Consider the following 123,195-nt stretch of genomic DNA (forward strand, 5'->3'; position numbering starts at 1 on the left):
GGAAAACCATGGGTGGAGATGATTTAGCTCCCGGTACACTCCACAAATCAGAAATACTTAACAGAATCACAGCATCAATCAGAGGTTAGGAAAGCCCTCTGGGATCATCGAGTCCAACCTCTGACCGAACACACCGGGTCAGTCAGCGGCACCGAGTGCCACCTCCAGTGCTCCCCGGAACACCTCCGGGGACGGGGACTCCACCACCGCCCGAGCATTCCAATGTCAGACGTGATGTTCCAATGTCTTTGAAAAAATTCTCCTTCCTGGCCACCCTACACCTCCTGAGGAGCAGCTCGAGGCCGTGTGCTCTGCCAGGGTGAGGAGAGGCCGAGTCCCGCCCGGCTACAGCCTCTGCCAGGAGCCGCGGCGCGACAGAGCCGCCCCGAGCCCCCTTTCAGCGGCTGCAGCCCGCCCGGCCCCCGCTCCCGGGAGCTCCAGCATCCTCCCGGTCCCGTGTCCCGGGCGCTCCAGCATCCTCCCGGTCCCCGCTCCCGGGAGCCGTGTCCCGGCGCTCCAGCATCCTCCCGGTCCCCGCTCCCGGGAGCCGTGTCCCCGGCGCTCCAGCATCCTCCCGGTCCCCGCTCCCGGGAGCCGTGTCCCGGCGCTCCAGCATCCTCCCGGTCCCCGCTCCCGGGAGCCGTGTCCCGGCGCTCCGCCGGCCCCCGCCCCCCGCGGCCGCCGCTCGGGGCGGGGCGGGGCGGGGCGGGGCGGGGCGGGGCGGGGCGGGCGGCTCGCGGGCCCCGCCCACTTCCGGCGGCGGCGGCGCGCGCGAGGGGCCCGCCGGGACGGGCGCGGGCCCCGCCCCGCCGCGGGGGAGGGGCGGGTGCCGGCCCCGCCCGCGGCGCCGCAGGACGAGGTGGGCTCGGCCGGTGGGTCCGGGTTCGGCCGCTGGGTTCGGGTTCGGGTTCGGGACGTGGGCTCGGCAGCGGGCTCGGCGCGGCCGCCGCCGGCACCGCCCGGCCGCGCCGAGGGCGCCCCGCGGCCCGGCCCGGCCCGGGGCCGCGGCGGGGCGGGGCGGGGCCGCCCCCGGCCTGGCTGCCGCGCCGGCCCGGCCCGGCCCGGCCCTTCCCGGAGCGGGGAGGAGCCGCGCCGGGAGCTCCCCGGGGGAAGGCGGCCCGGCGGGGAGGGGAGGGGAGGGTCGGGGGTGGCGAAAGCCGGGGCGCGGCGGGTCCGCCTCTTCCATTGATGAAATTTAAATTGCTCGGGGCTCGCCGCCCGCCCGCCGGCCCGGGAGGGACTGCTCGGCGGAGGGCAGCGCGGCGGGCGGGCGGGAGCTCCCAGCGAGGCCGGGCTCGCCGCCTCTCCGCCGCAGCCGCGCTCCGGCCCTGCGCTGCCCGCCGCGGGGCGGACCCCCGGGCGAGGCGCCCGCTGTTCCCCGGGTGCTCGTTTGTTTACTAAAGCGCGAAAATGTCGGCTCTCCTGCAAGGTAAGCGGGCGCGCTTTGTTTTTCTCGGCCCCTCCGCCGTGCCTCCGGGCTGCGCTCTCTCGTGGGTCCGCGCTCCCGTGGCTCGGGGGCGGCCGCCGGGCTGCGGTGTGGCTGCCCGGAGCCGTGTCCGGGATGCGGCGGCGGGGCCGGCCCGGCCCGGCTCGGTTCGGTTCGGCCCGGCCCGGCTCGGTTCGGTTCGGCCCGGCCCGGCTCGGTTCGGTTCGGCCCGGCTCCGCTCGGCTCGGCTGTGCGGGCGCACGGCGGGACCGGGCGGCGGGCTGTGCGCGGCCGGGGGCTCCTCGCCAGCAAAATCTCCCCTGTCCGCTAAGCCTCTGGTAAAGTTGCGGGAGGATGGATGCCGAGGTTGAATGTCTTCCCTATTCCTTTTTTAAACTTATTTTTCCCTTTTTTTTTCCTTTATTTATTTATTTATTTAATTTTTTTTTTTTTTTCCCCGAGGCTTGAGTGTGTTTTGGCGTTTTTTGATCCCGGTAGGCTCCGGCGCTCTCCTTCTCCACTCCTCTCCGCATGTGTGAGCGTTTGTGTGTACGTGGTGTGAGTTTTGGATTCCCTGTGAACCAGGGGACCAGCCCGCAAGAGGTCATTTTGGGAAGAAAAATTACTTTGGTGCATTGCCGTTGCAGTTTTCTTTCCCTGTTTTCCTGTAGTCCTCGTGGTGCGGGTGTGCTTTTTTGGTGATGAAATCTGTGCCTATAGGGTTCCTTAATATAAATCCACACAGGCCTGTCAACAAATGTAACGCTGCCTGCAGAAGGAGCGCGAGGAGGTCGTTTGCTGTACAAACTTGGGTGTGCGGGCAGCTGAGGGCCTTGGCAGGCTCTGGGAAATCACTGTCCGTCGCACAGTGGATGTCCAGGGCTGGACAATGCTGGCTGTGTGAAGGCATCACCTGTCTACAAATGCCCTGTGACACCTGGGCACAAAGCAGCCAGCTGGAGGAGGAAGGTGTTGCCGGCAGGTTGCTCAACCGGCCACTCTGAAAGTTATCAAGATAAGCCCTTGTGAAGTTGATTAGGAAAATAGATTGCTGTTTGTTCTTTTCAAATGGAATTGGCTTATCTCGGACTACTGCTGAAGGTGGCCATCTTGCAGAGAAGTGCTGTTATTTCTGAAAAAGAAAGCTGTAGAAACCTATGTAATGATCATAATTGGTTTTTAAAATATTACCAGAGATTTGACAATCCTGAAAGCCTTAAAAGAACCCCAAACCCACTGTCTAGATACTCTTATGTCAGGCCAATAGTACTAAAACATGTTGTCATGTCAAGTGATATTTTTAGCATGAGGATCATCTGCTAAACTGGGAAATTCAGCTGTGTCTGACTGTAACACCTAAATTCTTGGTGTGTGCAGCTGGCAGGAGCAGGTTCCTAGGTTGCAAATTTCTGAGTTAGCTCAGGCTAATGTGCTCATCTGTCAAGAAGAGTCCGGGCACAAAGGTTTCACTTCACGTATGCTTCAGTTCAGCATGTGTTGGCAAATTTTGCCTCTGATAGTAGGAAAATGTTTTGCAGAGGCTGAGTGGGTATATTCAGTTCTAAAATTCAAAGTAGTATTCGTTAGCATTGCGTGTTATAGTGTGGGTATTTAAAGAGACAGACTTCTCTCCCAGCCAGAGATAAAAATTGCCTTGAACTTTAAGCGGAATCATTGGAAGTTAAGGCATTCACTCTGTACCCTGAGCACAGAGTTCAAGGGTAGAGCATTTAAAGTTTAGCTGGGTGTTGTAACTTACTGGCCAGCCTTCTTGGTTTTTATGTGTTACTCTGGCTCCAGGGAGACCTAAATAATTTTCTGCTGTAGGCCTTTCTGAATGCTTATTTGTATTGCAAAAGGAATCACAATTCCTGACCCTCATCCTGAGAGCTTCCCTACTTTTTCATGAGAGAAGTTCTTGACTTGTCCCACAATTCCCTCCTTGTACACGTAGTACCAAGGCAGTGAAGTTCTTTTCTGAGTGGATTAATGAACGAAACTAATCCATCTTAGCGTTTTCTCTGCTTTTAATGTAGAATGAGAGGAAGGACAGCAGAAAGGAAATAATGTGCGAGCCCCTCAGTAAGAGGTGACCGCTGTTGTGTTCTTGTGCAGTTTTCCTGAGATCTGCCCCTTGTATTGTTTCTGGTGGTGTACAAAGTCCTCCTTTCTGTTAGCTTGCTCTGATATACCGTGATTTGTTTTTTTTTCACACGGCAGTTATAAAATTAGACACCATAAACCTGCCAATACTCTTGTGTGTGCTGTGGCTCGTGCTGTGAGGGCAGGGGCCAGGTTAGCAGTCAGAGCAGAGCACAAAAGCCTGCTAGAAATAACAGTGGGTGGGGGCAGGAGGGTTGGAGTGAAATTCTCCATGCCTCAACCAGCACCATGAACTTGACTGAAGTGCCGTGCCGTCTCTGCTGCTTGGGGGAACACTTTCTACCAAAGGCATTAACGTGAGATATCCTGTGTGGCTGTTTCTGCACAGCCCAGTGTTCTCTGAAGTCTCAGCTATTTAGTCATGCTCTTCTGGTCTGTGCTCATTTCCTGTGTGGGCAGGTCCCCCAAGAGTCTTCCACTACTTTATCCCACCCTTTTCTTATGTCTGATGAGTGTTCAAGAGCACTGGTTTCATAAAAGTGGGCTTAGGCTGAAACACGAGGCATTGGTTGCGAAATAGCTTGGAAGAGACATTTCTTTTTAACATAATTTGGGATTTTCTTTTTTGGCCACAAGTATCCTTGGAAATCTTTTCCTGCCATTATCCAGCACCCCAGCCTCTCATCTGATTTTTAGAGGCACAGTAACTACTTTTCATTGTGGCCTTAGGAAGTTTTAGTTGCCTGCAGGGAAGAACTGCTTTCAGCTATGCAGTTGCACTGGCCTTTCAACTTCCTTGTTACGGCTGGGTGAAAAGGGAAATCAGTCTTCAGCCAGGCTGTTAAATTCAGCTGTAGTTCGTGTTGAAGGACTGCAGTTGTCTTTCTGCCAGCTGTAGGCTGAGATGTGTGAATACCAGCTCCTTCCCAAAAACTCTGAGGGGCAGCGGGGGCAACTAGAGCCACGTTCACTCGTATCATGCTCCAGTACTGCTTTGGGGAGCCTTTAAAGAGAGCAGCCCAAGTCCTGGTGGTCATTTCCAAGGTAAATGCTCAAAGCCTCTGCCTCACAGTGGCATGTTAAGAGCAGAAGAGCTGTCGCTTGCTGTTTCTTGTGGCTCTTAGATTCAGTATTCACATTCTTACCTATGCAGAGCAGATACTTTCCTTGTACCAGGCAAACACGTGTTTTTGTGGACTCCAGCCATGCCCTTCCTCTCTTTTCCCTGTAATGATAATAACTGGACTAACAGCACTAGCAGTGCTCTGCCTCAGCAGCTGTGTCCTGACACACCGGCTGTGGATGAGGCTGAGGGGTCGCAGTAGTTGATAAATGTTGAATGCAAAGCCTAAATATCCCCCACTGCTGATGAAGGGTAGGGCACTGGCAGCTTTGGCAGGCTGGGGTTTGGTAAGAGCTGTCCCATCCAGCTGCTGCTCTGCGTGCTTGATGCCTGGTATTGGAAAAAGCAACAGGTCTGCTTCACTTTCCTGTGAAGATGTTGGTGATCAAACGTGTCTAGTATTTGCTCATTCAGTACTTGGAATATTACAGAAAAAAAAAAGACCCCTAAACTAGGACGTTGTCATGTATTTACTTTTACCATGCCTTTTTATCTCTGTTTGTTTGTGATGTTGCTTAGTCTCCAAGTGCCTATTTCTGGTAGACACAAGTCTTTTTGGCTAATATGAGCAGAACGAGCTTTTCCTATTGCAGGGCAGCCCCATGAGGGGAGGCTGCTGTGCCTGCCTCAGCCCCAGTGTGTTCCACAGCACGACCGACGGTCTCTGCTGGGACTCGGGATTTGCAGAGTTCCTTACCAGATGTGTTGCATCACACTGGGAGGTTCAGGTGTTTTACAGGTCGGCCAGAAATGAGGCATGGCCACTGTTGTTGATGTTGTAACAGAAGTGGTGTATGATAACATGTTGCAGGGAGGATTAGAAACATATGGAAGCATCTCCTGGCAGTTGTTTGGGTGTGCATCACCCCAAAGGGCAGGAATGAAAGGAATACTTGTAGCAGCTTGGTATTAAGCGTGAAGCTGGTACAGACCTCCTTGTTTTTCTTGTAGGAAAAAGTGGTTCCTGGTGGAGAGCTGTCTGTGTTTTTACACGTTTGACCCGGAAAGATACACCTAACAGGCTTCCAGCTCTTACCTGTTTTTACTACTAAATGAAGCATTTGATTTAAAAAAGGACCTGTTGTCCAGTGTACTGTTCATCTTGAGCTGGTGTTTTCCCGTGTTGCACCACACATACTATGTGCACTGCAGCACTTGTCTGTCTTTTTTTTTTTTTTTCTCTCCCTCCCCTACCTGCAAAACAGTGCAGTCAGGAAAATGGCTTCTGTGGGCTTCAAAGCAAGGATTAGATACTGTCACTGAGGCTGAGGCTGTGGAATACTTTGCTTAGAAAAATAAAATAAAATCAAAATTGCATTAAAATGAACTATCTTTGGCTTTCTTAGACGTTCTCAATAGAAGAGCCTTTTAATGCATGTTCTCAATTAGTAGACTTTAAATGCAGGTCCCTCTTCTAACAATGTTTTCTGTCAGTGTCACTCTGTTCACTTGTAAAGTTTCCTCCTCTCCCTTTTTTGCACTAGTATTCAGGGTGTTTCTAAAATCCAGCTATATTTGGCAATACATCACTCTCTGTGTTACAGGGAAGTGATCACTCAAGGGATTTGGCAGAAATTAAATTAACTGAGGTCTTTAGAGAACATACTCAGAATGTCTTTTGAGAATACGCTCGCTTCCAATGCTTTCTGTTGGAAAATAAAGTCATGTTCTCTCACGGTTCTTCCTGCAGGGTAAACTTCACAGAATATTTGTGAATTTGCTTTTTTTCACGTTTGTGGAGTTTATCACTCTCAAAAACAAAACAAATGCTGAAGTGATAGACAGCCCAATTTTCTAGGTTGCTTAGTAACTGAAATGCATGCTGTAGTGTGAAAATACTCACAACAAAGTAAGGGAATGTTTACTGGAACAAACAGAAGATCCTATGAAAGTGCACTGTGTAAATAATTAAAGCTTGTGTTTTTATTTGCTTGTGGAACAGTACTCTACCTAATTTTTCAGTAAGAAAATTCTTTTTTGCACTTCTACTAGACAAAGTGTGTTGATGTGGTAGGATGTGGCTTCTCTAGTAAAGTGCAGTGCTGCAGAGTTTTGGATACTTCTTGAGATGGACCTTTGGGATACTTCTGAGTTTTGAAAGAAGGGTCATTATTCTTTGGGCCCAGTTTAAGGTCTGTTCCCCGAGTAACTGGGGACAAAACCTTTGGATTCCTGGAATGCTAGCACAGTGATAAAACAAGACTGGATTTTATGAGTTTATCAGTCTTTTTAAAGAAAACTGAAGGCTTTTTGTAGTCTAAATAAGCTGGTTGGGGTGGTTTTTTTTGTTGTTTGTTTGCGTTTTTTAAACATTTTCTTGTGTTTTTATTGAAGATTTCAGCAAAGCAATGTCTCAGGCTGGCTCCTCACAGTTTCAGGAAGTCATTCGGCAGGAGCTGGAGTATTCAATGAAAGTAGAACTCGATAAGATCCTTGCAACTGCACACTCAAATGAGATAGAGGTAAGGAGCACAGAGTGGAGCTGCTCAGAGCATGACAGGTGGGATCCAGGACACTGAGGCAAGTCTCAGAAAGGAGATAAATCACAGATTTCCAGGTCCTTATTTTTAGGATGTGCTCTGATCCTGGGTGGAAGAGTAGCCAGGTTACAATGTCAGCAGTCTCATTTGGTTCCCTCTAGATTGGGTGACAGAGTTATTAAATGTTTAATCATCTTTAGTTATTAAAGGTTCTGTGTAATCTTCAATGGATTACAGAAAGGGAGGGTAAAGCTGTTGTCTTAAATCTTGGGCCAGATTGTAATGCTTGTGATTTTGACAAAAGACTTGTGTAGGTTTCCAAGTTGGTTTTGTACTCAGAATTTTAGTGAAAATGAGCTTTTGGTAACTTCTGGAATTTTACCTGAAGTTTAGCATGTCTACTTCAGTGCTAATGAAATTACTCTCGTGAATAGACTGTACATCAGTTTGTAGAAATGCTTCTGTGATTGAGTAGGTGTGCATTGACTACCAGCATTAACTAATACATTTCTTCTTTGTAGCACACCAAGAAGGACCTGGAAGGATTTAAGAAGCTGTTTCATAGATTCCTACAAGAAAAGGGACCATCTGTGGACTGGGGGAAGATTCAGAGACCTCCAGAAGATTCTGTGAGTTGTGCTTAAGTGACAGTTTGTAAGGAAAATAAAACTGATAACTGCTACTTGAAGCAAACAATTTATTCACCCATCAAATGGGTCTATCATGGTTCTGTAAAACCACTTTGGGTTCTAACTGAGAAATAATTATTTGTTGACATATGTTGTATGTCTTCCTGAGCATCAGGTTCTGCTTACCATATGTATCAAGTTCTGTGGTATTATTTTGTGAGCTGCTCTGGGAGCAAGGGAACAAAATGGGACAGATGCCACCTCACCATTTGGTGCCTTCTCTGGAGTAAACCTGTGTTAGAGGGGGAGTAGGGAGGACCCTTGTTCCCATTTCCCTCCTGCCTGTAGAAGAAAGTTGCACATCTCATCTGAGACTGTTTCCAGCAATCCTTTATGTTTAATAATTTGAAAGGAACATATGGCAAGTGGGCTGGGTAATAGATCTCATTTAGCAACTTCTGTAACCTGCAGCAGCTCAGCAAAAGGGAGGGATCTGAAACAAGGAGTTGACTGTAGGGGGTTTTGGAGCCTGATTTTTCTAATGTTGTCTATGTTGTTGTAACTTATAACCTGTAATTTGAGCTGCTGAAAAAGCACTATGTATTTTCTCAGCACTGTTTAGTACAGAAATAAATACTTCCTATTAAACCTAACCTCATTTTACTGATTCATCAGTGGCCTCAGGCTGTCCTTTGACTCTTGTGTAAAAATGCTGTAGTTGTGCTGCAAACTCTTGCTTTTCCCAGCCCAGTGATCTTGGCATGTTGCAGGAGCTGTGTGTGCTCCCAGGCCTGTGGCTTCTCTGAGGCTCTCTGTGTGCCTCAATCAGGCTCTGTTCCCCGTGAAAGGCAGCCTGTCCAGTTCCTTCCAGAACTGATGCAGGGCTGCTCTGTAAAGCGTTGGAAGAATGATGCTGTTTTAGAGCAAGTCTAGGGTTTTTCCAAGGTTGAGTGTTTTCTTTTCACTTCAAAAACATGTGATGTCTCTCTTTCTGTACTCTAACAGTGAATGAAGTGTTGCTTTGGAGAGAGAAGTCTGGCCTCAATGAAGAAGCCAGGGTGGGAAATTGGACTTCTAGATAAGATGACTTACAAGGAAGGCTGAAGAAAAGGGATTTCTTTCAGTGTAGGGGGGCTGAGATTCTGGAGGGCAGACAGATCTTTTAAATATGTAAGAACGGAGTTAGGACAATCAAAGGAATAAACTGTTCCCTGTGCCAAGAGAAGGGATTAAATTACAGAAGTTTGATGCAAGTGAATGGCTGCTTTGTGGAGAGGAAGAGCTGTTGTCTATTTTTCAAGTTTTGCACTCCTTCAGTGGAAAAACTTACAAGTTCTCTAAAGTACCCAGGCAGGACATCTGGAGCAGATGTCAAACTGGAGGTTGTGGTAAGGCTCTGAAGTAGACTGGGGGCATATTCCCAGGCATGGCAAGCTGCTAAAAAATAACTAACTTAAGGTCACAGAGGGCTGAGTGGAGAAGGGCAGAATTAGAAAGAGTATCTCTCTTATTTCCTTATGACCTGTACTGCTCATTCTCAAATGTATCCCTGTGCTATGTAGCAACTTTTGATGAGAGAGAGAGAAAGGTAAGAATTCTGCAAAATCAGTGACCTGCAAAACCAGGTCACCTGTGGTGTGATGAGATGCATGCATGATGGGAAATGAAATTTTGCTTCCTAGCATGAGCTCTAAATCATGCTTGTGCCACAGAGGAGAGAGCTAGGGCAAAATATCTGCAAACAAACTTCCTTCCATGCCTTCTTCACTTCATAGTAAATACCCCTTTTTTTAGGGATGCTTGGACTACCTGGTCTGACAGGACATGGCTTTGAGTGCTTATGAAAACTGAGAGCAGAGTTAAATTTCTTTATTTTTTTCTTTTCTCCTTTCTGCTGACCATAAGATTTCTATCTCTCCCTGCTGTATCCACTCCCTCCTTTTTAATGCATCAGTCATGTCAGGGGCATACTGTGGAAAATGAAAAGGGTTCCTCATAAGACACATTCCAAGGGATCTCCTCCCAAATCATTCTTTACTGAGGAGTATGACTTATGGAATTATTAAATAAAAGTCGATTTCATAAAGACCAGAATTTCAGAGTTACTGGTAGCTGGTATGGGTAAGAGCAGTGTGAGCTTTTAGAAGGGGTAAAGAGGGATAACTTTTGAAAGACTGCAGTATTGAGTTCTTTGGGACAGGTATCCATCTGTGAGCACATATTCCGAGTGCTTCTTTTCAGTTCCAACTGAGTTTTCTTTTCCTAGCTATAAAACCTCAGAGCATATTCTCATTCTGCTCCTGTTAGAACAGCACAGGGGTTGGTGTATAGAAAAAATGTTTGCTGGTAATCTTGCAAATGATTTATAATTGCCTGTAGGGATGACCTTGTTTTATGAGGTGGTGGGATGCTTGGCTGCTTGGAGAATTTCACACTGCAAGGATCATGGCCTAGAAAGCACCAAATTCTTTGCAGTGTGAATTTATTTGCCTGTGATTGTTTTGGAGAATTGCTTTGCTGCTGGGAGTTCTGGCAAGTCTAATCTTCAGCTGATCCCCAGTAGAGCAAAAGGCATATGTTGGGGTATCTGTGTGCCTCTGTGTGTATAAACACACAGACATACGTGTGTATCTGTGAACACAGGCACACAAAAAATCTGCCAAAGTGTGGGTTTGTTGATTTTTTATTTTATTTTATTTATTTAGCAGCTTTAAAAAGTTCATGAATAGCTTATTGGATTTATGAGCTTTGCCTTTTAGGTGGGGAAGAGTGTTTCAGGCTTTTGCCCAGTGCAAAGGGACAGTGCTGTGCAGAAGCAGAATTTCTGATGAGACTTCTTTAGGCCATCTAGTGTGTTATATTTGTTCTCTGAATGTAGCTTCTGCTTCTTCCTGAAGACAAATAAAGTCTCCTGTCAGTAAATTGAAACAGAATTTATTGCTTTATAGTATTCCTGGTTTTCTCTGCAAGGGAGATTTCATCCCTGACCTCCACGTTTTCAGTGTAACAGCTTATACTGATGACAGTAAGAGAAGATTGAACCCATTTCACACTATATTGGTAAACCTCTGCCTTGTTTTTTCCTTCCAGATGCTTTGCTTTCATATGTCCAAAGGCTTGCAGTGATAGCTGGCATAGTTAGGACCCATTACTGTCACAGTCTCCAGAGAAGAAAGTACACTGAGAGTGCCAGTTAACAGGGAGAGGAGGTAAAGAATGTGGACATGGCAAGTGTAACTTAATCCCCTCGATGTAGATTGCAGCCATCTGTTTGTTTGAATTGGAAGCAATAGCAAAGTCCTGCTGGGAGGCCTCTGAGAGAACTGCAGTGATCGAGTTAACCTCAGAACAGCAATGCAGAACCTCATCTGGGATGTAAAGAGAGCATCCAAAGCAATGTGAGTGTGAAAGGAGCTTGTCTATTAGAGCCTTTGTTTTTTTTCTTCCCCAGAGGTTGGATTCTTGTCTGCAGCTCAGGTTGTCACCTCAGTGAGTTATATCAAGAAGGAAAAGAATGAATGTTATGCCCTTACTCAAAAGCTAAATATCTTCATAATCTTCAACTTTGGAAACAGATTTTAAGGGTTCATAGAATTGTGGAATGGTTTGGAAGGGATCTTAAAAATTGCCTTGTTCCAGCCCCCTGCCCTGCACATGGAGATTGCTCCAAGCCCTTTTTAACTTGGCCTTGAACACCTCCAGGGCTGGGGCAGCCACAGCTTCTCTGGCTGATCTGTTCCTCTGCTTTTCCACGCTCAGAGTAAAGAACTTCTTCCTGAGGTCTGATCTAAATCTCTCCTCTTGCAGCTGGGAACTATTCCCCTTCTCCTGTCTGTATCAGCCTGTGTAAGAAGTCTCTCTTCCTCTGTAAGCCCCCTCTAGCTGCTGGAAGGTCTCTCAAAGCCTCCTCTTCTCCAGGCTGCCCACCCCCAGCTCTCCTCACTCTGACCCCACAGGAGGGTTTTTCTCTCTCCCATCATTTTGTGGCTCTCCTCTGCACTGCTCTGACAAGTCCACAGCTTTCCTGTGCTGAGGACTCCAGGCCTGGGTGCAGCACTGCAGGTGGGGTCTCAGGAGGGCAGAGACCTTTTCATGTGCTGCTACTTCTACAAGTGTCCCTTGGTGCTGAGTGAGTGTTTCCTCTGACTGCAAGTACAAATTAACTAATAGGGGCCTCCTCCTTTCCGGTCTGCCCACGGTGACAGCCCTGATGTTCACTTTGTCTGTCTCTGACAAACTCTTGCAAGCCTCCTTGCAGTAGGAGTAGGCTGCTGGAATCTGTTAGTCAAACTCCCAACATTGCCTCATCCAGGCTGTTCCAAGAAATCACTTCTGTGACACTGGCTGCAAAACAAAAGAAGTTGCATATGTCATCTCAGAGCAGTCCCAAAGCAGGGCTGCCAGACGTGTCTCAAGTGAGTAACACTGCAGCCATGCGTCTGTAAGGCATGTCATTCCTGCCCCTGGTTTTTCCTGAAGAATTTCCCCATCAGCATGCACTTGTCAAGCACACAGTTCCAACCCTTAAAGCAAAAACTGATTTTTATTGCTGTGGAGCACTTCTCCAGTTGTGTATAGGCTTGTGGGTGATGAGGTATTTGTGCATTTTAGTGCCTGCACATGGATTGATAGCACTGGCATCCAGCAGTCTTGGTGCTGCAGCATTCCTGCTGGAACTTGGCTTTTTGACATTTGTTATTCTCTGAATTAAAGACCCTTCAAGATCCATGGCTTTATAGCCAAGTTGATGTTTCCAATGCCTGTGCCAGAAGAAACTGAAACATTTAGTGAGGCTGAGTCATAAATTTTGTGTTGTAACTGGTGAAACATCCGGCGAGCTGAGTCCTTGATGGAGCTGTTACCTTCTCCAGGACTTCTACTCTGAACATTCTGCAAAAGCTGCTTTCAGGCACGATAGTGAAAGCATCAAAAGGTAGTTGGCACTTTAGCAAAAGCAAATTATTTTTGGGGCTGTCTGGCCCTGAACTGAGTGTCAGACTTTCTGCTTCTTGTGAGTGATGCAAGAAGAACATAGTGAGACTTGAAAGTTGAGATAATTTTTTTGGATGTCAGACGGTGTCAGAACATCATGGATGTGACTCACATCCCACCCAACTAAAGCTCAAGATGAGATGTTTTTAATCCATGTACAGGTCTAATGCAGGGTGTTACTGACCTTGGAGTGGATGGGAAGCAGTAAATCTGAGTCTCTGTAGATCCTGCTGGTAGCGGGATGTTCATTGAGCTTCCTGGTGTACCTCCAAGACATTAAACCCAGGATTTATCATCTCATTGTTAATGAGAAGAACAGTTGTTTTTCGGGGTGTTTCAGCCTGGACATAATCTCTGTTGTTGACAAAGCACAGCAAGAGCCCACTTTTTGTGCACTTCTGTTCCTGAAAAGTTCTTGGCAGTTTGGAAGGAAGCTCCTGCCTGTGTCCTCATGAAATGACAGTGATTGTGGTGCTGCTTTCTGTCCCAGCCACGAGACCTCCACGTCGAGTTATCCTGCAGTGCATCCTATAAGATGCCATGGGCAGAATTTCCCTCCTGTGAGGGATCTGCCCTGATTGCTGCCCACGGTGTCCTGGAATGCTGGAATTGCACAAGCTGTCCTCTCTACCCCCACATATCCCAGTAAAAAATATGACTCTTGTTCCAGGGCAGTGTGAATTTCCATTTGAACCCCAGCCCTTGCCCAAAGCAAACACAGCTAAAAAACCACTCTGTATGTATTTGGTTTTGGAAACCAGCTGTGGATCTTACACACCCCTTATCAGAATTAAAATAATGTTGTAGCAGCTAGAATGCTACAGCACTGGAACACCAGGGCTTTTCTTCAAAAGAAAATCTCTAGAAAGGCAGGCTAAAAGATAATTATATTGACTCTGGTATAACAGTTTTGGCATGATTCTTACTGTGGCATTGTTACCATTATTTCTTTGACTTAGGTGCTTTGAGTTAGGGGACAGCAGTACCTAATGGGAGGCATTCTGTCATTATGAGCCTGATTTTGCTCTCCATCCTGAGCCCCAAGTGTAACCCAGACTCTGTCCTTAAACCTGTAGGAAACAGCTGTCAGTGAGGCAGAAGATTTCCTGTAAGGTCTATTGTGAGCTGGATGAACACATTGTGAAAAGAGCAGACTAAGAACTGGGAGCGCTCTTCCACTCTGTATCAGTTTAGACTGAGTTAAAGAACCAACATTTTCCAAAGAACGTTGCCTTTGACAACCTCAGAGTGCAAAAAAAAACCAACCAAAAACCAAAAAACAACAATCTATGCATGTAGAGCCTGGTTGTTAAATTGTGGCCTGACTGAAGGGGGAGAGGGGCTGTCCTATGGGGCAGTGAGTTAGAGGGTCCCCAAGGAATCCCCCTGCCCTTCTGCAGGGCAGGAGCAGCATTGTGACAAGTGGCCTGACTTCTCCTCATCTGCATGAAGCTTGTAGTGCCTGGTCACAAAGTCTGTGGAACCTCTTGAGAAAAGAGGTTATTATTATAATAAACCAGGTTTTTAGTATCATAACAAACCAGGTATTGTAGACTCACTTTGCAGATGCTCTTTAGTGTTATAAGGCGTGTGAATAAATGTGGATTTTATCACCAGATTGTAAGTTTTGAAAGTTTTTCAGAGAAAGCAATTTCTTTCTGAATATCTGACTGCTGGCTTTTTGGTTCTTGTTTTGTTTTGTTGATTTGTTTTCCCAGATCCAGCCCTATGAGAAGATCAAAGCCAGAGGCCTGCCTGATAACATTGCTTCTGTCTTGAACAAGCTGGTGGTGGTGAAGCTCAATGGTGGCCTGGGCACCAGCATGGGCTGCAAAGGCCCCAAGAGCCTGATCGGGGTGCGGAACGAGAACACCTTCCTGGACCTGACCGTGCAGCAGATCGAGGTACGGCCTGGCCAGCTGGGAGGGAGCACTGCTGAGCTGCTCCTGCCTGCCTTGCTGGCAGGGACCCAGTGCAGGCCTGCCAAAAGGAACAGGAGAGGGAGATGAGGTCTGGTCACGGTGCTGGGGTGAAGAGAGAATTCCACTGGGAAGAACACACACAAAGGGGACTGAGCTCTGTGCCCCCACATGTGTTAGCACAAGTGTGCTCCAGCCTGTGCACACCAGCCTGGGCAGGGGAGCGTGTCCAGGAACACAAGCAGTCACACTGTAGAGCTTGTCTGCCCTGGGGAACTCCTGGGCTTGTTTCTGACTCCTCCAACTGCAAATTTATCTTTTAAAAAACGGGTTTTTTTTTTAATGTGTGTTAGAACAAAGCTTTTCACAGCAGCTCCAAGTTCCTTCATGCATTTAAACTCTTGCACTGAAAGAAATTGTTGGCATTTTCCTCTGAAGAAAGAAGAGCAAAAGAAAATAACAGCTGCTGCTGTTGGGAGAGGACATTTCAGCTGATGTTTTTAATGCTGAATATTGCTCTTAGAGCAGATATTTAAGACAGTTATTAGAGCAGGAGGTGAGGTGTGCCTGCTCCTGGTTTCTGGAGTGCCAACAATGTTTGCCTCAGTGTGGTGTTGTTTGGAGTGGCTCTCCCATGTGTGTTAGATGGTTCTATGGCAAACACAAATTTATATCCAACTGGTGCAGCCCTTTCTCCACAGCATCAATGTGGAAGTCTCTGACTCCACCGAAGTGTAATGACCCTAAATGCTCCAGCAGAGGAGGGTGGGCTGATACACAAAGCTTAAAATTCACCAAAGGGTTTTTCTCTTTTCCCTCTGCACCTTCTGTTTCCAGTGGAACTGTTGTGATCTCTGATGTTTTTGCCTTTGTTGTGCATGTGGGAATGCTGTTACATATTTCAGCTCCATGCTATAGATTCCCAAATAATTAACATGGTGACATTTCATTTATTACGTGCTCTTGATACAATTGTCCATCTCTCAGTCTGCTAAGAAAACGTGGAAGTGCTTCCTGTGCAGAGACAGTGTGGAAATGTCACCTTGACAGACTGCAACAATTTGATGGAAAACATGCTTTTTGTAATCAACAGTAGCTGAAACTTAGTGATCATGTCGTGGCATCGTGGTTTCAAATTTTAGATCTCAATGCAGGTTTAAAAACAAAGATTCACTAATTAAAAATACATTAATTAGCGTGGGTCTTATCTTTACAACTAACAGGGATTTATTTTCCTTTACCTGATGATTTGTTCTTTTTGTAGCATAAGTGCATCTCTGTTTTTTTTCTCATGCATTCATTATTTCCAGTCTGTTTCACCTAATTTCTTTCTCCCAAAATCTCAGGTGTCAGGAGTTAAAGCTAATAATACATGCTGAATTTACCATTTATTTCCCATCTCAGCATTTAAACAAATCCTACAACACCGATGTTCCTCTGGTTCTCATGAATTCCTTCAACACAGATGATGACACAAAGAAAATCCTGCAGAAATACAGTCACAGCCGTGTGAAGATTTATACTTTTAATCAAAGCAGGTATCAAAAGACTTCTCCACTTGGGGTAGAAGGAGACAGCTTGTTTTTCCATAGCCCAGATGGGGTGGATTTGGGTTTGAGGTGCTGGGGTAGCAGTGGAGTCCTCATGCAGAGACTGAAACGTCAGGGGGGTGGGCAGTCAAGGACAATGTATAAAATTGGGGAGAGGGGCATGTGTGGGCCCCAGTTTCTAAGAAATGTATAAATAGTGATGTACTGGCTGCTGGCCCCTTGATCCCTGAATTTTCTGTTTGTGCTCTTTGGCTGTGGAGGGAGACAGGCCATGGTTCCTTATGAAGAACAAACTAATCCAGGTTGGGGTCAGAGGGGTGTTTGATATGCTCTGCACCTGCCTGCCAGAGGAAAGTTGGTTTGCAGTGTGGCCTGAGAACTGTGCCTTTACATCCTGAAGTAGATTGCATTCTGCAGCTTCTCAGTGACAGCTCAGAATTTGGGAGGGTCTTCCAGTTCAGAATACTCAGGAAAAGCACACCTCCAGAAGCCCATAGAGCTGCACCTTAACTGTAATATTTTTATTTTATGGTAGTCTGACTCTGGTGAGGATGTAACAAGACCCATTGTCCTCACAGGTATCCCAGAATTAACAAGGAAACTCTGCTGCCAATAGCCAAGGATGTCTCTTACTCAGGAGAGAACACGGAGTGCTGGTACCCTCCAGGCCATGGAGACATCTACGCCAGCTTCTACAACTCTGGGCTGCTGGACAACCTCATTGCAGAGGGGAAGGAATATATTTTTGTCTCCAATATAGATAATTTGGGTGCCACTGTGGACCTTTACATTCTTAACCACCTCATGAACCCACCCAATGGAAAACGCTGTGAATTTGTCATGGAAGTCACAAACAAAACCCGGGCGGATGTGAAGGTAAAGGGAGATGGGTGAGGGTCATTGGTGGCCATCTCCAGCCTCCTCTGAATCCATGGATTCAGGCATACACCCAGTCTCCTCACAGCTATTTTAGGCACCATTTAACACATCAGCTCAGATCTAATTTGAGATGCACAAAATCAGCAAGTTTAGGAAGTTCTAATTCATGGAACAGATTTGATCTGTGCTCTGGGCAGCAGCAGATGAGCAAAGTCTGGGCTGGCCTGGAAGCACGAGGGATTTGTGCAGGGTGCAGGTTACAACCTCTGCACCTTCTCCAAACTGTCACCCACACTGGGGGCAGAAGCTTGAAGGTGGAAGCTTGGAGACAGCGCTGAGGGCTGGGATGCAGCAGTTGTGTCTGACAGGAAACTGCCCGAGCCTCCTCCCAGCCCTGCCCTGCCCAGCTCCGTGTGGCACAGCTGCCCACCTGCTCCTGCCCCAGCCCTGCCTTTGTGCCAAGTCCAGGAGAGACGTTTCTCAGAGCTTTGTGAAGTGTATCAATACCTGTAGCCTGCAGTAATTTCTCCCGCTACTGTGCTCTGCCTCTCTTGTGTGTGAGAATGAGGATTTGGATTTTCTGTGTGTTCATTAGGGAAGCTCTGACTTAGCCCTATAAAAGCACAGCAATGCACTGTAAGGATGCTTAGATTTGATTTAGCTTTTGCTCCATCGTCTAACAAAGTACTGCTGAGGGTGATTTTTGACAACAGCAGCATTTGCAAAGTGTTCCCAACAAGCTTCATTAAAGGAATTAACTGTCTTGGAGTGCTGAAATGCAATCACTGCACAGTCCTGACTACTTTAAACATGCTCTATAATTAGTAACCTGGTAGCTGGTTACTAAAAACAAGAAATGTGTTTTCTCTGGGGTTTGAATGCCAGCAGACTTAGCTGTTGAGGGGAGGATTTCTCTGGCTTCTCATGAACAGGACTGAAACCCTCTCATTTGGCCCTCGCAGGGTGGCACGCTGACGCAGTACGAGAACAAGCTGAGGCTGGTGGAGATAGCTCAGGTCCCTAAAGCACACGTGGATGAGTTCAAGTCCGTGTCAAAATTCAAAATATTCAACACCAACAATCTGTGGATTGCTCTATCTGCAATTAAGAGGCTGCAAGAGAAAAATGCCATTGACATGGAGATCATTGTTAACCCAAAGGTAATCAGCTGGCAAGGGCTTAGAGGACACTGACCCAAACGAACTTTTAGTTTCTGGGTGGGTAACAGGCACTGCTGCCTCACAGAGCCAGGCTGGGGGTGAGAGTGGAGCTCTGCCTGGTGGCAGGACCTGCTCCATGTGATCCTGGCTGCAGTTCTGGGTGATGCCAGGACCTGCTCCATGTGATCCTGGCTGCAGTTCTGGGTGATGCCAGGACCTGCTCCATGTGATCCTGGCTGCAGTTCTGGGTGATGCCAGGACCTGCTCCATGTGATCCTGGCTGCAGTTCTGGGCGCCAGGACCTGCTCCATGTGATCCTGGCTGCAGTTCTGGGTGATGCCAGGACCTGCTCCATGTGATCCTGGCTGCAGTTCTGGGTGATGCCAGGACCTGCTCCATGTGATCCTGGCTGCAGTTCTGGGTGATGCCAGGACCTGCTCCATGTGATCCTGGCTGCAGTTCTGGGTGATGCCAGGACCTGCTCCATGTGATCCTGGCTGCAGTTCTGGGCGCCAGGACCTGCTCCATGTGATCCTGGCTGCAGTTCTGGGTGATGCCAGGACCTGCTCCATGTGATCCTGGCTGCAGTTCTGGGTGATGCCAGGACCTGCTCCATGTGATCCTGGCTGCAGTTCTGAGCGCCAGGACCTGCTCCATGTGCTCACCTGAGTTTTCTCTCCCAGACTCTGGATGGAGGCTTGAACGTTATCCAGCTGGAGACCGCAGTTGGTGCTGCTATCAAGAGTTTTGAGAACTCTCTGGGCATTAACGTGCCTCGCAGCCGTTTCCTGCCCGTGAAGACCACCTCGGATCTCCTGCTGGTGATGTCCAACTTGTACAGCCTTAACGCGGGGTCGCTGACCATGAGCGAGAAGCGCGAGTTCCCCACAGTGCCTCTTGTCAAGCTGGGAAGCTCCTTCACAAAGGTAAACACCTGGTGCTCACTGAGGGAAAAGTGAGGTTTGCTTTATCTACCTCCGCACAGCTGGGCCTTCCCTTTTGCTCTTTGTGAAGGCTGTGGGAATGCAGATTCTTGCTGTGGATGTTGGGTGCTTCTGCAGGCCTCGGGGGAGGTGAGCTGGCTGTGTGTGCTCCCCAGAGCTGCTGGGCAGCCCCCCTACTGTTCCTCACGGTTGTTTCTGAAAGAAATCACAATCACAAAGTAGCAACTTCTATATTGATTCAGATGTAGGTTATAGGAAGGATCCTGAAGTGTATTCAAGAGGCTCCTCCTCCCACACTTGTCTTAATCCACACATGGCTTTAAAATGGTCTCTTTTATTTTCTCTTTCCAAAAGGTTCAAGATTACCTGCGGAGGTTTGAAAGTATTCCAGATATGCTGGAGCTGGATCACCTCACGGTTTCAGGTGATGTTACATTTGGGAAGAATGTTTCATTAAAGGTGAGTGTGCAGTGGGGATGCTGCTGCAATAAACATGGCTGATCTCTGCTCCTTGGCAGTTGATCCTGAGGCAGTGCCTGCACAGAGTCCATAGGAGCACTCCTGGGAATTGGGAAACTGGCCCAAAGATGGCAGAGGCCGTGGCTGGACAGTGACCCTTGTGATGGAGTGCAGGTTGTTGCTGCCAGAGCTGCTGCTCTGTGCAGGCCCAGGTTTATTTATCAACCCTGAAAGCAGCACAGACCTCACATCTCTGTACAACAGTACTGCCACCTCTGTCCTTTGGCTCAGCCCCACCTCCCTGCCTAGCTGGCCTTACCACCCCTTTCAGGCCCTTTTGCATCGCTTTGGGGTTCTCAATTTATTAGTAAATGGTGGAGCTGAGCAAGTTAGTTTCTCTCAAATTCTTCCTTAGCATCTTGCCAGTCCTGGCAGCACCTGCAGTTCTCTGGGGCAGTTTGGCAGCTGCCAGGGGTGGAAGGTGGTGCTGCATCACCTGGCACAAGCTCAGGCTGTGGGCTCTGAGCTGTCCCTCTGTCCCCACATTTGCTGTTCAGGTGGAACAGGAGCCTTCCTGGGATGCACCCAGGGTGGGGGAACATTTTTCCACTTCAAAGCAAGCAGATAAGAGCCCTTAGAGCAACCATGTCTTCAATTACAGTTCTGCTTGTAGGCTGATAGATCTAGCATGGTAATTACAGAGGTTCCAGTAATGCTTGTTTAAAACCTTTGTTCTGGGGGGAGAAGACCCCCAAATGTGTGTGCAGAAACAATACAACTAAATGCATTCAGGCTCTGGAGGGGTACACCTGACTGCAACAGACAACCTATTCCCTCCTTCCACATCAACAGGTACCAGGTTTCTGAACGCTTGTTTTCCTTTCTGTATCCCCAGGGAACAGTGATCATCATTGCAAACCACGGTGACAGGATTGACATCCCAGCTGGAGCTCTACTAGAGAACAAAATCGTGTCTGGCAACCTGCGGATCCTGGACCACTGAGTCCAGGAGGGGGCTGGGGCTGCTGTGCCCAGCCAGCCTCGTCGTGCAAGAACCTTTTAAGCATTAGAAACCTAAGTACACAGAGGGCCTATGCTTTGTCATCTTCACAGTACCCTGCAGTATTAATTTTAAATTAATTTCTCTTGCTTATCTTTAAGCAGCCACATAAGCGCCATGGATGTGCGTAAGCAAAGCTTCAGTCCTTAAAGAGATTCTGTAACTCAGTTAATATAACCTTGAAGTGCAATACTGTTTGTCTTGTGGGAAGATGGACAGATCTTCTTTGATAAGAAGTTCAGAGGCTCACCTCGAATTCAGTAGTTTTGAATTGCTTGTAACTGCAGAAATAAAGCTGTGAAGCAATACATGTGGGACAAGATGGTTGGCAACTCCTGTGACGTTTTAGGAAGGCACAGTTGAAAACCAAAAGTTTCACTACTGCTAAACAGGCTCTTAAAACCCTGTATTTCATGTGCTCACAACCTGTAGCCCTCTTCAACCCCTCCCAAACTACAAGTGGGATGTCCTGTCCCAGTTGTATGTCGAGGTACTGGGGTAAGGCTGTCAATACCTCCATTTCCGTATTGTGAGAGTGGGAATCATCCGTGTTCCAAACTTGCCCAAAGAATCCAATACTTGAGAAAAATGCCTCAGTAGCCACGTGTGGTGTTTGCTTTTTCACATCCCATTTAAGACTGGATCTCCTGTTAATATCTTAATCTTTGATCTGCCCTCTTTTTTCAATAAATGGATCATGTTGACCGCACCTATGTTCATATTGTCACAGCCATGTATGTTAATTTATCTTCTCTTGAGTTTCTAAATTTGTACAGGAATTGAAATCCCTGTCCTGATCACTATTGATTTCTTAATGTTTCTCTTGTATTTACATGCAGACAACTTTATTTTATAAGCTTAGTATAACACTGGTATGTATCATTAAAGAAGTTGGTCTTTAAAAACAAGTGTGATTTTAGAGCTTTATTTTGACTGACAATGAATGACACGTGTTGTGCTCCCAGGTCAGCAGGCCTGGCTGGGGGCACCACAGGCACACACACACTGCAGCAGGGACCACCCCATCAGACATGACCACCTCAGGGTCAGGCACTCGGCCGGGCTCAGGTACAGAGGTGAGGTGAGAAACGCAGGCACTTGGACTGAGTACTGGCAGCCTCCAGTCTGCTAAAGGTAGGATAAAAACTCCAGAACACATGGATTGCAGCTGCACTCTCCTGCACAGTGCAGCCTTTTATAAGCAGCCTAAAAACTTTAAAATTCTTCCTGCCCCGTTCTTGGTGTCGCTGTCCCTCCCCTCGCAGAGGCCATGGGCAGCTGGAGGTGGCCATCCTTACACCAGCCCTTTTCCCACCTTCCAGTTCCCCCAGGAGCCCCACTGCTACCCTGTCACTGCTTAGAAAATCACCTTGTCTTCAGATTTTAGGTCCTGAGAAATCCCATGGAACAGGACTGCTCCCTAACAAAGCTGGATCCTATATGCGAGCAATCAAAAGACATTTATTTTTATAAAGTTCTGTAAAAAAATAAATTTTAGAACAGCATCGTTTCATAGAGAAAAACATTTTCTACAGAGTTCCAACTGCAAGATTTTTATATTGTACCATCATTAAATAAGGTGGGACACCATGTGGATTTCATTGCACTAGAAGAAATGCAAAGCATCTTTTTAATATAAAGATATACAGAGCATTCTAGACAACTACAGCTGTGTTACAGCTATGTGTTCTTTTGGATTTGGTCCAAAGAAACCTGAGTCTGTTTCCAGAGAGAATGAAAAAACATTGCACAGACAGCTGATCACTTGTTTCTTGCTGAAGGACACTGAAGGATCTCTCCCTGCAGCTCCTCTGAGTCTGAGCTCCCCGGCTCAGTCCTGCCCTGGCTGGGCTCTGGGCTCAGTGTCCCCTCGCTGTCGTCGCTGCTTGAAGAAAGTCAGTCTGTGGTCAGAGCCAAGTGACTGCTCCCCATGGGTTATCACCTCTTCTGCTCCCAGATTTCAGCCATGTTTAGATCTAAGTTGTTAAGGCCTTTCAGAGCTTGAAGGTTTCCAGTGTAAAAAGCCACATCTGAGGTAACCAGCCTGCAGTGAAACACACAACAGGATCAGAATGTGACCCCACCACATCCAGCTGGAGTGCCTGGACAAGCAGACAGGGTTTGTCCAGGGCTTTGGCACACCATTGCTACAACACATGTTCACATCCTATGCCTGGATTACATATTTTAGGTATCAGTTCAAAACTCAAGGCTATGGATGTGGTTTATTTTACAGCAGCGATCATCCATAACAGGATTACTGCTGGGGGTAAAACTAGTTCTAGGGAAGGGAGATCAAACCATGAGTTTAGAAAACAGCAGGAATTAGGCATCTAAAACTTCTATTCTCTTGCTGTAATCCCAGGCTTATCTAGACTTAACCCCCCAATTCTATTCCAACTAAGAATATTAATTATTGCAACATTAACTTCTGTATTCTAGAGGGTAATGATTCTAGGATTAATGTAAAAGACAAGTGACAACTGAACAGCACAACAGCTGTATTGTTTGTAACAGTTTATACAGAATTAAAATTCCTCAGATACTGCTGAAACATGCCAGGGATCATGATGCTTCTTGCTAGCAAGATGTAGGAACAGAAGCTGCATTTACATAGCACAAGAGTTAACCAGGATTCACAGGATTTTCACTATTATTACAGAAAACCATGTTAAAAACCTGGTGAGGGAAGACTGCTGGAACAGCAAGTGCCATCCAGGGTTTGATGTTCCCCTTCTCAAACAGCCCCAGCTCCCTAAGAGATGTGTCTTGAAGTACAAATCTGCTGCCAACCAGACAGTCCTGGGCCAGCTGAGACCTCCTGACCCCCAGCAGGTCACCAGGAACCTGCCTCAACTCTTCTAACCAAAAGGGCTCCAGGCCACGCAGCCACAAGGACAGAACAAAACCAACAGCACAGCATGAAGAGAGCACAGCACCGTGTTTGGGAGTGGAAATCCCAGGGAAAGACACCCCAGCTCACCCAGGGGCTCTCACTTCAGGGGGGCTGCAGGGATACTCCAAGAGCGTGGTTACAAACACCTTTATAAGGCAATGGAATGCCACCTTGTGAACTCACCACAGGTACAGAGAGCCAGTTCAGATAAACTCTTGCATAAAGTACAAGGAGGAATGCACACAAGCAGGAGAAGCAACAATAAACTGGTAAGGAACAAAACTTTCAGTCCAGTGACACTTGAGGCATTATCAACTTCCTTCTCGGACTTCTGCATCCTAAGACAATCTTTTCTGGCATGTGGGTTGGCTCATGAGTTTCATTCACCCTTGCTACACTGCAAACACATCACTGCCCCCAGGTCATCAGGAACAATTAAAAACTCCACTGTTTCAGAGGACAACCCATCTGACAACAGAATTCAGCCTGCAAGAGGCTTTTCCTGTGAGGTGAGCACAGCAGGCACAGCCAGGCACCCTCTCTCAGGACAGGGACCACTGACCTGTTTGGGGATGGAGTGGGCTGTGGCAGGGAGGGGGAAAAGCTCTGTGAGCATAATCTCTGTTTCAGATCTAGTTCTGCTCTAAAAACCATTCCTACAGAGCTGCCCACTGCACAGATGAAATGCTACTTTCTCCTATTTTTACTTTGCCAGCACCATGAGTCACCATCCACGTTTCAAAGCTGTTTCAGGAATCACACAATTCCTGCTAATTAAACTGTGGCTGCTGCTGTCACACAAATGGAGAGAAGGCAATCCATGAGCTGAGGACACCTACCAGCAGCTTTCCAGTCAGACAGTGTCCAGCTCCCAGGCTGTTACCAAGTGGATTGCACTGCTACTTACTGTGGAATGGCACAAGTCATGTCCTTTACTGTAAGCAAGCTCCAAATGGGATATACTGAGACATGGAGCTGTGATTCTGGAATCCTGACTTGTTGCAGAAGACACCCTCCCAGTGCCTGCTTATTTGAACAGTGAAAGAAGAGAAGAGCCCCAGCTCACCCGTTCAGAGGTCCTCCATCATTGACCACATTGAGGTGGGCCAGCTGCCTCTTCAGGTGGAGTTTGTAGCTTGCATTAATTCGTAAAAACAACATCTGGAAGAGACCACAGCAGCAGAGTAAGGAACTGTGCCCATGCTCACATCTCAGCAGAGTAAGGAACTGTGCCCATGCTCACATCTCTGCCTCCAGAGGCAAAACATTGCCAACACCCTCAGTCACTGACTTTCAGTTTTGTTTCTGTAACTCACGTCACGGTTCCTCCTCGTGCCAGTGCTGGGGCCTCACCCTCTGGCCACGCACAGCCTGCACCACCCAGGACACCCTGACTGCTCAGGTGTGTGCCACGCAGAGGACTTGTTCTTTGGAACATGAACCTTCCTCCTCTGCTGCCTAAGTGTCTAGCAACTTGTACTAAGCCTAGAAGATAACAAATCTCTTTCCTGTGCTAGAAGGGACCATTTAATTGAATGTGAAAGAGAAATACAACTTGTATTCAATGACTGGATCAGTCCTTCCTGTACTTAAGGTTTACAACTCTGCAGCAGCAATGACTGCAGCAAAATCCTGCAAAAGCACATCTGCTGCAATTTGGGTGTGCAGTACATTTAGGGACTTCTGGAAGCCACTGATTCTGAGCAGTGTTATAGAATAATCCTCTCAGAGGGCTGCACTCAAGCAGCCCTGAAGTGTTGCCATTTGCACAGCATTTAAGCACTAATTCCTGGATTGCCATCTCTAGACATTAAAAAGCAGCTCAAAATCCTGAAATCCATTCTTTTTGTGTGCCTCATCGCTCTCCCTACACACTGGAATACTTCCTTCAGCTCAGCCCAAGCTGTCCATGTGACTGCTGCCAAGCCCTTTACCATGTGGGTTTCACCATGACTCAAAAAAGAATTCCCCTCTCCCCAGATAAAGTCTCTCTTGTTCCCAAAGCCATGTGCATTTGCAAGCAAGCTGTGAGATGAAGCTCAAAAATAACATTCACCTGAGTTTGCTCCTCAGGAAGGAGATCATATATAGCTTCATGCATCTTTGCCATTTGCTTGCAGATATTCCTGAAGCATGCTGAAGGAACAGGGGCTTTCACTTCATACTGGAAATAAACACACAACCAGTTAACTCCTTTCTGCCACTTTAAAATGGTTTATGTAGGAGAGCTCCCAACAGCCACCTGGGGCTCTGCTTTGCTAATAACATCAGGAATCAAGATCCATTTAGCACACCACAAATTAAAAGGCTGTCTGGGCCTGATCTGATCCAGCCAGGAACTGCAGATGCAGGTCCTGTGGCAGTGAGCTGGCCCTCTCCTTCAGACTGGTACGAGCCAACAACAGACAAGCACTTCTGCCTCTGAGAAATGTGCCCCTTGTGTACTTCCCCAGAGAAAACTGCTTGTCTAGGATCATATATATCCAAATTTCTGAAGCATCAAGGGGAGGAAACCATAAAGAAATGGAAACTCCTGAAATCTCATTTATCTGCCATAAAAAAACAAATGCCCAACCACATCACATCACGATCCCACAAGAATATTGCACTAATACCTTGGAAAGCGAAGTAAAAAAAAAGTCCCTTCTCCCAGTGCCTGAAATCCAAGAAACAAGACATTGGAAAACACAAGGTGCCAAGAGATTTGCTACAAAGGGAACAAAATTCTCATGTGCCCACTCTGGATAGGGAAGATCTGAACAGGATTTCAGGAACACGGGAAACCTGTCCCAGGAAGAGTGAAGCCAGCTCTGCAGTTGCAGGTGGAGGGGCCTGGGTGACAGATTGGCAGGTCACCTTTGGGACGGTGACACTTCCCCAGGGAGCAGAGTTGCACAGCTCAGGAAAGAACCGAATCATTGTAACTACATCATTTGCAAACAGATTGGAGGAGATGCCTGTTTTTATCCAGGCCTGAATTGTAAAAGAGAACAAAGCTTGTCTGAGCACAAGAGCTTTGAGAAAGTCTTTACAGAAAATCTAAACCAAGACCTAATTCTGACAGATGAGGTAGGAGAAAAATAATGCTTTCTGTTCCAGGAACAACCACCCAGCCTGAGGGATAAGCATACCTCAAGACAAGGAAGTTAAGCAAGAAATTGTTTCACTTTCCCAGCACATTGTTAAACCAGAGAGAACTGGCAGGCTGCAGCAGTGGCTCTTGCATGATAACAGCCACACCTAATTCTTCACTGTCATGGGGAAAAGCAACAGCCCCGGGAAGAACCCCGAGATCTCCTGGCCATTTTTATCTGAAGCTGAGGTCCACAGCTTTTAAAACCACATGGGATCAAAAAGAACCTCACTGCTCTTCTGTCCAAACAGTCACAAGACAGCAAGTTCCAAGAGGAGCTCAGAACTTGCACTGGACTTTTTCCATCCCGGTAACAAACGAGCCTTTACTATTTGCTGAATTAATTATTTCCACTGTTCAGTAACACTATTCCTGTTGTATTTCCCTGCCAAAGACAGCTACTTTTATGTGGGACAAAACCCCCAAAAACCAGCAGACCATTTGGGTCTTTAGGGAAGAGCATAAACACATTTAAAAAAAAAAAAGTAAACACAGTAGGTTGGGAAATCCCAATTTAAATGCCTTTTTTTGTTTCCCACCCTAGGTTTAGGTAGCACTACTTGACAGACCAAAGAAACAGATGAAATGAAAAAGCACAACATAAAGTAACAATGAAATAACAGCAACAGCAAGGGAGGCAGGAATGCTGCCTGTTGCAACTGCTCCACTACAGCTCTCATCAGCTTGTCCCCAGCCCGTGTTCCCATGAGCTCCTTGAAGGAAGATGTAGGCCCAGGCCAAGCAACAAAATTGGCCACTAAAAAATTAATTCACCCCTGTCATGAAACACCTTTTTTTTCCTCCAAAGCACAACACTAAGCTTTAAAAGGTCATGTACTTTATGTAACTGTGAGTCAAGGAGGTGTCTCAGCGTGCTCTGCCCTGAGGTGAGGCAGAGTAGATCCAAGACCATTCTGTAGCACTGTTTAAACACCAAAACACACCAGGAGTAGTACTGCTGCTCCAGGGCAGGAACTGCTGAGCACACACCTCCAGTCCCAGGCCTGCAGCCCAACAGATGGGCTGGTCCTTCCCCTCCAAAGCTCTTCCTCCTCAGCACTTTCCTGCTGTTTCCTCAGCTGCTGGAAATGCTGCCCTCGCCGCTGGGAAGAGCAGGAAACGGGATCTGCTGAGCCTGGCTGCTGACAAGGGCTGTCAGTGGTAGGAGAGCACTTCAGCTCCTGAACACTTGAGCATCTGTGCCAGCCACAGCACTGCTGCTCCCGCTGAAGCAGCCAATGAAACATTTCATTTTCCCAGGAGTGAAGGTGACTGACACCCAGGTGGCAAATGTGAACACAAGACACCTTCATGAGAACAGCACAGAGCTTTCCTTCTATATAGTTAAAAGAAGTTCAAACAAGTCCTGGTTAGGAAAGTTTAAGACTCCATTTGAAACATCCAGACTGTATACATGAGACCTCCAGTTGCAATTTAGAGCATGTATAATTATTTCCATAAATCATTACCTTGGATAATAGTTTGTCAAATAAGCTATCCATTATGGCAACGAGCTTTGCTGAAATTTCAGCTATGTGGTCGTGATAATCCTGTAAGGGAAGAAAGCAGGTTTCATTTTTAGTGGCATTCATGTTCTTCAGAGTACAGTTGAAAAGCAGAACTGTGTGTTTCAGGAAATGCCAGAAGAATTACCTTTGTGATGTGGTCAAAATGCCTGAGCATGCTGAACTGCTTTGGCTGCAGCCGAGCTTCAAAATGAGCCCTGATAATGGGAATGTAGTGTACGATGAGCTGGAGGCAACGTGAAGAAAGGGCTGTGAATCCAGGAGGAGAAATAATGGAGTTATTACACAGGAAGAGTAATTTCTGTATGGACCGTGTCACCTCTGACACAATTTCACAGGGTGGGCTTTGGCCTGTTCTAAAAGCACGGAGGTACATGTTTCTTTCCCTGGGAACCCCCACCCCAGAAGATGCCAGACTGGTACCTGGCTGCTCACACCCAGCTTTGGTAAGATGGGACAAGGGACTGATTTTACAAGAGGCTCTTTGAGTGTTTACTCGACATTTTGAGCCCTGAGCACAGGCAGACATCGGAGAGATCTCTAAACACCTGACTCATCAGCTTCTTAACCTCAGCAACCACATTCTCAAGGCAGCAGTGCTTCTGCTGCAGTGGTGTACAGAACACCCTGACCTGCCCTGAACCTGCTCCTGCTGCAGTGCCAACAGGATCCCAAGAAACAGGCTTCTCCCAACTCCAACAGGGCCTGAGCCAGGAGCAGGACCCCCAGTGGTGCCAGTGTGGTCACCACACTGGGCTGACATTCTGCAGCAAAAACCAGCTGTGGCCCACAGCCTCTCAACCTGTTCTCATCAGGCTCTCTCATTTCCCAGAAGGGAAATGCAGACTGGTAATCTGACAATTTTCTCACCCTGAAATGGGGGAACTCTAAGTTTAAATGCCTGCTTCAGTCCATCAGTCAAAGGCTCTTAATTTCAGGAGAAAGTCTAAAACTACACTCCAGGCAAGTAACTTACCACCCTCTATGCTACGCACAGCCTCACAACTCAAACACAGCTTATAATGAATATTTAGGGCTTATCATAACACACTTAGGTTTTTTAACAGGCAGGGGAACAAGCTTTGACATTTTAAGTACAGAAATCCATACCTAGGTTTTTTGTAGTGATTGTTTTCAAGCCAACAACTTGTAATGCACCAGCTCCAAGCACTAATTGGCAACTTCTAGAGTTGAAATACTGTGAGAAAAAGAAGGACAGTGAAAATGCATGTTGACTCTTTACCATCTACATAAACCCACAGTTTAGAAACACCATCAATAGAATTTTGCAAGATTAAATAAGTCATTATGAAGGCCAGCTCCAGAGTTTCACTAGTTTTCCTCAGTAGAGTAGCCATGTAATAGTAGAGTGGAAAACATCAAGACAAAAGGTTTCTGCTCAGGCTCTTGCTGATGTTAAAGGAAACTTGAAGGCACTGAAACTCCCTCCTGCTGAGGTGACTGAATCTATGTTTGTAACACTATGAAATACTGGATTTAACAAGTGATGCACAGAAGATGAAAAGCCAATCCTGTCAAAATTCCAGGTATAGTGGACAACATGCTTAGTCTTTCCTAAGAGAAATCTTTTCTTTTCTTCCAAGAGAGAAGAAGTTATCATTACAAGCACATAGGCCAACAAAGCCTCTGGACAGTAAGAGAGTTGCTATCAGCAGGTTCTGTCTTACACTGGAATTCTGCTTCCTCACCCAGCTTGAGACACCAGACATTCCAGACTGGACCTGGGTGATGCAGCAGAAAAGCCACTGCTGTTGTCCCCAGCTCCTGCACTGGATGTAGAGCAGAAATCCAAGGGCTCATATTTGAACAGATCTGTCTGATGAGGCAAAACTTAAGAGAGACCTGCCCCTTTCTCATACACCTGAAGATGCAGGAGAAATTGTGACAAGGCTGCCCTGCAGCTTGTGCCTGCAACATAGAGAACTGCCCTCACAAAAATATTTTTGAGGCAGAGGCATGATTGTGCTTTCACAGGACTTTCTTCACAGTAACACACCAACAAACCCAAAATTTCAACTCTCCTTGTGTAAAAAGTGGAAATCATTTTCTTGCTGTTGCCTGGTGTCAGTCACAAAATGCAGGTGTGGACTTCAAAGTACAATCACTGGGCCAAAATTCAGGAGATTTTTTTTTTTGGTGAAGATTTTGGGGATTTATCCTGGAATTTTGGGGGACTTTTCCTGGATTTTTAAAAAAGATTTTTGCTCAAATATTGTATGCTATTCCTGGATTTATCCCAGAATTTTGGAGGGATTTTTCCAGGGATTTCTCCAAGAATTTTTAAAAGGCTTTTTCCTCAAATCTTACATGTTTTTCCTGGAATTTTTGGGAGATTTTCCCTGCACGCATCTCCCACAGCCTAAGCTCCTGTGAGGTATTTAGTGTTAACTGTGAGACAAACCACCAAAAGCTTGGTCTGTGCAGGGTGCTGGCCACACCTTCTGTCCCCTGCCGTTTGTGGCAGTGACAATTCCCAGCTGGCCTGGTGCAGAGAGAGAGGGAGGGAGCCTGGAACAGAGCAACACCTCCTCCTTGTGCCTGCTGGGAGGAAAGCATTCCTCCACTCCTCTCTTGTCTGCAGCACCTGAACAACCCCAGGAATCACAGCCACGTGTGCCTCCCACAGCACTGAGCTGCTGGAGAACCCAGAAGAGGATCTGGAGCACAAGTCAGCAGCTGAGGGAGCCAGGGGTGCTCAGCCTGGAGAAAAGGAGGCTCAGGGGGACCTTTTGGCTCCCTACAACTCCCTGACAGGAGGGTGCAGCCAGGTAGGGCTCAGTCTCTACTTCCACAAGCAACAGGGTAACAGGAAACAGCTCAAGCTGCGCCAGGGTTTGGATATTTGGGATAATCCCTTCACTGAAAGGGTTGTCAAACACTGGAACAGCCTGCCCTGGAGATGTGGCCCTGGGGACGTGGTTTAGTGGTGGCCTTGGCAGTATTGGGTAAACGACTGGACTTGACTGATCTTAGAGGTCTTTTCTAATCTAAAGAATTCCATGATTTCTCCTATACACAGGTGTCATTTCACTGAGGCTGCAGCCCCAGCTCAGAACTGCCTGGAATTTCATTACCTGGGAATGCTTTCCATTTTCCATTACCACAAGTCTAGCTCTTGCTACTCTCAAAGTTTGCTGGCTCTGACAGCTGTCAAACAAAACGTACAGTGCCAGGACACCTGGAGTGGCTCTATTTTGTTCAAAGTTTAATAAACGAGCTTTCCTTTTTTCTAGCTATTCTTGACATCTCTTCAATTAATGGCACCTTGCTGACAGATTAAAATACAGCAATTAAACTGCACATGATACTTGAATACCAAGAAATAAACCACAAATGACAGTGCAAGAATGTGATAAGGTGAAGGAAGTAACACAGATATGCAAATCTGGCCAAGTTTGACACATCTGCTCCTATTCTACCTGTGAAAAGGTGCTGCAATTCCTGAGGGAAGCACCAGCTGGAGAAGGAGACTTGAATAGAGGCAGACTCAAACAGACTGATTTGCCCTGGATAGTGCTTTTAAAAGGGAAAATTTGTGGATGAATCTGAATGACAACTGCAGGGAGCATTCTTCCTGCATCTGGTTATTCAACAACCAATAGGACAAATATTTAAAGGTCCATCTCCTAGAGTTTCTCCTCCCCTGCCCCCCACTTTATGTAAAATATCCTGTTGGAGATTGAATCTGTTTATCTTCCATTGATTATGCTCATATTTAGAACTCAAATACCTGATATGACCCTTGTGGGCAAAGATACAAGTGAAAACCTTGACATAAATTAGCTGCTAGGTTTTGCAGCCTGTATAGACACATATATGAATGTGTGTGTATGTATATATATATATATATATATATGATGGCTTTAAGGGGCATTAATGTGCTCCTTTTATTACTGATTATTTATATTACCTTGCAGTGTCTGGGCTTTACCAGCTTTCCTCTTCTCCAGTGAGAAATAAATGACCAAGAGGTCCTGGTGTTTCATCACCTTTACATTTTACAACAGAACCTTCATCCCATACTATTTTTCATGCTTCTACTGACTATATCTCTACTAATTTGTAAAAACTTGTTTCCTTCCTCAATACAGATATATATTTTTGTGGCATCTGGAATCAAATTGCTTTTTTTTTCAGCAGCATTAATCCCACACCCAGCCTGAAGGACAGGCAGCTCTGTCAAATACTACTAGATAGGATTTCCAATATTCCAGGTGAACAGCCAGAGTTAATTCCCACAACAAATTGCATCTTTAATGCCTTTGGCTTGAAAGCTTTCCTTATGGCACGGTGGCAATCCCAATGATTCTAGGCAGTTTTTACAATTTATATGAAATCACAGAAATACTATTATTGAGAGGAAGACATGTTCTCTGCACCCTGCCTGGCCCTGGGCACATTTGAAGCCATACCTTGAGTAAATCCGACAGGCGGGTCAGCATGTCAGTGGTGATGGAAGGAATGTTATCCACACACTGGCAGTACTCCAGGATTATTCTTATTAGCAGCAATACTGTCCTGAAAGAGAGGAAACAGCCAAATATGGCATCTCAGTGCACAAAAGAAGCTGAAAAATCGAACACAGGCCAGTCATGTTGATAGAAAGCTACCCAATGCTAGAGATCACAGCACTGAATAAACCCACTAACTGATGTGGAGCAGAAGTGAAACATAAAAGGAGATTTAGAGATATAGAGATAGTTACAACCAATACCCATTCCACAGGGTGGTGTGTGGAAGAAGCATTTTATATGAAAGAAAATCTCTGAAAAATACATAATAAATGCTAAGGAGTAACAGAGAAGGCAGCTGTGAAGAAACAGCACCAAATATTCAAAGATGCTCAACACCTGCAATTTCTCCTGAAGTCAGCAGGCACTGGAGAATTTGGGAGCTACTGGATGGAATTAAGAAGGCTCCACATAGAGCAAGCATGCTCCTTAGAATTCAAATACAAAGAAGGCAGGAAAACTGACACAAGATCAAATGTTCAGAGTAGATATTTTAACATTTCAAAAAGTTAAAACTCTTTCTTCTTTAAGGCAGTAGAGTGCAAAAAGATGATGACAGGTCAACTGAAAATAAACACCTGGAAAATGTTTTGTGAACATGAGGCATTTGTGATGAATCCATTTTATATGATTAGATGCAATGAAACTGGATGCAGAAGTGTGTAGGAATGAAACAAATATTTGCACTGTGAAGCTCTCACTTGCTTCACAGAGCTAAATATAACAAGGTTTAAGTGAGCAGAGGTATATTATCAAACACATCATAGATTAAGCAAATTTTATCCTTTAGAGCAATGCTCCTACTTGACCTGAAATGCTCTTCAGCAGTGATATCATCTGCCTGGCACAGAAGTTCTCAGCCATCAGAATCTGTTTCCAGCTGAACAATGACACATCATCATGAAGCAACTCATAAAATGACAGCTAGTCTAAGACATCCTGTACATCACACCTTTTAGGTTTGGTGCAAATTGATGTTAGAACTCTGGGGAGTGAGATCTTTACTCCCTCTCCAAAAACACTCTCATGCATAATTAATACTTAAGCCTCACAGTCTCTGGAAACACAGCATGCTTTTAAATGAAAGAAGTAAGTGAGTATGATACATTTTAAAATGTCTCTGATATAACCAGCTTTAAAAAAAACCACTTTCCAATTCAAATCAGCCAGGATACTGGAAATAGCATGTGCAGCTTCTGAGATAGCCCATATCTTATTCTGAATAAGATAAGCAGCCATTCAGTAGTGGACTCAGGTATTTTGGTGCTGTCCAGCCTGGAGAGAAGAAGGCTCTGAGGAGACCTTACAGTAGAACCTAGCCACTCAAAGGAACAATGGCATCTTAATGTAGCAAAGAGCTTGGAGTGTTTTGTAAGTGTTTGAAACCAAAGGGAAACTAGTCTGTGAAAGGAGAGGCATTTTTAATTTAAATAAGATTGCTAAAGCTGTTGACATTCATCACAGTTCTACTATAAAGTTCTTGCCAACTAACCCAGTGCTAAAAGAAAAGAGAGCATCTTACCCAACTGTTGCATATTTTTGTCCTTCAACAATAAGGAATTCAGCTGGCTTTCTTTCTTCAGTAGCTAGATATTTTAGTAAGACAGGAAAAAGAGTGAGTTGAACTAAAAACAACTGCAAAAAATGCTGTTTATAAAAATACAGTGTTCACTTGCTAAGGTTTGAAAAAACCCACAATTTTTGAAGCAAGCACTTCTCTCTATTACAGTATTTATTAAATAGCTGATCACCCATCAAAATTTTTATGACCCACAAAGTTACTTCACTATCTGCTATGATTTTAGATTAAAAAAAAAAAATCTCATAGACCCACAGACATTATGGACTTAAAAACTCCAAATACAACAGGTTACAAATGGAAGACAGGCAGAAAAAGCCATTAGGTTTTCTACTATACATTCTCAAGTGATTTGCTGTGTATATTAATATTTTAGCTTTGAATCACTTTTACCTCAGGCTTCATAACAGAAGCTCTTACTGATGCAGTTTTTCATGCTAAATTATCTGCTTGAAGGAGGCTGCAGGAGGCTATTTTACAAGCAATGGCTGACAAACATATTTTGGTGTCATGTTCCATAACTGGAGTGATTATTGCTTTAATACACTGTTATCTGCTATGTTCCTTCTGGGAGATAAGGGTTTCTCCACCATGACATCACTGAATTTTCTTCTTTCCAATCTCTTGCCATTTTTCTCCCCCTCTCTGCATGCTTTCTTCCTCTTCTGGTTATTCACTTCCCCCTCCATCACTGCAATATTAGATAAGTATCCCCACGAGGTAAGAACACACTAATCATTCCCACTGTGTACACAGGGATGTGGGGGAGAAGGAGGAAAAAGTGACTTCTCTGAGGTCAAATGAGGTTTCTGTGGCAAGGTAAATAATTGAATGAACGTGAGTTTTCCCTTCCATGGGCAGCCACATGGCATGCTGCTTTTCATTTGAACTGGCAGATGAAGCAGGGGGAAGGAGCAGGATTTGCTTCACACAAGGAGGGCTGAGTACATGCACGTGCTCCTCAGTCCCCTGCACCTCCTCAGTGGTAACTTGTGGGAAAAGACTGAATTTGTGCAGAGGCTGCAAGCCTCTACACTGGGAATATTTGTATAAAAAGGCAGCTCACTGTGCTAACACTTCTGGATGTTTCTAAAAAATAAACAGATCATCTCTCAGACAAGGCATTTCAACATCAGTAACAGAAAAAAAAAAAAAAGAAAAAGATAAGAGAACAGCTATCAACTTTCTTCTCATCCCTACAAAGGACAGCGAGCAGAAACAGATCCAGTGTGTGATCAGAGTATGTCCATCAACATTCAACAGCAGAATTTTCAGATAATACATTCATTTCACAGCAGGACTGCAAGACACACACCTGTTGGTTTTTTTTCAGGGAGAGAAATTCTGCCATCTGACACCGAATCAACAAGGTCCTGGAACTCGGCAGGAACCTCAGCTTGCTTCCAGCGCTCATTGTCCAAAAGCAAGCTGGTTACAAGCACAAAAGAGAGGAGGGTGAGAAAGAAATACCTTGTCTTGCCTGTAATGCTGATAAACAACTTTAACAAAAACCACTGGCTCAAGATGTTATGTCAGTCATCTTCATGAGAAGGAGGAGCCCGACAATTGTCAGCAGCAACACAGAACAACACTGTGTTGGTCTAGAGATCTCACAATTTGTCCAGTCAATCTGTCATAGGGGACCAAAAACTACATCAGGCAATGAAGGTCTTTGTGAGATCACTGCCGATGAAGTAATGTATAAATACTGGAATTTTAACAGCTTTTGATGGATGAGAGTTAACAGACTTGATGGATGTTACTGGCCAGGCTGTTTCTCTCAGAGGTTTGGGTTTGTTTTTTTTTTAGAAAACAGCTGAAAGTGAATTATTCTTAAACCCCTGAAACAGAGCAATCCTGCTCTTCAAAGCTAGTATTGTGTACTTTCTGTAGCCATTACTGTAGTTATTTAGGTAACTGTAGAAAAATTCAGTTTGAAGAAATCAAGTTATGAAAACAGTAGAAGTCTAAACCAACTGGAAATTATTGGGGTTTAATACAGTTTTTCACCCCCTGCTTTTAAGTATAACAATCTTACTGAGGCAACAAAAGATTGTGTTTGGCTGGATATGATACATAAAATTATTCATGGAAGAACACAAAGATTGTCTACCCAGAGGTACCTTAGTTTTGTCTTCCTCTCCTCATGAAACCTATTCACAAATCTATTGGCTTGACTCTGAAGAGCTCCTCTCAAGGACATGCTTTTCCTGCCACAGATCTGCTCAGTATCCAAGATAAAGCCTTCCATCAAGCGAGAAAGAGTAACGAACTCGCTGGAATTCAGCTTCTCTAGGAAGCCATCCTGCATGCAAAGAAAACCAGTGTAAGGAGACATACCACCACAAAAGTCCAGAGACATGCAGAAATAACTAGTCAGCATGTCTGAGGGCTACTACAGTTTCAAGAGGCACATTATTTAACCCTACATGTGACAGACAGAGTAGACTGCAGTGCCACAGACATATATTCTCTGCATGAAGCATCAAAGACAGCAAATCAGAATATTAAAAAGAGAAAGAAATAGGCAGAAGAAGCCAACACTGCCTTGCAATGATTTATTTTAACACTGGTGTGCTCTGAGCATTACCATGCAGAGCCTGTGGCAGCAGGAACAGCTCCTGCACTCCCACTGCAGATGCTGCTTCAGAGCCCTCTGAAAGCAGTAACCTGGGAGCAAATGCTCACCAAGCACCAGCAGCAGTTCTGAGACAAGCTCCTCACCTTTGCTCTTGCCATGAGGAACTTGACTGAACGATCGTGGCAGATGTCAGAGGCGTTATAAAGTAACTCTTGGATATTGTTTGCCAGCCTGACCAGCTCCAGGTCAGTCAGCTTCATGTCCTCGCCGATCCTACAAATGGCAGAAGCAGTTGGCTGAGCATCAGCTTATGGAGAAAAGTGTTTTTGCACACAGAAGGAAAAAGCCTTGCAGCAACTGTCAAATGCAGTCAGTTAATCACCCAAGTTACTTTATACACATGGGATTTTCTAAGCTGCTGTCAAGGTCCTGTCAGCCCCTTGTAGTAAAGAAAATGTGTAACAGCACAACCTTTCCTTTTGTTTTTTTTTTTTTTGATTATGCATTCTAATTGCTATTAATGGTCTAAGAGTAAACATGATATAGCCATTACTGATAAAATAAATGTAATTAACAATTTACTGAGTTAAAATTTACCCAGCTCCTGTGAGACTTCAGCATCACAAGCATATGACAAATACAGCAGCATTTTTCTTCCTATGCAAGTGTAAGACCTAAAATAGATACTCTGCACTTCCCACAGCTTTAATCCACAGGCTGTCTTTCTATTACCTCTTTAGACCACAGGCTCCTAAGGTGGTTGGTGCTTTTTAAAAGACATTGTATGACTTGTCTACTGTTCTGAGACCAGCAGTTAGCACAGCTCTGCTGTTCATGGTTCATGCCATTAGTGAAGATCACAATCTTCTGGGCCTGCCCAAGGAGTGACAGCACAACAGAACTCAGGATGCTACAGAGCAGCAACTGGACAAACATTGTTCTGTGTATTTTTACTAGCCTGCTCCAAACACAGAGCAAAGTTGCAAACAAAACCAGAAGAGTGATGAAGTGAATTTATTTTCTAACAAAGTTATGCAACCAGCCTCAGAAACAACTTTACTCCTCAGAAGCTCTAGCTGGATGGTGTATTTTTTTAGCCAACTTGGCAAAGTGCTCCAGACTAGTTTGGATCCAACCCGTTTCCCTTTCCTTGCTCTTCCATGTAACCCTGGACTCCTCTTCACATTTCATTTTTCCTCCAGCACACGACAGATGTTCAGACATACAAAGGCCTGTATTTTATGCACAGCCTATTTACTTTAAATCTATCTCCTTCAGCCAGCATTGTCATTTGGTGGGGAAGGCCACTACCAAAACTAACAGCTGCTTCAACACACGGTACAGATACTCAAGGACCAAGCAGCAAGAGCAGACCATTTGCTGTCTTCCCTCTCTCAGCAGGGTAACAAGTGGTATTTCAGTTTTGCTTCATATAACTCTGTATCCAGACATGCTGGCTTTTGAAGTGGTTCATGCCTGAGTCCCACACACATTATGCCTGGTTCTTGTCAAAAGAGAGCTCTGACTTGCAGACACAAGTAAGGGGTGCATAAAAGGATTCCAGAAGGTTGGAACTCTGGAGACTAGAGCACCTTAGAGCAGCACTGCCTATGTAACCAAAGCACTGAGATAGATTTATTTATCTATTTATGCAAGTCAAATAGCTGATAACAAACAGATGATTTTTCTCTAGAATTTATCAAGGTATATTCTGTAAAGCCATCTTAAACAAATGAAAAAAAAAAAAAAAAACCAGGAAAAATAACCACAGGAAACATGAACAGGGAACAGAAATCTTTCAGGGACTCACATCTCTCCTGCTCTCTACACAAGTGACCTCCCAAAAAAACTAATGGAGAAGGGGCTTTTTTCTGGAAGAAGTGACATAAATCAGTCCCAGTACCACTACATATGGAGGTGGAAAAAAGGCAAATAGCACACCATGATGGCAGTACCTAGGGGGAGAGCCACTACCCTTCACCTACCTAAAAAGCACATTCCTCCAAAGTCACTTTTGTACCGTGTGACCAGAACAAACCGCCTGCACCTCACCCCTTGCTCCGGAGGCAGGCAGGGAGTTCACTCACATCATCTCCACTCCTCCTGGAGTGGCAGAGGAGGAGGTGTGCTCCTTGCTGGAGGAGGAGTCGGTGGTGCCCTCGGGCTCGGAGACGGAGTCGCTGCTGCAGGGCTCGCTGCTGGGGGAGGCGTTCCTTTGGGAGTCGGCGGCTCCGGCCGGCAGCTCCGCCTCGCCGAAGGCGTCGCTGATGAACATCCCCTCGTGGGTCAGGTAGGCCACCTCGCTGTCCACCATGCTCTCCTTAGCAGAGTTCTTCTGTAACGTGTCCTCCAGGTCTCTGCTTTCTCTGGTTTTTTGGTTCTTGTCTAGAACCAAGAAAACCACGCTACGGATAGTATTTAACGTTGCCTAGAATGAAATATAACTTTTATTACAAAAATACACCCCCAAAACCCAGGGCCACAAGCTTGTGCTAGAAAGAGATTTTCTGTGTTGTGTAATTAGTACCTAGAGTCAGACCCGTTTGTCTGATGGCAACCAATGTCTGGTGTTTCTGAGACAGGTGAAAGAAACCTCATTTGGAGCAATCTAACACGTACAAAAGTCCTGTACTAATCCCTAGCAGCTTAGAATAGAAGTAATAGAGCAAAAGAGGTATTATCTCTTTGTCACTGCTCTCTTTGTTAGCACTAAACCATTTTTGCCCTGGATGCCGATATTCACATCTCCTTTCAATCAGAAGTTTGAACTCTATAAGCAAAACCAATATCTTAAGACTTCAAATGGAAAAGCAACTTCATTCCCTTTCATGCCTGAACTGTATGAAGTTCTTTGCAGATGAATGTCTTACCTTTACCCTCTTGAGGAAGATAGTGAATTTTGAAAAAATATTCTTCAGTAAATCAAACCACTGAGGAAAATTCATCATCCTCATCTGGTCTGCAAGCCTAAAAAAAGAGCAGTATTCAGCAAACAGCAATTGTTTGCTGGCCATGATGCCTACTGGCATATAAAGGAAAAGAAAACATGCTTTAAATGGAATTGCAAATGTAAGGAAAACTGTGTAGACTTTTACCTGGCAAATGACAGACACCACCTAAACAACAGTCATGATCAGGAAGGAGGGATATAGGATTAGATCATACTATCAGAAAATGAAAGCTTCCCATTTACCCTTTAGTTCTTTCCTGGGCACAATGCTCCCTTCCCTAGGATAAGTATGTGTTACCAACAAGGGACAGGGTTAATAACATTCTCACAAACCATTGGGAGGAACAAAACATTACTAAAAAACCTACATGAAAATACTTTTCAAGTGTTTAAAAGCTGTGTTATTCAGCGCATTTAAAGGCTCCATTTGCAAGGCATTGCAATGAGACCACTTCTGCTATTAAAGTACAAGTCAGCAGTTTGTGGCAAAAGGGCAGAAAAATCATTGACAGAACAAAAATTAAATCCTCTAATATACAGTTAGGATCCAAGAGCAAAAGACTAAAATACTGGAGAATGGTGACCAAATATCCAATGTGTAAAAATGACCCTGTGCCCAGTCATTTCCAAATCTGGGTATGAAATCCATGCAGGTTTTGCAACTCACTTTGCTTTATCAGCTGCACTATTTTTATTATCTTGGGGTAACACTTTGCTGAGTCAAGTGAATCATAAAGCCACAGAAAAAACAGAAGCTGTCAGGGGCCCTGGAGCTGGGGCCTCTGGAGCTGCCTTGGCCAAGCCCTGCTCAAGGCAGGTCCAACTACACTGGGTTGCCCTGGGCCAGTCAAAGCCTGAGCATGTCCCAGAACACAGATTCCACAGCTCCTCTGGGCTTGTGTTCCAGTGTTTGACCAGCCTTCTGAGGAACAGGTTCTCCCTATGATTCAACTGGCACTTCTCATCTTCCACTGGCTCCATCTCCATCTCTGCTCTGGCATTTGCCTTTGCTGGGCATGGTGAGGTTCCTGATCTACCCTTTCTAGGGCTGACATTGCCTGGTCTCCTGTCTGGATACTCCTGTTCTTGATTATGGGGGAGGAACTTAAACTCATGACATCTTTTAATACCAAGTCCCAGATTATGGCAACAGGGAACACTTTCAAGTGGAGATGTATTCAAGAGATATATGTTTCATGTAGTGAGATTCACAGAATTTTAGTATTTATTTCAAAGGTAAATTTAAGGTAACATTAGAATCTGAATGAGAAGTAAAACAATATCCACCCAGAGGTGGACAAAAACATAGTCTGAAGATTGCTAGAGAAGCATAATCCTTAATTATAGGGAAATTTAAGCAAAAATTAGAACAGTAGATGTACCTATCATAAAAATCACACTATCCCCATCCACCACCACCACAAAAAAACCAAAAAATCTGGGTGCATACTTACTTAACAACCACTTCTGTGTCTATTTCTTCTATCTGTGATACCGTACTAACCACACACTGTCAAATTTTAAGGAGGAAAAAAAAACAAAAAAAAAATAAGATTTTAGCTTCTTTCTAACCACTGCTGAGTTTCATAACAACCACATTAATCCTCAAGTTAAATAAAGTAAAATAAGAAAAGAAAGACATACTTGCATCACTTAACAACTTGTTTCTCTAAAAACACACAAAAAAACCCCAAAAAAACATCAAAACCCTCCCAAAAAATCTAAAAGAAACCCCCCTAAGCAACTGGTGCATACAAAACTGGCCAGCTTCTTCAGGTCTCCAGTACAATTTTCATTCCAAACACATCTACAGCTCTACTGCCATTTCATTAATCTCTTTTCCCATTACTTGTAAGCCCAAGGTACAAATCAACTCCCCTCAGACTGAAAAAGGGCTTTTCTCCCAAAAGCCGGTCAATAAACTGAACAAATGAGTAGCAGAGTGTGAACTCATCTTGCCTTTAAGCAGGTTTGGACAATCCCAATGGTGTCTGAGGGCTGCCATCTCAAGCTACGTGGGCTTTACCTGTGTTCTGAATAATGGTGGTCAGTACAGAAGCTTCTGAAGAAGAACAGAACTATGCAGTGTGCTCAGTGCTTGCAAACCTCTCCTCTTACACTTGCTTGGCAACAAAAACCTACCAAAATTCGCTGACCAGAAGAGCCCAACAATGCATTTGGAGAGGAAGCACATTTGAGGTGTGGCAAGAAAAGAGTTTCCTTTATTAAGGAAAAGTACCCCAAGAGTTGAGACAACAGGTCACCATACAAAAGCATTGCACAAACCACACAGGAATTACACAAATCCTGCCTATTCTCCTTATTGAACAGAAATTTACACTGGAATTTGGTTAATTGTTGTCTACTATTAAGCAGAAGGGAAACCTGAAAAACTCAACTTACATTTTCCCAGCAGGATGGGGAAAGCATTTTGAGACTCAGAATGAGCAGAAAAACAGGGAGTGCTACCTGTCAAACATGTATCTGTATGATCAAACAAAGAATCTGAAGGGAAAAAAAAGTCTCCTTATGACTGCTGATGCAGGCAAGTGAAAAGCCAGTGGAGACCGCCAGACAGATGAACAGCTTTATCCTGGTGTCATTCATTAATTCCTTTTTTTTTTATTTACCAGCAATATGGGCCTATTCACCTTGTACAACCAGACCAACAGAACCATGGGGCTGAAATGTGAAAAGGATTGGAACAGCCAAGTCTGGCTTAAAACAAAAACCTTCAAGTAACAGTATTAAAAAACCAAATCCAAACTTCTAAAAATTAGGTTCCCAACCCAGTTCACAGTGCAGCTGTGAGCTGCAGATTATCCTATGAGGAGATGCCCAGCTTAGCACCTATCTCCCAGCCTTTGAGATACAAATCAGAGGGAGTTCATAGCACATCAGAGTATAACTCTTTAAATAATCACCTATCTCTAGGGAAAAAAAAAAAATTCTTACACAATATTCTCACATATGTGGGCAAACAAACAAGATGAGTAAAACCACACACACTCCCAAGTTCAGCCTAAGATCTGTTTGCAAACAAAAGTCATCATGTCTCTATCCAAATTAGCCAATGTATTTCCTCCAAAGCAAGAATCTGAATATTGCTCAAACATTGATTTTAGCTGATTTTATCAATAAGGTTTTCTGGCTTGAAAGATACTCTGCCCTAAATGGCAAAGCACCACACCAATGCAGAAAAGAATTTGGGGCTTAATTTAAGTTTGTTTTACAGGTAAGCACTTCTACCTTCTCTATTACTTCACCTTGCTCTCTCAGAAATAGGCAAGAATATTTTCCAACCTTTTTTCATGTGCCTATGCTAGATCTGTGTTAACATTAAGGCAAGAAATATTTTTTGCACCATTTGCAGGGAATTCATTTGTTTAAACTGGCAAGTTCTTTGATTCTCCTTTATGTGTTTACCCCGAGAACTCGAGGGTTTCGCCTTACAGGTGTTGGGAGGGAGAGGTTGTTAGTGTGGTTTTGGAGTGTTTGTTTTGTTGTGGGTTTTTAATGAAATGTAGTGCTATGACACAACTCTACTATTTCAGAGAGCCACGTGTTAAGAAAAGGGAAATTCACAAGAATGTTAATTTTACACAGAAAACAGGGAGCTTATGTTACCTACACCTTCCAAAAGTTATTCTGTAAAGACCTCTGTGCTTCAGAGAACCCTTAAGTGCCTGCAAACTCAGCTGCTCTGAGAGACCATCAGCCACCAAAAAACTTCATCAGAGCTGTTCTTAATGACTAAAAAATTATTTGCAACGGGTAGAGAAAAGCTTGTCAGGTACATTAGAAATGTCTGTCTTACCTGTTTAATTATATTCTTTGCAGTATTAATCATTTCATCTCCATATATTTCATAAAAATTTAGCTTCCTTTGTTTTAGAAGTCCAAATACTAAAGATACAAGTCTCTCCTATCAAGAAAAGAGAAAATTTAAAAAAAACACATATGAAAAATATCAAGGTGAAGACGAGAAACAATTTTAAGAAATTGCATAGCAGTAAGAAAGTTCATGTATCAAGCACACAGTGAACAGCATTTAGGTCAATCTAATTCCTCCAGATTAATGCCAAACTTTGCCTACACAAAAAAGTTCCCTGTGGCAATACCAACTGAGTCTCCCACCCCCTTTCCTGCCAATTCCTCAACTGGGCTCATTCACAAGTGCTCAAACCTGTGGATATTTCTAACCATGAGTGAGTTTCCTGATCCTGAGCAAGAGTGACACTAAGCACAGCCTGAGAGGCTGGCACCAGAGGGCAAGGAACCACAGGGCAGAAAGGGGAGCACTGCAGTGCTGCTGCCAACCACTGCATTTCATGAACTGCATTAACAAGGCTGAACAGGTCACAGGCTCTAGCAATTAATAAAGAGCCCTACAGGCAAAATCCAGAAAAATATCTTCTGGGCTAGAAAGCATCCACAATAGCTTAATCTGTGTATGTTTATGATCTTCAGAGGAATGAAAAAAAAATATATATATACTGTGAATGAAGCATGCATTCAGAGCAAGCATATGCTTGGTATAAACACCCATAAAAGCATTGGGAAACAGAATGAGAACAATATGTAAATAACAGCTTTCATAGCAAAACTTAAATTTTACAACCAAGTTGATCAGAGTCCATGTTCTTTTCCACTTAGATGCTTAGGTTCATAAAGTGAACTCATTGTACATTTAATCACAGAAAAGAAAACTAATTATTTTGAAAAAATAAAGTGGGCCTGGATTGCAGTTCAGAGTTTAATTAGAATTATTTAATTTTATCAAGCACAAAAATAAATGGGTGGGGAGAGGTGTGGATGAGAAGATAAATAGTCTAAAATTATAGTGTTGCTACTAGGGACCTGAGCGAATTAGTTGGTGCTAATTAAGTATGTTAAAGATGCAAACATATTCATGAGACAGTTTATTTCAATAACAGACATACCTCTTCTAGAATTTGGCAATCATCTTCTAGGGGTCTATTTAAATCATTGCGAGCATAAGTTGAAAACTCTGCAATCATCATTTTATCTATCAGCTTCTCCAGTTCACAAAGCTGTGAGCCAAGATGCCTAAGAAAAACAGCCATTGAGATATGGGGTAAATAATCAACCTGAAAACGAATCATTAGTTCACAGGTGAAGAAAATAACCACCCAGCAGGAAATTTCCATGCAATCAACGCTGGCTTAATGGGAGGCTCCCATCTTTCACTCCTCAGAGCAGCTGAAATCATGCATTTTTCAGGGGCACTATCACCTTAAACCAAAACATATGGATTTGAATATTGATGGAGGATAAAATTTGGAAGTTGGGCTTTTTGCTTTTTTTGGAAGGTGTGAAATACCTCTCTGCCCAATGAGGTGAACCAGAACTAAGAATACTCAGTGCTTGTCAGTATAAAGGTGTTAAAAAGAAGGAATACTTCTTTTGCTTGTTGAGTTCCTCAGATCATCAGTCCACAAGTTCTTCTAATTCAGACCTTTGAGCTTTTGATGTGATCACAGATTAAATTCACATGACAGGATGGCTTTCAGAGAATACACAGGAGTTTTTAAATTTGCTATTTTTATGCTACTCTAAATTAAAAATATTTTTCCCACATATGGGAGATTTTAGACCATATTTTGCAGACTGTTGTCATACAGAACCACAAGGGAATTTCTCACATCAGAAATGCCAACCACCCTTTAAAAGTGTGAACTTCCGAGCTGTCAAACACTCCAGGCTTTTCAACTTCCACTAACAGCTGGAAACAAGTGTCTGTAAAAATCAGACTGCCTTTTCTTTAACAAAAACAAACAGACACTTTGCAAATGAGAATTAAGGGGAGCTATGATATTTTAGATGAGCCTAGATACAAAATGGGGGGGATGAACATGGCTTTCATTCAGTGCTGGTGTAGCTGGATCCTTTGCTGTTAGAGCTTAAGACTCCTGGTTCCTCCTCCTTGCAGAAACCCACATGGCCAGCACTGAGTTGAAGTCCATGAATCTTGCTGGATCTGAGTTGAGCAGATTAATTTATTTTAATTTCAAGATGACCAGGGATGTACCTGCTTTTGAAATTGTTGTTCAATAATTCATTGACATGGACAAAGCAGACACATTTCAAATATCTAATTTAAGCAAAAATAGCCTGTAGAAAATCCAAGCTAGTTGCATCATGGGCATTTCAGAACAAACACAACAGGGAAACACCCCAAAGATTAATGTAACTGGAGTTGCAAAACTGACTGCAGCACTAGGAGCCACAACACAAAGACTCTCACTGAGGTAAGCATGAAGATGCTCCTGGGTACATTATTTCTGTACCTGTGCTGAACTGCACTGAAACACACCCAAACCTGTCCTCTCAAACCCCAGCTATGCAAACATCCAACAGCTCCCAGCACCTGCCCCCACTGCTCTTTGTCCAAGAGGTTCTAGTCCCTAGCAGCCACAGAAATCCCTCCAACCTGAAACACTCAGGAGCAAGCCAAACCTTAATTCACACTCCAGCAAAACACCTTGGGAATTATCTCTGAACAGGTACCCCTCACACATCAGATCTTTCCAATGAATGCTGGATATGACAACTCTACCATGGAAAATGACAACTGCAGGGTACAGCCTCTTTTGAAACACACAAATGAGAACTATTTTTCTGTGTATCTGTGGTTTACTGTATGGAATACTGTAAAAGTGTGGTTGGCCAGCATACCTGTGGGGAAAAAAACCCAAAACACTAAGCAAAAAACCAAACCACCCCCCCACCAAACAAACAAAATCACTTTATCTCCATCACCCCAACAAGCACTGTGAAAACAGTGCAAAAAGTGTTTTCACAGGTTTTTAAGTTAGTTAACACATTAGCTTTCTTTTGTAAAATTAAAAGAGTGAACTTGAAAAGGTTAGAGCTCTAAAACTTTAATTCTATCCTAGAGTAGTAGCAAGCAGTTACAACTGACACACATCATTGGTGACATTAACCCAGACTAAAGACACCAGAGTATTCCATCACAAAACCTTTACGATTTTTTCATTTTTTGCTATAACTAGAAACAAACTACATTTTTCTCTGCATACAGTATGACAAGGGAAAAACTAATTGATGATTGAATAGTCTTCTTACTGCTTTATATTGAATGATTCTGCCATGACTCAACTGGAAACACCAAATTCTACAAGCTGTCATGGTAACACTAAAGAGGCTGGGAGTTTTTTTTTTCATCAGATATTTAGTAAAAAATAGTAACTATTTAGAAAATGTGTTATTGGTTTAGAAGGATGTTGTTAAAATAAACTGGGTATTTAACTCCCTTGACAACTGCATCATTCTTGCTCAGAATAAGGCAAGGAGACACCTTTGGTATTTCTTGCTGAAGATTATGTGCTTGCCACCAATTCAGATTTAAAAAAAAAAATTATTTATTTTTAGAATCACAACATTCTACTGAGAAGTTTTATCAAGACTTCCATCTTTCCACTGCACATTATTTCTTCACACAAGCTATATTCACAGGCCACTGTGAGATTTGGGAATTGTGCTGGGCTTCTCAACTACACTTGCATTTCTGGTGGGGTACACGACTTAGGTCACCTTAACTCACCTTTGCTGTCCAAAGCAGAGAGGACATTTCCCACACACACCACTGTCTGTAACTACCAAAACAACCAGCTCAGCTTTACTCATAGAAATTATTCTTTACAGACAAGATGACTATCTACCTGCAAATATGTTCCACACCTGAGGGTAATTTTGAAACAATGGCACGTTCTTGGGACATCATGTCAATCAATGACACAGAATGGCACTCTGCTGACAGAGCACACAGGTTACCCAGCTGCCAAACACAGCTGATTCTGAGTGATGCTGGCACAGGGCTGTAGAACTGTCACCAAGGTCAATACAAAGGTGACTCAGTCAAGGGCTGTGCACCAGAATCAAGTGGTTAATAGCAGGAACACTAAAGAGGACAAACTGCACTGAGGCATCTGAAGAGAGACAAGGTACACCTTTTAGATGGTCTGTTTCCAGGTTTTTTAACAAAAACACATACAGCAACTTCATCCCAACAATTTATCAGCTTTTAATTTTTTTTTTCATTTTTAATACTTTTTCTAGGACTTTTTCCTGAGTTCTTTTCTACATAAAATTTAAGTGTTTTTCCAAACGAGCTAGAAGAATGTGTTAGGAACTTGACAGAAGAGATGGACAAGAGCAGTAACTATATAAAGTTCTGAACATTCATGTTGCAGGTACTGAGCACCAACCATACTTCCATTATGCAAGCTGTGATCCACTGGGCTGCAGGAACCACAAAACCTCTAAAGAAAGCACCCCTCACCCAACATCAACTTAGAAAACCTAGCACACAGCTCCTCACCTGGCTAATGCAAGCCTTGGAGCTGATTTAACCACACACTGCTTCTGCCAGCATCATGCCACACTGGCAGCTTTGCATGCACCACTTTTAAACCACCTGTATCTTATGATAGCTTATTTTAAATAAGATAGAAGGATTCTACTGTGTAAATACTCCTGCATGTTCCTTTAACAACTCCAGAAGCCACTAAAGGCACAGGCTCAAGGACACATCCTCCTGCTGCCTGCAGGAGGATTGCAGACCCCCATGTGGAAAAAACCCCTCAGCTACAAGCCATGCAAGATGAAAGTCCAGCCACAGCTTTGCTCTCATCTCTGCACCCCTAGAACACCTGTAAACCAGAACAGAGGACAAAGCATTTAGATGTCAAAAGTTCATCCCACCCCAAAAAAAAACACCCCATCTCTGGCAAAGGCATTAGTCACACTGCTTATGCCACACTTACATTTTATACCTTCTGTATTAGGTCCTCTAAGAATAAATGAACAAAGGTGGAACAAATCCCTTCGGCCAACATAATGTGCTCAACACAATCCAGTTCTGCTTGCATTTTATGTATTTCCTACGTGGTTACCTACCGGAAACTGTGAATACCTTGCAGCTCTTGTTGTAACACCTCTTGTGTTGTTGCTATTAAGTCCAAAGCTCCAACATACTCCGAAGTGGAGAGCAGCAGCTGTACTGTGGGCTGTGTTTGGTGTACAGTAGCCATTAACTTCAGTTTATTGTACACTTTTATACAGTTATTTCTGGTGAGCGACAGTCTTAAAACTCGAAGCGATCCTTCACACATTACTTTATCAATTTTAGAGATTTTCTCTCTAAGCAATTTTACAGCCTGGGAGGTTTTCCTGAGGTAGTCCTGCAACTCATGCTGAGAGGTCATTGCATGAAAAAATGCTTCTGAACGGAGAGAAATCTGATGAGCAATATTGACTTCCACAATGTCCAGATAATGGCTCAGCTGGGAAGAGGAGGAAAGAGGAAAAATCAACACTAATTGTTATGACTTGGAAGCTTTATCATCATGCAAGTACACTTTCAGAGCATTTGTCTCATTGTCTCACAAGGAAATTTTGCTAAAAAAAGTTAAATCCCTTTGTCGTTGTGGTTTAATAACTTCTTAAATTAACTGAAAATCACTGTGGGAAGACTGATTTGATGCCTTTTCTGCTCGAAAATAAAAAGTTAGAAAAGCAAATAAATCTAAAATACTTAAAGTTTTGTACCACATGCTTGCACACTGGCCACAGAATATGGAGGACAACCAGGAGACAGCTCAGGATATTGGTTTGCAAGCAACAGTATATATATGCAGATATGCTGTGAAATTTGGGTCCCTGAAGCTGCTAAAGTTGCAGCCACTATATTTGATGACACTGGAATGGCTCTGCTTATCTAAAAAGCTGTAGTACCTTCTTTGTAGAAAAATCTTCAGGGTATCTCTGGCTGCAGTTGTACTTTTGCCAACCAGCTGGAATTAGTACTAAGCCTGTTTCCTGTGTGCTGGCACTGTGGGATTCCCAGAGACAGAGTACACCTACATCTTCAGAAGCTGAAATTCAAATTCTCCATGTCCAACAGTTACCAGACCACCGTGCTGGCCTGATTCTTTGACTGTAAAAGCTCTGTGTTTTGGCTTATGCTGAATATGTAAACTCAAAGGACTGAGGCTGTAGGATGCTCATCTGAATGTTAATACTCAGATGACCTGGTTTCTCAGAGATGCCAAGCATTCAAACGTCCTGCTGAATTCCAAAAAGCCAACCAGAGATTGGAAAAGATTGGAAAAGAAATCAGCTGGAGAATGTCTCATTCTTGGAGTTATTTTCATGCTGCTTCCTATGGATACACTGGGGATTTATACAATATGCAAACCTTTTTTATTCACATCTAATTTAATCAGAAGCATCCTCCGCCAACCAGCTGTGACACACCTAGCCACAGGGAAAACCAAGACAGACTCTGACACAGGGATCAGAGAAAGGGCTGTTGAAAACAATTATTTATGTGCTTGTACCAACCAGATACCCCAGGTCCCTTCCAGAGCAAACAGCACCTGCCTCAAAGAGATTACAGTCCCAATGTAGGGCAACACATGTGAGGAGGTAAAGAAGAAAACATCAGGAGGAAATTTCTGAAGTAGATCAACAGCAGCCCAAAAGGCTGTAAGTAAATCTTGCTTAAGACAAGGTTTTCAAAATCCTTTTGGAAAATGTTGCCTAGAGCTAGGGACAATTATGGCAGCAGAGTGCTTATTTACATGTGGTAAGTGTAAACCTCATGCAGTTCAGAGGCTTTAAAAAGTAAAATAACAAATTTGGGCTAATTTCAGTCATACAAAGCAGTGTTTTCACTCCTCTGCATCAGTGAGGGCTCTGGGTCTGCTTCAACACAAGTCCTTTGAGTGTCCATGCTGCTGCCAGGCACATTTTGGGAATTTCACAGCATATACCAGATATTGCTTTTTCATCTTCAGACAGCAACTGCTCCAAAAAACTCCAAAGAAGCCTTCCTCCAACTTTAGATGTGAAGGACAACCTAATAAACCTTTGAGTTAACCTCCAGCAGAGTCTGTCACTTCTTTCTGAGCTGGCAGGAGAGCAGGAAGATTAATTCCCAGAAATTTGAAAACACCTTCCAGACAATCTCATGTTATTTTTTCCTAAGGTACCTAATTTTTCCTAATGTACCTCACTACTCAGATTTTCTAAAAGCATTTTATTGGTATTGGTACTGTAAAGATGACTCATTATGAGATTTTCTATAGTATGACTATGTAACTAGCAAAAAAAGATAAAAACAACCAAGAAGAGACTTCTGTTTCCAATATTAAAGAAATTGCTCTGCTTTCATGTTCTCCTTTGTGAAATGCAAAAACAGATCAATGCAGACAACAACAAAAGTAAGAGGAATCTCCTAAAACACAAACACCATAGAATTTAGTATTGCTTTTAGCATAGAAACCACAGCACCTTGAGTCTGAAATTTTCCTGAGATGCTGGAAAATAACAGTGTGACACAGTGTACAACCCGTGCAATCCAGCTTTCCCTTCTCACAGAACTGCTCTTGCTCCCTAAGAAAACCACTCCACACCTCTGAAGTTCTCCATGTACAGCTGTTTCAGTAAGTTACAGCTGTCATGAAGAGCCAGTTATTACATCATACACAGGTTCTTTTTTTCCAGATTTGACAGATCTACTGAGCAGGGAAAAAAAGTTCTCCTTCAGTAGGATGCTTCCTGCATTTACTAACAATCTGCAGCCTGGTATAAAAGGAGAGACAGCAAAGCCCAAAGTGATGTCTCAAAAAACTCTACACAGCAGCAGCCATGGAGCTCCTTTGCAGTCACCACCAGCACTGATGGATAACCAAAATTATCAAGGTAACTTGTGTCAAAGTTGTACCTTTTCTTGAAGCAACTTGGAGGAAGCTGCATCACGATTTCCTTTTCCACCAGCAGTACTAAAATGAGACCATGGTAAAACGGCATTAAACGTTAAGGAATCTTCCAAGGCAAAATCTGGTTTCATAAAAATCTGAAACAGAAAAACAAAAGAAATAAATGTGCCTCACTCACTCCTATATTTTTTGCCCCAGTTAAACACATCTCCTGTCTCATTAAGCTAACAGAGACTTTATTTGTTGATTTTAAAATCCAGATTTTCATTTACCCAGGCAAACAAATTAATTCCAGACCTTACAACCAATGTACTTGTAAAGCTTGTGTGATCTGACAGTCATATCCTCCTGAAAGTGGAAGTCACAGCTCCAAAATTACATAAGTATTCAACCACCTGAGACGACCTGAACACCCTGAGTGTGCAAACACAGGCAGCTTTGAAGTGCAGGTGGACCCTCTCAAGGATTTGAGCAAAGCTTCCTCACTAACGAGGGCATCCTGCTGCTGCTGTGCTCATTCCTGGGGCACTGCTCCCACCAGGCTGATCATCCAGCTGGCTGTCAGGGTGCAGCCAGAGTTCCCTGGGAGGGAGCAGAGCCTCCAGCTGACATCCTTTAGGCAGGATGTAGCAACTGTGCTGGGCACAGGAAGAGAGTGTAACCGATAACATTAACCACACCTCCTGCAAAACAATTAATCTAAAATTCTCTCTGGTAACATTATTTATACTTGCAAAACCTTGAGCTTACAGGCAGGCAGTGGAACCCTCTTCCTTTTATTTATGAAGTGTAATTTTAAAAGGTTCAACACAGACGGAGCATCACACCACACTCAAGCATTCTTGTTTCCTGGACTTTAAAACACTGCAGTGACAGCTACTCAAGTCACAGCCTACACAACTGGCACAGAGATGCTGACCCATATTAACACTCTGACTTCTTACTGTACCTATAAAAAAATTATTCAGACTAAAATGGAATCTAGAGCTGACACAAAAACCCACATCATGTATGCTCCATGCTTATATGCAAGAGCTCTGATCAAGGATTCAAGGAGTTAAACTTAATGCTGAGTTGTACACTAGGCAATATTCAAGCTTTTCTCAAACTCTTCAGTTTTCCCTTCCTCCTAGACTGGCTAATTCTGCTCAGCTTTGAGGTCTTAACTTCATTTATTTAAAGATGAAAAAAAATAATGGTAGTGTTTAAAGTATAATAATACTTTAATAGAAAAAGTGAGACCATGGAAACAATAAGGAAAAAAAACCCAAAGCAAATCATCCTTAGTCTTTAAATTCTGAGCACTACAGATGCTCTTGAGAATCAACCCAAGTCATCAGTGAGGGCAAAATTTCTACAAGGAACAGAGTACATGCATATATTCAACACTTCATGTGAGAATGCCTTACAACAGCTCCAAGTCCACAGAAGCCATACCTTAGGTACTTGTTCCAGATCTGTCCTGGATTTATCTAAAATTAAACAAAACACAGGTAGTCATTAATGAGCAAACCATAGGAAACAATTCCCTTGAACAAGTGAATCCCAAGTGAGGAAGTTTCCAAGACAATGAAAACAGAAGGGGAGCAGGCTTACAAACTGAAATGAAACTTTCTGACTGAACGTGAGGAGAACCTTGATGACATGAGGACTGTCAAGCATTGGAGCAGGCTGCCCAGAAGGCTGGGTACTTTGGAGATTTTCTGGCTATTTATTTGTAGATATTTTCTGGATATTTCTATTTTTCTTGGTAAAGCTTTGAATGGCTGAACTGGCTTTGAGATGGTAGCTGCAGTGAAGGCCTTCTGAAGTCCCTGCCAACATGAAATATTCTGATTCCTTGAAGTGCTCTTTTGTCCTTTGCAGCTCAGGTCTCATGCCCAGACTGCTCAAGGGAGCTCGCACTTGGCTGCTTTGGCAGTGTCAGTGTTTGTCATACAAAGCAATCCACTTAGCACTTCACATTCATTAGTGCACTGGCAAGGGCCAGTAAAAGGTCCTTCTAACATCATCCCAGTTTTAATGCTTTAGACTGAAGCTGCCCATATAATCACTTTTGCCCAGCACTTGGAGATTGGATGCACAAAGACTGGCAAGAAGGATGAACAAGGGCTCAGGCCAGAGTCCCAAGCACTGAGCAAGCAGCACAGCAGCACTAATTCCCATGGAGTATGCTGGCTTGACAATTGCAGAGAGTGAGAGTTGAACTGGGAAAAGAGTTAATTCATTGTATCCCAGCAGAACTTGAAGAAAAGGAAAATTCAAACTTTTGAGGTTCAGCCAAAATCCCCTGTCCCACCCTTACTCATTACTTTAGTGGGCATTATGAAGTGGGGGCACACTGGAGAACAAAAACGTTGAGGAAATTAAAAGCAGCAAGCCCGTATTTCTGCTGGACAGTCTGCTCAACCCTGACAAACACGGCAAGTGCTACCCCAGCATCAACTCCCATACTGTTCTCTGGTTTTTACTTCATTTGTCTCTTACTTTATGTGTATTGAAGTACAAAAGGCAACCTTAGAATCGTTCTCAGCCTTTGGACAGACCAATTCTTACGGGAGTGAAAGGCTAAGTCTTGTGGGCAGGAGTTAGAGGAAGATGGGAAACAGTAACAGCAGAATTTATGCAAAATCACAAGCTTCAGTTTACCAAATGATGCTTCTACTAAGAACTGTCCAGCTACACAAGCAGCTCCCAGTTACTTTGGTGGCAGCAACTTTCTCTTTTTAAAAACACTCAGACTCTTTTAAAATGGATTAAGCTAAGACTGATTTTGAACATGCAGCACAGACAGATTCATTCTGGAACAGCTATTCCAAAGTAACACCAACACAGAGAAACCCCACAGAAGGGCTCCCTTTTGCACAGAAGAGGAGGAAGAAAGTCAACAGAAACAACTTGATCAGAAGGAGTAAACTACTGAACCCTTTTTGCTGTATTACCTGTAGACATTGATATAGATAAGACTTATCAAACAAGGATTGATAAAGGAACCCTTTTATGCTAATAAAAACCCTTTACCCTTTTTAAAGAAGTAAATTAAATCATAAAAACTTTCTCCAAGTTATGAGTGTTTCTTTTCCTTTTACTTGTCTTTTTTTTTTTTTTTTTTTGTCTCTTGACTTCCTTCCCATCTAGTTTCCTATTAGTTGAACTACTTCCAAGAAGTCCTGAAATTCAGTCTTCACATGCAGGTTTGAGCTCCCCAGCACAAGGCAGAATTCCCCAGACACACCAGAATAAATCGTGTCAAGAGCCACAAAGATGATTAAGAAACAAAGAGAGACTGTTTAGACTGGAAAAGCCCAGGAGAGATCAATGTGCTTAAAAATCTGAGGAGGGGCTGCACAGAACACAAAGCTGATTTTTCTCAGTGATGTCCAGTGCCAGGATAGGAGCCAATGGGCAGGAAGTGATACATGAAAGATTTCACATGAACATAAGAAGTATTTTTACTGTGAGAGTGCTAAAACACTGAAACAGGTTGCCCAGACAGATTGTGTAATTTCCACCTGTGAAATTCACAACCCAACTGGACATTGTCCTCCCATAGGTGGCCCTGGCTTGAGCAGATGGCCTAGAGTAGATCATTTTGGGATATAATTTCCCACCTCAGCAATGACGTGACTCTCATAACAGAGATACAGGAATGGCACTGCAGTTCTTCACTTAGAAGCCAACACGTGATACAAATTTGATGCAACTGTTTCAATGGATCTTTAAATAAAAGCAGTTAAAGAAAATGCTGCCAGGGCCACAGTGACCCATCACAAATCCAAAGATGCCAAGAAAAAGTTTAAAAGCAGTAATCACTAAAGTTTTGACCTACAACATGTCAGCAGTGATCATGAACACTTCTAAGCCTACCATGTCTGAGTTTTCAATTCTTGTTTCAAAGAAATCAGCAGATATTATTGTACATTAAGATCTCAAGCAAGTAACAGAGACAATTAGTACATTATAGAATCAATGATGAGTAACATTCATAACATTTGCTATTGATTTTATAAGATAGTGATACAAAAAGACACCACTTTCTAATGACTAAAGGAGGCTTTGACTGTACCGTGAGTGTGTAATAGTGTCCTGTCAAAGGTATCTTTAGGAGTACAAATATTCTTGCACCTTTCATGAACCTTCTCTCTCTGTAGAAGAGAAAATATATTAAAGAATTATTCTGATGCTTAAAACCCAGAATTTTTTCATTTGAAGCAAAACATTCAATGAAACACAACTAAATCATGCAAAAGAATTCTGGCAATTTCACAGTATTTTCTTCCTCTTACAAGCTCAGACAAAGTTTGTCCAGGTGAAAGGCACCAAAAACTTCAACCTACAGTGGATGTGTTGTTTTTTTCCTGTATCTTTACATCTCAAGAGAAAACGAACACAGAAGTTATTGAAGAGGTGTAATAACTTCTCTACATAATGATATACAACCACAGATAAATGGTAATTACATATACAAACACTTATTTACTGACTAATCTAGGAATCACACTAACACACAAAGAATCCTTTTTCATTGCTAAATCAAATTGGATGAAAGTAGAAATTACTTGTACATATTACTAATGAGTACCTTGCTGAAACCACATATCTTGGTTCATCATGCTGAGCTTTGAATTTTAAACACCACCAGAACCCATAGTGGTGATAAATTATGTTTCTAAAGAATACCAATGTTAACTAGATTTCTGCAAGAAGCTACATCACAGCTCAGGTCCCAGTTTCAAAACCTTCCTTCATGTAGCAGTGACTGCATGAAGTACTAATTTTAAAAGATGAAATCCTAAAACATTTTAAATGCTGAATATGTGAGTTAATGGCAATAGTTCAGTTATAGACAATCTTGAACTACAATTACACAAGTAACACATCCTGCTAATTCTGAACCAGCAAAAAAAAAAAAGGAAGTTACAAACCAAGGAAGCAGAAAACAGCAGGAGACTTCTACATGTTCTTTCAGTTAAAAAAAATAAAGAATACTACATACTTACTGACACTTGTATTTTTAAGAGATTGTAGAAGTCTCCTACTGGTCCTGGTGTCCTTAGATGTAGCTTACACTTCCCTGTTACAAAAGAAATCACCAAGATAATAGGCCTCTATAGTTTAAGAAGTTAATGTATAAATGTTTCAATGTTTAGATTGAAGACTCCTAGAAAATATCTCCAACCCCTGCAGCATGTAGTCATTTGATCCAAAGGTCTGAGAATGCTATATTACATTGTAGAGCCCAATCCTTAAACAAGCCTTACAGGAAAAAAGGATCAAACACCAGAAAGAATAAATATGAACTGCAAGCCCTGGTGCAGAGCTCAGTACTCAAAAACAGAAGTTAAAAATAACGTGAAATTGCCTCAGGATAATTCAGAGAGCATTTTCCACACAATGGGTTCTGAGATTATAAAATCAGAAATGTCTAATGAAGACCAAAATAACACTGAAAAAGCAAAATCATTATCAATTAACTGTACAGTGGGCTACTAGCCAGGATAATCTAATTAGAAGGAGGATCTCTTTCTAGTTCTTAGGACTATGTGCACCTAACTGGGGTTTCTTACCGGAGTGATTTCCTGTTGGTATAATGCAAAATGTTCCTTGGTGATCTGTGGGAGGTAGAATGAAGGCGTGACTTCAGTGTCCACAAAGTCCATTCCCCATGTTTTTGTAAAGAAATCAGATTCCCTTTTTGCTAACCTAGGATCATTTAGTGCTGCTGGGAGATTGACTTTGGAATGATAAATAGTCCATCTTTGCTGATCCACAACTAGAGATGGGCTGTCATGTAAGTCATTGGGATTGCCTGCAGCACAAAAGACAAGACAGTTTGTTAGGCTGAGAAACAAAGCTGTAAGCCTTTGCTGAAATGTGGCTCTTAAGCTAAACCATATTTTACCAATTACATACTGGATTAGAATTATCTATGCAAATCACCGATGAGATTCTCCTTCTGCGACACATCACCTTGCATTTCTTCCATGAGATTAACCAACTCAAGTTGTCAACACAGAAGCGGTGTATTGACACTCATTAAACAGATTTAGCTCAACATTAGTTTTTACTCAAGAGAAAGAGATTCCAACCACAAACTATTTCTAATAACCTGATCTTGATCAGAATGACAGCTGAAATTCGTTAGCATTATGTCAGAATTCTTAAGATCCCATCCCATCTACTCCTTTGTGTAAACTAATCCTTAGTGCAACACAACAGCTGGAACCATGACCAAAATCTGGTTTAACAACAGCAGCAGAGGCTTAGTACTACAGACAGGTCACTTGCTTCTTCCTGCAGAAGGGCTGGGATGTCTCCCAGAAGGAATGCAGCCAGGCTCCAAGCGCACTCGACACATCTGCTACCAGCTCTGTCAGACTGCACCCTCTCCTTACATGGACTATGGATCATAGCCGCCATGTGGAATCATGCAAGCAAAGTCCCACATCTTAAAACAAGCTGCAAAGAGTCTCTCCTATTGATCCAAAGGGACACTGGTGGTATAAAAAGGAATCACAGAATGCTTGGAAGTGAGACTATGGCTTAGTACACTACACCCAGCACACAAGAAATACTGACTGGGCAGCTGGCAATGGCTCAGCAAGCTGAGCTGCTTCCTCCCTCTCCCTGCACACCTGCATTACCTGTGGGCTCCTTGGGACACACGTCTGGCAGGGACTGCACAGGCCGGAAGTGTTTCGTGGCGTCCACTTCTTTTTTAAAGAAAGCATCGCTGCTGTTCGACTGAGGCACTGGTGAAGAACTGTGGCTTGATGCCATTGCATAAAATCACCACTTGATAAAAGCTAAATAGGAAACAATAGATAGCAAGGCTTTAATAAAGCTCTGGGGAGACACTGTAGCAAAACAATGACACTCCAGTATTGTTTTTAACTGCCATACTTCAACTGACACATTTCAACAACAGGAGAAAGTTTATTTTAAACACAAAAATAAAAGGCAGAATGTAGCTTTGTAGTCTGCTCCTCACACACCTGTATGTTTGGAGGACAGCCTGGTCTTGAGCACAGCAACAATAAAATGTTACATTTGAAAAAAAAAGCAGCAAGTCTTTCAGGCACTTCTTCCTTTCTTGCCATAACTATTGCAGCCACCGTGCACACATTCACAATAGTATCAGGAAACCTTGTACTGGAATCAGGAAAACCGACAATTCAACTTCTTTGGCTGCCTAATGAAGTAGTTTATTCTACCATAATGTATTTCCATAGAGAAGACAATTAAATCATAGATCAAAAAGCTCCAGAGTAAGCAAAGTCCTGCTAATTTTCAGTTCAATTGTAAGATCCCAGTTTGAAAATAAATAGCCTTAAAAATTTTACACCAGGGCTAAACTTAATGAGTTCTTCCCATCTGTAAACAAAACTGCATTTCCATCAAAGTGTCAGACAGTAGCACATTGCACAACTATTAGAGGTCTGAGAGTTTATTAAAACTGTACAGCTCAAGGAGTGCCTGTTCAAAGGGACTCATCTGGATCCTTGCCTTTAAGGAGGAATTAAACACATCTAGCAAGATCTTAGTATTAAACTAACCCTTAATGGACACTTAAATTACTCACTACCCTGTCAAGGAGCACAAAAAGATTAAAGGCCAATTTTATCTTCGAGTGCTAAAGCAGGCACCAAGGGATGGCTGTATCTCACCGTGTCGGCTTCCAGCAGCATCACATATATTACAAACCTCATTTGGAAAAGAAAAAGAACAGGTTCTACTTTCTAATCGAGGTTGAAAGCGTCCTAAAAGACAATTCTAAAAGAGATGTTCAGCTATAACAAAGCATCCCAGTGAAGAGGCCCATAGTAAGGAAAACTTACTAGCAGACAGGGAATAGGAACAGTCAGAAGTAGTCAGACAAAAAACCTTTCCAGACATCTGACAGATCTTCCTTAAATATCATAAAGCATTAATCTCTCTCCCCCAAAAGCCCCACAAAACTCTTTTTCTCTACTACTTTTATTGCTTTTTTTCTTCCCTTTCCATTTCCAAAGTAACTTCTTCATTAAGCTTTTCTCAAATATTTTGGGGTGGTTTTGTGAAAAATCTAGTATATGATGATAAAACGCTTATTTTAAACATTCAAAAACACATCCAGTGCTATGTTGCCATGACCAAGTCTCCTAAAGGCATACAGTAAATTTATCTGCACTTGGAACTGCTTCCAAGTGCTGTATTTGCAGTTTTTCTCCTGAAAAAGCCTCTGTAATATGAGCCACAGTCTGCTCTAGTCAGATGTATGAGCAACTAGGGCAATTTGTAGAAGGCACTGAAATCTCATAACTCTTGCAAGCCTTTCATTAAACCTTTCTCCTTTCCCCACAATGAAGTACCATCTAAAAGAACTGTTTAGAATATGAATTGCCTCAACTACATAAATCTGAGTGGAGAAAATGCTATCTGTGTGATGCTAGTCAAAGATTTAAAATAAATTTAAAAGACGAGTTAAGACTGAAGAGTAGTTCAACACCTCAACATTTCAAAAACAAGCTCTGCCTACTCTTGCACAGGTATTTTCATTACTTATCGCTATGAAATATTTACTGACAATCTTAAAATAGAAAGGAAAGAGTACAATAAAATACAGTGCAAGCAGTAACCTTCATACTGTTGAGTGGATTTCAACAAGATATAAGGCTTCATAGGCAGATGCCTTCTTAAGTGGCACGCAATCTGATGCTGTATTAAATTATTCATAGCTAGCAGCTATTCTAGTACCCTCATAAGTCAGGACCTTATGGATAATTAACCCAAATAAACAACCACATTTGCACAGGAAAACTCATCTGTGTACTGCCCCAAACCAGGCATTCCTCAAAATGCAGTCCTTAAATTGACCAACAAAGTACAACTCCAGAAAGCCAAAGAAAACTGGACAATAGTACCTGAATTTAATCCACATTACAAAGGAATATGTGCCAAGCCCATATAAAGGCAAAAATCCTGCCCTACACTCACCTCTGTACACTAACTTTAGCCACAACTGAAAAACTTTAATTTGTTCACCAACAGAACAGCAGCTCCTTGTGCTCCACTACTAAACATTTTTTTAGACAAATGAATCTATAGCTAGCCGCTAAATCAACATTTTAAAATACACAATATTAAACAAATTTGCTGATTTAACATACCAAAAAAATGAAACTCAGTGTTAACACAGAATGAAACTTCTGCAGAGTATTTTAACTCATTCAATTTTCCATGCAAGTCAAAGGCAGGTAAACACAGTTATCTGCACTAGCTGTGCAAAATGACAGGCAGGTAAATGCATTAACTGCATTAACTGTGCAGAGTGAATTATGAAATGGTGAATCCCCTGAGTCTCTTACTTAGAAGAGATATGAGATATGGCTGTAGTAAAAATATACAACTGTGTAACTTTATGACATCAGTGTTTAAATGATATACCATTAAAATGGGTTAGATCAACTGTGTTCTCTCCAGTAATCACCATAATTTACAGACATTTTGTTTAGCTATGTCTATTAAACTACTGCAATTAAAAAAACGTCTGGAGGTTAGACACAACAGTAGTGATGGAGCCTGGAACCCAGGATTATGGCTCTACTTGCAACGTACCTTCAATATATTACATCTATTTTGTACACACTGTATTAATTTCCTTATTTAAAAAGATTATATTAAATTACACCATCGCTGTAATGACTTAATACTCTAAAGTTAAACCAAATCAGCCACGGCAACAATGAAAATAGTTTTGATGATCTGAATTGACAGTATTCCAACAGTTTGAGTTGTACTTCAACTTACAGCCTCCTCTCTAAAAACATTCTTGTTGAGCAACACGCTCAGCAAGTACAGTATGACACAGCTGTACCACAGAGCAGGGAACAAAACACTGGTGATGGGAGGAAGAGCTGCACGCTTGGCCACTGCACAGTCAGCGAAAGAGCAGCTCTGTGAGCAAGCACTGCATTAATCACATGAGGTTATTTCTGAGATGACTGCACTGTGACTCTTGAGTTTCACACCCCAGGTTTCAGCTGTTGGAAGAGAGCACAACAAACAACAAAGTGTATTACTCAGAAGTGATTGCACAGGGTGGTTGTAACTCTGGAGAACGTGCTTGTTTTTCTAAGTATCAGGACTTGTACAAAAGTTCTTCAGAAACTGCCTTCCCATGTTCTGAGTGTAATTATTCACATGCTTTGTTTTTCCAATAGCATTCATAGAATCTGCTCTCCACATTTTATATCATTTTCAAAAATAGTGACACCTAAGAAGAGACACTCAGCACTCAGGGAGAAGAGCCCCCAGGGCTCCAACTGAACATGCAACACTGAGCAAAGCTTTCCTTCAAGTATTCCCATTGTCCACAGCAAGCCACGCTTGGACACCAGCAGGTACTTTTCAAGGGGTATGCTCTGCATCCCAAAGGTAAGGCAGGAGAAGTTTCTCTGTGAACACAAATGGCATGCTAAAGTCCCTGCTGCTTGTCATGGCTTTGGCAACAACAGAGTGAAATGAAAATATTTCAAGCACTCGTCTGGCTACCCAACATGCTTTGGAATAGAAAACTATCAGAAGCCACCCACAAGTCAAGCTAAAGCAAGATTATTGCACCATAAGAAGATATGATAAATACCAAAGATATTTATTAAAGAAAAGCATACTGGAAACATAACTAAAAGATAAAAATATACAATGGACTCCTTCCAGGACCTCAACAGCTAATAAATGGTATGTTGTTATTGGCCTAATATATTTACCCTGTCCTCAAAAGTTGCGATTTCCCTGTGTATTATTTTCCAGCTCTAAATCAGCAGGATTTCACCCTGTAACAGGAAAAGCATGGTACGAGCAAAGTACACAGCACCTTTGTAAGATGTGAGCCAGACTGCACTAGTGCAAGCTTTCACTTTTTTTTTCCAACCAGCTAATTCCTCAGGCTGCAATTTCCATGCTTGTCCCTGGTGCCCTGAGGCAGACTTCCCTGTTGCAGCAGGGGAGGCAAGGTTAGCTTGAAGCAGAAACATTTAAGCGTTTCAGAGACTGAGGTTAAGGCCGTGGGAGCTGTTCTGCTCTTTCTGAACACCTGCTTCCACCCTTTCAGAGGAGGAAGATGATGGCTGTCAGGGGAATGATGAGGCCAGAGTCAGAGGACAGCTGGGACATGTCCCCATGGCAAGCCACCTACATTTGGAGCAGGCTCCAACATGAAACCCCTTCACACAACTTAGAGAGGAGGCCATATGAGCCTGGCCTTTCTCAGAGCCTAATAAACATAACTATATTCGTACTCACAAAAAAAAACCCCACATATTTGAGTGCATTCTGCACACCCTAACTGTACCCCCAACCTCACGTTCTCACACTTAGCGTGTACCTTCTCTGCAAAGTTAACATGACTGATGAGCATCCAGGTTAGCCTTGCTGGGATGAAATCAACCCAACAAGGAAGCAATGTATGACTTATCTGTGTTTCCCATCAGCCCTGCTTAGCTACACATGCTGTTATGCTCCAGCAGATTCTAGAATTCCTCAGACTTTTCCAGCAAACTGCAGACTGAGGACTGTGAAAAAGCAAAAGCACTTGAATAGCCCAAAGAGTAATGCCACCACCCTCCCCTTGAATTGTCTCTTTCATAAGAACATCTCAAAACACTCTCCTCAAACAGGGTAAGAAAAAGCAGTAGTGACTCCAAAGAAAGAACAGAACAGCTGCATCTCCACTGCAAAGCACCATGGGTAGCCTACAAGGCCAGGATAAAACAACATCTGACTTTCATATTATCACATTTTGTACTGGTTTCTTTTGCCCTTCCCAGCTGTAGCCACATGAACAGCAGATTAAAAATATAAAATAAAAAAAAGCTTTAGCTGAGTTTCATTTCTTTAAACACAGGAATAAGATCCTCTGAAAAGAATTACCCCAAAATGTCCCATCACTGAATGATGTCTTGTTACTTAAAATAATCCACAAGTGTAAACATTTTGTCAAGAACTGGAAAGCAATTTACATCCTTTTAGACAGACTATTTGGAAAGTAATATTTTGCTTTCATTCAGGTACCAAATAAATAATTACAGTAAACACTTGTGATGCACCCACTGTAGCAAATATACTTCCTCTCACCTGGAAACCCAACCTCCCGATGCTGAGCACCAGTTTGAAATCAGAAGGCAGATTTTGTGCTGGAGAAACAGACCTACCTTCAACTATTTATGTTATTATGCACCCAGTTCTTCCACACCAGAGATGTCAGAATCATTTAGAAACAATCATCAAAGCAATAAAAATACGTGTCAGAAAAGGCCCTGTGGTTAGCCGCCCACGGTATCACACAAGATGAGAATGAAGTCTCTTTGTACCCTTTTTTCTAGGCATCAGCATTACAGTGTGCATCATCCCCTTGGAAGACAGTGAAATACGAGCATCCTACAGAGCTCCAGAGACGTCCACACAGCTGAACAAAGACCAAGGAGCCCCAGCAGGCATTCCTGCTACCAGTCTGTTAAAGGCAGAGACTGCAGAGCAGTGACATGTGGAGAAAAGGCAGAAGAACTGCACCAGCCCCAGCAAAAATCCCAACACCAAGGTGCTGACATGCCAAAAGGAGTCCAACAGATGCTCACAGCAATTTGCGTCAACAGCACGATTCCCTGTGCAGCCCCTCCACTTGCCATCTCCAGGACTAGGCTCTTGTTCACCAGAAAATAACTTCCTAAAAATATGAGTTTTCATGGGAATCGTGTCTTTCCAATGCCTTACCCAAGTCCTGAACTGGAAGTGGCTATGAGGGAACGAAATAAAAATATTTCACAGTTTGACATGGTGCATAAAGCTGCGAGCAGAGACCAACAAAAAGCAGGCCCAAAAAGCACCTCACATCAAGTCCTGACACAGGATGTCAGCCCACTGCCACTCTACAGGGCAGGTACTCTGCAAACAAGAACATCCAAACTTTAACTTGGCGTGCAACAGAGCAACATGTTTGCTGATAGCCCTTGTGGTATTAATACCTGCCCAACAGAAGATCAAACAAAACTGACCACCTCTAATCACAGCAGTTCCTCTTCATCCCTCAAACAGCTTCTGTTGACAAAAACAGTAAATAATTCCACAGCATAAAACCCAGTATGGTCATGCTACACCTAGAATGCCAAAAACCAGAAGGAAGATCTTCCACTGCTGCTGACAGCGACTGTATAACAATGATGGAAACTCTCTAACATATAGCAAAGTGCTACACATGCAACTTCAATTCTAATAATCTAGCCCTAACACACACCCAAAATGGCCCCCTTTTCTTTTAATTTAAGACCCAGATTGATAGAGAAAAAGCTGGGATATTTAAGCTATTGGAGCACCTGATCACTACATGGACGTGTTTTGAGTATGAAGGAAACCTATTAACAATTATTTACCTTCTGCTGAGAATATCAGAGTTTTTTTTTTTAATCTAGTACCTAGGTGAGATGGGTGCAGAAAGCTAAAAATATTAAGACAAATCATAGATTTGCTAGTAAATATGATTTGGACTTACTCATATGAGGCCCCAGAAAAATGTACGTAGAACATCCACACTCATGCTCACCTGCTCACTCTTTCTACTCCATTCATAAAACAAGACAAGAATAGACATAGTATGAAGGAAAAAAAAAAAAGGAAACCAAAGGAAAACCGTGAGCCTCTCAACAGGAAGGACAATATAATGTTCACGGGCCTTCTTCATACTCACTGCTCCTCATTTTCCTCAAATTCTGGAGAAGCAGAAGTGGCTTCTTCACAGTGTTGCTGCCCCAAAAGAAGAAACAATACCTACATGATCATGATTTCATTTCCCAACCTCTTCCTGCTCAAACTGCCAAAGAGAAGCCTGCAGTCTGCCTTCTCCACTATTTCTAGTGCCACCTGATATTCTCCAGGCAAACAATATCTTTGTTCAACATTGGAAATGTGCATCTCCTTCTCCCCCCATGAAGTTTGTGCTTGTCAACAAGGCAAGACTCCTGCACACACGCCAGACTGCCACTACAGAGAAAAATGGTGCTGAAGACAGAGGGACACTTGGGATAGATCCTGTTGCTGGCAAATGGGATAGGAGAGGTAGAGATGCTTCTCACTGTGCAACCTTCTGGCCTCACTGGTGAGGCTGCCCAGTGATTTTGCGTGAACAGCTACTGATATCCTGTTTATTAGTCCATTTTAGGTACTTTTCTCCTACCCAATACACCACACTCATGCCCAAAGCATTTCAAGACCTTTTGTCTGCACTACAGTCTGTCAAAGAGTCACACTGACTCTCAGGTCACAACAGTAATTACTTCAGCCACTACAACAATTAACATACTGCAGCTGGGTTTTTCAGCAAGAGAGCAATTTCTTGCAGGGCTGCACAGCAACAGCTGCATAAGTCCGTAGGACTTCTCATTCAGGACTTCATCATCACAGGTAAGACAGGAAAGGCAATACACCATCTATGCTAGAAAATAATAAAAAAAACCCAAAAACCAAAAAACAAACCAAACAAACAAAAAAAGCCAAAACCCAAAAAACTACATGCAAATCTGTAGGCCAGTAATTACTTTGATGAACTTTAAAATAGGCATTCTATATTTTTTTACACTGGACTGTGATAACTCTGTGTCCTGTAACAGAAATCCTAAGTATTTAGAGAGTGTAAGAAAAATAAAAAAGAAAAAGGGTCTCAGCAATGTACTAAGGCCCAAACTGGACAGTCAGAGAGGGAAAGTTTCTGTTGGGATTGCAGAATATTGGTATTTTACACCCCTATATGTGTATTTCTCTCAACACCACATACCGTCTTTGAAAAATTACAGTAAAGAAATGCAAGAAATTAATCTGCCCACCACACAATTTTAGGGTCATCTACAAACCCAGGAACCATCGGATTCCTAGCGGGCTTATGGAACCAACGAGCCCTTTACATCCCAGCGCATCCTGGCTGCCATGCGCCGGAGGAAAACACTAAACACTTGCTCCGAACGTGAGCTCCCGAGCCGCCCGTACCTTACGGAGAACACGCCAGGAGGATCCCCCGGAGGCCGCCGTCATATCTCCCCCCGTGGCATGGTCGGGAACGCTGGCGGGACCTGCGGGACAGCGGCCGCATGAGGGAGGCCCGGCCTGGCGCCGGCACCTCCGCGCCCCCGCCGGGCACCGCCCGCCGCGGGTTACCATGGAAATTGGGACCGGGGAGCCGCAGGAAGGACGGAAAGCGAGCCGCGGGCAGCCCCCCGCCCGCCTCCCCGCGCGTCCCTCCGCTGCGCCGCCCGGCCCGGCCTCCCTCACAAAGGGCACCCGGCGAGGCGAAACTTTCCCGGGGAGCCCCGGCGGCGGGCGGGGACGGGCGGGCCCCCGCGCTGTACCTGCGGGCTGCGCGGCCTAGCGCGGCTCCTCCGCCGCGACACGTCGGTGCCCCCGCGCAGGGCGGCGCAGGAAGGGCGGCGGGAGGAGCCAGCGCCGCCGCCCGGGGAGGAGCCGCGGCCGAGCGCGGCGGAAGCGGCCGCGCTGCCGCCCTCGGTGCCCGCGGTGGGACGGCCGTGGGGAGCCCTCCTCACCGAGCCCCGCGGCCGCGCCGAGCCCGCAGAGCCCGCACGGCCTCAGCGCCTGCGATGGGCCGACCTTTGCCAGCCCTCCTCACCGACCCTTCCTCACGATCCCCCTCACCGATCCCCTCACCGATCCCCCTCACCGACCCCTCCTCACCGACCCCTCCTCACCGACCCCTCCTCACGACCCCTCCTCACGATCCCTCTCACCGACCCCTCCTCACCGATCCCCCTCACCGACCCCTCCTCACCGATCCCCCCTCACGATCCTCCTCACCGACCCCCTCACCGATCCCCTCCTCACCGATCCCCCTCACCGACCCCTCCTCACCGATCCCCCCTCACCGATCCCCCTCACCGACCCCTCCTCACCGATCCCCCCTCACCGATCCCCCTCACCGACCCCTCCTCACCGATCCCCCCTCACCGATCCCACTCACCGACCCCTCCTCACCGACCCCTCCTCACCGACCCCCCTCACCGACCCCTCCTCACCGACCCCCCATCACCGACCCCTCCTCACGATCCCTCCTCACCGACCCCTCCTCACCGACCCCCCCTCACAGATCCCCCTCACCGACCCCTCCTCACCGATCCCCCTCACCGATCCCCTCCTCACGATCCCCCTCACCGACCCCTCCTCACGATCCCCCTCACCGACCCCTCCTCACCGACCCCTCCTCACCGACCCCTCCTCACGATCCCCCTCACCGACCCCCCTCACCGATCCCCCCTCACCGATCCCCCTCACCGACCCCTCCTCACCGACCCCTCCTCACCGATCCTCCTCACCGACCCCTCCTCACCGACCCCTCCTCACGACCCCCCTCACCGACCCCTCCTCACGACCCCTCCTCACGACCCCTCCTCACGACCCCTCCTCACCGACCCCTCCTCACGACCCCCCCTCACCGACCCCTCCTCACCGACCCCTCCTCACCGACCCCTCCTCACCGACCCCTCCTCACCGATCCCCCCATCACCGACCCCTCCTCACGACCCCCCTCACCGACCCCTCCTCACCGATCCCCTCACCGACCCCTCCTCACCGACCCCCCATCACCGACCCCTCCTCACGACCCCCCCTCACCGATCCCCCCTCACCGACCCCTCCTCACGACCCCTCCTCACCGACCCCCCATCACCGACCCCTCCTCACCGACCCCCCTCACCGATCCCCCTCACCGACCCCTCCTCACCACCCCTCCTCACCGACCCCCCTCACCGATCCCCCTCACCGAGCCCCCCGCGCCCGCTTGGACTCATTTTTATATTTTAGGCTGCGATTCTTAGAAGCTGCTGGAATAAAGCGGCGCATTACTGTAATAAATAAAAAGGTCTTTGTTCGTCAAAACGAGCATTGAAGGAGATAAGAATTTGAACTGAGTAGGGAATTTCAAGGAGAAGGAGGAAAGGGGGGAAACAAACAAACAAAAACCAGCAAGTATTCTGCTTAAGAATTGTGCACCTGCAACTAGCATGGAAGACTGTGTAACTAATTATATACAAGTTAACTTTTAGGCCAAGGAAAAAAGGACTATAAAGAAAGGACTATAAAAACAAAAATGTCAAAGGGGGAAGGTGTGCCGTGCTAGAGTGGAGACTCCCTGGCTGCCCAGCACTGTTCTTTTGCTTAATACCGCTTGCTTAATAAATTCTTGTTAATTGATTTATCTATAATTGGCCTCCCCAATTGAATTTGTCCATAACATTAGCAGTAGCAGCCTCATGCCTGATCATACTTTAAACAGGCTTAAATTCTTGGCCGTAGCCCTGTGCCAGTCAAAAAAACACAGGGAAATTAATTAATGAATTGCTGATTAATTACCAGCAGTGATTCCGGCTGTATTTAATGTGAAAAATGCATATTATATGGCTCTACGCAGATAGTTACTATATGTATTATGTTATATTGATTAGTTGTGCTTTTGTAGTTAAAATGAAGATTTTAGTAGTTAAAATAAAGACTGTATGTGGAGGGGGACAGGTTTTTTTTCTGGTTTTTTAGGAATGAGATACTCGCTTTGAAGAACACCTAAATCTTCCAAAGGAGAGGAATTTATGGCTTCTTATCAGAAGAAACGAATTTCTTCAGGCCTTGCTCAGACTCGAAGATGCCATGGGGATTAACAGAAACAGTTGACATACAACAGAGTTTCTTGTTTTAAATAGAATGTATGCATAACCATGAAGGGTACATGAATATGCAACAAGTGTATTGTTTTAAGGGTGATTCCTTTGTTCACAAGTCATGCTTTTCACGACTTAGTGCCCCAGAGCATCCAGACATCTGTAATTCTTTGCTTTTTATTGTCTAGTAATTGTCCTAACTCTAAAGTTTATTACTCTAATTGTATTACTATTTTTATAACCATTTTATTATTATTAAACTTTTGAAATTTTAAAAACCAAGTGATTAGCATTTTTCACATTTAATAATACGAGTGTGTGGCTGTGGGCTGCGTGAAGGAGTGTGGAAATCCATGGGTTACAGGGTTCACACCTGGGCTTGCAGCTCACTCACTCATGTTTGTGTCCGACAGACAGACTGGGCTTTAAAAAGTTGAGTTTAAAGAGCAAGAAACATGACACTACCAGAGAGACTAGGTTAATATTACTATTCCTTCATAACCATGGGCTTCAGTGTCAGTGGCCATCCATTATACCTTTAGAAAATAAAGATGTACCTTCTCATGCTTCAGAATTCCATCCTTGGCTTTCTGGAGTTAATATCAGCACAGCTCAAACAGAGCTTCATTGGAAGCTAGAACAGCAAAAGCAGTCAAAAAACACAACTATGTTAAATATTAAATGCTTGTTAGGAAGCCAGTGGGGATTTCCCTCCAGCAACCTGTAAATGTCACTCACAATATTTTCATAGCATATTTTCCCCTACCCAGCAGAAATGTCTTTGTGCCTTACAACCTCCACTGTGCTCAGACTCCTCATGGGCAAAACATGGTGGCTTGGGGTTTTTCTGGCTTTTTCCCCTTGGGGATCACATTAGTTGGAGTCTGCCTGTCTCCTAATCCCTAAAATATGACACAGCAGCAATAAAATGAGCAAAGAGATCATGGACATAATGTAAAACAGATTGCTGTGTATTGATCCAGACTGCAGCAGTTTCTGAGTTTGCAGAATTTAGTCACAGGGATAAAGGTAAGGAAATTGGAGAGGCTGTAGGAGAGAGGTGGTGTTAACCCTGTCCTCCCCAGGATTCTGCTCTGTGTTACTTGCTGTTGAGCCAGACAAAAGTCCTGTGTGGGTTGAGGATGGCGTTCCTGCCCCAGCATTGCTGCCAGCTGGCTGGGGGTGTGTCTCCATGGCTCCTGCAAACACTCACCACTGAGCTGGAATGTTTGGATTTGCCCAGACAGAGTTCACAGTTTGCTTTCAGTAGTCTGACCTTGTGGAATTGGACCTGAGAGTATCTATATAACCTCTTTGCACTAGCAAAGAAACAGATGGGAGGGAATGGGAAGAGAGTGCAAGGCAAAAGGAAAGGGAATCCCCAGCAGAGAAGCAGCTGTATGTGATTATTAACTACAGACACTGGTTTTGAGGGGAAAGCCCTTCCTACAGGCTTAGTGGTAAACCAATTTTCCCCTCTTTAGCTCTATGGGTCAGCCTGAGGCTGAAGGTGAGTCCTGCAGCATGAATACAATTTTCCATGCCTCCCTTGTATGAATCATGTGTTGATCCACTCACTGCTGGAATGTGTCCAGTCCTGGTCAGCAAACAGAGCCAGAGCCAAGTCCAGCTGTGCAGGACTGACCTCAGTGCTCGGCTGCTGAGGTTCACAACACTGTTCTTGCAGCATCTTCACTGAGTCAGGAGCTATCCCACTGGGTTCATCTCAGTGAATTGGTCAGAGCACCTTTAAGAAGAAATTCTGCATCAGTTGCTTAGCATGAAATGACCTTTACGTAGGGCTGGCTTACCCCTCACTTGACATTTGCCCAGGGAGCCCTGATCTAGCTGAAAACCTCAGGTCTGTCTCTCTTGCACCAGAGAGGTACTTTGAAAGCCAGTAATTAATTGTGTCAGAGATGCAGGGGAAAGCCATACCCACAAAGTGACATTTGAGCCACGCACCCTCCTGTGACTTTAATGTTTTCCAGTTGCAATAAAAAGAGTCACGTTATCTGCTGACGCAGGGAAAGTAACAAACTGTTTGATTTTCTACCTTATGTTTCATTGACATTATCTCTGAGCTAAATGTTGTTACCGTTCTGCTGCATTTTGTATTAAGAGCAAAGCCCTCTGTTCCCTTTGGGAAAAATAAACTAGAGCTGCATCATCTTTATGGATCAGAAGGAAAGGATGACAGCCATGAGGCTGCCTCCTGCTGCTCCCTTTTCTGACTGCCACCTTTCTGCTAAACCCCGTGGTGGCACTGGCAATGCCAGTCCAGCCTGAGGAACCTCCTGTCCTGCAGAGCGTAGGAGGCTCCGTGGGTGATTTCTGGAGCCTTTGAGAAGAAAGGCTGCTTTGAAGCATAACAAAGCTCCCCAAGGCACGTGGCGTGGCTGGGCTTGCGGGCTGCGCTGTCCGCAGCCTGGATGAGCTCTGTGGGTAAGAGCAGCCAGGCTTCAGCAGCAGAGCTGGTGAGCTGAGGAAACTGTGAGTCAGTCAAGCATAGTTCACTTGATCTGCTGTCAGTCTACCTCCTCACGTACAGCTTATGTCCACAAAGTCTGCTTTTATGGGAGCATTTTGGTTATCTGTGCTTCCTACCGATTGCCAAGGGCCACGTCAGCTCTGCAGGGCAACGTCACTCAGCCCAACAAACACCCTTACCCTGGGCACACAGGACATAGTTCCACAAAGGCTCTCCCAGGGAAAACCTCCAACCCCAAGTAGCTTTAGCCAGGAAAATTCCTACTGCTGCTTTTTCATCTATGGGAGTTAAACTGGCATTCTTATAAAACAACAGAAATATGACAGGTTTTTTTTCCTACACTCAAGCCAGCTCAGGAATCCTCAGTGGAGTCTTCCTGGAAAAGAAATGGGAAACAGTGAGCTTTGTGCTGTAGAAAATAAACAGTAAAAATAACAAAGTAGCCCGATGTTTTCTCAGATACTAGAGACATTAAAAAAATAAGGAAATGCTTATTCCTGCTCAATGGCAGAACTAGCAGCCAAATATTGTAAAAGCTAGGTCATCTCTAGGAACACCTGACCTCTTTTCTTGACATGTCATAGTATTTTAGAAGGCCCTTGCTTACAGGATCCTGGTACCACTAGCTTTCGGTTTCCCACAGAAAACCTTTGCTCAGCTTGCTAAAAACTGAAGGAGGTACTGCAATCCATAGGGAATGTGAGGGAAAAGTGATTAAATGTAATTAGAGGGGCAGGTCCCCCAGGAACCATGAGTGTAGTGGGTAATCTTGTCTCTAAAAGAGCAGCATTAAACAATGATAGGAACAAGCAAACTTCGAGGAAAAGTTCTCCTTGGAGGAAGCAAGGAATATAAAAGAAATATGTACAATAACGAACACTGCAGAGAAGGCAGATGGAGAGTTTCTGCTCTTCTTGTCTCAACTGATGTGAAGGGATATTAAGACTGAATATTTCATGCCAGTAGCAGGGAACACATTTCCAGGCCTTGTTTAAGTGGAGCGTGGTGCTCCATGCCATGAGAAACCTTTCAAGACAGGAGCTTAGGAACATGCAGAATGGGATTCCAATTTTATAGGGCAACTGGCTCTCAAAGTTAACACAGATGACAATTTTGAAGATTATTTTTATCATGTCAACCAATTGCTAACTGGTGGAACTTGGGTTCAGACCTTTGACTGGCCCACTTTGAGGGTGACCCCCTCACATGGTTCTTTCTAGGACAGTTTTTTAATAGACTCCATCAAGACACTGTCACAATGTAAGGACCACCCATAAAGCTGGGATGCCAAGTCTCTCCTGTTGCTCCTGAACGCCTTGGCATGTATTCCTCCATGTCTGCAAGGGTAGCAGAGCTCCTCCTGGCTCCAAGTCATTCCTCAGCATCTTAGACATGCTGCAGATGTGGCTGCACTTCACACAGTTCTTGGTTCTCTCAGTCTCCAGTAAAGAGGCAGTGTAAAATTAAAAGCTCTTTCTTCTGTATCTGGAGTGAGCCCATTTTATCAGGTAGTTTATTCTGATGGAGTACATCAGTACCTGAGTCATCAGGAGATCTGGCTTTCTTTATGTCAGCTTTCCAGGCTAGCTTGTTATGTGCACTGCTCCCTTTGAATCCTGCCATGGCCACTCCAACATTACAAAAGGAAGGATTCCAGTGGGATTCTTCCAGGAAAGTGTAATGGAAAACAGTCTGGTCCAAGCAGCACCTCAGGCAAGCAAAAAGATTTTGTTTCTGAGATTTGTGAGTCAAAACATGCAGTTTCAAAGCAAGCTATGGTTGGAAAAAAAAAAAAAGGAAAGGTGCAGAAAAAGTGGACCATATTGGTACCAAGGGCTGGCATCTTAGTGACTGTTAAAGAGAAGAATTTGATTCTATATACCACGGGGTTCAGTAAGTGTTTTATTTTAAAGATCAGAGATAAAGACCCTGAGTTGTAGATGCTTTTAGATTTTGCTCTTGTGTAGGTTGCAAGACCTGCGGGTAGAGGGTAGAGCCAAGTTCACTCGTAGCTAGTGTAGGTGTCACACACATACTGCTGAGGGAAAAACCACACACCTTTCTGCATTCTAAAACTCTACAACTGAGAGGCTGTGGAATGATGAGGGTGCCTAGATTAAATTAAGGAAGCAGCACCTTCACTGCTGGCTGGCCCAGGATTAAATTAAGGAAGCAGCACCCTCACTGCTGGCTGGCCCAGCCAGCAGCTTTCTGAATGGTGCCTCAGTCCTGACTTTGGCCTTAACTGGAAATCCAAGGGATTAAGGCAGGTTCACAGGGAAGATTGTTTTCCTCTAAGGGCATGATAACAGCCATTATTAGGAGAGGGATCTGTGTGAAAAGCATCATCAGATGCACCATTTGTGCACAGTTTGTCTTCACTTGTTTTACTTTGCTCCTACCCTGAGCTCATCTCAGCTTCAACACGACTGCTGGGATTTGATTTGAGCCAAATGCATTTCCAGCAACCGCTGTGCATTACAGCAGATGGCAGCCTTTCCCCAGACTTCCAGAAACAAGGAGTACCTGGATTTCAGACAATCGTGTCTCTTCTTGTCCCCTGGTGTCTGCCAGCAGCCAGCAGAAGCCTCTGTAGAAACCAGCAACTGATTCAATGCAGCTAGAGACAGAAGCAACACTGAAATCTCCTTGCATTTGGAGAGCTTGGCTTCTCACCAGAGGGTGATAAGCTCTTGCACCACCTCTTTATTCATCTAGGATGATGTTTCCCTTCCAGCTTATATCAGAGTTCAACACTGAAGCAATTAAAAATCCATGCTAATTCATTTCTTCACCTTGACAACAAGGCATAACAGAAAACACATCATCCTTGGTGGGGAGTATGTCAAAATCAAAGTGATATTTCTCAACACTTGAACATGCTGTATTAAAAAGCACCTCTGTTAAGAGACCTATGCAGCTGGCTGAATAAACTGTGGGTGAGGCCTCAAATTACTTCATCTGCTGGTGACTTTTCAAAAGAGACTCAAATATGCTCTGTGGATTCACCCAGCCCTGAAAAGTAAGGAGAAAAGTGATCAGCACTCTTCTGTCCTGCCCCTTTTTGTTCCAGAAGAGGAATGATTACTGGGACAGGGGGTTTTGAGATGACCATAGCCAAGCTCTTTCCAATACCTCCTGGATCCTTGGAAGCGTTTCTTATTGCCACATAGCATCTCCCTTGTCCAAACTGTGTTTTTACACCTACCTGACTGGAATTAGTCAGGCCTAGGGGTCTGTTTCACAAGCATGAGAAAGATGCAAAGATATCTTCTTCTGAGAGGTTGCTCCTAATGGAAACACAAAAGAACACAGATTTACTTCTACATAGGCTCTGCTTTCAATTTCTACTTTTTATCCTGCTTCTGTTCTCACAAAACATGTTAATGGCATCCAGATGCTTATTAACACGCTTCATAGTAAGAACCAGAGACAGGAAATACAGGCCAGATGAGGAAGAGAAGAGCTTAAACAACAGCTAAGAGAGATGAGAGGAATCCAGACTCAGCAGGGCCAAGTAAAATTTACTCTGGAACCTTCAAGAAACAGATCAAATTGTTGTCAGTCGAATGACACTATAAACTCCAGGGCACAGAAGAGGTCCCCCAGTGTCAGAATCTGTGCTATTGCTGATTCCGAAATTGTAGAAAGTCTCTGTCTGTCAGCCCCATTGCCAAAGCAGAAGCCATAATTGGTCTGTGCTGGTTCCAAGGTTGTTTATTCTGTTTATCTCTCACATGTTCTGCTGCCCTGCCCAGCTCTGTCCTGCAGGGCAGCGTGTGGGGCTCTGCCCTCAGTGGGATGTTACAAACATTAAATACCAGAAACTCCCTGGGCTGGATTTACAAGAACGTGCCAATATCTGTCACCTACGTTGGACAGTGTGTCCCCAGCCTGAACCAACAGAAAAATGCCAACACCACAGTGAAACATGGAGGGCATGAAGAAGGAGAAAAAGGACAAGGCACACCCAATTTCCTCCATCCTGTCCCCTTTGGACCCCTAATCTAGAATCCTAAAATTTTACTTTTGCACCTGTGCAACACTTAATTATTACTTATATCAAACACTCAGAGCTGGTAATTGATCCTGTAAGATTGAAAACTCTTTTCCACGGACAGAGATCACAGACAGTGTCTCTGGGGGCTCTGTCCAGGGGGGTTCTGACCCCTGCCAGGGTCCCAGGCCTTCCAGGGCAGCCAGAGGGATGCCCTGGATTCCCACACCACAAGACAGAGAACCTATTAGCAATAATTAGGGGGATATCCAAATACAACTTTAATTAATCTTAAAGACCCACATAAGCCTTAAAGCAACTGCTAGGGGCTTAAAACAATACCAGACCGTGTCTAATCAGCTCCATTCCTCTCTTTGATAAGGCAGCTGGCCTGGCAACTGGGAAAGGGAAGTCAGGGATGTGCTGCAGCTCCCCTTGAATGATGCTGGTACCGCAGCCACCAAAGGAAGGGGCCCAGGCGGCTTTGCTGTGAGCTGAGCAGGCAGTGCAGCTGTTTGTGCTCAAGGTGTAACATCCACCACGTCCCCAGCTCCGTATGTCACATCAGCCACTGCCACAGTGCCTGATCAGCTCCCAAAATCTGGCCAAACAGCCAGGAGCTGGATTTCTGTGCAGATAATACTGCGTGGGATGGGACACAGGGAGACAGAGTTAACTTCACACAGGAAATCACCAGCAGTGAGGAGATGACCCCAATTCTCCACGCTATACTCAAGGCACTGGAATTCAGGAGCATCTTTTCCTTACAGGACATGTGTACAACTCACCGCCAGTTCAGCTTTTAATGAAAAAAACACTTCAAATACTCTTCCACCAATATAGGCAGTCCACAGAACCTGCTGCAGACTGCTGCTTCCAGCTGTCCCTCACAGGAGCCCTCTCGTCCTTTGCCAGCTGCCCTCTTCTTTCCCAGCTCTGTAGAGAAATCTGGCTAACGAGGAATCTCAAGGCTATTCCACTGCTGCTCTCCCATCTTCCTGGCTGCATTCATTATTAATAGCTCCTCATTAAATTTTAATAAAATGAATATCAGAAGTTTATGGCTTTGTGGACATCTTTCCTCTTTTTTGTTTTCTTCCAGGTGTATTTGTTTGACAAGATCATTCGGTGTCACACAGGAGAAGGTACTGATTGATAGGTTTTGCAGGAAGTTGCTTTTTTGCTTTATTTCCAAACTCTGCAGAAGTGCCTGGAATATGAAAACTTTTGCTTTGAGTTGTTTCTTTTTCTTTAAGAAGCAAACCCCCAACAGTAGGTAGATATGTGGTCCCAACTTGCTCTTCAGTTTACTTTAGTAGATACAAGTTTATGAGTACTACAGTTTTATAGGAGATCTGAGTTTATGATTTCTGTAAGTGAACCATGGACCAGGCTGCCCAGAGACATCGTGGAGTGTCCATTACTGCAGATTTTGAAAGAGTAAGCATGTTAAACACTTGGAAGAAGTATTTGGGTAGAAGTGACCCTGCCACAGGGCAGACAAATGAAGGAGAGGACATGGCATGGATCTGTGGTTACATGATGAACAACATATTTTTAAATCAGCTGGTGCAAAGAAACTTGCAAAAAACTTGTTTGATGCAATGTGGGAACTCTTATTGGTGGTTGTTGTTTGGTTTTTTTTTTTTAACTTTTAAATAGTAAAATATAATAGGATAATATAATATAAGTAATACTATAATATAATGGGAACTCCAGAGACACTGATTTTTTTGAGTAACAAGAGCAAAGGTGGGTTAAATATGCCCCATCCTGGGGACTCCTATAACTGCTCTTTCTTTACTGTGCCCTGGGAAAGCCAACCTAGGACATACCACTTTTATCCTTCTCTTCTGTCAATGAGCCCCTAAATTACAGTCTTGAAAGATTGTTTTGGGCCAGCAGATCTTCTGGCATGATACTGTTCAACATATTATTTCTGCAGAAGCATAAATAGAGCCTGGCTTTATTAACCATTAGCCTATGAAGTTAAAAGTATAACAAAATGCAGACACACACGGGCTATAAATATATTTATGTTGTTGTGAGGAACAGTAATCCCAGGCCTCTACGGTATGAAAACCTCTCCACTATGAATAATGTGCATTTGGCAATATTGGTGAAGGGCCTGAGAGGATGGGTTGCTGTTTGGGTTTCTTTGCTTTAGGGCTGGCATAGGCTCCAGGCAAACCCCACTTTTGTGTAGGCATTTAGCCTGCTCTGGTGACAGCTTTCCCTGGCAGGCAGCGGCCAGGAGAGCTGCCAAGGACTTGGCCATGAGCATGATTCACATTGCCCAGAGGTGCCTGAACACACTTTCTGCTGCTCCTGCTCCAGAACAGGTGGAGTGAGATTTCCAAATGATAACGAGTGACGCTGGCAAAAAATGCTGAGTAACACTGAAAGCCCTTGGAGCGATGCTGGAGCCGAGGTCTTGGCACTGCTGATCCTGCCTCCTCAGGAAAGCTGCTCTGGATCCACTTTTAATGTAGTGAAAAAGCATTAAACATCCATGCCCTGGGTAGTTAGGTGGCATTTAAAAGGCCTGCTGATTGCTTTAGCTCCCCTCCAAAAGTGAAGCAAGCCTGAGCCCAGCTGTGTCCAGGTGGCCACAGGCTGTGGGAAAGCCCACATCCCTGTGACCCATCCCAGGCAACATTTATCCTCCAGCAATGGTCAAAGATGACACCACAGCTTCATCCTGGGCTGGCATCCATGGATGTGTCCCCACCACAGAGCAACACTCCTGGCAAAGGCAAGCTGGGCAGGAGAGCTGCTTCAGTCATGACCTCTCAATCCACAGCAGTTTAGAGCCTTCCAGCCCCTCTGAGGTCACAGCTCAGGGGATGGTCCAGGCAAAGCCAGAATGAGCATCACAGTCCTATGGAGACTATGGAGACTTTGGAAACTGCCAGTCCCTGTGCCAATGGGAAGCACAGGACAGAAGGGAAAGGGGCCAATTAAAAAGCCAGGCTGCCTGTGTTGCTCAGGGCAAACTGAACAGATGATGGCATCGCTGGAAGCTGCATTTGCTTTTAATTGTCCTCATTCCACTGAATAACTAATTCTCTCCTCCTCCCACACAACAGCAAAAAAAAAAAAAAAAAAAAAGCAAGCATGGGATTTTTGGAAAGGATGAGTTGACTCAATTCCTTTCATCAAGCACATGACAGTAAGCTGCAGTTTTTAGCTTTGCATCTAGGCAAGTTTAGAATATCGCTGCATGCATTTGTTTTATTTCAAATCTTCTGGGATCAGCTAAAAATATTATTTTGGAGAGATGTAGATATGGAAGCACTGAAGGCTGCGTGTTCATCCAGCTCCTAAACTGCAGCCAACCAAAGGGAATGACGGGTAGATCCCAATTGTAAGATGGTTATATTAGAAGTTCTTTTACAGAGAGCTGGGAAGTGGGAGGTACTTGGAATCTAAGCGTGATCCAGAGAAAGAAATGGATTCCTTCAGCCCAGAGACAGGCTTAAGACAGACAAGACCCAAGTTTTGTGAGCTGTTTCCCAAGAGCCCAGAAAAGCCATTGCTCTTCCCTCATCCTTGACCAGCTTGTTTTTCAGCATTTCTCAGGTCAGACTGAAGGGAAACCCTTGTCTAGGCTGAAAACTAGGTGACCAAATAAAACCTCAGGGCCTGAGTGCAGCCAACATGGTTCAATGCATTAAGTCACATATTTTTAATAGAATCACTTAAGGCAAAGCAAACACAACTGAGAAACTTTCACTTTGCTCTGCAAATGTTTTATCTGAATTTAATTTTTTTTCTTTGGGGGGGGATGTTGAAGCAGAAACAAATATAAGGGTCAAGACAATTGTATAAATAAGCAGACAGTTAATCTTGGGACTGAGTAGCAAAGAAAACACACATAAAAAAGCTTTTCCCACTGATTTAGAACTGCATTTAACCACACTTAAATCTGACTGACAACATGAACTACCATGTCCTCCTTCCTCTGTCTGGGCTGCTCACACTCCGTGCAGTGCTCACAGGGAATCCTGAGGAGTCCGTGTGCCATGCCAGGGCTGGAAGAGGGGAAGCCTTTTCAGGAAGGAGACCTTTCCACTACAAAAAGGAAAAACAGACCATCCTGGCATGTGTTCAAACTCCAAAGAACTCCACTCTCGTTGTTTTTCTGGAAGGCAGCAGATCTCCAGTAGCAATCCCAGTACAGAACTGGTACTACAGATGTAGACAAGGTAGAGGAAGGAAGTCAGAGTAGATTAATAATTTACTCCTGCCTCAGAGCTGTTTAGTGACCTTAAATCAAAATAAAAACATTACAATATTGCAGGTATTGCTAAATTGCAGAGGAGTTGCCTTTGCAGCAGGAAAGTCCTTGTTGGAGTTGATCTTGAGGTCATTTGTACTCCCATGGAATATCTCAGCCCCTGCACTGGAGCAAGGGGCTCTCAGCAGGGCTGGCAGAAGCCAGGATTTGCTGGTGCTTCGCTGCTGCCACAAACAAATCCGTGCCAGCAGAGCCAGGCAAACACCACAGCAGCCAAGAGCGGTGTTGGTGCAGTTCCCATCCCCTCCTGCCAGCCCTGCAAGAGGGGCAGCAGGACAAGGACTGAGAGCCAGGCACAACAGCAGCAAGCCCAAGAGTGGCAGGGAGTGGGCAGGGAGCTCCTGACTGCCAGAGCTGGCACTTTGCCTCTGGTTACTCATCTTCCCTGGAGCTTAGCCTCCAGGAATGCAGCCCCAGGCCATGCATTCCTGATCCCACAAGGGCTTTGCATCTAGGCAAGCTTAGCTTGGTGCTTAGTGCTGGGCAAAGCAAACAGCACCTGCCCACTGTGACTGCAGGATGGGCTGCATTGCCAGGGCTGCCAGGCACAGGGAGGATGGGCAGCAGCTCATCCTCATGGGGTCCAAGGCAGGAACATAAAGATTCAGGCACTGGGGTTTACAGCTAATGCCATTCCCTAATGCTGTACTGATCCCAGCCTCAGACACGTCCAAGGCCACTGGCCCTGCTGCAGTTCCCAGAGGCTGGGTTTGGCATGGCTGCTCTCACAGAGGCACCTGAGGCTTGAGGGAATAAAACCCATTTTTTCTGCTCCTTGAACCTGCCCCCTTTTGCTTTCAGAGATGGAACCAGACCAAGAACCAGCAGAGCTGAAGGAGCTGGCTGCTCCTGCTGCAGTAGCACCTACTGGTGTTTCCCCACTGGAATACAGGAGGAGGAGGATACTGCCTCCCAACAGCACAGTGATGTAGAGCTGTTCTCCAGGGGGAAACAGGAGCCTGAGCTCCTGCTGCTGCCCTGAAAGCAGCACCTGGGAAGGGGCAGGACTGCTGCTGCCCCTGCAGGGGCCACACGTGCCAAGGAGTCCCTGATCCAAGTCACAGGAGCCATCACAGCTCCTGCAGAGATGCCCTCCCGTATCTTCTTTACAGTGTGCACAACAGTGCAGGTACAAGTGATCTGCTACAGTCACAAAAGAGCCTTAGAAACTGCATTTCTAGGATGATCACAGCCCTTATGTTAAAACCAAGTGCTACAATTAAAAATAGACGAGCTCTGCCTGTGTTTTTACAGAAAGGGATGAGCCAAGACAAGGACCACAAAATCTGGTCTAATTCAACAGCAACCAGGCCTAATTCAGGCTGAAAGACAGCATGCAAGTATCTGTAGTCATCAGGGTAGATCTAGATTGCAAAACTGGAAATGTATTTTTAGAATTGAGCCTGGAAAGTGTCGCTTCAGAAGATCAAGCATGCTACGGCAGGATTATTATGGGATTTGCAGAGCACCTTCCAACACAGGAGTCTCCTGAGGTGACTTCATGTTAAACCTACCCTAAGACCAGGCTCATTCCTGCAGGTGTAACAAGCCCAGCACAGCTGGGATGGGAAGACCTCATCCCCAGCCTGCACCATGCCACTCAGGCCCACACCAGGCACTCGTGGGGCTGCTCCAACACAGTGGCTGAGTCAGCAAAGGAACCAGAGCACTCTCTTCTCCCCAGGAAAGCCACAGCAACCTCCCGTTGATGCTCCTGCCCTCCTGCCAGCACCCTGTGCTGCCCCACTTCTGCTTAGGGAAAAAAAAACAAAACGGGTTTATTAGCCAGCTGCTGCTTTCTGGCAGAGTTAAATCCATGCAATTTCCTACAGCTGAAAGGTAAATTAGTTCATTAAATCACCTGCTTTACACATTGCACAGAACAGGGCAGCCACACACAAACCAGAACACTGGCTGCTCATTTCCAGAGGCACTTCTGCAGAGCTTCACTGAACTTTAAGGCTAGAAAAGTACCTACACTTAATGTCATTTCCCCATTCATTCCCTTACCAGTTCCTTATACCCGCAGTGGTCTCCCAGGGAACAGTCCTGTCCCATCTGCTGCTTGCATCACCAATGCTTCTTGCCAGTCCAGCAAACCTTTAAAAGCAGCTGAAGGCCACATCTCACCTGGGGCTGAGCAGCTGCTAAAGCAGGCTGTCACAAGTGGAGCTGTGATTGTCTTAAAGCCAGCAAGGTGCCACCTCTTGCAGCACCAAAATTTGTTCAAAAGGTTTGGCCTTAAAGTTCAGAGTGCTTCAGTCATCTGTTTGAGTACTTTTAATCTGAAATTCACTTTACCCTTTACAGAAGACTACTGCAGTTGTTTATTAAAGAACAGAACCCTGGGGAAACTCAAACAGGGTACCAGAGTTAGAGATGCTGTTGTTGGTGATGGAACTTGCTCCTCAAACTACTCAACCATTGCTATGCTGCCTCTGACAGTGGGATTTCCTTGGCTCAAGTGTTTGAATGCCCATGTTCCACCCTTCTAAAAATGGGATTAAACAAGCCAAACTTGGGTGAGGAAGAGTATAGCACAGGCAGAATGTAGGGCAGACTGAAGAGTGACCTTAGCCTAACACTCCCCAGAGACACAGCCAGTTCTGCTCACATACCTTTGTCTGGGTTGTCTTTTTTTTGGGGGGGTGAGGAGTGGGGTAGAGAAGTACAGTGTAAGCATAATGCATCATCTGAAATGGGGTAGGGCTTTAACAAGGGCTGCACATTGGGCATGACCCTCTCTTCTTCCCCTCTCAGTTAGGTGTGCATGTACCCAACTGCACCCCTGGCTCTGCATCAGCATCCAGCTGGGCCTCCAACACCACTTCCCAATATTCCTCCTACCATCCTGTGCTCCATCTGTGCTCACAGTTCAGCTCTGTGTTACTCATACTGCTTTGTAGCTTTCATCGTGTTCTTTTCTGGCTTTTCATGTTCCTGTAGTCAACAAGATCAGGACCAGAGAAATGTCAATTAGATTTTGTGGAAGACAGAATCAAGAGCTCTTGCCATTTTAAAATTTAGTTCAGTTCTTGCTTACATTTCAGTATTTGTAACTTACTCATTTAACTGTGTCATTTAAACAACAATCTCACCTTTAACATGGAGTTAAATATAAAACACATTGAGAGGACTCATCTGAAAGGAGCCATTCAAAGCCATGACCAGGGAAAAAGTCCAAAGTCATTGCAGCTGCTGCTTCCCTGTGCTCTTAATCCATATGTGCAGAACAGAGGGCCACCTGAGGTGACAACAGAAGGGCCATCCCCAGCCCTCTCCCATCTCTTGGAAACAAAGCCACAGTCCCAGAATTTCTGTTTTTGAAAAGTGTTTACTCACGTACTTTAAATAAATTAATTTGCAAATAAAAATTAAAACTACAGTATACTATAGTTTGAATAAGATGATTAGAACAACTACAATACAGGGATTTCTTGCTGCATAAGTTTCATTACTTAATGCATATAATCTGGAAAATGTCAAAATCAGTTATATTTCTATGGAAAGGGAGTAACAGCAGTTACTTGTACATGACAGCTAACTGAAATTATAGTACAGGTTTCCTGACACATGCATTTCCTGAGTGAACCAAACAATATATATAATTTCATTTTAAAAATGGAGAAATAATTGACAGTCAAAGTAAGTAATTCATGACATCTAAGCAACACAGGTCTCTTTAAACAAAGAAAATTTTAGAACAGTTTCAAAAGAAAAATGAAAGCTAAAGCTTTGCTATAAAGTACAGAAATATTCTTACTGTCAATTATACAGCACATATTGAAAAAAAATGTACGAAGCTGGCCAAAAAAGCTCAAATCAATGCTAAAAAGGTCAGGTTGCCATGAAGCACAGTGGGCTGGCAGCAGAGCTGCATGTGGTGTACTGGTCTTTTCTGGTGGATGCAGAGGGGAGGGAGGGGGAGGAAGGGGAGAGCAGACAGAGCCCAGAGTAAGCAGAGCCCATGGACGGCAGCATCCCACACTGAGGGTCTGAGCTCAGCCCAGCCACAGCTCTCCCAAGAGACTGCCAGCTGTGCCCAGCTGTGCCCAGCTGCCCAAGGATGCAGGGACACATCCCCTGGCTACCAGGCTCCACCTCTGCTCCATGTGTGGCCCAGATGAGCATCTGCACCTGGCAGAGGGGCAAAGGCCAGGCCTGAGGCCCCTGAACCAGTCAGCAGGTGGAAGGCTGAGCATGCAGCTGACAAACCCCTCTCAGTCCCCCATTTTAATTGGGACTGTGGCCAAGTCACAAACTGCTCCCCACACACGTGCCCAGGTGCATCCACCTCTCCCCTTGTTCCCCCCACCCCACCCCCAAACAGCAAGGACCAGAACAAGTCTAATCTTTCTGATCTGTTCATGTTTAACATTGGAAAAACCCTCACAAATGTCACTAATGCTAAAAAAAGAGAAGTGTTAGCGTGAAGGGAGAAAAAAATCCTTAATCTAGACTAAGTTGCATATTCGAAGAGTCTGGTAAATATTCTCCTCATAACCAGATCTTAAGTACAGTCCTACCAAAAAGACATTTTAAGAAGTCCTTCTTAGCTACCTTTCAACACGGTTAAAACACAACTTTACGCCATCGTAATTTGCATTAGCTTTGTTTAAAAAGCATTTTAACTATTCTAAGAACTCAGTATTTTAGATTAAAAGATTTTTCTACCATTTTCATCCCACCTTCTTCTCCATCCAGAACTACTCTACACATCCAATTGCTGGATGTAACACACTATGACCATGCTACTCTCTAAACATTCTAAATGTTTTCAATAATAAAGATAAATAGAAAAGAGTTAATATACATGTTATATTTTACAATGTTTGCATCCAAGCTGTAAACTAATGTTCTTTGAACTATTTACCCTCCATATACAAAAAGAATGAAACACCTTTCAAGACACTGTGGGCACGTGATTCAAAAACCATTAAACTGAAGGCATTGAAGTTCACTCTACAACACTTCCTTTACCTCTTCAGATGTAGCTATTAACCAAAAAAAGCAGGAGGTCTCCCCCTTCTCCCCCCATTTCTTCTATTTCCAGACTTTTCTCAATAAAGAGGGATTCAGCTGTTGTAACAAAAAAACCCAAAAAATTCTTCATCTTAATGCAAACCAGCAAAGCCCAGAGAATACGAAAAACGGTTGGTTTAAAAATGAGAATCGCTTAGCTTATCAGTTTACTGCAGTCCTTGGGAACACCTGTGTTAGTCGAGAGGCCCTTGGAAAATGAGCCTGATGTAGCCCTGCTCACCAGCCAGCTGATGCGCGCAGAAGGGACAGGCTGCGTGAAAAGTGTGAGTACCGTGAGGAAGAGGAATTTGGGACCAATATGCAGTTGTCTTTTCTGAGCACACGTGTCCGCACGGGCTGAAGGCGTGAGTCGGGGGTCCGGCGTCCACATAAAACCCCGCTTCACAGCCGAGCCACAGGGGCACGTAGGGCCCGACGGAGCGGCACATGGGGCACTCGCGGTCCTTGCCGTCCCTCTCCTCTTTGTTGCCCCAGTTGTGGTAGCCGTGCACGTGGCCGCAGTTCAGGTACACCCACGGCTGCTTTTCGTCTACAACATCTTTTCTCTTCATGCTGGGGAAGGCCAGGGTGTTGAAGCCCACGGGGCACTGGGGCCTGGCCGCGTTGATCTCCTGCCTCAGAGCCTCCAGGTGCTTGACGGTCGGCGTGCGCGCCAGCCCCTCGGCCGTGCGCCACAGCAGCGTCGCCCCGCACAGGTCGATCAGGGAGCCGTCCTGCAGCTGGTTCGTCTCGTTCTCCACCTTGACATGGACACAGACACGGACAGCCGTCACCTAAGGATCTCTGAAGAGTGACAACGTGCACTTCCACAATGCTAATCTGCCTGGGAGATCCAGCAAAGCTTCAAGCAGCTTCTGACTGTGTCCACAAGACACCCATAGAGAACTCGGTACCAGTATCAGGTTCTCTCTGCCCATTAAAGTGTGCATTAAAAGAGATCACATTGAGTCAAGAAAAGCTCCTCTCCCATCTTAACAACTCTCTCTTCCATCCCTATAGCACTCTCAACTATGTTACTTGAAATGCCTCAAGGAGTATCACAAGACTGTTTTAGTCCATCGTATTTTAAGACTGTTTTCTTAAAACACCCCTTTACACATGGCTTTCTCCTCCTTCCATTAGAACTCCTAGCTAAATACGCTGCTTAAAAAGTTCAGTGTAGCATTTCTTTTTGCTGAGACATCCCAAGTCACATCGAACACAAATATCTCCTGGAAATGTCACCAATGTTTTGGAAACAAAATGAAGAGGGAAAACTCAGAATGCCAACATGGAAATGAATATCCAATAAAATTGTAACTATTCATTTTCTGTAAAAAAGGGAAAGTGGGAAAAGCATAAACTCACAAGGGACAATCAGGAAAATACTTGTAGAATCTGCAGAGGCCTAGAAGAGCTTGCAAAAATACAGAGCAGACTGGAAACTCAGTTTAGAAGAGCAGCCTAGATGTGCAATAAAGTCCTAGTTTGCAGATAAACTCAGTTATTCTGGCTGAGCAAGACACCTTTGTGCACACAGACAGACACATAAGAGGCAGTGTAACTAATTGCAGAGATGACAACTACTTGGAATTCCAGCAGATTCCAGCTCTATGCCCAAACTATGCCCCTTATGGCTGCACCATTTTAAACAGGTTGCATAAAACACTGGTCACTTCTCTCACCATCTTTCCCCTCTGTTGAGCTGATCTGGTTTCACGGAGGCTGAACACATTCCCACATACAGAAATCTCTCTCCATACTCCTGGCTTGGAGTCTTCTGTGAACCCATTACGAGGATGCATAACAAGAACTCCATTTGTTGTTAGTCCATCCATTTGCCCATCTGATGTCTTCCACTTTGCAGCTTTCTCCTAAAAGAAATGGCACCAATGAGAACCTTTGATTTGGCTGGAGTTATGTATTAGGCTTAAAAAATAAGCCTGCACAACTTTTAATGGAAAAAAGAAAAAGAATTCCCTTACCCCAAGAAAAATGTTTTTTGAGGAGTCAAATCCTGCAGCATATATTCTTGCTGTAAAGGGAGGGTTACGTTCACATATGATTCTGCAGGCAAACCTGGATATTGTGCTCTGCACAGACTGTGTATCTGAATTACTCTGACTCCCAGGAACTGTATCTGTTACTACGAAGTCTATAGGACTCTCTGTTGACCGACCAATCTGGAAAAGCATTGGAAAAAAAAAAAAAACTGGTCAGAAGTGTGTCTTTGGGTCTAGGACTATTCAAATTCAAAGCAATTAAAAGCAATAATACAAAAATCATGACATTACAGTTTAAAGCATTCCTGTCCACCAATCTATCAATTTAGTTTTCTAAAGCCTCATCTGAATCAATTAATTTTTCTGCCTCCAAATGATCAGTTATTCTGAAAGCTGAGTACAGCCAAATGAAGGAAGGAGAAATAAAATTATGTAATTAAGTCAGTTCTGAGATGATTTCCCATTGAAGGCCTTTTCATCAGAGAGGTTGCACTCAGGTCAGGCAGACCAGCTGCAGGAACACCAAAAGAGCCAGAGAACAGCAGTTAGAGGGAAGAACAGTGACATACAGTCACTTTGTATGCCCAGAACATTCTGAACAGTGCCAGACTAAGTCAAGGTATAGATGAGTGAAAATTAAATTATGTGAGCTGTCTTTCAGCTCTGGTGGGCTCTGAGAAGCAGCAAACCTCATGTGAAGAATCAGGTACCAGGTGGTTGTGACAGAGAGGGGCTACATTTACACATTTAGAATATAAGAGTGTAACTTCTGACTACAATCAGGTTTTGCTGGTAGCTGTGCCTCCTTTTCTGGCTGCAGGGAACTGTGAGTCTTGCAGTCCCACACAACTGTACTGGGTTTGATAAAACTGCATAGGTATCCCTGCTTTTCCAGTCAACTCATCTTGTACTATTCTTTGCAAAGAGGAAAAGTAATAACCCTTTCCCAAACATCCATATAGCTGGGTTTAAAGCCCCCTTACACACTACTACTCACTCACTTGTAGAGCTCTCGGGCTCTTTGAAAATAGGTGATTATATTAAGACTGATTAACTGCTGAGCAAGAGACCCAAAAGCTTGAGGTGCTTTTTGGTGAGGGTGGAAGAGCTTTCATGAGACTAAAACTGCTTTGTCAGAGTCTATTTTTCTACTGCTTCTTAGGCAGGATAACCTATGAGTACACGAGGATTGCCAGGGGCAATTTCAAAGCAGCACACATGCCAGAGCATGCCTGAAGAGAGAACACTCACATAAGCAAAACTTATGCTGCAGTGATTTCATTACAGTCCTTTTGCTCTGTTGTATTTGCAGTTGCAAAGCAGCTTCCTCCACCACTTCCCAGCACCTCCCACCTCCTTAGATCCTGCAGTGGCGTCACAGCTAAATGCTGTGACAGCAAAACTCCCTGCCATAAACTAGTGGCAACAACGAGAGGAAAAAAAAAAAAAGCTGCACAAGATCACAGTGTGGGAATCAGAGAGAACAAAGCACATGTTAAAAAGAACCCCAAAACAAACCCCTTCCTTTTGAGAAAAACAGGAAACAATTAAAAGATATGAGGGCACACCACAGTTGCAGATGTGTTTGTGGTCCCTTCTCATATACACAGGAACTGCAGCAAAGTTGTTTTCAACTGCCAGGATCAGCACTGAGGCTCCTCTCTTCACATCTCCCAGTGCTTTAGACATTTCTGGGTTTGCTTAAAGAAGTTCAGAGTATTTTTCGTATTAGCTGTGCCAAAAGCTTTCCTGTATTTCCACACTGTATTTCTTCTACCCTGTCTCCAACTGGCTGATCCCAAATCCCTTTGTAAATGCCAGAAGCAAAGTTCCAAGTGCTTTAAGAGAAAGGTGCCCTTTATTCTTCATTTTGTAAGGAGGGACTAGGAGACAGATTATGTGACTTGCAGACCAGCAAACAAAGACAAAACCATAATCTTGTGCATTAGTCCCAAAACCTCCCAACTTTCACCTTTGCCCAAGTCTAAAAGACATGTACAGACACACAGCCTTGTTCACAGGATGGCCTTGGGAATGAACTGAATTAAATTGCTCTGAATAGTGAATTCAGAAACTGACACAAACTTTTGGGTCTGAGGGAAAAAGCCTGCTGAGAAGATGCCTTGTTTGAAACTACCAAAAATGAGAACACATGCACACATTAGCTTCACATACCTGGAACATATCTGTGTTGCTGTCATGAGTATATTCAACCACTACTGTCTGGGCTCGAGACAAAGTGTAAGATATGCTGTGTTGGTCCTTATTACTTATTGCCTATGGAAAAATGCCAAATATTATTGAACCAGTGCACAATAATTCTACAGAATACAGTAGCACAGCAGACAATATTTATATATAACATCAGACTCTTCTGCTAATTAAGACAGATGGTTGTTAATGTCACACCTGCGGTTAAACTTCACAAAACCCAATCCTGGACACTAAAAAAAAGCTGCAGGATTGATTCAGCAACAGACCAAACTGGTCTCTTTACCACATGCTGCAACTAAATAAACATAACTAGAGTTTATCATTAGTCATGTTTTAACGCAACACTGGCCTGAACACAAAAGGACAAAACAACCAAATGCAAAGGCTAAAACTGAATATAACACCTTCATGGCCAGAAGGCCAGAGTGAACTTGGCCAACAGCAAAGTGAGGACAAAAATTTAGGGACTTCATTCTAAAAAGAGGATTTGAGTTAGTAGTAAAATCAATAATGACTGATTTAAGATATACAGATAAAGCGGTGGTAAACAGGGTAAAATTGAGAAACTCAACATACATTGCAGAAGTTGTAGCAAAGGTTTCACTTTGTTAGTCTAGATGTCCATTTTGCAATTACCTACTAGGGAACTAACCAACACTTCTAAAAGTGCTGCTAAACAGCACTGACCAGACCATAAAGAATTTGCAAAAATAAAAATAGATGTTATTTTCACAGATCTAATATAAATGTAGCAACAAGAATGTTGGTAGAAAAATGCTTCTGATTTCAGAACATTTTATAACATTCCCTGAATTTAGGGTCAAGATATTCTAGGAGTCAAACATTTAACACTACTATGTTTGTTTAAAGGCCTGATCTTGTCACTGATAGTTTCTAAAGAACCACTAAGCATCCTCAAATTCCATAGTTTTAGTAGAAATGCTCCATTAGTTATTGGACACAACTGTACACACACATGAATAGCCACAATATTTCATGACAATACCTTAGCTATGATGTGTTAGTTTTGACATGAAATACAGTTCAACTTCAGGGTCTAAGCCCTTCCTTTTCTGCTTCTTAATGGGAACTCTGATTAGAAGCCCTGTGAAACATACCGTGCAAAACCCACCTGTCCTGACCCTGGGAAACTCCTACCCACTGGATGGAGCACCAAGCGCACGTGGAGCTTTGGCAAAGGATCATTTAAAAGTCAGCTGCACGTGAAGCAAAGTTAATCCTAAAGCAGAGTGAGTACAAAACCACAAAGTCTGGAACAGATGTCTGTAGTGAGTTTGGAAGAAAAAACATAAAGCTTTTTATATGACTAGCCTGTGCCCAGAACATTCATGCTTCAAAACTAATTTTTTTTTCTGGCCACAGCAAGGACTACGCACCAAATCTTCTCTGCTGAATTGTTTCTTGCTAACCCTGACAGGTACTAAAAAACTTTGGATAAATACAAACCATTATTTTCATAGTCAAATTTATACTGTTTAAATCATTTCCTAACAGCTCTTTATATGACACAAGGTGAAATCAGACAGACTTGAAGGGAGAAATGGAGCTTACCTTTGCTGCTTGAGGGGTACAGGCAATGTGCACAGTGCTGGGTTTCACCCCATTTGCCTTGGGCCTTTTAAATAAAGCAAACCTACTTTTCCTTCTTCCTCTATCTCCATTTGGGAGAGACCCATTGTACCTATCAAAAAGCACACAAGAAGAACAAAGCCCATCATTCCTGCATTACTTTGTTTCTCATGAGAAAAAAGACCAACAAGAACTTTCATTCTAAGCACCAAGTATCCTCAAGTAGTAGTGTTACTAATTACACATTTTCAATTAATCACATCTAAATCCAAGAATCGATTAACACACTACTGAAACATGCCCACAGGATTACAGCATAGGAAACTCTCAGATTCTTACACACACTTACCCCAATACAATCAATTCACCATATTTGACTGGTGCTTTTGATGGATGATTTTCTTGATCAGGAGAAAACATGAGCTTAGCTAATGACTTCTCAAACTTCAGGTCTCTGATCAAGAGTTGTGGCACACTTTTTTCATTATTTCCTGTAAAAATAAAACCAAAATTAAGTGTAAGAGAAAATATTCTACTCCCATTACACAGACTTAAACACCAATCTGATACTGCAAGTACAGTATTCTGGGTTTTCCATGTTTTAATTTTGCCTGAAATAATTTTTAAAAGCATATATATAAAACCACATGAATTAAAGTTGAATTCCCTTGAAGAAGTGCCAGATTGCCAAAAAAATACATTTAGAAAATTCCACTACGGCCTTAAAACATCCACACTTGCTTTCCTCCATGCTAGTTTTGAGAATAAATTATACATAGCTTCATTTATTTTATTTCATTCAGCTGTTGAGAAATAGAGCCAAAGAGGCATTGAATTAAAAATATAAAACCACAAAGCCAGACCAGTCCATTAGTCAGACAGGAAAAAGTTTTCATGGGAAGAGTCTAATTCAGAGCTTTCCAAGAAGCTTCTGGATTTGCAGATGGAAGGAAGTCATAGGACAATTTGATATCAAGCCTACCATAAAAGTTTAAGGTGTGCAATGTGATCTCTCATGTTCAGCCAGAGACAGAAGTGATATAAACATCTGTTTGAAGGAGGTTTCCTGAGGGAATTCCATGTAACTCCTAATGAAAACAGTCCTGAAGTGAATTTTTTACTCAGACTTCTGCTTTGAGGAACAGTTCATATTGTATTTTTTACAGCTTCTCATTAGTAGCATTTTCAGGCACTTTTGACCTGTGCAGCTCATCTCTGACCTTCCTCTAGAGAAAGCCTACCCAGCAGAGCACTTGCTTGATAAAGAATAAAGCTAATGAGAGCCTGTTTGAGGCTTTTTTAAACAGAAATAAGAACATTCCCTTGGTCCTTCCAGGTGAGTTTTCATACCAACTCAAAGAGCTGCTAATCTTTTTTAGTACTGATGGGTAACATTCTGCCTTCTGTGCAAATGCACTTTTTGACCCACACAGCACATTTTGAATCCTGTCATCAACTTTGATCACAACTACAGTGCTGCATCTCCACTTTCTTCTACCTTGACTAGACCATGGTTATTAGCAGAAAAGATGTCATCATGCAGATTTTATCTATCCCCACATTATGTCGTAAGAACAGGGAAAAAGATGTGGCAGTGCTTGACAGCCTGCTCCCATTTGTTCAGAATCTGATGCAAAGATCCCTTTATTGACCTTCTCTCCCAGTCTTTGCTCCTTCACAGAGAAGCTTGGCCTTCAACATGTTTTCTCAAATCTACAAGTTCCTATTCAGCATGCACACATTGACTGCCATCTGCAATCAGCTCACGGTGCTCTAAAACTTCAAATTTGCTCTTTCCTGCTATTCCACATATTTGGGAGGGCTTCTCAATAACAAAGGTGAAGACTTCACACTATTCTCAAAGCTTTTGCTATGATGCCTGCAGAACACAACCAGGAAAGTCAACAAACCTTTAATTTCTCATTATTTTCCAAATCTCTTCTTTTTTCCAAGTCTGGGTACTGTAAATTTCACAGTGCTTGAAACAAGTGAACTGCAGCCTGTCTTTTTGGTTAGCACACACAATATTATCACAACAGTACCCTGACCCACTGAGAGATGAGTGCATTGCAGTGAACCTGATTTGCACAGCACTGCTGTGAAGCGTCTGTGTCCCATCTCCAGAACCGTGACACCAAGCTATTTCTGCTGCCTGGGAAGCAGTGAGCACTTCCACTCGGCAGCTGTCCTGGTTCAAGCCTGAGGGTACCCATCACTCAGCTGGTGCTCAAAGTGCATTTTACTGATCCAGCAGTCTCCCTCTGTCACACAGGAACAATGGCAGTGGCACAGGAGAGAGTCAAGGAGTAGTTGTGGATATACTCAGTTCAGTCAGAGAGAAGAAGAGAAAGATTTCTGCCAGGCTAAGCCTGGAAAAAAGTCCAAGAGGAATGTAAACAATCTATTATCTTGTTTTCTGTTCATAGTATTTATAAATATATTCTACCACACTGACCTAAGTCTAGTGTACCAATAAAGTAAAATATTTTTACTTTAAAACCAATAAAATTAATGTTCACAATTTTCTCCATTAAAAAAAGCATTTTTAAATAAAAATCATTCTTTATCTTCTAACAATAAAGTCTCTTCATTCCCACCCCTACCTCAACAACAACATATAGTTTGCTCAAAGCCTTTCTGGATTGCTGACCCAAGTGCAGCAGTAACTCCCCTGGGATTGTGAACTTACTCACTGTTGTAGGTTTTGCCTTTAGAATTCTAGAGTGAAGACATTAAAGCAAACTTATCACACGAAAATGTGACCTTAGTCATGCCAGTAGTCACAATGCATTGAAGTGGAGATTGCCCCATCTGATAAAGAGAGCCCCACAACATTAACTTTGTTCACAATTTTCATGTCTTCCAGGGCCCTCCTTACCTCCTGGCATCACACCCCACTTTGGAGCACCACACTGGAACTAAGTGCCATGAACACACCTCAGGGCTGCTTTTCTGACCTTCATACTGAACTATATAGATCCTAGTGTTTAATAGTGCTCAGTTCTTTAGACACATTTCCCTTCTGAAGTATTTCTACTTATGAAATGAGTATAAATCTTCATGATTTATTTGTATGTCAAATAAAGATATATTTTCTATTAAGTATTTTTACAATCAACTGCAGCATTTTTTAAGATCCTCTTGCATTATACTTGCTTGTACAGGTGCCTTCTTGAAGAGCTCATCTTCTCATCTCCTCCCCACATGATTCACCTATTTTCTGCTTGAATATTGATCTCCTCAACAGCCTCTCCCCTGCAATTCAGTCTTCCTCACAATTAATTTCATCTTGGCCAACAGTTGTTCTCTGCTTTCACATTTAACAACTCACAAGAAATACTGCCATGAAACTACAGCAGTGCCTATAAGGAAACAGCATAGAACTAGGAAACACCACACCAGGGTAACCGAAGATTTAAATTAGTGTTAAAGAGCTAATCTTTTCACTTAGAGAAAGTGGGAAGGCAAGCACTTAAAATAACTTTAGCCATTAGTACAAGAACGGGTTTGGTACAGTTTCTCTTCTTCTGTTCATCCAAGGGAACAACTTTAATAGAAAACTAAAAAAATACATGTCTCAGTCTGAGTCAGCTTCAAAACCTCATGAAAATAACGTGAACAGTTAAAGGAGATTCTAATGTGTTACCTGCAGAAACTATAAAAGGGGTCAGCAGTTCCCAAGGACAGACTTCAGCAATATAAGGAGTTATACAGAAAATCTCAGTACAAGGAAAGATGTCCCACATCTATTGCTCAGTTCCTCCTTAAAACATTTTCTTTTGCTTTACATTTAAAGAAACCCACTCAAGTTCATTTTGCACGTGATGGAAATCCACTTCTTATTAAACTTAAGGAAGGTAGAAGCATTAGAAATCTAGAGCCATCATTAACAACACAGCTTGCTCATTCCCTTTCAAAATTCTGGCTGAAATGTTTGAACTTAATTTTTTTTTCAACTACATCTCAGAACCTATATGAGCTTCACACACCACTTTCACAGCTACTACACCCCCAGATTACTTCAACTCAAGCACATACGAGATTCATTACTCCTAAAAAATAATCAGTCCAACATACACACTACGTCTCATCCAGTGTGATTAGTCTGGTGCACTGTACCAAAAGGAAAATATTTTTGTTCCCTTAAATAACAAAGAACAATTATATCCTTCCAGTGAGGTCCTGAAGATCAGTCCAAGGGAAATTTCATGTCTGCGAATAAAACTCAGGTGCTGTCCCACTGGAGATGAGTCTGATCTGCCATGGGAAAACATCTCCACTCCTGAAATAGAGGAGGCTTATGAATCATTTAAAGCTGATTGAAGAATTTACTTGAAGGAAAACTGTTGAGTAGAAGAAAAGGACCCAACAAAATATATAATGGGCCTTCTCTTGTAGTATAACCTAACAACTTTTTATTCCTAGAGTACTACTTTTCTTCATAAAGTTAGGAAAGGCTAATTAAAAAGACAGCTTGGCTCTGAAGGGCCAGTATACAGCTGAGGAACAAACATTTGAATAAAATACACACAAATTACATTTTTGCTGCTTCTTGCAGTAGCATTTCCAGACATCAGTGGAACAGGCTTCATTGGAGCAAGCTCTGAACAACAGACTCTTCTAAACTTCTCCAAGAACATTCAACACACTGATAAGGAATAAGATGTCAATTACAAGATTCCATCTCATCCAGTGTTCTTCCAAAAATCATAGAACTGGCAGCAGCAAACATTTCATGTCAAGATCTCAGAATTCTGCCAAAGAGAAGAGACTGAAGCCTGAAAACGCTTACCTTTGCACAGTCCTGTGTTACGGATTTGAAAAGATTTTGAGAGTAAAGCAACTTGCATGGCTAAAGGCAAGCACAACTGTTTGCAGTTAGCCCCAAACCACAATGGGTACCAGTTAAAATCCTTCAGTATCAAAAATAGGAAACTGGAATGGGAAGAACTCATGAACAGGTAATATTTTTATTCTCAACACTGGTGGCTCTGGGGGCAACAGAAAGTTCAATGCTCAATACTATCACATGCAACTGTTTTTAAGGACTGCAAAGTGACAACAACTGAAGTGAGAACAACATTTTAAATCTGTTTGAGGAATGTGAGTCTGGCTTCTGACAAGACTTCCTGCTCTCTAGTACTCCCTAAAGCCACAGAAGGCAAGGACTGCCATAGCTGAGAAAGCAAGCCACAGATTCTGACTCCATTCCAGAAGGAAAAGTCATATTATAGTCTCTCCTGTCTCATGCAAACACTGCTCCCTGTATCCAGGCTATCCCCCTGGGAAGACCTCCCAAATGATGCTTTAGAGTAGGCGAGGTTAAGAGCTCACTTCCATTGAGCACATCATTTTCCATGGGGGACAGAGACAGATGAATTTAGGCTGGTTTTGAACTATCAGCTCCAGCTTAAGCAATCATTTGCAACTATTCAGGTGCCTTTCCAGGTCCTGAGACTCACCCACAACCAGTCTTTAGTTACTTCAGATTTTGTTTGCAGTAAGGCACAGCACCTTGTGAATTAAATTTGCTATTTTGTAGACAGCTTCTGGAACTGCAGCAAGAATAGTGGTATCTTAATGGTTAAAATGGGGTGGGGGAGGGGAGAACATAAATTCAATGAGCCCAGGCAGAGATTCATTAAACACTCGGCTGAAAGCTAAAAATACTAGAATAAAAGTCTCTTTGTAATAAATTACCGTCATTTTCTAAACACAGAGCCAGCATTATAGGCTGCTAGCAACTGTAGCTAGTGCCAGACTAGCCCTTTTCTAAAATACTGCATAGAAAACCACTTCCACAGTATAGAAAGAAGTCCTCTGTCAACGAATATATTAAAATAAAAAGATGCTGATTCAGATGCAAAAAATGGGTATTTCCCCCTCCCTTTTTACAATATTATATTTATGTTCTATATCTACATATTGTAAGGTTTGCCTTGTTTTTTCTTTTGGAAGTAATGCACGAGACATTTTATCTATTGACGTTTTTATTTTTTTACTATTTGCAGTTCTGCACTGACTACCCTTGCAATCCTCACATACAGCTCTTCCCTGAGCAATTCTTTGCTAAACAAGAGGGAATAGAGACAAAATGGAATCCAGTCCTTTTGCAGTGGCAGAACAAGAGGCAACAAACAAGCTACAAGACAGAAAATCCTGATTAGCTATTATGGGAGGGAAAAACTCTCAATCCACAGAGCCTGTGAGATTTCCATGCTTGGAGATCAGCTGCATGTGGCCCTCAACAGTGCACTTTTGACCAGCTAGACATAAATTATAAGTAACTCCATTACCAATGAAACAAGATTTTGTCCTTATCCCTCAAGATTTACACATTAGTGTCTACAGCTTTATTTGGATTTAAAACCCCATCCTGCAAACAAACAATTCACGTTGAATGGTGTGACAACACCTGAGAATACACAAGTAGGATTCAAGTTTGCCAATATCCACTTACACATTTAAGCTCTTTATCACTCCAGTTTCCACTAGCAGGTCTCCTGTGACTGCAAGATCAGAAACCAAAACCCTCTGAATACAAGAACGTTATTTCAGCACTCCCTATCCTCTTCTACGGTTACATCTCACCACTTGAAAGGAAAAAATCTTGATTTCCAGATTTAAACTACCAGAATACTAAAGTCAAGAGTCACTGAGAGACACAAGCAAGCTGTACAGAATACTAGTCTCTCAGGATCAAGATACTTGCAAGTGTGGAAGGAAGAGGCAGTAAGTAACCAGAGGGGAAAAAAAAAATTAAAAAAAGAAACAAGCAAAACCAACAAACAAACAAACAAAAAAAAAAAAACATAAAACCCAACCCCCCTCACCCCACACACAAAGCCACCCAAAACCAAAACGTCACAGTAATTCCCAGCAGCAGACTCACTGCTTGCTTGAGTATGTGTTCCCAATAAGCCCAACTTGCCAGGTTTCACAAACAACTTCAATGATGTTACTGATCTCCACTGGTGCAAGCAACAAGGACTCAGGTCCTTGCATCACTATGTTTCTGAAAGCTGAGATAAAGGTTGAGAAATCACTTTCTTCTACGTGATGGGTGAAGTAACGTTCACCACTGGGAAGTTATTCTCCTTTAACTGTTTTTCCTATAAATACTTTTGTAAGCTTGTATTAAAATAGTTTTTACTGAAGTGATCACTGGGTAAAAAGAACATATGTTTATCTACTAGTTTTAACATTTCTCCCCGTTTCCAGTTAAAAACAAACTCACATTTCCTTCCCACACACACCTGCAATTTTTACCATCAGCAGGTTTTAGACTCCACTTTTGAAATTAGCCACATTCTGTGTGCAGCTTGCATCCTTCACTACAGATGTACAGGGAAGGTATAGTGATGCAACTGTTAGTGCAATTTAAATGCCTATCACTTTACATCAATAGCCATATACTACCCTTGTAAGGAAGATAAATTAATTTTCTTATTTCTAGAAAAAGGGAGCTTTTCAGCATCAAAATCCCCAAGAAGCCTTGGAAGCGTGGAGTTATCAGTCCAGCCTTTTGCTAGATAAGTATAATAAGTATGGCTTATTATTTCCTTAGTCTATACTGTAAACCTTTTCTTGTGTAACTCAAAATAAGCTTAGTCATCCACTACACACCAAAGTGTCTCATGATATGAAAGCAAGACAAAAACAAGACAACAAAAACAAGGCAACAAGGCCAAGCTCTGAAATGAGCAAGCAGCTGATCCTGCACAGGACATCAAGCATAAACCAATGCAACAGCTATCTACTACTATGCCTTGAGAACATCTTTAAAATCTCAATAGAGGAGTTTTTCATTGTCACAAACAGAATAAAAGCATCTTTTTACCATGGACACCTGCCATTAGGGGGCTGGTCATCTAAGTCACGTGAGTCAGAGCACATACACACACAAAAACCCATTGTCTGTGGACACTCTGAAAGGGGCATTAACTTGATAGACAAGAGAAAATCTACTGTTGTGCTCTAAGGTCACAGCTAATTTTGTCCAGTGTAAGAAACAGCAGTTTTGGTTGAATCTAGCATTCTGCTTTGGGCTCTGTTCCAGCCTCAGAAGCAGGTCTGAGAAGCCCTCAGCAGTTTCAGCAAAGCCAGGAACAGTGCCTTGAGGACAAGCAACCTTGCTCAATGAACAAGGGAAGTGTTTTAGAATAGGACTTCTATTATAGGCACCTATATGAAAGTCTGTACTTTATGATAGTACTCAAAAATAGCATTCCTCTTCAGAAGACTGAAAAAGCCCATCTAAGCACAGGGGTCTGATTTCAGTCAGACCTCTGCTAACTTCAGTAGTCTTATTCTGAACTGCCATTGATGACATGAGAATGTGGTTGGGTGTATTAAACCTGGAAGATTTATGTAATCAATAATGATCCACTCCAAAAGACTGACAAAAATAAATTCTGAAAATATTCCCTTGGACAAAGAAATAGTCCCGAATTTTTTTCAGTTATGAAAAGTAACAGCTGATCCTCCCCTGAGGAAACCACGATAACCTCCTACGGGTTACAAATGATGTAATTCAGACTGCGTGTGGGAAGCCAAAAACATTTGTCTTTTAGCACAAGGTGTCTATTTTAAAGCTGTCACTGCAATATTACCTTAATTAGCTGAGAAAGTTCTTCAGCAGTTTACCTGCAGCCTGAACCCCCCTGTCCCTTTTGGATGTGGCAGTGACAATGCGCGGAGCCGTGCACAGGGCTCAGACCCTCTGGAGCGAGGGACAAACACCACAGCTTGTCCTTGCTCCATCAGCTGAACTTCTGCCAGAGTTACTCACACAAGCTACTTCAGAAGATTAATTTGCAGCTTTCTCTTTAACTGTACTAACAGGGAAAATGCAAGTGCAAACTATGCTGAAAAAAATGTATTTTTTATTTTATTTTCATTTCACTCAGATTATCACATGAAGTTTATTTGTAACTTGTATGAAAAAGCCAAAAAATAATACTACATAGAAGCATGCTGGGAGAACACCAGGTGTTCATTAGCCACAGCATACCTATTTGTCTCTTCAGATACAACTATGTATATGTATGCCCTGCATACTAACAGAAAAGAAAAAACTTTCTATGATACTAGCACAGAAGTATAGTTCTGCTGCAGAGAACTCTACAGCTAGAAATGTTTAACATTATCCTTCTCCACTGCTTCAGACTAATTAAAGTATTACCTCAAGGAAAACAAAAAGTCAGTCCCAACTTTCACTTAAGAGGCAGCCACAAGAGTAAAACTTCCTAAGAGCTTAGACCAAAGCAGAAGCATCTTATTCTTACACAAAGCAATAGAGCTTTTCAAGTCCAGGAAAATCCACTGTCTCATGCACCTGTACTGGAATATACGGCTGAGGAGCCTGGGCTTGCAAAAAACCACAATGACTTCTCGTTCTACATGCCCGAACATTACAGTTTTGCTTTTTATGAGCCTATGACTTCCTGATAAGGCAGTTCATGTACCAAAGTAACTGCTAAATAGCTGTTTGTATCACACCAAAGCCTTTTCACATAGCATACTATATCATCTTACAGAAACAGGAGTTACATTTACATTTAAAGGCTTTTTCTTGGTTTAGACAACAGAAATATTTAACAGCTCCATGAGAAATTACCCTTGGTATGATTTTGTTAGGTAATGGCAGTTTTAAGGCACCTTACTCTACACCCTAAAAATGAGAAGTGACTGACACATGATCAAACAGCACTTACTGTGCTGTGCACTTTGAATGTCTCTGCCTCTTTGAGGTGGAAGGGGAGCCTGCAGACACACTGCCTGCTCTCAGATTTCCTTTCCTCCGCATCACTGAAAACCACTGCAACTGAGGAGACTTTTAGAAAAGCGACTGAAACAACACCACAGTAAAAGGGAAAAGTGGCGGCATGCAGAGCACTTACCAGGATATTTGTGTCCTTGCAGTATTCCTACACAGCGGAGAAGAAAAAAACCCAACCCTTCGATCTTGTTAATCCACCAACTCCTTTAAACCCCCAGCAACTGCCAGACTGAGTGACTGCTCTGTGTGCTTTTACTTCAGCCGTGGGAAGCGCCTCCTGCCTCGAGAGGGGCCGGCTCTGCCTTGCGTAAGCTGGGTAAACACCGCGGCACCACACAGCATTGGCTGGAGGCAGAACCGGCATCCTGCTCCTGCTCCATCAATTCATCCATCCCTGGCCCCAAAAAGGAAAAAAGGAAGCAGAGGGTGTGTTGAGAACAATACTGCAGCCCAATTGCCTGGCAGCTCTGTGGATGAGGTTCTCAGAGAAACACTGATTTATTTCCTTCTCTTACATAACTGTACCCATGCATGCTATACCTTTTCTTCTTTTTTTCTTTTAACCATAATTTATTAGCCCAGCTAGCTTTCCTCACCTCCCACACAAAGAGTAATTTCTTAATACACTGAGAATTATGCCAGCAGAAACTCTTCAGGCATTGCTATCTCTGTTTTCACTAAAACTGTAGGACTGGACACATGACACCTCTGCAGATGCCACCTGTGTGTACTGGACTGTCATGGCGAATGATTCTAGAACAGCTCAATCCTGTAGGATGCACATTTAGAAAGGCAAATCTGCATGTGCCAGACCAGGTTATGAGCTCATTTCTCATTCCACCAACACCAAAATCACTGCATCAAGCCAGTGGGTGGGATAATTTAAATGTCTGAGCCATAAAGTGTTGATCAAGTTACCACAGCTTCCAAGTTACCTCGTGGAATTGATCATGCAAATGCTGTGAGGCTGCTGCAATCATGATATGACACAGCAGCTTAACCTTTACATCAAGTTTTACATTGCAGCTCTAGTGGGTGAAGAAGGGGTAGATGGTTACCCTGGCTCAAGCAATGTTGATAGAGCCTGACAATTCACATCTCTATGTTGTACATGTGACTGTTGCTGCTCCTGTTTCTGCTGCTCCCTCCTTGGCTTGCAACCTCAATCTTATAACACAATTTTATGGACTGATCTGTCAATGTTTTAAAGTTGGTTTATCTGCTCTGTTATTTTTTTAACAGAACTCTTTTCCAGTTCACCTTACAGTATAGCCACTGGGTAACACTCAAACCTAAGAACTGTCAAAACAGCTTTTCTGTTCATAATGCCATAACACAACATATGTTGCAGCTCCACAGAAGTCAGCTTCACTGCTGAGAACAAGGTGAATGCATCTGTGTTTTCTCTCTTCTCAACCCATACTCCACAGCAAACTTTCCCCTAAGTAATACAGTATAGCTGTCCTGTTACAGGATCTTGTCACCTACCCAGAAAATTTAGCTGCAGAACATTTTGTCATAGGTTATTCTGGATAATAAAACTATACATAGGCTCAAAGACACTTTTTTCCTCCTACCATAGATTACTAAGCACAAAGGTATCACCTTGCTCCACAGAAGTGGTTGAACCAGAGCAGCTGAACACTGGAGAGTGCCTGGAGAAACACTGACGTACAGGTGCTCCCTTGTTTCCACTCTTCTGGTTGACAAAAAAAACCACAGGACTGAACACTGCTCTGAAATGGTACGGTCATTATCACAGCTATCAGATTACTAAACTGGCATGGGTCTAAGGGAAAAACCAAAACCACACACAAATCTCCAACTATTTCAACCCAAATAATTTTGCTTTTGTGTGTTTGTTCTGTAATTCCATTTTACCAATGCAAATGAGAGGACAGCGACCTTCTGCATCCATCTCAACAGAAACACCAGGGACTCATCAAGCCTGATCTTGAGAGTTAGGTTGAATCCTCCTCCCTGCCAAAAATCAACAGCCTCATGCCACTGGCACACAAACCCAATTTTTTCACTGGTAATGTGTAGATCCTTAAAATGGCAATTTTTACTGGGCTGGAGGAGTCACATCACCCCACCTCCCTCATCACTTTCAAGTATCTTCTGTTTCCCCCCAGCCCATACAAAGTTGGCAACTTGAATGCTGTTCTAATCAGGGCTAAGGGTTGCTTTTGTGATTTTGTTAAAAAAAAAAAAAAGAAAACCACATCAGGACTGCATTAGTATCACTTAACACACAGATACAGCACCAAGAGTACAAAAGGTGTTCTGTATTCAGGCGTTTAACCACAGTGATTAGTTACATTGGTATGACCACTTCTAAGCTGCATTACTTTTCTCACACAAGTGGTAAAACTTGAGTTGTACTGTTTCAAAACATCCTGAAATGCAGAACTTCAAAACTAATTTGCTTCTAGAACTCCTTTATTTCCAGACATTCTTTATTTTACAGATGCAGCTGTTCAGCATTCAGGTTAATAAGCTTGTTGATTACTTTATGCTGCAGCCACCTAAGAAGCAGCTGCAGGTGGATTTGCCCTCTACCACCCCAACCAGCCTCCTGCAGATAACAATACTTACCTGCCTTCATATTACTGCAATCAGGCAACATCACACAATGTCCTTTTTATAGCTAATCATGCCCCATCTTAATCCAGTTTTTCTGAGGGTTTATTTTGCCCCTAGGCACACTTCTATGTGCCTGCCTCTGAATCTCACCCAACAGAGTTTGAACCACTTTGTCTCCCTGCCTGTGTTTACTCACAGCCATGCTCTGCTCAGCTGTTCTTGTGTCAGCACTGCCCCTCACTTTTGTGAGGAGGGTTTAATGATTTTCACGGAATCACAAGAACTACGCCATGCCTTGAGGACTGGAATGAAATGCCTCCAACATGCTGTCGCTAGGTGAGCCATCTGATTTCTCCTGGAGTACAGATACCATGCCAGACTAAAACAATGCAATCTGTAGCCCAAGATATCACTGCTAATTTCACAAAGCCATGCTGAACTGCAGGGGAGGTTCTTTCTTTGAAGCTGTTAAGGAAATAAAGGGCTCTATCGTCATGTTCTTCTATCTGACTCACAAACAGATGCTGTACAGTTTGATACAATTACGTGATTTCACATGACATTCAACATGAGCTCTGAAGAGGAATGCATTTCTAGCTGTTCCAGCTAAAATGACAGCTAAAATTACAGACGGGGCAATGGGCAACACCATGGCCTCTAGTGTCCAGACTAGCAAGACTGAATGGCAAACTCTTCATGCTGGAGTTATCCTTATCTGTATATTACTACAACATTTCAAGATTGACATTCTAAACAACCTGTTGATAATTTTATTCAACAAAACAGGCAAGGAGTGGACTAAAAACTCCATGTAGCATAAGAGCTTGAAAGGACTGCACGCAGGGTATATAAAAACAGAGACTGAAGGAAAGGAAACGCTGAGAAAAGGAAGCAAAACACCTGGTAGAAGACCAGGACGTGTAATGATCCCACGGGGGAGGTATACTTGTACACTCAATGCTGAACGTTGAACATATGTTGAACTACACACAACCTGAACTCTGTTTTCCATGAAGTCAGGGGCTGAACTCTGATCCAATACAATGATATCCAAACAAGAAAATTATTTCATGTATTGTAAGGCATTAACACTGTTAGGGGGTTCCCAGAAGCCTAATCTCAGGTGCATGAAGGAAGAAAGAAGGGAGGATTACTGATTTAGCAGCCTCATTAACCTTTTATTTTGTTACGTCACAGGTAATCTCTGTGCAAGGAGTTCCCATGTTACGCTGCTAATAAAAAGCCATACTACAGTGTTTTAAAGAGATTATAGAGGGGGGGACCAGCCTGAAGCCAAGAACATGCTATTTAGAGTATACAATAGAAATGCTAATCAAATAATCTGCAGGAAGAGGAGAAGGAAGGAAATGACCTAATCCCCTGCACTACAGTGTGGTGGCTTCTGGCAAGAAGTAAGAAAGTTCTTACAAGGGCCAAGAAAACAAAGGTCCATTGTGATAGCTACAGCTTCCAGATAAGAACCCTTTTCTACATCTCAAGTTCCTGTGACATGAGGGTAGATGGTACTTTATGAACTCTTCTATACTGACCACTTCTGGAAGGGGTAGAAGAGGTTAATTAGATTTGCAGGACAGCTGAGTGAAAGATCTAAACAGAACCTTGAATTCTTTAGGCACAACAAATTCTCCTTCAAACACATTTGCCAACTCTAAAACGTTGCTCATCCAGCCATAGAGACCCTTAAGCAACTGTGGAGCAATTTGTGACTGAAGCAGCCTAGTTACAGAGTAGCAACAAGTCATCACCCTGCACAGAGGCATTTCCCATCACAGGAGTCACACTTTGCCATGAGACAAACCTAATGACCATTTCTTATGAGGTCCCGTTCCACCCTTACATTTGTGTGCCTGTCCCTCAACTACACCAGGAAAGTCCTACACAAGAGAAATGGGGCCCAATGAGCAATTCAACACAGCTACTGTGCCCAAGTAAGACATTTGGGAATTAAGCTGCTCTTAAAGTTGTGGTTTAACCAACCCCAGTCAGTCACCAAGTACCACACAGCTTGCTCACCCCTACCCTCGCCTGTGAGAAAGGTAGGAGAGTCAGGGAAAAAAAAGGTAAAACCCTCAGGTTGAAATAAAAACAATTAATTGAAATAAATTAAAACAAAACCTAATAAGGAAAAGAGAGACAACATAAAAGGAGAAAGAAAGGAAACCCAAGAAAGAGGTGCACAATTGCTCACCACCCCACTGACTGATGCCCAGACCATCCATGAGCAGCAGCCAGCCCCTCCCAGTCTATAATACTGGGCATGATGTCCAGTATGGGAATCCCTTTGGCCACTTTGGGTCACCTGTCTTGGCCATGCTCCCTCCAAGCTTCTTGTGCAGCTCCTGGCTGGCAGAACATGGGACCCTGTAAAGTCCTTGATTTGGAGTAAGCACTGCTCAGCAAAACATCAGCATATTAAAACTATTTTCATCCTAAATACAAACACAGGACTGTACCAGCTGCTATGAAAATTAACTCTATCTCAGCTGGAACCAGGACAGATGGTTCTTCACCTGGCTTCAAGTACCACCTGAATCATCAGATGTGCTGAATTCCTAAAAATTCAAGACTGAAACAATGATAGGCAAAGCCTTATTCTGAAAAAAGCACATTTGTTTCCAAAAAGGTCAAACTGATGCAAGTCATCTGCCAAGTCACAGCCATACAGATGTAGCTGCACCAGGCTTCTTTCCAAGACTTTAATTTCCCAGGTACCTGGAAAAAGCTATTGTAAAAGATTTCTTTTTAAGTTCTCTAGGATCATTTCTGGTTCAATTAATCTCAGCTGTGGAGAAGCACTTCCTTGAAGTATTTTTTAGATGTTGTTCAGCAATCTTTCAGCATCAGAAAACAGATTCACTGAGCTTCAGGTTTTATGGTTTCCCCTAAATAAAGAAAGGGAGGCCCAATTTGAATTAATTTCCAAGACACAATTTTTGTACTTGCAAAGCATTTAAGGTTATAGCAGAACTAGCTGAACCTGCATTACCTGAAATTTTTCATTCCCACAAAGCCAGATCATTTGACCATGGACTTGTACAGAGAATCCTAAGACAGTTGCTAGAAGTCAGTTCTGAAAAACATCTTTATCTCAGTGATGAAAAACATTTAATGCTAGATTGTTCATTCAGATTAGCAAAAAAAGATCAGAAAAGTATTCAGTTATAGAAATTCAGCTATAACTGGCTGTCTCCTCACACTCACAATCTAGAGAAAGATTATGCTAAAAGGGACAAAGTTTAAAAACTATTCAGTGCAGTTTCTAATCAACTCCCACGTCATACAAATGGATCTCTTACAAGAAGGCAAATATATTTACCCTCAAAGAGATTTTGAAGCAAAAACTCAAGTCTATCCAACAGCCTTCTGCTTTATCTTAAATTCCTAACCACCTTTACTAAACTCTTGACACTCACCATTTTGACTGTAGTCCCTCTGCAATTCTGGTAAAGAAAGTGCTGGATAGCTTCAAAACAGCTCCCCTCGCTTCTGCACATCAGCGGCCCAAGTCTGCAGCTCACACCTGAGTATTTTGCAAATCACTGCTATTAAACATAAGCATCTTACTATATTCTTCCCCCTCACTTCAAACTTCAGACAGTCTTTACACCAGGTACAAGACTTGGTCCTTTCCAAGCATGCCACCTCCAGCATCTGCACGTGCAAGCAACATGACCCATATTCCTCTGGAGAGCTGTGAGGGCTGCCTCCCCTCTGCAGGCCACTCATGTTTGCACAGTGGCCTGCTAGGAGATGTCACACTCTGTAGACACAGGGTTCAGCACCTCTGCTTCCTGCACTTCTGACAGTCAAGGACATCTTTTCAGGAATACTTTAAATACTGTTTTATGAGCTCAGGTACAGAACAAATGTTACTTTAGGCAGTAACCCAAGAGAACAAGAATTGATTACTTGTCACTTGCAATAGGTTTCTAATGGAGGAATACTGAAAATACATCCTGATACATTAAAAGCTGCCCCTTAAAAACTAAGGTGAATCAACTTTCATGCTAATACAATTTGCATTTAAACATCAACACAAAACTAACATTTTGCACACTTTAGTTCCCAATTAAAACAGGACAGGCCCAATAACCTTCTGGTGTTGGACCTCCTGCCTGTTCAGTTTGTTACTGCTCAGTGAAAAAAAATCCCATGCCAGTTGATTAGATCTTTTTCTTTCCTTACTAATCTCATAGGCAATGCATGATTTAGCATATACAGGCACAATACTTCCTACACTTCTAATCCAATTTGGGTAAGAGGTTTATTGCTTATAAAAATAAACAAGCAGTTACACTTCACCTCTATGCAGGCACTAACACCTAACAAAAAAAAAGGTCATTCCCAAATAGCAGCAGCTCAGTGCTAGAGATACCATCCCTATATTCTACTCCTTGGCTGAGACAGAAATACAGTTACTTCTTTAGAGGTACAAGGGAGACCCAGTAGCTAGTCTTAGCTCTTGTCACATGCAATGTTTGGTATTATTGTGCCAAATATATTCCCAGCAAAAAAAGCCCAGGACAAAATACCTCAACCAGGGAGATGGAGCTGTATTATTTCTATAGGGTCTGACCATATAGCCAGGCTTTAATTAAGAACTAAGGAAATCATTATGTTTCACATTTGACTTACAGTTGCAGGTTCTCAAGGCTATCACTAGTTTCAAATTTTCAATTTTCTATGTCCAAAAAAAAAAGTTACCTTTAAATAAGGGAAGGTACCTAGCTCAATATGGCAACTTTAAGTTAGTACAGCCTTCAGTTATATCTGGAAAAAGAAATATTCTCAAGAATGTGGGTCATGAAAGATAAGCAAAGGCATTTTGGTACTAAGAGGTGATCCGTAAATCTGTATTGCTTCTTGTCTACTCAGTACAGGTCTGACAAAATTTAGCGGATGAAGACAAAAGTAATTTTAGATTGGAGGAGTACAGGGATAGTGACAGGTACTGTGGCAGAACATTTTTCCAGCAAATGCCAAAGTGAGGCAGTGTTAAAAAGTTCAGCTGTAGTTTCATGGACTGCCCCAGCATTTTTAATGCTGCTACCTCACATTACAAACTCTAATGCAATTACATTAGCAAGGCAGCACTTTGACTCTTTGTAATTCTACCAGCAAAGTTCTCCTGAAGACAAAAAAATTCTTCCTTGATCCAAAAGAATTCCACAGCAGAATTCTGTGTGAATATAAACCTTCAAAATTTGGCCTAGAAACTTAGATTTAAAACTGAGGCTTGAGAATACAAGTTCAGCATATTTCTCATCAACTAATGCTAGTTTATTTACTTGACATAAAATATTCGAGCAGAACACTAAACAAAACCCCATGCTTAAAGCTCTATCTTGGCCAGGACTCTGTCTCTCTGTACTTACCAGCTCATATTTCAAAGCTACCTGGAGAAGCCTCCAAAGCAAAAAAAAAAAAAAAAAAAAAAAAGGTCTAACAGAGCTAGATTTGAACTAACACAAGCATGAAATAAAAACTACATTTCTTTATCATTCAGGCATTTTTCTGACATGCAGAAGTATCTTCACACTCGCAAACTCACTTCTAGTAATGACCTCTGCTCTGCACTTTGTACCTGGTACAGCTTGAGAGGCAGGCTTTGTGCAGACAATTACTTGTTTTCTCTCAAAGAATTTTCCATTCAAGAAATAGGAAACACTGTTGGGCAAATGCACTGAAAAGAGCATACAGCCACAAAAATCAGCAGTTTTGACAGCACCACAACCAAGTGATTTTTTAACAGTATCAGATGATTCAGAACACAGTAGTACTTTAAAGAGTTTGGAAATAAGTTTTACATGATTTACAGCACCACTTATTTATTAACCACATTGACTGGTTAATATAGTACAGATTTCTTCCTTTCTGAACCTTGGGAAAGAGATTAAGAGAAGCCTCCACTTTAACCCATACACTGCCTGTGTGGGTATCTTTCATGGAAACCTTAGGAAACCTTCTCTAGTCTGGAGAAGCCATTTCACTTGTCCCTTTCAGTCAGCCATTCACTGCAGACCGATTCATTCCAAGAAATCTGGCTCTTCAGAAGTGATCTTTGCAAGCTTTTCGGGGTGGATTGGCCCTGTCTGCACTGATATTGTTTGTGAACATTGTTTCAAATGGCTAAAAACTACTCACAGCTCAGCGGTTCCTCGTTCACACCTATTCATAGAGGTTTGTAGAAACCCTGCTCACATTCAATTTGCTGTTTCTCATCTGTTACTCTAGTGCTTAGCCATGCCTCCTGCCATCCCTTTGTAGAGCAGAAAGCTCTGAGGTAATGAACTGTCATGGGCAACCTTGACAAGTAAAGAAGACACTACCCAGATTCGTCAGGGATGTCTGATACATTCAAGCTTCTGGACCAATGTAAAACAAAACGACCAAAAAAACCCTCAAACATTAAAGGAATATCATCAATATAACTAACTATTCAACAGAAATACAAAAAAATTGAAAGAATTTCAAATATGGCAAAGTCATTGGAGACAATTCAACACCAGACACCAGCATTACTTTATGAAGCACCAGGTGAGTTCTGATGAAAACTACAAGTTTGTCAGGATGATCATCAGAGCTGCCTTTAGCACTCACTGTGTGTTGCCTCAATGCAACTTAGTGGCAGAACCAATTTTCAAAGCATGCTCAGTCTCACTCCAACAGCATCAACCCCAGCTGTAGAACAGATAATTCTCTAAACAAAGGAAATAAAACACTTTCTGTGGCTTAGCAGCCACTGTTGTGCCTAAACTTTTTAAAACACTGAAGTCATTCTGCACTTTTAGCATTTCACTGATGGAAGTGTGTGTGTTACATGTCCCCAAAATAAACCTTGAACCATACAAATAACTGGAGCACTGTCAGAAGCTTGCTCTCCTCAATTTTATATTAGGTAGTCCTTGCGTGCAAACATGACAGCTAGGACAAAAAGATTTAAGGTCACCCACTCTGAAATGTTATCAACACTATACAATGTTACAAAACCAACATTAGGAACATATCAGCCTCAATAATTTTATTAGTTTGAGGTGAAACATTTTTCTTTTATTAATCACTTCCAAGATGGGGTTATTTTTTTCCTTGTTAGAGGGAAGGCACTTAATTTAAATGGTACAAAAATTTTTAAAAACCCAACATCAATAAAAACATGTAAACATAAAAAACCTATTTTCTATAGAAGTCACCACCTTAAAAACAGTTTGTGGCCTAAGCTTAAAATCTAACATTTATAATAGTTCTCTCCTATCAGAAATAAGATACACTTTTTTTTCATTTACTCAAAAGACTGATGTAAATATTATAGGCAAAATGCAGACATGCTGCTGTTGACATAAGGCTTCAGCCCTGAAACCTGCCCAACAAGAACTGTGACTTGGAGCTTGGTGCCTGTGGAGCAAAGCACCACTTTTGGGAACAACTGCATATTCCCAGTTTTGTGACAGAGACATAGAGACCTGTATTCTACTGCTTCTGCTGTTAAAACTTATATCTAAGGATTCTCACATTTGCTGTACAAGCATCTGCCCAAGTCCAGCTGCAGAACTAACTATATGCTTCACTTGTTCTAGGTCCTTCTTTTTAAAAAGAGGACTGAGTCTAACATGAAGGGGTTTAGGAATTACTGGATTTCTTTTCATAGTAGTCCTGTCTCATCCAGTCATCCTCCCTCATTCAGCAATATGAAAATCCTCACATGTTACTTACTAATTATTTTATTAATACATTTAAATAAATGTCTTTGTTTCCCAAAGGTATAGCATGGTGCTTATTCCTTAACTTTTAATATAGAAGTTTACCTAAACCATAAAAATTGTATAAGAAAAAGAAAGGCTGCAATTCTCACCCCCAAAACAATACCACCATAATTGTATACACCGAAACAGCAAGATTTATCTTTATTGGCAAAAAAAAGATCTAGAATACAAAAGTTAAGCAGAGGGCCCAACACAAATGGGCATTGAAATACTACAGTCAAAACTCCCAGAGAAGTGGCAGCCAACTGAAATCAAAGATGACAAGAAAAGCTTTCTTGTTAATTGAAAGCAACATAAAGTCTCTGTTCAGCCACAAATGCACAGAGTAATCTAAACCAGCTCCAGCATACACAAGGCTGAATCCTTTCACAGAACTTCAGCCTTTCAGGTAACTGCCTGCAAACTCAACTTGCCCCAAAGATGGTTTTTACTGTCACAAATGAAGAATCTCTAACTAAATTTTGAAAAGTAAAAAATACTTGCAGACTGTAAGTTTAGCCCAGATTGGAATTCTGCAACAAGATACTCTTCCTTAAATGTCTTTCTAAAACATGCCAAAACCATTAGTTGAAAGGATAATCTAAATAAAGCCATTGTTAAAAACATAAAACTACATCATGTCATGGCTGAACAGCTAAGGTACTGATCAGTAAGGAAGGATTATTGCCTGTCACAGTAACAAAGCAACAGACTTAGTTCTCTCTCTCTTTGTATTACTATATTAAACCTTCCCAATGTTTCACAAATATAAAACTGAGATTTGTAGCTCATCTGATTAACAGGTGATTAATTGTACTGAGCATCAAGAGCATCAGGACTTCAGGACTGATTTTATTTCTAAGCATACTGTTAAAAAAAACCGACCAAACAAAAAAAAACAACAACAACAGAAAAAAACAAACAAACAAAAACAAAACCAAAAAAAACCCCAGCATGCTAAGCAAGGAAAAGAAATTAAGGAATTGAAGCCCATATTCTGTTTTTCATCATCTACCAGGTCACTTCACCAAACCTGATACTTGAGCCCAATTATGCAGCTAAGTAAGGATTCAGCTGCACTGAAGGCAACTGAATTCAGCAGCATAAGCAAGATCACTATCAGCCTACCTATGCAAGACTGTACTACAGCAAATCTTGACTGGACATGTAATTTAATTCACCACTCTGATCCTGGATAAACCCCAGAACTTCAAAATAATTACACAGCTCTCAGAGACAATGTTCACTGTCAGGTATAGCACTTAAGTTGTGTGGTGTTTCTCTGAAGAGATGAAGCACTTAAATGCCAGGTACCCTCCAGCTTCTCAAACCACCAGCTTCAACACTGTTTCACAGCTCTTCCTAGAGTTTCTCCAAGTGTTTTTGGCCTATATACAAGTACTTGAACACAGCAAATTCTCTCTGACCACCACATTTCATTAGATAGAAACTTCTTCCTAATGCATTTTCCAATAAAGTTCACAAAACAAAGCTGTAACACCTACATTATTTTTAAAGGTCTTGACCATACTGCACTACCTCTTGAACTTCCCCTTGAAACATACTGGCAGAGTTAAGGAATTTTGGACTGAGAACTCACTCATAATAGAAACTTGACAGAAAATCAAGAGGTGCAGGGCTGATCAGAAACTAAAATAAATATGCAGCATGAAATCAAGTTGGCAAACTCAGGTTGAATAATGAAGAGGTATTACCCATACCTAAAATGTTTCAGTTTGTTAACCACCAATACTGACTGCTCATAACTAGTTTCAGGACTTTGGCAGTTGAAACAGAAATAGCAGCCATTGAAGTACTGATAACTTTGATCATGAAAAACATTATTATGATTAGCATCTCATGCCTATTTGCTCCAATCCCCTGAGATGTAAAATAAAACCATAAACATTTTCAAAGTTAAATGCCAAAAGTCCTCTCACTATTAATCATGCCCTTTGTACTTGAGGTTGTACTCTCAATTTCACTGACATTAACTCCACTTGAAAACTGGTCTAAGCAAGGTAAAGTTGATGTTCTCACAACACCACATTACTACTTTGGTTAAAGCAATACTGAGAGAAGGCAGTAGCTGTTGTCCTCAAACCAGAGGGCTAAGGGAAAAAACAAGCCACAGATACATTCACAGGCAAAGCTACAGAAAGCAATGCAAGAATTTTAAGCCTACCACATCAGAAGGATATACAGTCAGTCTAATAACGAAACTCAAGGCACAGCTCCCTGAAACTCTAAGGAAACTCCCACAATTAATTTGTTTCTCTCAAGTTAGGGAGAAAACTCAGCTCATGGAAGAACTCTGGTCAGCAGATCCAGAGTAAAGACAGGCCAAGGACTGCATAGCTCAGATCTGGGGAGGAGAAGCTATGTGTGTGCACAGTCCAGAGAGAGGAGATGGAGAAGGCATCACTCTCATCAGGCAGTAAATATTGTATCAGAGCCTCTAGAAATAACCTTAGGTAGAAAGCCAACATTAGGGCATGAGAAAGTAAATTTGGCACAGTTTAGTCGACATGTCACTAATATAATAATCTGCATTTTATAAAAGCTGTGGTTGCTGTATAGAGATATTATCCAATTAACTACTTAAAGCATTCTCTTCCACTTATTGTAAAAAAATATAGTGATTAGAGAACAAATATCTTTACAGATAATTACAGCAAGACAATAGAAGTAGTTTGTATTGTTATACACTTGTACTTTTAGCAGCTTATCTCAATCAAAATCTCATAGAGGTAAATAAAAGCTCTATCTGAAAGGAACTCTAGAAGCAGTTACCAAATTCTCTAGATGCAAAACTTGAAAAGAAGTTCATGTGCAAGTAAAGAAGTTTGTTCATGTAGAACAACTGTGCAGATGCAAACTCACCGTGTCCAAGCCCCTCGAGATTGTACCCGTGCTTCCACTTGGATTTACGGTACATAACCGAAAGGCTCACGCGCAGAGGGAAAGGGACCTGCTGCTGGTGGTGGCTGGCAACAGTGAGCTGAGCTCAGTTAGCTGCTAGGGCACACAGGACAACGATTTCAACGCTGCGAGAGAAAGCCAGAGTGAGACCATATGGTTAAGCCCCATCCACATCAGCAGTTGACACGTATCAGCTGGCAGAGGCACAGGTAGGAGACCCACCTGTCACCCACAGCCACGTAAAGAATGGTTTCCTAGAGGTTGGCTCAGTGTCTCCTGGAATAAACTGTGTGTTTAATAAACTGTCTCTGAACACAGCATCACCCCTCTCTCCAGTCAGCACTCCTAGTGCAAAGCAACTCAAATGCTCAGTTCTTCGACATTATTGAGGGAAGTCAGTTGCCAGCTGGTAAGCTCAGAATTTACTGAAATTTAAGAATAACTTCTGGAATTATACTGGGTAAAGTAATAGTTTTACATTTACAGAAGACTGCCAGTTGCAGGTAAGCATTAGAAAAGTGCTGTCAGCAGACACCCCGGCTGTGTGTTATTCAAAACCATGCAAAATAAAGGGATGAAAAGACTGGTTTTAACTTCAAACTACTCAGAGTAAGGGGAGTTGGACCAGATAAACTCCAGAGTTCCCTTCCAAATTCTTCTCTTCATTGACAAACCTGGCCACTAGCACAGAGGCATGAGCTTTGCATGCAAAGACAGAAGCCCTGCATCTCAGAGCTATTATTTATCCCCTACTTGCATGCCTGCAGGAATGCCTGAACTTATTTGCTAACATAGAGCAGGAACACATTATGCAGTTAAACTATTTTAAGGTGGCATAAGGCACTGCTGCCTGCAAAAGCAGCACGCCTGCCTGTGGCCCAGCAGCTGCATGGCATGAGGCTCTGCACAGCCATGATTTCCACAGACCCACACTCAAAACTGTTTCTCAACGGGATTTACTCAGTGATGAGTACACCTGATCAGATGAAAAGAACCAAGAGTTGGGACCACCTTTCATATGACTGTGTTCATTTCCAGAAAAATACTAAAATTATGTATCTTTAAATACATGGACTAATTAATGGTGAGATAACAGGAAATAAGAATTTATTTCTGAGCACTACTTAAAAGCTATGTTAAGTCTTGAAAAACAAGGAAAATTTACTCTCATTTTTAACTAGAGCTAATTTTGTTTCCTGTATATTCATTCTTCTATTCAACTTCTTTTGTTCTTTTATGTAACGTAAGCTATACTCATCAGTATAAGTCTTTTACTCATCAGTAAGACTGCTTATTACAGCAATAATCTTATTAGCATGCATATGGAGTTAAAACTAAACTTATATGAAGGATGTTGTAAAATTAAGCTTGGAAACTAGCACAGTAACAGCAACAAATGAAAAAATTAAAATTCTGTCTCAGTTACAAAAACACACTTGGAACAACCTATAGTTCTGTCTTCATCAAGGCTTAGTCATTTCCTATACACTTCTTTTCTTCACAGGGCAGTATTTTGTCTGCTCACATTAATGCAAGGTACCTCCATAATCAGTTGCTACAATAAAACCTGGGATACACCAACATTGACACAGGTTTATGGTCCAGTTGGAAAACTCTTCCACCAACAATTCTTCTGAATTGGTCACTTGGTTGCATGATGGGAAAGCATCTTCTGACACTGCCTGGCAAAGATAGCCTGCAGAAACTGAACAGCCCCCAACAGAGACTCCAGTATGTGGAGTGGAATCAGAAGACAGGTGTTGGTCACAAAATACAGTCTCTGAAGAGTGTGAGATAATATCTGAACACTGTCAAAGCTTAAGTAACATTCCCAAAGACTAATCAGCATCTCTGAAACAAAGTAAAGTCTGAAATATAAACTAAGGCTGAGAACTAGACAACTGACTTAAAACCATGCTTAGTACTTCAGTGTAAGAGTAAGGCCTAAGCAAAACCACCAACTTCCCTGGTTAAGCTTACAATACAAACTAACTTGGAATTCCCACATACTTTAACTGCAAGGGTTATTATTAACAGGGAATGTAGAACTCACTGCAATTTTAAGTCTCTCTCTATCAAGAGGGACTTCCCCCACTTAGACACAGGTCTCTGAAGCACTGAGCAACTTTACCCTCTGCTAGAGTTACGTTGCAAAGCAGAAACAGAACAGACTGCCACTTATTAAAAGCAGCCTCGGCAGGAGGAGTGAAAGGGAAAACCCAGGCTTCACTGACCATGCTGCTCCACATCAACACAATGAGGGGAGTCCTGTTCCACTCCGAGTGCTATGAACCACCTGGCTTATGAACAGCTACTTGGCCTTGAGGGTTGAAAAGAAAAAGATGAACAGCCAAAATCTGAGGCCAGCAGACACAGCTGTCAGGCAGGGATCAGCAGACCTGGGGACTGTAGCATTACAAACACTCCAGCCCATACTGGTTGGCAGTTTTGCACTGTAATGCCTATTCTTTCCCTCAGTTATTTCCTTCCTCTCTTTGTCCACCTACCATAATTCCTACTTGTGCTCTGCTTCTCTCCCCTACCTCATCCCGTTTTTGTCTCTTTGGAGTCCAAGGTCTTTCTATCAGGCTTCTTTTTATTCATAGAGCATGGAAGTGCTGAAAAATCAAAGTTCACAATTTTTACTATGTTCAGCTTCCTGTCTCAGGATTTTATTAAAATCAAGTTTCTTGAAAGACAGTTGACAGACTCTGCTTTTAACACTGTCCTCAGTCACAACATATCAGTCAGTACTGAAGGAAGGAGTTCACAAATAATGCAGTGTGCTGATTTAGCTTCTACAAATGGAGAGTCTGGCCACTGCAGAGCTCTCACTGACATGAACAGTCCCTAGCCACACAAATAAAGACTGTAATGGTTCTTCCCCAAACTCCTGCAGGGAAAAAATTAAGATGATAGCAGATTGGATGGAACAGCTCTAAGAAAAATCAATAACAGTAACTGTAAAATCTAAAATTAAAGTAAGTCTGGTTTTGATGCTTTCAGTACACACGGTACATTAAATTTGGCATAAGCCCAATGGAACATGAAGTACTTGTGGACAATGTCTGCCAAGAGCTAGAAATACAGAACTTCGTCTTTAAAGAATAAGCAGAGATCCTCAGCTCATTTCTACTTTATGCATCTGAAAAAAAATTAAATCAAGGTGATCTTTCTGGGGGAACATTTGCATTAAATCTAATTGGCATGCTTTGTGCAATGCTGAATAGAACCCATGCCCATTGGCAAAGAATCACTATTTGTCATTCTATAATTCCTTCCACTTGTGACAAAAGGTTACAAACAGATGTTAGACCTCCCCACATTCCAAACCACTGTGCTTTCCTGCTCAGCATCAGGTTTGTGCCTCACGTAAGCTCTCTACCCAGCCCTCAATCATGCTGACACTTCTAAACATCTGACACAGTGAAAGCAGATGAAAAATGGGAAGCCTGAACTCAGGGAACTCACACTGCACTATCATTCTTTTTCACGCACCTTTACATTTGTTGGTACTTTGTTAGCTTATAAGCTTCAAAACGCGGAAGGCTTGATTAGTAACTGAATACTTACTTGCATTTCTGTAGCACATTCCAAACATTAAAAAATTAAGCATCAACACACCTGTGAGTTCCTTACCTTTCTTAAAATAAGGACAAAAAACAAGAGACAAGCCTAACATCCATCTGGGGCTTTGGAGACATCCTGCACCATCCCAGCACACAGGTTCCTCTCCCTGCCACCTCCTATGTCCTGTGCTCTTTCGTAGCTGAACAGGAGAGTGGAGCACAATTCCAGCTTTGTTATGTCTCAGCTGCAGCCCTGCCTTGGGAAACTGGAGCAGCAAAAGAAGAAATGGGCAATGCTACACTTGACACCAGCCCAAAGTGAGGCAAGAAACTTCTCATGCCATCTCACTCTACATGTTAGCCAAGCACTATCAAAATCTTTAAAGCTGCTATTTCTTGGTGATTGAGATTATGAAATATATAAAGTATCCAGATAAATCTGACTGCTACTCCTCCTCATTAACAGCTGTAAAATAATAGCAGGATGTCCACAATACTTGCTATTGTGGACTCAAGAGACTGTAAGACACTGGACATGTGATTATTAACGTGATAATGTTCATTCCTCCCTATGGTCTCGCTTGGCTTTAAAGGAAGCATTAACTCTGCCCTCACTTTTTGGAACGGGGTCCTCTCTCTGCTCTTGTTTATATATTGACAACTTGAATGAGTCCCTCCCCAGAGTAAGGGGAGTAAGGGGAAGGCAATCAAAATTATTGTAACACTTCCTCTCTTGAGGCAGAGGTTCCTCTTGCTGTCTATGCACAGCGCAGAAGAGTGATATATGGGAATGCTTATTTCAGTGAGGAAAAACTTAAATAGCCCATATACACTGGCACAGGAATTCAGAAGTAGTTACTGTATCTAAGTCACAAATGGTTTATAAGCCCACACTTTCTACTAACGCACCCTGACCTTTCTCAGCTAGCAGTGAGAGGGACAAGAACCGACCCTGTTTTCACATCTGCTGCTCAGAAACCCTCTGACAAAGCTAAAATACTGGCCACAGTACTGACTGCATAAATATGCACACGTGCAAGGAAAAAAAATGGATAAAAATAAAAGCTATTTGTGCATTTATCTGCCTGCATGATTAAGTTGAGTTCCTCAACCTCAGCAGGTGGCTGACAGCCTTAATAAAGTAATGCCTCACTTCTTTTAAATTAGAGAAGAGAAAAAACCCCACCAAGCTGTTTCTCTCACCATGGTACACTTCAGCCCTCAGGAACAACCTTGAGCAGCTGACAGAAACCTCACCCAACAGGCAACAGCTCACTCAGCACCAAAAGGGAAAGCTCAACTGGAATGATATTTCACATCCACCAAATGCAGCGCCTAATAAATACTAAAACAATTGATGAGGGCTACCAGCAGCATAGCAATTACCTTATTATTAAAAAAAAAAAGAAAGAGAACAAAGATCCAGTATGATGGGTCCACCTACCACAGGAATCAAGAGATGATGACTTGGCCATGACAGTCATCTAAGCACAAAGGGGTGATCGATCACCTGTCTTCAGACTAATATACATTACAATGTAATTTGTCTAATGCTTGGTCTCCTAATCTCAGGGTACAAAGTGCAGTTATAAATATATATGATATATATATGTATGTATATGAAAACACAATCTTTTAACTTCAAGAGGCACAAGGACAGCACATTGGAGCAGGAAGCAGTGTTTATCTGAAGTGTCAGCAGCACCATCACAAATCTGCCTCAACATTATCACATGAGAAAAAAAAACAAATGAAACTTAAGTGTCTGCTCTTGGACCTTCTGGTCCTCTGCATTACCTACTGAACAACTGTTACATCTTTGCCCTGTTAAAAAGCAGTTTTTATCTGATTGTCTCTAAGTTTCAGGCCATTCAAGCTGGTTGTCTCCCAGCTCTTTATTGAAAGTACATTAAATAAATGCCCCCACAACTAGTGGGTGCTGAAATTAGGTGTTACCACAATGACTTGTTTTGCAGCTAGACTATTATCCTCTCCCCTTGTAACTATTCAGTTGCACAGTGTGCTCATGCCACTTGTGTTATGATGGAGTTTTTTTGTGGACTTCTGAAAGCAGCATCCTATATCTGAAACCTAATTACCTTGAAAGCTTGATCATGAAGATGAAAATAGCAGTATTGACTGAACAGTCCATAACTCTGGCTTCTCAAATATGAAGTCAACTACTCTGGTCTTCTACAAAAGGAGGAACTCTCCCAGTTTCTATCAGAAGATTTTGTAGCATGTTCCTAAATTCAAAAGATGGCAGTTGCCCAGCAAAAAGGAGTCAGATTCACATCCAAGAGGGAGCACGTGCCCTACCTCTAGTATTAGTCAGGGTTAAAGCCACCTTTACTCTCTTGCACTGCAGCACAGAAGTTCAAAGTCATCTTCAGCTAACCTTAAAGTACAGCAGCAATCTGTACACAGCAACTCACATGTCTACCTGCATTTATTTTCTTCCACGTTGAGCACTCCTCAGAGTATTTGAAGTGGCTCAGAAAAAAAATTAAACCAAACCAAAAAAAGAAAAAATAATTATTGGGAATGACAGAAGTGAGATTTTTAGAGTACAGCAATTTCTCCCAAAAGATGCATTAAAAAAGCAAAATTATCAACAAGTTCTTTAAAAGTAAGTAAATAATTTACAGTCAGTCTCCATATATGATGAACTGTGCATTTTTACCCCTAACCTCATACCAAATAAACAGTTCAGCTCCATGATCTCACATAAGGATTATTGCTTATTTTCCCTGTTGAAACTTGTGTTAAATCATGATAAAGACAATAATTATTCTTGTAAAAACATTACATGGACCTACAACTGCTTCGGATAAGTGGAAAGCATATCAAGGTAGCATGAGACAAAAATCTCAGTATACATATTAACATTTAAAGAGAAGAGGAGCCTTGAGATTTCTTAACAGAAATTCTTCAGGGACCACTTTTATCATATAACACAAACAATTTATCTTGGGACAATGAAAACACAGATGCAGTACCCGAGCTTGTATGATTTTAAAAATCGAGTCCTTACTGTTTAATACTGCTAGACTATTAAAAACAGAAGGACCTGAGAACAGAGCAAGTGGGCACTTTGGAAAGGCATGCTCTTGACACAAGGAAAGGAACTACAAATCTATGGAACCCCAAGCCTAACTCTGACTAGTTAAACCTTGTTACAGTGTCCCAAGGGAGGTGATGTTTAAGGAGGCCCTATGTGCAGGCTGCACAGGCACACCAGCTGCCTTTCCTGAAGCCCACAGTTCTACCCAGGTGCCTTGCAGGCTGTTCCAGACATCACTGATGAGTTTCTGGGCAAAGATGACCAGCTGGGTGAAATGTTTCAAGCTAGGTTTAACCCAGAGATGCCAGTTTGACTGCCCTGACCCAAAGAACCATGAAGCCACCATTAATGGTTTCGGCCCAGATCAAGGGGTCACCATCCATGGGGATAAGCTGGCAGCAACAAACTAATCCAACAACTGCAACTTTCCAGTTGCTCACTACATGGTTCAGATAATTAAGCAGAAACACTGAAGAGACAAGCAGGACAGTGTGAGATGTACACATCACATCACCAAGTTTCTTCTCACCATGTCTTCACAAATTCCTGCAGGCCTCACAGGCCCAATGTCAAATCTCAACAAAAACCAAATCAGTGCCTTCAAATTCAATCTCTATACCCTACCTTGTCCTTAAAGTAAGGAAAAGAGGTACCCCAGCTCAGAAAAGAGTATTTTTAAGAATTTCTAATGAAACCCAAAGGGTTATACAGTTACAGGAACATTACAAACTTGAAATACAAGCAGCTAAGTACATACAGACAGATGAATCGACTGGCAGTGGAAGGAAAAAAACCTATCGATGGTGGTCTACTTAAAAGAAAATTCTAGCTAGGCAGGGATTTGTGTTTTATTATTTTTCTGGGTTTTGGTTACTTTGGGGTGTTTTTTTGGTTTTGTATCTTCAAGTCCTAGCTCTAACAAACTATCCCTCAGAGAATCCCACTTGACTAACTTACTCCAAACCCATAACCTGCAAGTACCTACACATTCATATAATCCAGTCACACAAAATCACACACACCCTGTAGCCAGATCAGCATCTCCCTGCCCCAAATATCTCTGTACTATTAAAAAAAACTTCTCACAAGGAGTGCTTTTCTCCCTTCTAGAAACACATTTATGCAATTAACTTGTACAAACAAGGCTGGCACAGAAATCTGGTTGGCATGGCTGTCTAGCTAACATGAAGAAGACCAGAGCAATTCGAGCCAACACTGACACATATCCCAAGTCTTCTACAACATATCCAGGTGAACAAGGAAAGTGAGTGTGAACTGAACAAATCCTCTTCCTGACAAGAATATAATTACTGGACCAGAGTAAGAGGTTTTGACCACTCCTAATCTAAAAACTGCAATATAGCTTTAATTAGAAGAGTAAAATTATAGGATACTCCCAATCCAGAAACCACAGCCAGAAATTCACTGCAAGGTTTAGTTCACTCTGCTCTCAAGTACGAGATTCAAGCCCAAAATTCAGCATTTACATAAGTGCCATGGGTGGCATTCAAGTCACTGTGATTAAATCCAGCAGCATGGATTAAAACCAAGGTCAGCAGATTAACTTTCATTACCTGTTCCTGAACTGAGCCGTGCTCCTGCATGGCAGGCTCCAGAGGACACCATCAATCCTTAACCAAACACTCCCACCCAGGCACTGCAGTCAGGCTCAACCAAACAAGCTGCTGACTCCTTCACACTTGAGCTCACGTCCCCAAATGCCACCTCACACGGCAGCCAGGAGACACTGCTGGAGCAGGACTGGTATTGATGAGCACAGGGTGCCAGCAGAGGACAACAGCTTTTTCCTGCAAAGCCTGTAGTTTCCAATTAGCTATTTCACAATCATTCATCACTACAGGGTTATTCCAGAAAGGTCACTTTGAGGAGCTAGGAACATTTGGTGCTCCAAATCACATCACATGGGTCAGTAAAAGAAAGCCATGGCACAGGGCTCACCGAGGTAGCCCAAAAGCTGGGCACTCGCTCGTGCAAAGCACTCAAGAACCTCTGCCTACCTGAACAAAAAGCTTATTTTCAAGCTAATGTAAATACAGGATACTTGTAAAAGAACATACTCATAGTGTGCAAGACTGTCATTTTTCTGCAAATCAAGTTATTGTCGAAGAATTTTTATTACTTTTAGCAGAAGGCAGAAACAAGTTAGAGTTTGCTTTTTTTTTAAAAGTTTCAGGACAATTTCTAGCAGGAAAAAGAGCTTCCATATTCTTTAACTTGAAAGGCAGGCTTTTAAATACATACATTCAAACATTTTGAACAAGAAGCACAATCACCTGTAACTATTAATTACCATCACAAAACATTAAGGCCACAAAAAAAGTGCCATGATGCTACCCTTATTACCCCCCAAGCAATCCCTGCAGAGCCTACAGCAGCACAGGGACAGGGAAAAGCATCCCACAAGCTGCCCACTACCTCCTGAGAGGCACACAGCCACTTAAGTTTTGCCCAACACACAACTTCTCATAACTAAGTTGCAATTTTACCTTCTTCCCCAAGAAT

General features: G+C 43.1%; 3 protein-coding genes across 7 annotated transcripts in view; 1 reads left to right on the plus strand and 2 right to left on the minus strand.

Annotated features, from left to right (window-relative positions):
• Positions 1-795: 795 nt before the first annotated feature.
• On the plus strand, positions 796-21,433 carry UGP2 (UDP-glucose pyrophosphorylase 2). Of its 3 annotated transcripts, none has more exons than XM_077781836.1 (10): positions 796-859; positions 6,987-7,114; positions 7,654-7,761; positions 14,472-14,657; positions 16,077-16,210; positions 16,801-17,098; positions 18,064-18,261; positions 18,945-19,187; positions 19,560-19,664; positions 20,560-21,433. In XM_077781836.1, the coding sequence occupies exons 2-10, from the start codon at positions 7,001-7,003 to the stop codon at positions 20,665-20,667; spliced, it is 1,494 nt and encodes a 497-aa protein (XP_077637962.1). In that variant the 5' UTR covers positions 796-859; positions 6,987-7,000; the 3' UTR covers positions 20,668-21,433. The 3 variants fall into 3 exon arrangements, with proteins under 3 accessions (XP_077637962.1, XP_077637961.1, XP_077637960.1); XM_077781835.1 differs by having other exon boundaries at positions 817-872; XM_077781834.1 differs by lacking the exon at positions 796-859 and adding an exon at positions 1,283-1,429.
• A 732-nt stretch (positions 21,434-22,165) lies between these two features.
• Positions 22,166-67,152, minus strand: VPS54 (VPS54 subunit of GARP complex). The gene is made up of 24 exons (XM_021555839.2): positions 67,061-67,152; positions 66,702-66,784; positions 58,334-58,495; positions 57,257-57,498; positions 55,756-55,834; positions 53,127-53,161; positions 51,695-51,826; positions 48,865-49,250; positions 44,865-44,991; positions 43,739-43,846; positions 41,376-41,431; positions 39,842-39,938; positions 39,059-39,399; positions 37,115-37,244; positions 36,514-36,695; positions 35,706-35,818; positions 34,334-34,397; positions 32,713-32,818; positions 29,390-29,477; positions 28,407-28,528; positions 28,223-28,303; positions 25,677-25,784; positions 24,687-24,781; positions 22,166-22,768 (listed from the first exon to the last, which is right to left on the minus strand). The coding sequence occupies exons 3-24, from the start codon at positions 58,467-58,469 to the stop codon at positions 22,663-22,665; spliced, it is 2,934 nt and encodes a 977-aa protein (XP_021411514.1). The 5' UTR covers positions 58,470-58,495; positions 66,702-66,784; positions 67,061-67,152; the 3' UTR covers positions 22,166-22,662.
• Positions 67,153-83,475: 16,323 nt separating this feature from the next.
• PELI1 (pellino E3 ubiquitin protein ligase 1) overlaps positions 83,476-123,195 on the minus strand; it is a 42,686-nt gene continuing 2,966 nt past the window's right edge. Inside the window, exons 2-8 of one of the 3 annotated variants that reach the window (XM_021555842.2) lie at positions 114,001-114,164; positions 91,340-91,481; positions 90,973-91,102; positions 89,362-89,463; positions 87,169-87,366; positions 86,869-87,057; positions 83,476-85,944 (exon numbers count right to left, since the gene is read on the minus strand). In XM_021555842.2, the coding sequence (XP_021411517.1) occupies positions 85,378-85,944; positions 86,869-87,057; positions 87,169-87,366; positions 89,362-89,463; positions 90,973-91,102; positions 91,340-91,481; positions 114,001-114,055 (1,383 nt within the window). In that variant the 5' untranslated portion in view covers positions 114,056-114,164 and the 3' untranslated portion in view covers positions 83,476-85,377. Of the gene's footprint in view, positions 85,945-86,868; positions 87,058-87,168; positions 87,367-89,361; positions 89,464-90,972; positions 91,103-91,339; positions 91,482-100,892; positions 101,820-114,000; positions 114,165-123,195 lie in introns of those variants that run through there. The other 2 variants (XM_021555844.3, XM_021555845.2) reach the window with 2 other exon arrangements.

The sequence above is a fragment of the Lonchura striata genome, chromosome 3 (assembly GCF_046129695.1).
Source record: "Lonchura striata isolate bLonStr1 chromosome 3, bLonStr1.mat, whole genome shotgun sequence".
Classification (NCBI taxonomy): Eukaryota; Metazoa; Chordata; class Aves; order Passeriformes; family Estrildidae; genus Lonchura; species Lonchura striata.

Bases quoted from the DNA above. Each gene is read 5' to 3' on its own strand.
- UGP2 (XM_077781834.1), top strand. The intron at 7,115-7,653 runs GTAAGGAGCACA...TCTTCTTTGTAG, and splicing joins CACACTCAAATGAGATAGAG to CACACCAAGAAGGACCTGGA. The intron at 17,099-18,063 runs GTAAAGGGAGAT...TGGCCCTCGCAG, and splicing joins AAACCCGGGCGGATGTGAAG to GGTGGCACGCTGACGCAGTA.
- VPS54 (XM_021555839.2), bottom strand. From the start codon at position 58,469: ATGGCATCAAGCCACAGTTCTTCACCAGTGCCTCAGTCGAACAGCAGC. The intron at 39,400-39,841 runs GTAAGACATTCA...ATTTCATTCTAG, and splicing joins TCTTCCTCAAGAGGGTAAAG to GCAACGTTAAATACTATCCG. The intron at 36,696-37,114 runs GTGAGGAGCTTG...CTTTGCATGCAG, and splicing joins TCCTCATGGCAAGAGCAAAG to GATGGCTTCCTAGAGAAGCT.